Source organism: Bubalus bubalis, chromosome 8 (genome assembly GCF_019923935.1).
Source record: "Bubalus bubalis isolate 160015118507 breed Murrah chromosome 8, NDDB_SH_1, whole genome shotgun sequence".
In the NCBI taxonomy this organism is placed as follows: domain Eukaryota; kingdom Metazoa; phylum Chordata; class Mammalia; order Artiodactyla; family Bovidae; genus Bubalus; species Bubalus bubalis.
Window position 1 is genome coordinate 73,938,669 of NC_059164.1, and position 130,842 is coordinate 74,069,510.

General features: G+C 37.5%; 3 protein-coding genes and 1 non-coding gene across 21 annotated transcripts; 3 read left to right on the plus strand and 1 right to left on the minus strand.

Moving 5' to 3' along the window:
• Positions 1 to 3,269: 3,269 nt before the first annotated feature.
• Positions 3,270 to 34,839, plus strand: STEAP2 (STEAP2 metalloreductase). Of its 3 annotated transcripts, XM_006080975.4 has the most exons (6): positions 3,270 to 3,852; positions 12,584 to 12,714; positions 19,496 to 20,020; positions 22,778 to 23,305; positions 26,195 to 26,359; positions 28,503 to 34,839. In XM_006080975.4, exons 2-6 carry the CDS (start codon positions 12,712 to 12,714, stop codon positions 28,788 to 28,790), a joined length of 1,509 nt encoding a protein of 502 aa, XP_006081037.2. In that variant the 5' UTR covers positions 3,270 to 3,852; positions 12,584 to 12,711; the 3' UTR covers positions 28,791 to 34,839. The 3 variants fall into 3 exon arrangements, with proteins under 3 accessions (XP_006081037.2, XP_025147094.1, XP_044802692.1); XM_025291309.3 differs by lacking the exon at positions 12,584 to 12,714 and having other exon boundaries at positions 3,271 to 3,852; XM_044946757.2 differs by lacking the exons at positions 3,270 to 3,852; positions 12,584 to 12,714 and adding an exon at positions 4,015 to 4,122.
• A 6,182-nt stretch (positions 34,840 to 41,021) lies between these two features.
• On the plus strand, positions 41,022 to 120,784 carry CFAP69 (cilia and flagella associated protein 69). 15 transcript variants are annotated; one of them, XR_006552885.2, is made up of 26 exons: positions 41,031 to 41,470; positions 50,507 to 50,566; positions 51,989 to 52,054; positions 54,622 to 54,731; positions 57,241 to 57,317; positions 60,774 to 60,872; positions 64,079 to 64,228; positions 64,330 to 64,507; positions 66,177 to 66,300; positions 68,709 to 68,757; positions 68,854 to 68,975; positions 71,641 to 71,857; positions 75,828 to 75,992; positions 79,423 to 79,541; positions 81,249 to 81,367; positions 87,958 to 88,039; positions 92,647 to 92,839; positions 94,151 to 94,288; positions 94,864 to 94,940; positions 96,412 to 96,609; positions 98,259 to 98,345; positions 99,617 to 99,721; positions 100,216 to 100,335; positions 110,407 to 110,562; positions 111,467 to 111,590; positions 120,550 to 120,784. XR_006552885.2 is itself a non-coding variant. In XM_044946758.2 (24 exons), the coding sequence occupies exons 1-24, from the start codon at positions 41,351 to 41,353 to the stop codon at positions 110,455 to 110,457; spliced, it is 2,826 nt and encodes a 941-aa protein (XP_044802693.2). In that variant the 5' UTR covers positions 41,031 to 41,350; the 3' UTR covers positions 110,458 to 112,516. The 15 variants fall into 15 exon arrangements, 13 of the variants coding, with proteins under 13 accessions (XP_044802697.2, XP_044802696.2, XP_044802695.2 ...); XR_006552884.2 differs by lacking the exon at positions 120,550 to 120,784 and having other exon boundaries at positions 111,440 to 111,620; XM_044946758.2 differs by lacking the exon at positions 120,550 to 120,784 and having other exon boundaries at positions 110,407 to 112,516.
• On the plus strand, positions 63,579 to 63,712 carry LOC123466123. Its single transcript, XR_006641358.1, has one exon. It is a non-coding gene; the product is annotated as a small nucleolar RNA SNORA64/SNORA10 family (small nucleolar RNA).
• Positions 109,258 to 111,865, minus strand: FAM237B (family with sequence similarity 237 member B). 2 transcript variants are annotated; one of them, XM_044946766.1, is made up of 4 exons: positions 111,729 to 111,865; positions 111,524 to 111,609; positions 109,874 to 110,238; positions 109,258 to 109,399 (listed from the first exon to the last, which is right to left on the minus strand). In XM_044946766.1, the coding sequence occupies exons 3-4, from the start codon at positions 110,233 to 110,235 to the stop codon at positions 109,378 to 109,380; spliced, it is 384 nt and encodes a 127-aa protein (XP_044802701.1). In that variant the 5' UTR covers positions 110,236 to 110,238; positions 111,524 to 111,609; positions 111,729 to 111,865; the 3' UTR covers positions 109,258 to 109,377. The 2 variants fall into 2 exon arrangements, with proteins under 2 accessions (XP_044802701.1, XP_044802700.1); XM_044946765.1 differs by having other exon boundaries at positions 111,491 to 111,609.
• Positions 120,785 to 130,842: the final 10,058 nt, after the last annotated feature.

A 130,842-nucleotide genomic window follows, 5' to 3' on the forward strand; every position in this document is an offset into this window, starting at 1 on the left:
GGGAGAGGGGCAACACAGGGGTAGGGCTTAAGAGGTACAAAGTATTAGGTATAAAATAAGCTACAAGTATATACTGTACAACACGGGGAACATAGCCAATATTTTATAATAACTATAAATGGAATATAACCTTTAAAAATTGTGACTCACTATATTGTATACCTATAACTTATGTAAAATAAATTTTTAATTAAAATGAGTTGGAGAGTGACTAATTTCTCCCATCTCTTTTTTCTCTTCTTTCAGCTGTTAACTACACCTTGAAAAAGCACAAATTAATGTTATTTGGTATTCACTTGAAGCGAATGTCTTCTTAGAAACTAAGTCCACAGATACATTTAAATCATTTGTCCATTTTATAATTGGATTATTTGTCTTTTTATTGTTCAGCTCTCAGATCTCTCATTAGACTTTGACAGGGTGATACTGCTAGGCACCAATGCCATGATAAATGCAAAAAAACATGCGATCTGAAATTGCATACTTGTACTCGGTTACAAAGTGGTCATCTATAAGATCCAGAGTCAAATCTGTTTTTACTGAAATTTTGTAGATTATAATTAAAAATATACATTTTAAATGTTTAATAAAATACTGATATCAGAAATATTCCTTCCACTTACTGTAGCAAAGAGCAAATTTTTCAAAGAGGTTAAGGCAGTGTTAGTTGCAATAGCAAAAGAATAAAAAAATGTATCTTCCTAAAGCTCAGGGTAAAGAAAACAATTCTATACTAATATTATGGACTATAGCAATTAAAAATTATAAGCATCTGGACTATATTGATGCATGCAAAGTCATTCATGAAACAATGTTAGCCACAAAATATGTCTTAAACAGATATACACTCATATATTCTAATAGATTTATAAATGTGGCTACATCATTTTGTCTTCAGACAAAATCTATGAAACATATTCTTATAAATCTACCAAAATTTATTATTGTACTTATAAATGTATATAATTTTATCTTCAATCTATTTCAAATGTATTATATGTAAATTTATTAAAGTACAAGAATATGCATTGACAAAAAATGTAAAGTAATGTTAACAGAATTTTATATTTATTGGTTTCAGAGAGAGGTGTTTCACAAAAATGGTTCTATTTCATTAATATTCAGTCCTCAAAAAAGTTTGGGAATTTGTTGGGGAGAAGTAAAGGAAATGTCTTTTAGGTAGAAATTCTCAGAGCCTTTAACCCACTAATTTGCATTGTGAATCTCTAAAATAAAGAACTTCATCATATTTTAATTTTTTTTAATTTTAATGTTATTAAAAATAAATAACATTATTTGTTATTATCTTTTATTTTAGTCTGTTATTTTCATCATGATTTACATTTATTTTACTTGTGTAAACAAATTTGTGTAAATCTCATTTGTACTTGTTCACTAATTTATTGTCCCCAAACTATCAATTCTAATGGGACAGGTAAGTATGTCTGTTCTTCACCGTTTTCCAAGTGCCTTAGCCAGGGCACACAGCAGGAGCTCAATAAATACTTTTGTAGTGAATGTATTACTTAGAAGAGCATTTTGAGGGACTAGAGCTTGAAGTTACACACTTTGGAAATGATCACTCTAAAGTTACTCAATAGTATAATAACTTCAAAGAAAATACTGTGTGAACATCTCTAGGCCATTAGAAATCCATTTAATAACTTATTGCTGTACTTCAGTGGAATCCATTACTACTTCATGGAACTAAAGGGATTTCTCAGAGAGCATGTCATGACCTGGAAAAATCTTGCGAAATCATTTTTATACTCTGCAACTCCAAATGACAGCTGTAGTAAAAATGACAGTAACCATGGAAGAAGAAGTTGAAAGGAATCATGTTTGCATCAATACCAACAATTCTGGGAAACACATCTGGTGACATGAGATTTTTCCATAGAGAATGTCTTATTTTAATAGTTCAAGTAGACATGTCTTCTGGAAATTGCAAATTACTGACTCATTGGTTCTCTTTTAGGATAAGTGATTTCACATATAACTTGATTTTTTTGAATAGTTCAAATCCATGTTAAGACAGCTATTAAAAATATTTAAAATATATGTCTTACCTACCTGTTTGATACAATAACATAGTTTAGGATACTTAAAAATCCTTTGTTTTTAATTACCCTTGTGGAAGTTATATAATGCTGTTGTATATTTTAAGAATATGGGAAAGCTAAACACTTCATCAACTACTAAGTTTCATGCATTTCCTCTACCTGCCATACAGAAGTGTTAAAAATACTAATTTCATTATTTCAGAGTAGTGTTGAAACAAAATAATAAAAATTGATACAAAATTTAATTATTTTTTTCCCAGTTACCAACGTGGAAAGAATTTTACCAGTTGCCAGTGCCACCACATCATGACAACATCATTAATGGGTAGCTCATGCCTAAACTTTTGAACTTAATATTTGGCTGTGGGGGAGGGGGCACATGTCAAGTCAAACAAAGAATGTATTTCCAAAGCAGCATTTGCAAAGGTTAATCTCGGTATAGACTGCAAAGGGGAAAGTGCAGTGTCCAGTAATCGATCCAAGACCTGCTTCAAGAGTTTTCCCCCCTGGTTAATAAAACACCGGAAGAGATTATTTTTTAAACTTAAATTTGCTGAAATGGGGATTTACTGATGTATGAAAACTAATTCCCCAAATTTGAGAATCTTCAGTAAATCGATTTGACATTTGAAAATAAAGATCTCTTGCTTCTGCCTGCATCTTCGGCACAAAAGATGAAGGATACCTGGCTATTTGGCAATCTGAGGGGTTGGGGAGGGGGATATTTATTTACATAATCCTCAAACCAAAGGTGGCCTTACAGCTCAGGAATCCTCTGAACACTCAAGGCCATTGTGGCCTAGGCAGTTAAGTGGCATTTCCAGGAACCCAGGTATCCTACCTCACCTGCCGTTCCCCGCCCCCCGACTCCGGACCAGCACCACCAGCTAGAATGAAGGTCAAAGCTACCAAACTGCTATGTTTGGTCCGCCAGCTCTGAGGGTGCTCTCCTATTCCAGGGAGTTGTTTAATGTTGTTCATGAAAGGGCATTTCTGAACATTTTATTCCAAGGACACAGTCAAGCCAAAAGATGATTTGGGTGGGTAGAGGCGAGGGAAAGAACACGTACAGGATAAAAAGCGCAGTTTCTTGGAGACTTGCCAGGAACTGAGAGTGGGGAGAGCGGGGGTGTAATTAAAAGCCGAGTCTAGACTGGAAAAGGCGGCTGTACAGCACACAAGCAATGGAGGAGAAAAGTGGGCTCAACTGTTCTAAGCGGCTTCAAAATGAATCCTGGAGGAGCCCTCCTGGGAGGCTCAGGCCACGGGTGGATGGATACTCAGCGGCTCCCAGGAGGTGCAGAGGTTAGGGGAAGCGCCAAGCTGGAACTGCACAGCCAGCACTCCCCGCCGCTTTGCTTGCACTTCTTGATGGTCCAAGTACTCCCGGGCTCTCCCCAGATCTTCCCCTCACCCTCTCCGAGCTCTCCGACTCCTCCCCCGCCGTCTCAGCTCTCCCACCTAGCCCGCTAGGGGTCCCCGGTCCCGCTCCGCGCTCTGCGCGCTCCCTGCGCGCAGCCCCTAGCGGTGGGTCTTGTGAGGCCGGCCTCAGCGCGCCTCCCTCCCTTTTTCCTCCCTCCCTCCCTCCTCTCCGTGCTCCCCAGCCCTGCGCGATCCAGCTTGGGGAGGCGGGGAAGCTGCCCGAGCGCGACCGCAGCGGTAGCCACCCTGCAAGCCGCCAGCCGGAGGCACAGTCCCTAGGCCCTAGAGCCCGGGGAGGCCCCCGGGGAATCGGCACTGCTGGAGAGAGCTGCGAGGCCCGCCCCTGCCCGGCGCGGAGGGCGCGGAGGTGAGTCTGTTGGGGAGAGCGCCAGGCGCGGTAGCAGCTGCAGAGTTGGGGGTCAAGATGCGGTCGGTGCCAAGCGCTGCATGCCTCTTTCCCAGGATTCTGCGGCGTCCGCTCTGAGCTTCTGGGGTTCCTGATCGCCTGGTACCTTGAGGCAGGGAGTGGGGAGGGAGTCTGTTCCACGGATTCCGACCCCTACTTCCCCGAGCTCCCAGAAAGTCCTGGGGTTGGTTGGGCCCAGGAGAAAGGAGGCCAGGAGAGACACTGTCCCAGGTAGGATGTGGCCCAAGGGAACGAAGGGAAAGGACGGACAGGTTACCTTAGCCTGCCTGATACTCTTCTGTCCACTTCAGGTTCATGCAGCGTATGTCACTGAAGATCCGGCAGCGCTGCTTTGCGAACGTGTATATCTTTCTAGTAGTCATTTTGTTTATTACCCAATGATGTGACCGTGGTGTGTTTAGGCCATTATGTGTTAGAAAGTAATTGGCCTCTTCTTTGAGTGTCCTAAATTATCTAAGCTCTGTATTCAGCCACAGCCAAAACTTGTTGAAAATTATGGCCTAAAAATCTTGCTCTTAAAATAGAGCAGAGAGATAAAGAGAATTTTTGTTGAGAGATTTCCAATTTCCTTACTGCCTTGGAGAAGGATTGGTGTCAGTTTTTGCTCCTCAGGCAATGCATTTTTTAGATGGAAAAACTTATTCCAGGTCATGGTTAATTATCACTCATCACCTTGAAAGTGGGAGAAGTCGAATTTCAACTCCTGCCCCACCCCCCACTCTCTTGACTTTGATTGGGTTCTAGTCCTGCTAACAACCCCCGCGCTGGGAACCTTTTTAGTTCTCTGCAAACCACATCCCCACCACACCCACACACTTTTTTCACCTATATTATTTTTTCGTCTTGTTGATCTTCATTTATTTATTTTTTCTTTCTCTAAGTCTTTTACTGTTTTTTAGTCTGCAGCTGTCTCTGTTTCTCTTCAGAAGAAAAATACCCATCCTAGAGATTTTGCAGGATATTTAGAAACATAATTTGAAAGGCTACAGTTTCTTTGTCTTAGCTAGTCAGACTTGGGGGGGGGCAGTGTGAGTGGGTAGGGGATGGAGAGGTGTTGAGGGAGTGAGATAATATCAGTAATGATGAATTGAGCAAATTGTGCAGAAAGGAAATGAAAGGCTATATATCCAGGTCACTTTTTATTATCTAGTGACATGGAAAACAGACTTATAGTGAGTGAGCATAATTATAATACTGCAGTTTCAGTGAAGAACATATTCAGGGCATCGGGGAGATACATTTATTCTGTGTTCAGCCAGTAACCATGACATTGACTTAACTATGACATTGATGTATCACCCCCTTTGGGCCTGTGGGCTTGCTGTCTTCATCAGCAAAATGAGGGATCTTATCTGGAGACCTATTACATCTCTTTTGTCCGTGATATTTTTGGATGCATTTGACAAGGAAGAATATTTATCGTATTCTTATGTACTATGTGTCAGAGACTATGGAGGGAGTGATGGACAAGACAGACATGGTTCTACCCTCAGGGAGCTGATTTTCCGGTCAGGAAAATAGAAATGAGTAAAGAATAATTACATAAGAAAGGAAACTTAACAGGGGCTCAAAACAAAATTTAAGTGAATCATTTTACTGAAGAGACATGATAGCCTGTTCATAGGATGGGAAAGTGATTGGTCCTTTCTACTTCAAGAAAAGGATTCTGTGACTGGAACATAGGGAGGAACAGTCATACAGGATGATATTGAAGAGTTATACTGAGGCTAGCTAGTCCATTCAGAGCCTTCAGGTCAGGTTCATTTAGGTCAGAAAGGTGTGTGAGTGAGGGCTGAGTTGTGTCCAACTCTTTGTGGCCCCATGGACTATAGCCGGCCAGGCTCCTCTGTCCATGGAATTTTCCAGGCAAGAATAGTGGAGTGGATTGCCATTTTCTTCTCCAGGGGATCTTCCTGACCCAGGGATTGAACCCATGTCTCCTGAATTGGCAGGGGGATTCTTTACCACTACCACTGCCACCTGGGAAACCCGTAGGTCAGGAAGGTGACTGTAATTCAAAAAGCAACACGAGGCCGTTGATTTTTAAGGAGGTGAAAGATATCATCTGATCTACATTTTAAGACAATCTTAGCTGCTACCTGGAGAATGGTTTGGAAAGAAACGAAGAAATATGTAGAGAGACCCATTAGAAAATGTCTGCAGAGTTCAGGTGAAAGATGAGAAAGACTTGGATTAAGCTGGTGTCATTGGAGAGAGATTTTTAAGAAATATTTTGGAAAACAGAAGTTGGTGTTGGGTTTTACATTAAGGGTGAGGGAAAGCAAGGACTTGAAGTTCACGTCTAGATTTCTGGCTTGACCGAATGATAGGTATGTGTGCTTAGTTGCTCAGTTTTGTCTGACTCTTTGCAACCCCATGGACTGTAACCTGCCAGGCTCCTCTGTCCATGGGGTTTTCCAGGCAAGAATACTAGAGTGGGTAGCCATTCCCTTCTCTAGGGGATTTTCCGGACCCAGGGATCGAACCCACGTATCCTGCTTTGCAGGAGGATTCTTTACCACCTCAGCTACCAGGGAAGCCCAAATAGGTAATGATATCATTTACTGAGAGGAGAAAATTTGGATGAATGTGAATAGATCTGAGCAGAAAAAGCTGTTTCATTTTGAACCGTTAAGTTTGAGATGTCTTTGAGGAGATCATAACAAAAGCTGCTTGGAAGGAGAAAAGAGATGGTGTCCAGGACAGAAATGGACAGACTGTCCTTTGATAGGTGAGATTGATAATGGTGAATTTAAGGTGAGCTCAGTTTTCAGATTTTTCTTTAGCAGCTTTCACCAACTTGAGTGCAGATAACAGTGAAAATGGATAGCTGGGTTCTTCCACAACTAGAGATTTGCAAAGTGGATGTGATGGAAAGGAACTATAACAGAATACCACTGCCTGGGTAGCTTAAACCACAGACATTTATTTCTCACAGTTCCAGAGGCTGGCAAGTCCCAGATCAAGACACCGGAAGATTCAATCTGGTAGGGGCCCACTTCCTGGTTCATAGACCGCTCTCTGTGACCTCATGGCAGATAGGAAAAGAGAGCTCTCTGGGTTTTATTTTATCCAGTTGATAAGGGTTCCACCCGTGTGACCTAATCCCCTCCCAAAGGCTGTGCATACTAACACCCTCACATTGGGAGTTAGGATTTCAACATATAGTTTGGGTAGGGTGATAAACATTTAGTGTGTAACAAGAGTCCATCTTTTTAAGTGAGTAATGATAAATACACACTGTGAAATCTAGGATGGATAAAGAAACCAGTAGCGTGAGAATATAGTAAACAGATCAGATTTCTCCTGCTATCTGGAATTATCAGTGTGACTATTTGACTAAATTATTGGAAGGCCAAGAGATAGTGCTTGGAGATATCTGAGGTGAGGTGGAGGCAAAGATTCATTGCCTTAGATGAAGGAAATGAAGCCATGAGATTAAATGGTTCATCCATTTGAATGATGAAGTTGTCGGCATGACAACTGCTGGGGTAGAAAGGAAGACTGTGTTAGTATTGGGAGCCAAAGTCACTAGTAATAATGAATAAGCCAGAAGTCAGTAGATGATAGCAGTGGGCATAATTTTGCCATGAGCTTCAAAGGAGCTTGGGGTTTGCAGGACAGAAGAAGAAAGATTCAGTATAGCCTGCAAAGTAAAAAATACACCAATCTCATTGCCTGGCCCCAGAGGATTACCTTTTTTTGGTAACATATCCAAGGCTTTGAAAGTCACCAAGATCTCTGAGAACAATAGTCCTTTCAGAGTTATTATCATCCAACAATTAATGTTCTAGATGTTTGTGAAACAAATGTGGTTCTGTTTTATAAAATTAATATAACACAACAGCTGCCATTCAGCCAGAGGAATGTCAAGGAAACTCCACTAAATTGAAAATCTTATGAGGTGATGATCTGAGTGTAATAGAATTCTCTTAGCTTGATAATATACTTCAGGTGGAAGCAGTGACAAATTTCTTCTTCTTGGGCTCTAAAATCACTGGATGGTGACTGCAGCCAGATATTAGAAGACACTTGCTTCTTGGAAGGAAAGCTATGACAAACCTAGACAGTGTATTAAAAAGCAAAGACATCATCTTGCCAACAAAGGTCTGTATAGTCAAGGATATGGTTTTTCCAGTAGTCCTGTATTGATGTGAGAGTTGGACCATAAAGAAGGCTGAGCATTGAAGAATTGATGCTCTTGAACTGTGGTGCTGGAGAAGACTCTTGAGAGTCCCGTGGACAGCAAGGAGATCAAACCAGTCAATCCTAAAGGAAATCAACCCTGAATACTCATTGAAATGACTGATGCTGAAGCTCCAATACTTTGGCTACCTGATGTGAACAACTGACTCCCTGGAAAAGAGCCTGATGCTGGGAAAGACTGAAGGCAGAAGGAGAAGAGGATGACAGAGGATGAATTGGTTGGATGGCATCACCGATTCAATGGACATGAGCCTGGGCAACCTCTAGGAGGTGGTGAGGGACAGGGAAGCCTGGTGTGCTGCAGTCCATGGGGTCGCAAAGAGTCAGACATGACTTGGCGACTAAACAACAACAACAACAACATACTTAAGGGATTAAATGCATACATCAAGTCAAAGGTCCACTCAGGAAAACTGTGACCTTGAGATTTCAAGGAGTCTGTGTACTACTTAAATCATAATGTTAAAGGTCACAAATTTGAAGTGTTACAGTGTTAAATATAAGCTAGCAATTCCCATTATTATATAGCTATTAGTCTTAGAAACTAAGAGTTTTGCCAAGAGAACGCACTGGTCATAGCAAACACCCTCTTCCAACAACACGAGGGAAGGCTCTACACATGGACATCACCAGTTGGTCAACACCAAAATCAGATTGATTATATTCTTTGCAGCCAAAGATGGAGAAGCTCTATACAGTTAGCAAAAACAAGACTGGGAGCTAACCTGGCTCAGATCATGAACTCTTTATTGCCAAGTTCAGACTGAAATTGAAGAAAGGGGGGAAAACCATTAGACCATTCAGGTATGACCTAAATCAAATCCCTTATGACTATACAGTGGAAGTGAGAAATAGATTTAAGGGACTAGATCTGATAGACAGAGTGCCTGATGAACTATGGACAGAGGTTCGTGACATTGTACAGGAGACAGGGATCAAGACCATTCCCATGGAAAAGAAATGCAAAAAAGCAAAATGGCTGTCTGGGGAGGCCTTACAAATAGCTGTGAAAAGAAGAGAAGTGAAAAGCAAAGGAGAAAAGGAAAGATATACGCATCTGAATGGAGAGTTCCAAAGAATAGCAAGGAGAGATAAGGAAGCCTTCCTCAGCGATCAATGCAAAGAAATAGAGGAAAACAACAGAATGGGAAAGACTAGAGATCTCTTCAAGAAAATTAGAGATACCAAGGGAACATTTCATGCAAAGATGGGCTCAATAAAGGACAGAAATGGTATGGACCTAACAGAAGCAGAAGATATTAAGATGTGGCAAGAATACACAGAAGAACTGTACAAAAAAGATCATCATGGCCAAGATAATCATGATGGTGTGATCACTCACCTAGAGCCAGACATCTTGGAATGTGAAGTCAAGTGGGCCTTAGAAAGCATCACTATGAACAAAGCTAGTAGAGGTGATGGAATTCCAGTTTTGCTATTTCAAATCCTGAAAGATGATGCTGTGCAAGTGCTGCACTCAATATGCCAGCAAATTTGGAAACTCAGCAGTGGCCACAGGACTGGAAAAGGTCAGTTTTCATTCCAATGCCAAAGAAAGGCAATGCCAAAGAATGCTCAAACTACTACACAATTGCCCTCATCTCACACGCTGGTAAAGTAATGCTCAAAATTCTCCAAGCCAGGCTTCAGCAATACATGAACCGTGAACTTCCAGATGTTCAAGCTGGATTTAGGAAAGGCAGAGGAACCAGAGATCAAATTGCCAACATCTGCTGGATCATTGCAAAAAACAAAAGAGTTCCAGAAAAATATCTATTTCTGCTTTATTGACTATGCCAAAGCCTTTGACACTGTGGATCACAAGAAACTGTGGAAAATTCTGAAAGAGATGGGAATACCAGACTACCTGACCTGCCTCTTGAGAAACCTATACGCAGGTCAGGAAGCAACAGTTAGAACTGGACATAGAACAACAGACTGGTTCCAAATAGGAAAAGGAGTATGTCAAGGCTGTATATTGTCACCCTGCTTATTTAACTTATACACAGAGTACATCACGAGAAACACTGGGCTGGAAGAAGCACAATCTGGAATCAAGATTGCCAGGAGAAATATCAATAACCTCAGATATGCAGATGACACCACCCTTATGGCAGAAAGTAAAGAGGAACTAAAAAGCCTCTTGATGAAAGTGAAAGAGGAGAGTGAAAAAGTTGGCTTAAAGCTCAACATTCAGAAAAGGAAGATCATGGCATCTGGTCCCATCACTTCATGGGAAATAGATGGGGAAACAGTGGAAACAGTGTCAGACTTTATTTTTTTTGGCTCCAAAATCACTGCAGATGGTGATTGCAGCCATGAAATTAAAAGATGCTTACTCTTTGGAAGGAAAGTTATGACCAACCTAGATAGCATATTGAAAACCAGAGACATTACTTTGCCAACAAAAGTCCATCTAGTCAAGACTATGGTTTTTCCAGTGGCCATGTATCGATGTGAGAGTTGAACTGTGAAGAAAGCTGAGCGTAGAAGAATTGATGCTTTTGAACTGTGGTGTTGGAGAAGACTCTTGAGAGTCCCTTGGACTGCAAGGAGATTCAACCAGTCCATTCTAAAGGAAATCAGGCCTGGGTGCTCATTGGAAGGACTGATGCTAAAGCTGAAACTCCAATACTTTGGCCACCTCATGCAAAGAGTTGACTCATTGGAAAAGACTCTGATGCTGAGAGGGATTGGGGGCAGGAAGAGAAGGAGACGACAGAGGATGAGATGGCTGGATGGCATCACCGACTCGATGGACATGAGTTTGAGTGAACTCTGGGAGTTGGTGATGGACAGGGAGGCCTGGCGTGCTGCGATTCATGGGGTCGCAAAGAGTCGGACCCGACTGAGTGACTGAACTGAACTGAACTGAGTCTTAGAAACAAAAGAATTTTATGTTAGAAAGGACTGCAGAGTCAAGTACTTTTTTTTTTAACAAAGGAAACTGAAATTCATAGTAACAAGATGATTTCAGAAGCCTAGGCCTATTCTTTCTCCTTGATACCACATAAATAAAACTTTCTATAAATGTCATAGTCTTCTCATTTATTTAGTCTGTATCACCTGTAAATAACATCAAAAGAAAAGATAGAGAAACTCTAGCGCCGTGCTAGTCCAAGTCTGGCCCATGAACTAGGACCATGTGTATCACCTGGGGGCTTGGGAGAAAGGCAGGCTCTCAAGCCTCCTCCAGACCTAGAGAATCAGAATGTGCATTGTAGCAAGATCCTCAGGTGATCCTACCCACATTAAAGCTTGATAATTGGTCCACCTGGAAATCCTTGTCTGTTCAGGTCAGTGGAACCTATGATGCCTGAAGAATTGAGGAGAGAAGCCCCTAGTTGGAGAAGGAAATGACAACCCACTCCAGTATCCTTGCCTGGAGAATCCCAGGGACAGTGGAGTCTAGTGGGTTGCTGTCTATGGGGTCGCACAGAGTCGGACACAACTGAAGCGACTTAGCAGCAGCAGCAGCAACAGCCCCTAGTCAGACAGAAGAGACACTCCTACTGAAACACTCTGAAATTTGAATGTTATGAAATAACAGGAACAAAATATGCTGTGCGGTGGGATGACACATTTTAAGGAATGGCACTGTCCTTTCCAAAAAATGAAGAGAGGAAATTGCAAAATAGTGAGTGGACCTTCAAGGGCTGCATCCTCCAGCTTCCAGCATCCAGGGGCTGCTGTTAGTCTCTTGCTAGGGTTACTTTTCATTATTACAAACAACAATGTGAAAAGAAATGTAACTGAGTATCAAAAAGCCATATCTGTTATCTCCAAATACTCAAATGAGTATGTGGTTGAATCCTGCCTCTTTTAGTATAGTTGTTGTCAATCTTGGCTGCGAATTAAAGGATATCATTTAAAATCCTGATGAAAAAAACTCTTAAAAAATTCGGGCTGAACCTTAGACTAATTAAATGAAATCTGGGGTTCAGGGGTGGTGGTGACTGGGTATCACTATGTGGTAAAGCTTCTCAGGTCACTGGATGGTGCAGCTGGAGTTGAGAACCACAGCTTTAGAAGGTTGTTCTCCATTGTGGAAAGAGGCAGCTCTGAGACTGAGATTCTGCCTTTCCACTTAAGCCAAGTAATAGGTGCCTCTATTTTACCCATAGTACCGAGCAGAATCAGCAAAAGACAGGCAACAATCTGCTGTGTGAAAGCCAGTGGGATGTTTAGGACATTGCAGGAAGAAGGATTTTTTTTTTTTAAAGAAGCATATACTAGTTTAAAAAACAAAAAAGAGGCATATGCTTTCAGCAAATTTTTATTAAAATTTGAGTAACAGTTATTGCTGGTGGGAATGTTCTAAAACTGGATTGTTGTGATGGTTACATAACTCTAAATATACTGAAAATTATTAATTTATACATTTTAAATGGGTAGATTTCATGATATGTAAATTGTACCTCCGTAAAGCTTTTTTTAGTTGCTATATATGCTTCAATATTTATAGTTTCATCATATTGTTTGGAAGACCAAGAAGCCAGTACTTGTTTGGTGTCACTGAAGTGTTAATACCTAGCTGAATGCCTGGGGGGTCAGGCTCAAAAAGACACTGGATGGGAGAATGGTTGGGGATGGATGGTGAGTATCCTTATGACCTTTGGCTGTGGAAAGATTTCTAAATTGATGTCAAAAATAAATAAATAACTTGATGTCAATCATCAGAGATCCCTACAGTTCACAGTACCCAGTGGGCACTGGTGCCTTTTCTAACCTGTTCATGGTATGGCATTGAAAGGGGAAATGGGTTTGTGTAGAGGCTAGAGTACTAGGCCTTTCATAGAAGATTATTTATTTGTAAGTTGCTACAACACAGGAAAACTTGTATTTGCTAGCCAGTAAACATAGGTGTGGGCTTCTCTGGTGGCTCAGTCAGTAAAGAATCTGCCTGTAATTCAGGAGACCCAGGTTCCATTTCTGAGTCAGAAAGATCCCCTGGAGAAGGAAATGGCAACCCACTCCACTATTCTTGCCTGGAAAATCCCATGAACAGAGGAGCTTGGCGGGCTACAGCCCATGGGGTCACAAGAGTTGGAAACGACTTAGTGACTAAACCACCACCACCAAACATAGGTGTCCTTATCTCAAAATATAATCTGCAACACGTTATAAAATGGGGAGATTACATCAGCCATGATATAACCTGCTATTCCCAGCTTCATTTGGGAATATGACATACCCCCTTGTGATTCAGTTTGCATTGCTATGAGAGTCCAGGTATGCACAAGACCCCTGACTGTGCTTGATGTAACAGGCTTTCTTATAAGGTGGATGGAAGGATGTGTATAGCATCTTCTGTGCCCTAAACATAGAGGAAAAGTGGGTAGGTGGGGAGGTCTTAGAAGGATGTTGTTGCTTTAATTTATTGAATAAGATCCTAAAATATTTTTATCAACTGAAGTTGTCGGGCAATACATTTTTAAAATTGAATTTCTAGACTAACCTAAATTTAATCAGAAAGCTTTTTTGTTTAAAATCTTCCTACCATGAATTAGATTGCTTTCTTTCCCTAATAATTTCAACATAATAAACATATAAAGTTTTGTTTTGGTAATTTAGGACCTAGAAATATCATAAAATCATACCAATATAAAATATATTGAATACATACTGAGCCTAGGAAATATTTTGGGAGTTACTTGTTATTTTGCTTATCTCATTTAAATTCAGGTTATTTGAAAAGTCTGGAAGGCTTGGAGTTAGTTAGCATTATTTTGCTCTAATGCTATTATATTTCTTTTCTGAAAATTCTTCAGTCGGTTCTAGAAAACATGAACACAAAAAGACACTCAGATCCAAGTATGAAATATTAATGAATCATTTGTAATTACCATAGTTTATAAACAGAATTTCAAAGAATAAATCTGCATAGTTTTAATAAAATTAGTTTCATAATTTTGAGGGAATGATTTTTAAATGAGGATGCATACAAATTATCCAAGAGTTTCAGCTGAAAGAATTTAATAATCTGACTTAAGTGGATTTAAATATTCAAATGGTGAATAGTGGTTGGACTGCCTTACATTAGGGCAGTTATTCTCAAACTTTAATGTGCATCAGAACCACCTGAGGACTTTTTATAACAGATTGCTGGCCTCCACCCCCAGGGTTTCTGATTTAGGAGGTCTGGGATAGTGCCTAAGAATTCACATTTCTAACCAGTTCCAAGTACTGCTGATACTGCTGGTTCAGGTCATACTTGGACAACTGCTGTGTTAAGAAATCACATTCTGATTTTTCTAGCAGAATTGCAGCTTTGCTTCTGGGCTTGTCTAAAGGACTTACAAATTTCTTCCAAAAAATGAAAGCCTAAAAAAAAAAAAAAGACCCCACCTCTTCCCTCAAAGAAATTCTTTATTGTTATAAACAGGTGAAAGTGAAAGTGAAAATCGCTCAGTTGTGTCCGACTCTTTGCGACCCCATGGACTATACAGTCCATGGAATTCTCCAGGCCAGAATACTGGAGTGGGTAACCTTTCCCTTCTCCAGGCAATCTTCCTAACCCAGGGATCAAAGCCAGGTCTCCCACATCGCAGGTGGATTCTTTACCAGCTGAACCACAAGGGAAGCCCATAAACAGTTGGGTTTTATGTTTATTTAAATACTGAGAGACTGTAGAGGTTATCTTTTTGCAACTCAAAGATCATGATAGTAAAATCTCTAGTTACATAAAATTAGATGGGGGTATTTGATATATCATCTGAGGATTAAGCAGACATCTCCAGCAGCAGGGAACTTATCCAGGGTACTTTCCCCCCTCTCCCCAGAAAGATTTTCTCTCCAAAAGGCTTAAGGAGCACTTTTATATAAGAGTTTCCAATAAAATAAAAAGGAGGGGAGAGGATCTATATAGGACTGCCAACTCAAACAACTTTTATCACTATTCTTATATGAAAAACAGACATTTTGACCCCTAAAGTTAGTTAAGATATACTCTCAGAGAAAAGGACAATTTGGCAAATTGAATAATTTTATGAAAAACTCCCTACTGTATCCATATACTTTTTAATTGCTGTTGACCAGTGATAGCTTCATATTTGGGAGCCAGTGCCCTAGGACTTTGAAAGTAAGGTCACAGAAAGCCAAATTTAATTTTGGGTCCTTGAGGTTTTAAGCTAGAATAAACCTGTAGTGTACCTCCCTTGAAACATTCTGTGTAATTTTGAGATTATTTTGCAAGTACAATTCATATATATAGAATGATTTGAGGTAAGGAGACACCATATGATACTTTTCTCTCCCTGATTTTCTAGAATAACTATACTCTGATCATACTATCTAATTCTTAATTATATGCTGATATGAGTCTGTCTTTCTTTCTCTTGCTTTTTAATTCAAGTATATCTTGTCTTTTCTTAAATGGAATGTAAACTTAAGTGTAAGCACTGTGCTTCTCTTCTTTATATCTTCTGTGCAAAGTACACAGTGGCCTGAATAAATTCATGCTGGACCACAGAAAAACAGATCTCCCTTTAGATTATAGTTCCTCCTTATCAGTGGAAATGTACAATGTAAGGTATTTATGACTCTTACTTTGTAAATAGGTAAACCTTTTTCAGCTGTTGACATTATTCACTTCTTATAACCCTATTAAAAAAATATTTATTTATTTCACTGCACAGGATCGTAGTTGTGGCATATGGGATCTAGTTCCCTGACCAGGGATCGAACCCAGGGCATTGGAAGCTCAGAGTCAAAGCCACTGGACCAAGGAGAGTCCCTTATAACCCCATTTTTTATGGACATCACAATTGTAAACTTCAGCTCAGCTGTTAACTAAGTGATCCAAAATGATAGCTTACAGATTTGAAAGGAGATTCATGAGATTTTTACTCCAGTGTCTCGGCACCCATAGTTTGTGGAGAGGAGGTGCTTTTTAGGTCTATGTACAGGTGAGTTCCACAGGACCCACACATATTTCTTGGCTCTTTTTTCCTCCCCTCTAGAAGCAGTATATACCTTCATGGTATTTTCAGTGCCCTCACAGAAAATGGGTTGCTACCTGGGGGTTCTTCAAGAATTACCCAGCAATCAATCATGGTTTTTTTTTTCATAGTATTAATAAGGTTATATCTTGGTTGGTTTTGATATAAAATTTGGATTTACTGATGATTGATTAATAGCTATAAATCCAAACTATATAGCTTTGTCATTGTTGTTCAGTTAGTTCTAAGTCATGTCCAACTCTTTGCAACCCCATGGACTACAGCACACCAGGTCTCCCCAACCCTCACTATTTCCCAGAGTTTGCCCATCTTATAGTTTTGGGTTTACCTAAAACTATCTGAGTTATGATTCATACTTTATTTAGAGTTAGTATTTCTTTTGAAGAATAAAACTAATGGGTGACTTTTGGTGATCTTGATAGTTTTAAGATATGCCATACAATGTTTTCACAGCAGTGTTAGAATTAGCAGAGGTCAAAAGACTTATATGTGAAGCTGAGTTGTGTTAACTACAAAGTGCACTGTTTTTGATAAGTTGCTAAAGTTCTCTAAGCCTCTGTTTCTTCATCTTTAAGATGGGCATAGTATGTACTTCACAGCCATCTGAGAATTAAATAAGGTAATATATGTGAAAATATTGCAAACTACAAAATAGTATGTGCCATCATCATATGCTTTCAGCAGTATACAAATAATCCATCTCTCAAATCCATTAAAAGTTGTTTTTTTCCCTCATGAATGCTTTTACATTACTTAAAACTTTGATGAGAAGAGTCTCATTTATTAGACCTACTTCTATTTATAGGCACAGTCAAGGCCCAGACATGTTAGGACAGAGTCATCTACTAATATATATAAGATACATGGTATTATGAGGTACCCAGAGATGACATTATTTGGCCCTAACGTATTTTTATTTGTTCACATTCTGATTTACAGAAGGGGTTTGAACTTACTTTGTAAAATAAGCAGATCAGTGATACTGTTTTTATTTTTGCTTTCATTTGAAAAGGTCTTGATCGTCATAATTCTTGGATTTAAAGATTTTGCAATTCTTACATTTTGGGAGATGCTACGATCTCTACTCAGAAGAACTTGAGACTGGGATACAGGAAACTTGGTTTCCTGTGTGAGAATCTAGTAACTCTCTTTACCCTTAGATAATATATGTGATATAGAGGTAGGTCAGTCAGTTCACCTTGAATTGTTTAATGAAATGAGCATTGATTTCATTACTTCTGGTTTCTTTAACTGCTCCTGATTCTCTAAATACCAGGAATATCTCTCGGAGGATGCTGACAGTTTTGTATCACCTTAGTGCCTCTGACCGGAGAAGGCAATGGCACCCCACTCCAGTACTCTTGCCTGGAAAATCCATGGACGGAGGAGCCTGGTAGGCTGCAGTCCATGGGGTCGCTAAGAGTCGGGCATGACTGAGCGACTTCACTTTCACTTTTCACTTTCCTGCATTGGAGAAGGAAATGGCACCCCACTCCAGTGTTCTTGCCTGGAGAATCCCAGGGACAGAGGAGTCTGGTGGGCTGCCGTCTATGGGGTTGCACCGAGTCGGACACGACTGAAGCGACTTAGCAGCAGCAGCAGCAGTGCCTCTGACACCCCCTCCACCCCTGCTTTTCAGGGTGTGTGGGATCACCCTGAGGGGAAGCAAATAATTGTCACCCCTTATAACTTGAAAAGTGTGAAATGAAACATGTGATAGACTAAAAAATAGTGAGTTTTCCCCTTTCCCAGGACCCAAGTTAGACATTGAGATGACTAGGTAATGCTAAGGAGCAATGACATGGCTGAAGAAGGAGAAGATACTCATACAAACACAACCATCTCTCTTCTACCTTGCCACTGCCCCCATATCTTTCTTTAATTCCTTACAGGCACCCAAATGACACATACCTTGCTAGATTGCCTGGGTTCTAATCCTGGTTCCTCTAGTTTCTCTTTTGTGACCTTGTACAAATTATTTTCTGCATGTATCAAGTTTTTTCATCTGCAAAATGGGCACGACAATATTAGTACCTATCTCATAGGGTAGTTGTGAGGATGCAGTCAGTTAATCTATAAAGCACAGCACTGCCACACAGTGTATGCTATATGAGTATCAGGTAATATTATTATCTTTCTAAAGATTAATTTACTGATATATTTGGAGTCATTGAACATGTTCCATTTCTAGGGTAAAAAGTTGAATTTTCCTGGCTCCAGTAATTTCAAATTCCAGTTACTAAAAACCAGAAAAACATGTTTTTTAAAAAACATTCCACCTGTTCCTGTAAAATCCATTAAGTTCTCTGAAGAGATCCACATCTGCTGTTAGTATAAAAGAAATTGAACATTGCAGATAAAATGGAAGAGTGTTTTTCATTCAGACCTAACAGTGACACTGATTCATGGCCATCTGAATATTATTCTTGAGCAGGTTACTACAAATAGGAACTTTCCAGGTGTTAGTCACTAAGAAAAGAATTTGACAGATTTTTTTCTGGAAAAAAATAACTGCATTATATTCAAGGCAACCGATGCAAAAAAAGGGAAGAAAAAGATTTCATAAGTATTGTGTAATTTAAGACCATCAACACATTACTAACCTCCTTTATACGGGAAAACTTTCTCGATGATAAGTTAATGAGACATAAGGTGGATGATAGAAGTCTATAGTATTTAATTAATTCTTTATTATATTTTGATGGCTACTTTTCTGAAAATGGTAAACCCCAGATTTCATTTTTTTTTAGTAGCTGATTTAGCTTACTCTCATTTAATAATAAAGCTCTTACTAGCTACTGAGGTAGTCCCAAATGACTCTAGACCATTTGGGGTTATAAATGGTTCTTTGGGTTTTACTATTGTTTGTCTGTCTTCTCTTGCCTCATGAGCTATGATGAATCGTCACAGTCCTTCTTTACCTCTAGTGGCATTTCTGACTTTGCTGCCTGTGGTCTGCTGAGAAACTGAATTTTCACACTGGTTGCAACTGTGTTTTTTTAAAAGTTCTCCCTTGCTGAAAACTTCACTGTCTTTCCTTTTGTGCTCTAGAGCCTTGCTGTTCAAAGAGGGGCCCCACAGACCAGCAACATTGGTATCACCTTATTAGAAATGCAGAATCTTGGGCCTCACTCCAGACTTACTGAATCAGAATATGCGTTTAAACAAGATTCTCAGATGATTCAAATGTACATTAAAATTGGAGAAGCTCCAATTTAGCACATCAACTTTGTGACAGTTCATTTTTCTATTTCGAGATCCATTTCTGGCTTACAAATTGTGTCTTGTGATGTTTGATGTTATATAGCGTGCCAGATTGTTTTATCTCTAGAAACAGGGATGTTGTTATAACATCTAAAAGTGTATTCATGTTTGGTAATAAGTAATTGATGAGTACTTTATTTTCTCTCCCCTAGGATATCCCTGGTCATCTTGGAAGAGTCCATATCATGGAATCGATCTCCATGATGGGAAGCCCCAAGAGTCTTAGTGAAACTTTTTTGCCTAATGGGATAAATGGTATCAAAGATGCAAGGAAGGTCACTGTGGGTGTAATCGGAAGTGGGGATTTTGCCAAATCCCTGACCATTCGACTTATTAGATGTGGCTATCATGTGGTAATAGGAAGCAGAAATCCTAAATTTGCTTCTGAATTTTTTCCTCATGTAGTAGATGTCACTCACCATGAAGATGCTCTAATAAAAACAAATATAATATTTGTTGCTATACATAGAGAACATTATACCTCCCTGTGGGACCTGAGACATCTGCTTGTGGGTAAAATCCTGATTGATGTGAGCAATAATATGAGGGTAAACCAATATCCAGAATCCAATGCAGAATATTTGGCTTCATTATTCCCGGACTCCTTGATTGTGAAAGGATTTAATGTTATCTCAGCTTGGGCACTTCAGTTAGGACCTAAGGATGCCAGCCGGCAGGTATGTATTTTTGCATTTTATTCTTATTTAGCTGGTATTTTATACTTAAATAGGTAGACAAATATATACCTAAAAAATGAATTCTGATGCTCTCCCATGATTATCATTTTGAAAACTATGTATGAGCTCCTGAAGATTTGTGTCCTGACCTTGTAAGGACATATTTCTATCCTCAAAATGATGTAAAAATCTGAGAAAATAACTTGAACCTTCCTATCATCATCAGCTAATTGAAGAAAAAGACAAGATTCATAGATGAATAATGGGCCATCTCCTTGCTTCCTCAAAAATTAAAACAATCTCAAACATGTCTTTTTTCTTTGCCTCTCTTCCTCCCACCCTTTCTTCCTTCCTCCTCCTTTCTTTGCAAACAAAAAGATGTAAACAGTGTTTGCCTATTTGGTAAACAGTGTTCCATCTCTGCTTTTATAAGTAAATACATAGAGTAGTGCACCTTAAATTTTTTTCAGAAGTGTAGTTATGCATTATATTGGAGCAAGATGATAAAATACTTTTATTATTTTTGCCCATAAAGACAGTTGATTAGATGTCTTAGAAAATAAATTCAAGTATTTACATCACTGTATGCTGCATATCATGCTTCCCTGGTGGCTCAGCATTAAAGAATCTGCCTGAAATGCTGCTGCTGCTGCTGCTAAGTCGCTTCAGTCGTGTCCAACTCTGTGCGACCCCATACAACAAAGACATGGTTCGATCCCTGGGTAGGGAAGATCCCCTGGAGGACGGCATGGCAACCCACTCCAGTATTCTTGTGTGGAGAATCCTCATGGACAGAGGAGCCTGGCAGGCTACAGTCCATGGGGTCGAAAAGAGTCAGACATGACTGAGTAACTAAAGCACAGCACAGCACAGCACAGCATGCTGCATATGAGAGTCATGATTAACTATTCATTTTCAGGTGTTTAATTTGGAAGACCTAGGAAAAGAATATATACTTTCCTAGAGACTGTTCCGGAGAAGGCAATGGCACCCCACTCCAGTACTCTTGCTTGGAAAATCCCATGGACAGAGGAGCCTGGTAGGCTGCAGTCCACGGGGTTGCGAAGAGTCAGATACGACTGAACGACTTCACTTTCACTTTTCACTTTCACGCATTGGAGAAGGAAATGGCAACCCACTCCAGTGTTCTTGCCTGGAGAATCCAGGGACAGGGGAGCCTAGTGGGCTGCCGTCCATTGGGTCGCACAGAGTCGGACACGACTGAAGCGACTTAGCAGCAGCAGCAGCAGAGACTGTTCTGAAGCATTTTTTTCTTTTGCATATCCACCAAGGTTTAGCAATAGATCAAATCAAGTAAACGAGAGATAAACCTGAATTTAATCCTTTGCCTGTATTAATGATAATTTTAATATTCAATAAAATAAATTATGGAACAAGAGATTGTTCAATGTGAAATACAGAAAGAGTTTCATTTGTGTCTTCTTTACATTATGTTTGATTTAGTCTTTTAGGTAAATTATAAAGTTTTATAATTTTTAGTGTTTTTCCCCAATGAATTAAATAAAAAAGTTTAATTGACCATTGTCACACCTGTAATAAACTGAGAATACCTTTCCTTATTTCTTTGATATATATTTCTCTACCTTCACTGTTCCATTTTAGAAGTTCTAACAGTATAGACTTTTTCATTTATATGGCTAATGTTAGATAAAATTAATAATCCTAAGAAGTCTACATTCTTTCCATTATATAACTAGGTTTAGCAGGCAAGAATTTCAGTGTGGTCTATTCCAGAGCATGTATATAAACATCTTCAGGGATATATTTAGGAATTTGTTTTCCCTGAACATCACTTAGAGATTTTATAGCAAACTTTAGTGAACTAATACAGGTTCACTCCAGCATGAACTTGGTGTTCAACAAATATTTGTTGACTTCTCAACCATATTACAATATATAAGAGTATTCGGTAGCTTGAAAGCCCACCCCCACCCCTACTGATCTCGATCATATCAAACGGCAGTTACTTTTACTATTTAAATTAACTAAGCCTAATAATGCCATTTCCCCCCCGCCAAATATATTATCCTCATTTAAAAATGAAAGAATTTCATAATTCTGACCAATGAAGTAATATACCTGAGATTATCCCTGGTTTTGGTGAATTGGTTTCTAAGCCAGAAGGTAAATTTTATAAAGAGTATAGCATCATGACATAATTTAGAAGTTTTCATTGCAAATTCAACCGTCTCATGCTTATTCAGCATACTCATCTTTTCCCTTGCTGAATAGCCATAAAGGGCATTGCTTACAATCACTCTGGCAGAATCACTGCAGTCCTAGAGCTAAGCTGTCCACCAAAGCCTGGAGAACCAGCCCCAGCCCACGCCCTGCAGGAGTGTGGGAGCTGGATGGGGGAGGGGCATGGCCAGCAGATTGAATTCCACCTAGACTACTGAAGAGAAGACCTTACCTTATCTGTTCAGAAGCATGTGGTTTAGAAATCTTTCCTCCTGCCTCCCTTCCCCTGAGGACTTGGTCCCAGGTTCACGCTAGATTTTTCTGCATTTTCATTTCATGTCATCGAAGCTAGCAAGGACTTGGTTGTTTTTTTACAATACTATCTTAACCTATAAATAAACAGATTAATAAATTAACAAATGCTTTATCACCTTAGTTTTTTGTATCACTCAAGGTCATCATACGTGATGCTCCATGGATTAAATGGAGTGTGTGATTGTTACCAGTTTTATAAGCAACAATGGTAATGATGAGTCTTCTGGTTTTTTCCCACAGGTTTATATATGCAGCAATAATATTCAAGCTCGACAACAGGTTATTGAACTTGCCCGTCAATTGAATTTCATTCCCGTTGACTTGGGATCATTATCATCAGCCAGGGAGATTGAAAATTTACCCCTGCGACTATTTACTCTCTGGAGAGGGCCAGTGGTGGTAGCCATAAGCCTGGCCACATTTTTCTTTCTTTATTCTTTTGTCAGAGATGTGATTCATCCCTATGCTAGAAACCAGCAGAGTGACTTTTATAAGATTCCTATTGAGATTGTGAATAAGACCTTGCCGATAGTTGCCATTACTTTGCTGTCCCTGGTCTACCTGGCAGGTCTCCTGGCAGCTGCTTATCAGCTTTATTATGGCACCAAGTATAGGAGATTTCCACCGTGGTTGGAGACCTGGTTACAGTGTAGAAAACAGCTCGGATTATTAAGCTTTTTCTTCGCTTCGGTCCATGTTGCTTACAGCCTCTGCTTACCAATGAGAAGATCGGAGAGATACTTGTTTCTCAACATGGCTTATCAGCAGGTATGGAGCATGTTTGATATTTATCTGATACTGGTAAAATACTTGATTAGTATAATTTATAGAAACTAAGATTTAAAATAGTGTAAAACTTTACATACTTTGTAATAGAAATGTTGGTATGTTTAGGGAGGGGAAAGAATTATTCTTTAAACAAGGTTTTTGCATAGAATTATATGGCTAATTCAGAATAATTTATAGTTAAAGCTTCTGTCATCCCTTTCTCTGCAGAATAAAAGCAGAGAAGTGAAGAGGGGTTTTATTTTCCTTTTTTGTTACAACTGCAGTGATTACTTTCAGCATCAGTTAATTATTTTATAATTGGCCATGTTCTGTGAAATAATAAGGCAGCTTTTAGTAAACACATACAATAAAATTAAGCCTAGTGAAAATATAAAAAAGAATAGCAAGTCAGGATTGCTGGTTTTTGTTATCAAAAAGCAAGAAAGGTACTGGTTCCTCAGGTGAAGCTTTTCTAGCACTTAACTCTTAAACAAAATCTCAGGGACATCCTTGTGGAATTGGCTTGATGATGGCATAGACTATGATTTTCCTCAACAATTTCCATTCAGTAAATATCAGGGGTTTCATTGAAGCTCTTGATGTAGCATTTTTCAGTGAAAGTTGAGCACAGTATACCAAACACATGTGTAAGAGCTTTTGCATTTTATAAGGAAACAAAGCATTATGGTCCAAGTGTGTAGCATCCAGTAATTACACTTGTTTCAACAATAAAACCTAAAATAATTTGAAAAAAAATTACTAGATTGATGTTCTTTAAGCCATTTTCTCTAAAAACTTCACTTAAATGAATGGTAAGGCTTTGATATCTACTCTACCAGCTTCCTCACCTCCTTCAAGTCTTCCATTTGTTGACAAAAATAATAAACAATCAATAATCAGATTAGAAGGGAGTTTTATCCACACCAAGCTGAAGACTATAACCTGGGAAACAACCTCTCAGCAACTCTGAGGGGACTGCTCTGAAGAGGCAGGGAAGGAGCCAGAATGTATATGAATTTTTTAGCTAGGAAATAAGTGTGGACGAACATACATCCTTGATAAAGTATTACTGCTAATCACAAAGAACAGATATTTCAAGTTAATAATTTCAGTGTTTTTCTATGTATTGAAGATGCAGGAATCTGGGGTCATTGAAATTCTCCCAGAGGTATGCATCTGAACTATCGAGGGGCCAGTATTTCATAGCCCAGAAAGCCTCACCCTTCTGTTTTCCTCCTGAATTCTTCTCATGGCCCATTGTGAACTAACAAAGGATCGTGATTAAACCCTTTGTAAAACTTGATGGTGGGCAGCATTCTTTTTTTTAATGGTAAAGCTGATGTACAATGTATGTTTGTACATAAGACAGGCTGTTCTTAGTTATAAAGTTCAAACCAAATCATGTATGAGCCAGAATATGAAATTTTTTCCCATCAAGTCCTTATCTCCTCAGCAGGGCCCTCATTGGACACTGTTTGACATTCTGCCACCTGCTTCTGACTCAACCCTGGTACTCCCGGCCTCTCCTACTTCCCCTGCTGTACCTTCTCTTTGTTCAATAGTATTTTCCACCTTCTAACACACTTTGTGTTCTTTATTTACTGTTCTCTGCCTTCTCTCATCAGAGTGTAAGTTCACAAGAGGAGGAGTCTTTGTCCATTTTGGTCACTGATACATGCCTAATGCCTGGAACTGTGCCTGACACATTGTAGACACTCACAAAACATACTCAAGGAATGGAGGGGTGAATTGGGAGGGCAGGTATTAATAGATAGATACAAGTTGTAGGCTCCAGGTTTACTGGGGTATGCTGTTATTCTGTATTGTTGTATAGACGCCAAATGAGATAGTAAGAACCTTTTCTCCACAGAGGAGCTCTGTGGCTTCTTTCAGAATGTTGGTGTTGATTGCTTCAGTGAACTAATGGCTAAGAAATAGCCTTTCTCTCTTTTGTTTAAACTTCAGGTATGGTTACCTGGTATGGTTCAGGTATGGTTACCTGAACTAAACTTCAGTTTGGTTACCTGGAAGTGGACAAAAAGTAAAGCTGGTATTAAGTTAGAACCTGTTTTCCTTGAATAGATCAAAGCTTCAACCCAAGGAATCCAAACCTTGATTTATACTCTAATTATATTGTTTGCATGTAAACAGACAATTCTAAAAGTAGTTGCTATGCAGGATCCGACATATTCAGAGTTGAAGTCTGGCTTGATTATATGTGCATTATCAATGTAAGGGGAAGACATTTGGAAAAGTACTGAATGAGGCAACTAGACAGTTGAAAAGTATATTAATGAGGTCATTCATTAATGAGGTCGTTCAAGTAGATAAATATTTGTGCTCCGTAGGGCTTTATCCTCAGGGCAATTTCAACTTCCTGGGGAAAAGAAGGTAAGAAGAAAGAGGTAAATCAACATGTAAATATTCTGTGAGAAAGGAAGGAACAAAGTTTAGAAATCCCCTGCTTGGATTCTAAGTTGAACTAAGGCCAGAATATTCAACCAAGTTGAAACCAACTTTTAAAAGTACCGGAAAACTAACTGCCACTACTTTAGTCTCCCTGTGGAACCAACCACTCAGTATTTCAGTGTTGGGACTCCAGAGTCCATGTCAGCACGATGTATTACAAATGTGGCAACTACCCTTATCACATATGGGTGAGGAAGGAGAGGACCTTAGTCCTCTTCCTGTTTAACTCTCTCTTTTCTTTCCCACACACCTGGAACAAATACCATCCAGTAATAGGTTCTCCATAACAGTTCATTAAATTGAATTAGTGCAACTTAAATATGTATGTATATGACACATTCTTAGGCCAAGAGTGAACTCTGTGCTGAATCAGTTAATGTTCTACCAAACAAAGGAAATTCACATTTGCTTTCTTGTTAGGTTCATGCAAATATTGAAAACTCTTGGAACGAGGAAGAAGTCTGGAGAATTGAAATGTATATTTCCTTTGGCATAATGAGCCTTGGCTTACTTTCCCTCCTGGCAGTCACCTCTATCCCTTCAGTGAGCAACGCTTTAAACTGGAGGGAATTCAGTTTCATTCAGGTACATGGTGTTTGTTTGGTGAGGGGATGGGTGGTACAGAATTTTAACTACAATTAAGTACAATTAAATTTTAAATATGTTCCTTATGAAAGAATGCCCCTGGGACTGCTGTTTATGCAAGTAGCTTGTGGAATACATGCTGCTAGAGGCCAGCTTAGGACCATTCTGGTTTAGTTAATAAAAGACCAGTACAGGATTTTACTGGAAGGTCTTGATAGCGCTGCCTACTATGTTATAGATACAGGTTATTTTAAAAAGGAATAGAAAGTGGGAAGCGAGTCAGCTTAGATCAAATTTAATACCAAAGTCAATGTATTATTGGCCAACTCAATGGAGACTTATTTTATATTCTGAGTCATCTTAATCTGTCTAGAAAAGTTTCATTAGTCGTAATTCAAGTGGAGAGATCCTCAGTCTGAATATTTTAAAGGAAATGTGTATATACACACAAATACAAATAGTAACAAAACTAGGTTAATGGATTATGACAAGCAACCATCCTTATGAATCTTGTTAGTATATGTATTTGGTACATCAGTTGTATACATATGTGTATGAGGGATTTCAGAATAACATTTGTTGTATGATAAGTTAAACATTCACTTTCTCTAGTAATAGCTATTTAATGAATTTGCATATTTTTAAAATATATAATTCAAATTTAGACCCTACCTAAAGTATCATAAAACCAGTATTGGTTGTATCCAAATGGTTTATAGCACAATATGTAGATGAGTGGCATCTGGTGGTACACTAACTTTTGGTTGTTTTGGGGTTTTGTTTTTTGCCTATTTGCTTGTGTGTTTTTTTTTAAGTGGTCTAAAAACCTCATTCAGAATAAGGGCCTATCCCTCATCTAAATTAATTTTTACTTTTTTGGGGAAATAAAATGTGAATATTTTCCCAACTGCTAGTTTAATCTCACCTGAAAAGAAATAGAAGGCACTCTGATAAAAGGTGCTGCTGCTGCTGCTGCTGCTGCTGCTAAGTCGCTTCAGTCGTGTCCGACTCTGTGCGACCCCATAGATGGCAGCCCACCAGGCTCCCCCGTCCCTGGGATTCTCCAGGCAAGAACACTGGAGTGGGTTGCCATTTCCTTCTCCAGATAAAAGGTGCTAGACAGGTGCAAAGTATCATGATAAATTTAGATGAGTAATTGCAAACAGAACAATTTTCTGCTAGAGAGTTAATCCTTCCCCAGTGAAGTTAGACATTACATTATTATGCTGATAGAGTGCTACATTTTGTGTAGCATAGACCATTTCTCAAATAAGCAGTTAAATGTAATAAAGGGAACCCAAAATGCTGAACTTCTCTATTTTTAAACTGTAAACTTTTTAACAAAATACTCTTACAATCTCATTCAATATGGTCAGTAAAACCATTTGAAATGCTTTTTATGGTACACATTAATACTATAAGATTTTACATATTTATCTTCAACTATATGTGTGTATACCTATAAGAATGCTCTTTAGCATTTAATTATATGCATGTGTATATATGTATACATGTATTACATATATAATATATGTACTATATTATATATAGTATATATATACACTCACATACATTTTAAAAAATATACACAACTCGTAGAAATGTGGATAACCTTTAAAAGAAGTTTTCCAGTTTTTATCAGTATCCTTAAGGAAAAGCAAGATGTTTTGACCAGTAATCCCACTATTAGAAATCAATGCTAAGGAACTAAACCAAAATATAAAAAAGGGCTTAAAGTGACATTATATAATAGTTGAAGAAGGTAAAAAAACAGTAAATGATCAACAAAAAGGAATGGTTAGGAAAATTATAGCACATCCATTCAGTAGAATACCTTTTAAATTAAACTCATGTTTTCATGTTTAATGACATGAGGAAAAGTTCTAGATGTGATAAATAATCAGAATATTAGAAGATATGCAATTTGGCCTTATTTGTGTAAAAGAGAGTGTGCATATAAATGTAAGAAATATATGAAAATATTAAAATTGTTTAATTCAGTAGATAACAAAGAGTAACTCAATAATTTAAGATAAAGTTGTGTTTTCAAAATATAAACATAGTATATCTGGATGGATTAATTTATGAGTTTGAATAATTTTGCTTCTTATTCTGTTTCTCTTTCTTCTTCCCCTGTCCAAAGTCTACCCTTGGATATGTCGCTCTGCTCATAAGTACTTTCCATGTTTTGATTTATGGATGGAAACGAGCTTTTGAAGAAGAGTACTACAGGTTTTATACACCACCAAACTTTGTTCTTGCTCTTGTTTTGCCCTCAATTGTAATTCTGGGTAAGATTGTTTTACTCCTTCCATGTATAAGCCAAAAGCTAAAGAGAATTAAAAAGGGCTGGGAAAAGAGCCAATTTCTAGAAGAAGGTATTGGAGGAGCAGTTCCTCATCTCTCACCGGAGAGGGTTACAGTAATGTGATGATAAATGGTGCTCCCTGCTGCTATATGAAGTTCTCCTTATGCCATTATTTTTATAACTTGCTTTATCTTCACTTGCAAGTGCACTGTCAAACTGCTGTAGGCTGAAACCTGTTCAATGAGATCTCAACTGAATTAATGGTAGAATTTTCTTCAAATTTGTTTTCCCTAATGTCACATTTTGCAAATATGAATTTTTGTAGTCAATTTATGTTGACACATAGGTATGTTTTGTTTTGTACAATTGTAATGTTATTGTTATTTTAATAAACTTTATTCCATAATCAGGCAGAAATATTTGTAGTTAATAATATAGATACAACATAATGTTAAAAAAAAAACTGTGCAAACCAGCAGAACTTCAAGTTTTAATATAATGTGATGGATATTTTTTCCTGAAGCTTAAGTAAGATTCTAATTATTATTCAGCTTAAGAAATAGAAATGCATAACATACATTATTTTTAAAAAAGGACACATTAGGTTAGCATCTAGGTAAGGGTATATGTTAACATCCCTATATTTCTTTCATAAGATAGGGTTTGAACCAATGTGATTTGTGAGCAAATACAAAGAGACAAACTGAACTTGAAATTATATTTAAGACACATTGTAGAAATGAAATATATACTGGTAATGTGTACCTCATGAAAAGAGTTATTCTTTATCTTGTTGCAGAGCAGTTTTATTTGCATATTAATATACTGACCAGGGAGAAGACAGTAATATATGGCCTCCAAAACTGATTTTTCTAATTTAATACCAATCCTGGGAATCTTATAATTATTTCTAGTTAGAGGGAAAGCGTTAAGTTTACATACGAGTAGTTGTTTATCAGCTGAGTTTTGCTGTTGCACCTTAGCCAGTCATACTCTGAATGATATAGGATTTTACTGACATTCATTAAGGGATTATAACATGCCAGGCACTGTTCTAAGCACTTTATGTATATTTTCCCATACAGTACTTACAACAGCCCCTTGACAGAGGTGATTATCCTCATTTTACATATAAGGATACTGGATGGAGGACAGAAAAGTTAAGTAATTTGCTCAAGGTCATGCCAGAGCTGGTACAAGTCCAGGCAGTCATATTTCAGAGGCTATAGTTTTAGCCACTAGGCTGTTTGGCCCCTGCCCCATCCCCATGCATTCCAATCTAGATGCTTCCTCTTTAGTATAAAGGCACTGACATTCTTTACCGGGTGTCAAAAGATACGTGAAGATACAATTGTAAATTTATCCTTGCTTGGGGATATAATTCACACTTACCCTAGGAAAGAATCTTGCCTGGGACAGGACCCTAGAGATCAGTGGCAGTCCATACACCTCCTTATGCACCGAGGGACTCCAGTAGAGATAGGACTGTAGTAGTAGTTAACAGCGGAGGCAGAGTCCTGAAAGTCCCTGTAGATTTGGTCATCTCTCTCTCTCTTCTTGAGACGTCCTCCTGCCTACTCAGCCCTTCATTAGGGAGCAGTTTGCAACTATGAAGGATATTTAGATGAGTGGGTTAATTATGAAACTACTCTAGAGACATAGAATCATACAAATTATTCATGAATTTTTTCAGTACTGACATTACACATTAAAATTGCATTTTGTTCATACTTTGGTTAGAAAGTCCTACATTTTCCCCCTATTTGCTCTTTCTTTATTAAAAGAGAAAGTTGCAAACAAGATACAATGATATGTATTCCTCTTCCTGAAATGTTAACATTTTAAAACCTACCCAGTAAGGTTCTACTGAAACCAGCTGCCAAAAAGAAAAGGACTTTTACTCAGTAGAAGCTACCTTTCTCACCAATGGCTCGCTCCCTACCACCAAATCATGTCAGTTTGGTAAACTGCTCATGATTCTCTGATATTCTCTCCTTGGTGAATTTTAGTAACTTGTACTTTTTAATTGAGCTTTTCATTTTAATTGTAGCCTTTCCGTCTTGATAATCATTTACTTGTTAGTTCTCAGCAGGAATTCAGTGGGGTGATAACTTCAAGGTAATATCTATAAACTATATAGTGGACTTGTGAAATTAACTACGTATTTGTAATAATTTCTTGTCCCTTCAGTTTCACTCCATTTAAGCCCATGCTTTTGCCAGTTAATGTGAAAATACAGTGAAATAGTTTTAAAACTTAGACTACTATTGAAGTATATTTATATTGTTGCATGTATATATTAATTAGCTAGTAAGATAAAATTATCACTATTACAGATAAATGGGGCCTTGAAAATATGAAAAAGTGAAGTTTATGAAGTGTATGTAAGATGTAACCATTTGTTTGAAATGGTAATATCTTCTTTTGAGTACTACAAAGCTGACATAATTTTGAAGTTTTAGAATAAATATAATATGTGCATGCTCAGTCACTAAGCCATGTCCAACTCTTTGCAACCCCATGGACTATAGCCTAACAGCCTCCTCTGTTCATGAGATTTCCCAGGCAAGAATACTGGAGTGGGTTACCATTTCCTTCTCCAGGGGATCTTTCCAACCCATGGATCCAACATTGGCAGGTGGATTCTTTACCACTGATCCACCAGGGAAACCCAAGTGTAATATGTTCATTATAATTCTAAATGTTTAAAAGCTTTTCTAAAAGTGGAAAAATACTGACTTTTAATTGCTTTACTTAAATAACTTTTAACTGCTTTATTTTACTACTTCCTACCTGATTACTTTTCTTAATCATCATTTCTCATAATCATTCTTTAGAAATCATTACTCTGACCTCAGACATATGACTGAATTTTGCTCTTGCTAGATGTGAGAAAGTAGTGGGAACTTTAAAGTAGGAGACTTGTTTTTCCTAAACTATATTTTGAGAAGTGTCCCTGAGAAAATTATAAGAATGTAGAAAATATATCTAGTTCTGAAAGTGAAAGTCGCTCAGTTGTTTCTGACTTTTTGCGACCCCATGGACTATGGAGTCCATGGATTTCTCCAGACCAGAACACAGGAGTGGGTAGCTTTCCCTTCTCCAGGGGATCTTCCCGACCCAGGTATCGAACCCAGGTCTCCACATCGCAGGCGTATTCTTTACTAGCTGAGCCACATGGGAAGCCCTAGTTTTAATCCTATGCAAAATAATTAATTTTTTTCCTAAGAGGGAATTAATTATTGGACTGAATCATGCTACCTAGCTTTTATGCGCAGATTTCATATGTCTCCTCTATTAAGGATATTTAAAATCATGCTTAAATAGGAATATATTCATGTTAGCATATATTTTTCAAAGCATATATAGAAAGAAGCATAGATTGTCTACAGGTAGAGTTTTTATTTAAATTTTGAAATATTTTAAAGTATGAATAAATTATATTTATAGGTATTTATCAGAGATAATTATTTTGTGCTATATAGGGATTGGTTAGTGAGCTCCAGTGCTAAACTACCTGATTAATTTCTTATAAATTAGCATAATTTTGAGTTGATTAAGGGATTTTACTTTCAAAATTAATTTGCTAATAGTAGCCTAACCTATATTCATTCTTACAGTGAAATTATGAAAATTATTTGTGTAAAAGGGCTTTTGAGAATATATCATATCCAATTTTTTATTGTTTATCTCTTAGTAATGTGATAGAATCTTAATTATTTTTAATTACCTTTTTTTAATATAAATTTATTTATTTTAATTGGAGGCTAATTACTTTACAATATTGTATTGGTTTTTGCCATACATTGACATGAATCTGCCACGGGTGTACATTGCCATTAAACTATTTCATAAAAAATTCTGTACATAGAGGTTCCCCCTGCCAAAAAGTTTTTATTTATGAAATTTAAAGTTTCTTATGTGATGTTTTAAACAAAGTGCCATCAGTGTAATTCATAAATATTTCTTTAGGAATACTATGAACACTGAACCTGTGTCAATCTATAAAATCTCTATTTTGAAATTAGTATTTAAACAGCCTAAAATGTTGCATTGAAATTATTTTGTACGTTCGTGACTTAAAGTAGTGTAACACGTAGTATAATAACCCGAGCCTGGTGTTAAGATTTATATTTGTGATGTGTTGTCGTGAAAATGAGCTGCTCCACCCTCAGTTGTTCATAAGCCACTAAAGCAAATTCTGATACATATTCATTATATGTAATTGCTCTAAATGAAACTAATAATTTTAGTGGAAACAATTTGTTCATACTTTTGAACAGTGAATTTTATAGAAACAAATAGCTTCTTCAATTTTGTTTTAAGCAAATTTCTAAAGTGCTAATATTCAGAGATTCTGTCAATATGTTACCAAAAAACATTTAGTTTAGCTGAATACATGTACACACCACATTCCCCCGTACCATGGTTTCATTTTCTGTGATTTCAGTTACTCACAATCAACTGTGGTTTGAAAATATTAGATGGAAAATTCTAAAAATAAACAGTTCATAACTTTTAAATTGTGTAACATTCTGAATAGCATGGTGAGATCTTGGGTGTTCCCACTCCAGCTGGCCTAGGACATGAATCAGCCCTCTGTTCAGTATGTCCTTCCCTTAGTTACTTGGTAGCTGTCTTGGTTATCAGATTGGCTGTTGTGGTATTGTAGTGCATGTAATTCTTATTTTACTTAATAATGGCCCCAGAGTACAAGGGTAGTGATGCTAGGAATTCAGATATGTCAAAAGGAAGTTGTAAAGTGTCCCCTCTAAGTGAAATGGTGAAAGTTTATGACTTAATAAGGAAAGAAAAAAAATTGTATCCTGAGGTTGCTAGGATATATGGTAAGAATGAATTTCCTATCTATGAAACTGTGAAGAAGGAAAAAGAAATTCATGCTAGTTTTACATTGCACTTCATACTACGAAAGTTATACAGTGTGTGACAAGTGCTTAGTTAAGATGGAAAAGACATTATATACAATAAGAGATTTTGAGAGAGACAGACTACATTCACTTTTGCTACAGTACTTTGTTATAATCTTCCTATGTTATTATTTGTATTTTGTTGTAATCTCTTACTGTGCCTAATTTATAAATTAAACTCTGTCACAGGTATGTGTGTATGGGGGGAAAAACATAGTGTATATACAGTTTGGAACTATTAGTGACTTCAGACATCCACTGGGGGTCTTGAAACATCCCCTGTGGATAAGGGGAGGGCTATTGAACAGATTTTTTTTTTTTAACTTCCCAAATCATTGGATTAACATCATGCAGTCATCCAAAATTAGGGCGGACTATTTGGATTCTCCCAATGGCTAGATGGGCTAATATAAATGACCAAAGCAGATGTTTTTTTAATGATTTCCAAATTGCCAACTTCAAGGATGATTCTCATATTTTCTTTAAAGGTCTTTCATAGTTTTGCAGATACTGAGTCTGAAGGGGGACTGGAATTGTCTCCCTGTGTCTAGTTACCCTACTTTAAAAGCTGCTGCCCATCACATTCCTCAACAGCCCTCGCAGTTAAGTCTTCATTTGTGACTGAGTGTGGACCAGTGAGTGTAGAGGTGCAAATAACTGAATTCTTAGAAGTCTCTTCAAAGAAAAGCAGCATGTGTTCCTTTATCTTATTCCTCTGTCTTGCTGCCAGAACTGTCGTATAATAGGAACTCTTGCAAATATCCAAGAAGACCAAGACTAAACCCTAAGGAAGGCATGTTAGAAATTAAAAAGGTCTTGACTGCTTCACTACTTTGACTGCCTTTTCCTGTATTTGATTCATTGTAAATTTGGGTTTCTTTATATGAAATCAAAATTAATCCATCCTGGCCTTCAGTTCTTTATTACAATACCGTATAACACTGTTTGAATAAACTAGATTGCAATAATTCTTATGTTTAAAAGTTTTTAAAGGATAGTGTGCAGTTCACATTAGAACTGATTTTCCATTGTTAATTAATTATACTCATTTTCCTGCTTTTATCTTTCATTGAGTATTTTGTATCTGCTTAGAAAATACTGTCTTCTTTGTAACTGTGTAATAGATATTTGATAAAACTCCATAATCTCCAAAATACCATTATCAAACTATATGCCATGTTTTTATATCATTCTCATAGATCTGCCTTATAAACATCTAAATAAAAATGTACTATTTAATGTGATTTAATTTCTTTTTTGAAATGTTATGTACAAACGGATTTTTCTTTCTTACTGAATAATCATTCCAGTATTTGATGGAAGCCATCTATACTTTGCTGGCTGTTTCTTTTTAGAAGCATCCAGAAAGCATTCATGTAATTGTTTTGGGTTTGGAGGGAGTTTTGTTTGCTTTTATCAAAGCAGACATGTAGAAAAACATCCATCTAATGAGATGGTATTCTTAAAAGTATTTCACTTCACTAGCATTTATTAAGTATCTTTAAACTAGGACTGAACTGAGTATTCAAGCTATATTCTATAAGTTCCTGATAGCAGGAACTCTGTCTTACTACTATATTCCTTTGTTGTTGTTCAGTCCCTCATTTATGTCCTACTCTTTGTGATCCCGTGGACTGCAGCACATCAAGCTTCCTGTCCTTCACCATCTCCTGGAGTTTGCGCAAACTCATGTCCATTGAATCAGTGATGCCACCCAACCATCTCATCCTCTGTCATCCCCTTCTCCTGCCTTCAGTCTTTCCCAGCATCAGGGTCTTTTTTAATGACCCTGATGGCCAAAGTACTGGAGCTGCAGCTTCAGCATCAGTCCTTCCAATGAATATTCAGGGTTGATTTCCTTTAGGATTGACTGGTTTGATTTCCTTGCAGTCCAAGTGACTCTCAAGAGTCTTCTCAGTTTGAAAGCGTCAATTCTTGGTGCTCAGCCTTCTTTACGGTCCAACTCTCACATCCATACATGACTACTGGAAAAACCGTAGCTTTGACTATATGGACCTCTGTTGGCAACTGTATTTCTAGTGTCTAGTAAAATACAGTCCTGCAGAAACCAATGAGATAGTGTGACTTGCCTCATTTTTATAGAAAATTATGTCATTTATCAGCCAATTTCTACGTAGCCATGCCTGCGTCCTCCTGCCCACACGCTCCCCATCACCATCTCAGCTTCCTATTTTGCCTCCCGGCCAGTGGTGAGAGCTGCCCTATGGGCCCAGAGAGGCGTCATTGCTACTGCTGTCAGTGCCACCATCACCCCCACCACACTGTTGTACTGATCTTCGTGCCTGTGCACAGGATCTGCGGAGGTTCTGGCTCCCCCTGCAGCTGCCTGGAAATGTGTGGGTATTAATATCCTGAGAGTAGGGTTCAGATAAAATACAGGACACTCAATCAAATTTGAATTGCAGAGAAACAACAAATAAGTGTACTTCTGTTACAAATACTGCATGGGTTTTCACCTTTAAATCTGGCAACCCTACTTCAAGGGTGAACTTTGATCAGAGTTGAAGCATAAGAGGGTGCTAGTAGGTACATTCTCCCTTCATTTCCCCAGATGGACTGTTCCAAAGTTCAATAATTCACAAGGCCTCCATGAAAATATCCTAAAAGACCGAGCACTTAAAACTCCATTGTTCCAAAGCTATGGCACCTCAGTAACACCTATATTTGTACATCCTCCTCCACTGCCTGCCTCACTTCCATCTTTTCCTCCCTCTGCTTAGCAGAGACAGTGCCCACCCCCAACCAACTGGCAGAAGGGGAATGTTTCTTGTTTGTTTGTGGAAGACTCTAGGGAACCTAGCCTAGCACCGTAATTTTGGTAGTAGATTCTTCAAATGGAAAATAAAATATGAAATGATGATTTTTACAAAGTCAGGCATAGGGCTCTGCAGACTCAAAATCCAGATTGGTTGAGAACCTTGAGTGGATACATCTCCCAGGGATGGATTCACATTGATAAATGTACAGTGATAGATTGTTAAGTCAGAAATATCTGAGAAATACCTGGACTTCCCTGGTGGCTCAGATGGTAAAGAATCTGCCTGCAATGCAAGAGATGTGGGTTTGATCCCTGGGTTGGGAAGATCCCCTGGAGAAGGGAATGTCTACGCACTCCAGTATTCTTGTCTGGAGAATTCCATAGACAGAGGAGCCATTGAGAAATATCAATGTCCTAAGGGCAAAGAAACCGGTATTGCCTCAACTAAGCACATTCTACTCTTCAATCTGTTCTTTACAAGAATTCTAATTATAGTCCAAAGGACGTCAGGATCAATTACAGGCTAAATTATGTCCCCCTAAAATTCACATTGAAGTCCTAACCCCTAGTACCTCAGAATAACTACATTTGGAGAAAGGGTGTTTAAAGAAGTAGTTAAGGTAAAATGAGGTCATAGTGGTGGGCCCTAATCCAACATGACTGGTGTCCTTATAAGAACAGTAAGAGTAGATAAAGATACAGAGGGAAGACCATGTGATGACAAAGGGAGAAGCCAAGGAGAAAGGCCTTAGAATGAAACCAATCTTGGACACCTTGATCTTGGACTTCTAGCTTCCAGACTGTGAGGAAATTAAATTTCTGTTGTGTAAGCCACTTAGTTTGCGGTATTGGTTCCCACAGCCTTCAAAGACTAAAACATGGCTCATAGAATCAGAACAAGTCAAGTTAGTTACAGAAAATTGGGTAATTAACGTCACTAGAATAAGCTTGTCCGATTAGTCCTACTCCACAACAAAGACAGTTCTCTCCTGGGGTTACTATAACCTCCCACCATGTAAACACAATAAATAGCTTTTAGTTCTAAAAGTTCAAGAACATTTTCAGTTCATGGAACTATGAACTGGAACTACGTCATGGGGCTGAAGCTTTGATCAGATAAAAGTCACTCTTTATAAGTTAATATCATTTATTTCGTTGCCCCACTAAACATGAATAGCTCTTGCAGCTTCCTATTTAAAAATCGCTTGCAATTTGGATTATTAGTACACTTCATTAGAATGGTTGACAACCAAACAATGGTTGACTTTGTTTTTATGTTCCATGTACTTATTACTTAGTATCAAATTTAATGATTCTGTTAGAAGGAGGTAATTACTTTTGTTTCTTTTTTATGCTTTGTTTCTACAACACTCAACTTGAAAGATTTTTTAAAACACTACAATAGATTAAATTTCAGCTTTTATGTATTTTTTCTGTTACATAATTCCCCTACAGGGAACTATAATCACACTTCCCATGTGCTATAAAATTTTTCTGTTTAAAATAAATTACTCTCAGAAAGAAATAATACTTGTGTGAACATTTAGAACATTTGGCACTAGATTATTGACTACCAGATTCATATATAATCTAAAATATTAATTAGAAACATTCTTAATTCATGTTAGTGAATAATTACAATTTTACTAAATATTGTTAATTAGTCAGGGTGCAAACAAGTATCAAGAAAAAATCAGAAGAAGAATATTTATTTCCTAATATTACATTTAAGTTAAAAATATATTTAGCTTTCAATGTTACTTTTAAAAATGGTGCATAGTTCAATAAATTATTAAAACTTGTAGTTAATCTTTAAGTCTACAGCAGTTTTTAAGAAATTATAATTTGTAATTCAAGAGAAATGTTAAATTCTGCTGAATTGTTACCAGAGTGAAGTATTTTTATTTTCTGTGCATGTCATCTCTCATACATTCTCTACTATTAATTTATCTTTTTGTAAAATAATTTACCATTTCAGTAGTTAGCCATTTAACCCCACATCCTTCTGGGTTCTGCTGTCATAAAAATGACTTTTGTGTTCTAAACAGTTTTTAAAAATCGCTACTAAAGAAGGATCCATGGGACTTCCCTGGCAGAACAGTGGTTAAGACTCTGTGCTTCCAGTGCAGGGGTTAAGGATGCTGGGGGTGGTTAGGGTACAATGTGGGGTTAGGGACATCGACCCTGACTTGGATGAAAACCCAGGGGTAACATTACAGTTAACCCTCTGTATCCAAGGTTCTGTATCCATGGATTAAATCCACCAGATTGTGTGGGACTGTAGTCTGTATTTATTGAAAAAAATCTGCATGTGAGTGGAACCTGCAGTTCAAACCTGTGTTCTTCAAGGATCAACTGTACATGCAAACCCTTGAACCCTACCCTTACTTACTAAAGCAGACCCTGGAGATGGGGCTCAGAAGTCTTTTAATTAGCTCTCTGGACAATTCTCATGCACATTAAGTTTTGAGAAATACTTCTCTAAACACTATGCCAAAGGCTTGGGGTGTAAAAACCTGGGTAAGTAATTTTCCTTGTTTTAAAAAATCTCAGTCTAGCAGGGAGTCTGCTGAGCCAGTAAATACCATTAAATGTGTGGAGAGTACAAAAACAGAATGACAGACAAAGCAGCACCTAAAATAGCAGAGTATATAGAGAAGGTTTCCTAGAAAAGGTCACAGGAACTGAGTTTCATAAGGAGTTAGACATTGGAGGACAGTCACGGGTACAAAAGAAGCAAAGGTAATGCACGAGGAAGTTTGGCACCTGTGTACAAGTGAAGTAATTCAGTCAATATGGCTTGAGCGTGGGGTGACTGAGGATTCTATTCTGGTTGCTTCTCACCTTTCAAAAGATAAAAATCATTAAAGCAAAAAAAAAAATTGCAGTTAGATCTATTAACTTCCCAGTAATGGACTCAGTGATGGAGAAAAGTCAAAAGTTTTTAAGTGCTAGAAAGGGGGAGTTTGTGGGATTTGTGCTAATTAAGGATGGGAAACTGATACTCTGGATATGGGACAGAAGGAATATATAGGTTGGTACACAACTGGTTAAAATAAAACAAAAATCCTATTGTTCATTTGTTAGAAAAATGTCTTCAGTTAAGTCCAGTTAGAAGAGTTTGGTTTCCCAGGGCCAGTGAGGTTTATGGACTCTCATCACCTTCAGTCTATTGTGCTAAATCACAAAAGTCAGCTGACATCTCCTAAGTAAGCTCTACTTTAAGTGGAAAATTTTCCTTGGCAATCCCTTCTCTTCATCCTTCCTCATCTTGAGATGCCAGAATGAGCACACAGAGGATCGCAAGTCATTGGATTATCAGCTTTCCAACCACCATTTTAGGCTTTGGTGCCATTCTCACAGGATTCCAGTCTGTTTATCCAAGTGGTTTCAGTCTCCTCTTGATGTAGTATACTTACACAGTAATTAAGGTTACGTTAACAATGCAGTTCACACACCCTTTGCACTTTCTTGGGTTAATAGCAACCTTAGACCTACTGAACCACCTCTGGGTGTGAGGCCTGAGAGGAGCTCTAAAAGCACCAATGAGTAGCTGTAAAGATTAAAAAAAAAAAAAAAGTGCTGAAAATGGAGCTAGGGAGTTTCAATAAAGGGTGAGTGGTCAACAGTGTAAAATACTATAGACAAGTATACACCAAGATGCTGCTGCTACTGCTGCTGCTAAGTCGCTTCAGTCGTGTCCAACTCTGTGCGACCCCAGAGACGGCAGCCCACTGGGCTCCCCCGTCCCTGGGATTCTCCAGGCAAGAACACTGGAGTGGGTTGCCATTTCCTTCTCCAATGCATGAAAGTGAAAAGTGAAAGTGAAGTCGCTCAGTTGTGTCTGACTCTTAGCGACCCCATGGACTGCAGCCCACCAGGCTCCTCCGTCCATGGATTTTCCAGGCAAGAGTACTGGAGTTGGGTGCCATTGCCTTCTCCGACACCAAGATGAGGACATGAAAATGTACACAGTCTTTGACCACAAGTGGTGGTAACCTCTGTAAGGGCAGTTTCCGAGGACTGGGGTTAAACAGAATTGAGGAAACAGGGACTGGAAGTGTGCACTACTCTTTCAAAGAAACTTGGTTTCTTTGGCTGTGACTCACATCAAGTGCTGCCAAGCCCAATCTAGGTTTTCCATTTCCATTTGTAGAGCCAGAAATGTCATATAGATCATCTTGCTTATTATGCGCCAAGCACCACTTTACAAAACCATCATCTCATTCAGTCCTCTCACAGTAATCCTCTTGATGAGAAAAGTGAAAAAGTTATGAGAAAAGTGGAGTTTCCAGGGGTTAACTTGCTCTAAATTCAACGATTTGACTCGAAAGCCTTCCAGCATTGTGTACAATGCTTTGGTGCTCACTAAAGTACAGAAGAGGTAAAAGGCTAGGGAATGTAGGTAATACCGGTCTCTTCTTAGGGATGAGATAAACTGCTCAGCTTCCAATATTAGCCTTCTATCATTCATCATTCCTGCATCCCACATCCACCACCGGCCCATTCTTGTTTTAAGAAGGCCCAGAGCAAACTACAAAGATTGAGACACACAAGCCGCCAAGGTAACACTCCACCGTTACCTACCGAGGTCTTCGCCCCTCTTTCCTCTGGAACGCATGCAAACCTAGCCACTCCAGAATTTAGGATGTAGATAAGGGTTTGGGGTAATTTGGATCCTCCGGCTTCCGTAGGAGCCCTTTTTGCAGCTTCTGGCTCCTCCCCTAGCAACGGTTTAGCTTGTTAGCAACCTGCAAGCCTGAAAGCTGCACGGTGTGCGGGTGGACCGCAGGGGCGGGATGCGAGTGGCGTCGCGGCAGCCGAGGCCACGGGCGGACCCCCGGGACCTTTCGCGACTCTAGCCGCTCTTAGGCGGCTTTCACTTTTCGGTAGCGGATCCTTTTTCTGTCTCGCGGCTGCGGGCACAGTGTAGGAAGGAAGGAGACGTACCCATTCCTCGCTCCACAGCCACGGCCATGTCCAGAGCGGAGGCCGCGGAGCCGGCCGAGGCCCCGGAGCCCAGCAGCAGGATCAAGTTCAGCAGCCCTCGCCAAATCCCGATAGTCGGAGTGGTGACGGAGGATGAGGAAGTGCAGGTATGGCCAGGTGTCTGTGCTTTGGAGGGTGTCAAGGAGTGGGCGGGGGTTGAAATCTGGGGGCGGGGACGATGCCTGGGGGCAGCGAGAGCGGAAGTGGGGGCCCGAGTGGAAACCAGGGCAGCCCACGGGACGGAGGTTCCAAGCGCAAAGCTGATCCTTCGAACTGCGCTGCCTGCGAGGGGAGTTGGTTGTCGTCAATCAACCTGTCTGGGGACTTGTGTCTCGAGGTCCTCCTGGGTCCTCCCGGAGCGTCCCAGTAAATTGAGTAGCCGAGGTTTGGAGACTTGGCTTCGAAAAGTGTGAGGCGACGAAAGGCCTGAGAGGGAGGGAAACATTCTTAGCGAAAATTTGATTTGCATTAGGCTTTTATACGTAGAACCCTGTTATGGTGTGCTGTTCTTGATACAGGGGTAAATCCTCACGTGTTTGAATTTGCTGCTACCAAAACCTGCATCTGGAGGGGAGGAAAATACTATTAAAATTAGAAATTAAACATTTTTATATGAAATTGGAATCTGGTTTGGGAGGGCGTTGGAGAGAATTGGAATTGAATAGAATTGATTTTATTGTGCTCGTATATTTTGGTTTTTAGTTACTTTTTGTCATACAAAACTAATTCTAATTTCTGTTGAGAAATTTCACTTCAGAACCCTGTGGATCTGTAGCAGGGGTCTTTAGAAACTCCAAGTTGTTTGTTTCATACTAGGGTTCCATTGCTCCTCCCCAGAGAGCCATGATCAAGCCCTATATTAATGTGAATTCTACAGAGGAATCCTGCACTACCTCCTCACACTGATGGTGTGGGGCCACTCTGGGAATTCCTGTTGAGGCCTCACAAGGCTCAGGCTGCGTCAGGAACCCTGTCTCCTGCGTCCACATCCTGGAGCCTTGGAGAGTTCCTTAGGAGCGGTTGGTTGACTGGGGACCTCTCCTGTGGTGGGAATAGGGTTGCACCCTCTGAAGATAGACAGACATTTAACTCATGGAGCAGCAACACTTTTGCATGAAGAAGAGCAGGTGTTGAGGGAATTTACCTAATCAATTTTGTGGAAGTAGTGCAGTCCAGGCAGGGAGAAGAATTTTGAGGAGCAACCGATGTCCTTTCACTCCCAAGGCTGCAAGGGGGCTCAACGCTACCACTGTTCTCCCAGGCACCTGGCAAAACTGAGAAGTAGGTGAATTTGGCATCTGATGGCTTTCATTCCTCCTTTACTTGGTATTACAAAAGGGGGTGGGGTGCAAAGTTATAGGAGGCAGGCAACCATGGGTTAAGAAGGAGAAAAAGGGGGAAATACTTTTAACAGACCGTTGCCAATATAGTCCACAACATATCAAGTAATGCAGAACAAGCATACCTGTGTATATATGTGTATATTTTCTCCCTTCCCTTTCCCTTTCTTTTTTTCCTTTTCTTTCATTACTATCTCTTCTTACAGAGCCTAGGATTCTTCTCCAGGTAGAAATCAGTTTGTATTGATTAAAGTTCCTACCCTGTTAATAACTGCTTCAAGAAGGCAGTTTAGCTGGCACTGTAGATTTTCTCAATCATAATCCCCAGTGTGGAGCCTGGGACTCTTAAAAACCTCCCTCAAATGATTTTTGGCCTCGAAACCTCTGAACTAGATGCATGTAAGGTCTTTGCCATCCTCAGTGTGTCAGGTCTACTTCTCTGTCCTGTTTGCAGGGTTTCCTAATGCGTAACCTGTAGTTTATCTCTACCACGCAGTCTGCTTAGTGCTACCTCTGTGAGGGCAGAAACCTTCTCTGTTGTTTTTTCTGTAGTGTCCCCTATTATCCCCCAGTAGCAACCACCACAACACCTGGTACACAGGAGGGGATATTAACTATGTGTGGACTGAATGTCTTCCCCTGTTTTTGGAATTTAAATCTTACCCTATCTTCAGGTCCTACCTTTCCACCATAAAGTATCCCCAATAGGAAGCACTTCCCATTCATTTTCACACTTACAGACCTTCTTCTCATAAATGGGTATAGTCCCAAGCCTGAATCACACAGTTTCTTACCTAATGATCTCTTGTTTTATATTTGTTACTATTTCATTAGTCTTGTTTTGTCTCTCCCATTAGCATATGGCGCCAGAGAAGGCAATGGCACCCCACTCCAGTACTCTTGCCTGGAAAATCCCATGGATGGAGGAGCCTGGTGGGCTACAGTCCATGGGGTCGCTAAGAGTCAGACACGACTGAGCGACTTCACTTTCACTTTTCACTTTCATGCATTGGAGAAGGAAATGGCAACCCACTCCAGTGTTCTTGCCTGGAGAATCCCAGGGATGGAGGAGCCTGGTGGGCTGCCATCTATAGGGTCGCACAGAGTTGGACACAACTAAAGTGACTTAGCAGCAGCAGCATTAGTGTATGGGCTTCTTAACTGTAGGACATATATCTTAATACTTACATGTCCTTCCCCACTCAACTCTAAATTCAGAGTATATATTTAATTCTTCTTAAGTAGCTTACAAAATCTTCTGTGTTCCAGCCACACTGGCTCCCTGGCTTCTCCTCAACCATGCCAGGTGTACCCTGCCTAAGGGTCTTTGCAATTGCTGTGCCCACTGCCTGGAAGTTTTCCCCTTGATATCCATGGCTTGTTACCTTACCTCCTTCATGACTGTAGTGAAATGTTACCCACTCTCCTCCTTTGCCGACAATTGCTTGAGCATATTAGCACTGTTTACTCCCATTTCTCCAGAGCATTATTACCTTGCAGTACACTGTATAACTTATTGTCTCCCCCAAACCATATCACTTCCTTATGGAAACAGAGATTTTGTGTGTTTTATTCAATACTATGTCTTTACCACTTAGAACAATATCTAACACAGCAGTTCAATTCAGTCGCTCAGTCGTGTCCAACTCTTTGCAACCCCATGAATCACAGCACGCCAGGCCTCCCTGTCCATCACCAACTCCTGGAGTTTACCCAAACCCATGTCCATCAAGTCGGTGATGCCATCCAGCCATCTCATCCTCTGTCGTCCCCTTCTCCTCCTGCCCCCAATCCTTCCCAGCATCAGGGTCTTTTGCAAAGAGTCAACTCTTCACATGAGGTGGCCAAAATATTGGAGTTTCAGCTTCAGCATCAGTCCCTCCAGTGAACACCCAGGACTGATCTCCTTTAGGATGAACTGGTTGGATCTCCTTGCAGTCCAAGGGACTCTCAAGAGTCTTCTCCAACACCATAGTTCAAAAGCATCAGTTCTTCGGCACTCAGCTTTCTTCACAGTCCAACTCTCACATCCATACATGGCCACTGGAAAAACCATAGCCTTGACTAGACGGACCTTTGTTGGCAAAGTAATATCTCTGCTTTTGAATATGCTATCTAGGTTGGTCATAACTTTTCTTCCAAGGAGTAAGTGTCTTTTAATTTCATGGCTGCAGTCACCATCTGCAGTGATTTTGGAGCCCAAAAAAATAAAGTCTGACACTGTTTCTACTGTTTCCCTATCTATCTGCCATGAAGTGATGGGACCAGATGCCATGATCTTAGTTTTCTGAATGTTGAGCTTTAAGCCAACTTCTTCACTCTCCACTTTCACTTTCTTCAAGAAGCTTTTTAGTTCCTCTTCACTTTATGCCATAAGGGTGGTGTCAACTGCGTATCTGAGGTTATTGATATTTCTCCCTGCAATCTTGATTCCAGCTTGTGTTTCTTCCAATCCAGCGTTTCTCATGATGTACTCTGCATAGAAGTTAAATAAGCAGGGTGACAATATACAGCCTTGACAAACTCCTTTTCCTATTTGGAACCAGTCTGTTGTTCCATGTCCAGTTCTAACTGTTGCTTCCTGACCTGCATACAAATTTCTCAAGAGGCAGATCAGGTGGTCTGGTATTCCCATCTCTTTCAGAATTTTCCACAGTTTATTGTGATCCACACAGTCAAAGGCTTTGGCATAGTCAATAAAGCAGAAATAGATGTTTTTCTGGAACTCTCTTGCTTTTTCCATGATCCAGCGAATGTTGGCAATTTGATCTCTGGTTCCTCTGCCTTTTCTAAAACCAGCGTGAACATCTGGAAGTTCACAGTTCACGTATTGCTGAAGCCTGGCTTACAGAATTTTGAGCATTACTTTACTAGCGTGTGAGATGAGTGCAATTGTGCGGTAGTTTGTGCATTCTTTGGCATTGCCTTTCTTTGGGATTGGAATGAAAACTGACCTTTTCCAGTCCTGTGGCCACTGCTTAGTTTTCCAAATTTGCTGGCATATTGACTGCAGCACTTTGACAGCATCATCTTTCAGGATTTGATGAACAAAGCATCACTTTGTTCATAGTGATGCTTTGTAAAGCCCACTTGACTTCACATTCCAGGATGTCTGGCTCTAGGTGAGTGACCACACCATCGTGATTATCTGGGTTGTGAAGCTCTTTTTTGTACAGTTCTTCTGTGTATTCTTACCACCTCTTCTTAATATCTTCACAGCAGAGCCATACAATAATATTTGTAGGTTAAATACATTATTGTAAACAGTTGACTTGAGTGGGTGCCATGGCTGAGCTTCCTTGCCCAAATTTGTTTTCCTTCTGAGAGCCTCTGAGAGCTTACACAATTTGTTGGTTGATGTCATATCCTGGCACTATCTATAATTCTGCCATGTACTGTGTACTTAAAGTGGCCTATCCCTGTTGTGGAGTAATTGCTAGAAGTAATCTCTGGGTCAACTGAGGTGTCAGGCAGAGAACTAAGGTGCAAAGAACCAGTGTTTCTGCATCAAACAGCCCTGCTAGCCCGTACAGTCACTATGTGACCTTACTAAGTTAGATCTCAGTTTCAACAACAACGATAATGATTCTACTTTCATATTGTAGATTTGAGATATGTTAATTAAAATATAAAGTAGCAGAGACATAAATGGACCATAATAAATGTTAGTTCTTTCCCTGTAACTAGGTATCAAATGAGCAGGAATTTTTCCCCTTTGAAATGTTCATTGGTAAAGTGGGAAAATAAGTTCATCCTATGACTTGAAGTAAGTGGAGGTATAATTTTCTTCAAAGCAGTTAATTAAATGAGCTTTTGATCTTAAAAGATTTTGTTAAATGTTTTTATAATTTTCCATAAACTCTTATGATGATAATAACAGCAGTTATTTTTATATTTACATTTTTAAATTCTCTCTTGCTGCTACATTCTGCTTGTGTGATCTTGTTTACCTAATGTCTCCCAATTATTACTTTAAGCCTGTGATTTAGAAATCTCTGCCCCAAATTTAACTCATCTCCAGACTCAACACAAGCCTCTTCCTCCAGCGTCCCTGTTTCAACAAACAGTGCTACCGCTTATGTCATTCCTCAAGCCAGTCAGTCATCCTTACCTTTTCCTTCTCTTCCCTGCCAAATCAAAGAACTTATTAGGACCTGCTAATTCTGCCTCCTTGATGCTTTTCATTTCACTCATTGTTGTGTATCCTGGCGGCCACTGCTTTAGTCAATGCCTGAAGTCACAGACTAGTCTCCCACCTCCAGTCTAGATCTTTCCAGATCAGTCTGTATTCAGCAGACAGAATTATCTTTATTGTTACATTCCTCTGGTTAAAACCTGTGGAAATCAACAAAGATCACCCTAATGAGAATGAACACCGACTGTTTATGCAGAGCTTGCTGTAGAAAGAGAGTCAGCCAGCATTACTTATATTTGGCAGAGACTCCAAGGGAAGCTTCACTGAATAAAAGGGAGGCTTCTGCTTTGCTCTTGTTGTTGACTGAATGATTGATTTGGGAAGCATACTTGGCTTTTTCTGATTGGCCCTGAGTGGCAGATGGGGTCAAAAAATAGGGAATGTGATGATCATTGACCAAATACTGACTTTTCTGAGCCAACAGCTGCAGAGGTTGTGGTTTGACTCCCTAGGTTGCTTGCTGCAGAGGTTGGAGGACAGAGTTCTGTTACCAAGTAAAATTTGGCCATTGCCTGTTTTAATATCCAGTCTCTCAAACCATTCAATATCTTCTGATGAGCCTTATCATAGTATATACAAGGCCACCTGTAAAATGGTGTTAATAGTATCTACCTCACAGAATTCAGTTAGTAAATATTTAAAGAGCTTACAACTGTACCATCATTGTTATTATCACTAAGATTAGTATTCATGATTTGACCTCTGCTTACCTTATCAGCAGCATCTGTAGCTTCTATCCCTTGCACTATCCTCTCCTACCTTTTGACTCACCAATCCTCTAAATGCCATGTTTTTCTTGTCTCCAGGCCTTAACACATGCTACTCCCTTTGCTCCATCTCTCAAACCTTCAGTTTATCTCACAAATCCTATTCAGTCTCACTCTGCCTGCAGATTGCTTCTTTCAGAAGCTGTCCCAGATTCCCATCCCTCCTCCCCATGCCATTCTGTCCCTCTCTGTATAGTTCTGGAACACACCTCTCAACATTCATGAACCATTTTGTAGCATGTTACCTATATTACCTATATCTCATGCCAGATTGATAGATGCTTGAAGTCAGGGCAAATGTGTTCCCCACACCTACCATTTCTGAAATGTAGAAGCTACTTATAAATATTTATAAATGGAAGAAAAGGCTAAGGGAGAAGTCTTAAAAATATAACATTTGTCATGCAAATAAAACTCCGAGTAACATGAAGTGATAATATAATATAAATTTAAGATAATATAAGTTAAATCTATGCCTTAATCTTTACCACTCTTCTTTCTTATAAAAGTTATACCTGGTCATTTAGGGGGAAAAATTCTGATAATAATACAGATTTTAAAAAGAAAATTCTGCACTGACATTTCATTTCAATATCTTTTCCAACCCACAAAACCAATATTGTAGAAATTCAGAAAATAAAAATTCACTGTACATTTTTATTTCTCTGAGAACGCAGGGAGAAAAAAGGACAACTGAGGTGGTGGCAGATGGCACTGTTAAAACTCCAAATCTTAAAAGGCAAAATTCTATTTATCAAAAATTTTTAACAGTAAATTTAATAATTTAAGCAATTTAATAGTAAGATGTAACACTGTTAATGATAATCATAATACCTAGGATAAATAAGTATATAGTAAATCTTTTTTGATAATTTTTAAAAAGAAAATCATATTGAGTAAACTCAGGGACTTATTCTGCAGACAAAGTTAGAACACTTAACTGAAAATTGTATTTGACATTTCTTAAGATCAGAACATATTAGTTTGTAATTGTGAAAGGAAAGGAAATTCTAGACCTAGGAGGCAATGAAATAATGACTATGTAGAAATATGGAAATGTATGTATTATAGACTTAAAAATCAGAATATAAAATGGTGTTAGCAGTTAATGAAATTATGTTTTTACATGTGGAAGCAAAAACAGAAAATAAAATATAAGTAAATATATAAAACAGAAAATAGTATATAAAAATAATAAGATGCATTTTGATGATAAGAATGGAGGCGACACATGAACTGTGTCTCAAAGGACCTGTGAGGGTTATAACCAAGGAGACGGATAGGATCGTAACAACAATGAAAACAGAGGAGGGGGAAGGGCATTAGTAGAGTCACTGAATGATTTAGACATGTTGTGTTCAGATTTGAGTTTTATTGTTCTGACCAGAGGGTAGAGGACAGTGTTGAAGGGTGCAAGACTAGAGGTAGGGAGAACAAATAGCAGGAAAGCTTCACTACCGAGTGAGAAATAAGAACTGAATAAATCATTAAGCTGGAGTGGGCCAACTACTATAAAACTCATAGAGGAAAACATAGGCAGAACACTCTTTGACATACATCACAACAAGAGCTTTTTTGATCCACCATCTAAAGTAATGAAAATAAAAATAAAGAAATGGGACCTTATTAAACTTAAAAGCTTTTGCACAGCAAAAGAAGCCATAAACATAACAAAAAGACAACCTTTAGAATGGGAGAAAATATTTGCAAACAAAGCAACTGACAAGGAATTAATCTCCAAATATACAAACAGCTCATGCAGCTCAATATCAAAAAACAACCCAATCAAAACATGGGTGGAAGATCTAAATAGACATTTCCCAAAGATGGCCAAAAAAAAACACATGCAAAGATGCTCAACATCAGTAATTATTAGAGAAATGCCAATCAAAAACTACAAGGAGGTAATCATCGCACACCAGTCAGAATGGCCGTCATCAAAAAATCAACAAACAATAAATGCTGGAGAAAAGAGAAACCCTCTTACACTGTTGGTGGGAATGTCAATTGGTACAGCCACTGTGGAGAACAGTATGGAGGTTTCCTAAAAAACTAAAAATAGGGCTACTATATGAGCCAGAAATCCTACTCCTAGGCATATATCCCGAGAAACCCATAATTTGAAAGGATGCAGCACCCTGATGTTTATGGCAGCACTCTTTGCAACAGCCAGGACACGGAAGCAACCTGAATGTCCATTGACAGATGAATGGATAAAGAAAATGTGGTACATATATACAATGGAATATCACTCAGCCATAAAAGGAACAAAACAATGCCATCATTGTAAAGCATCTCTATTCCAATAAAAAAATTTTTTTAAATGATGGAGTGGGCTCAATAAATCTTTAAGATGTAAAATCTGTGGAACTTGGCAGTTCCTGTTTTCTAATATGGGTGATTTAAGACTGCTGGGAGAAGGGATACCTAGTTCAGGAAGGTGGTCTCCTACCTATAGTTTAGAAGCTAGTCTTAGGTATATCTGCATAGGCAAACTCAGTGTATACGATGCGTATCCATGAGATGTATAATACGTATGAAATCACTTTATTTCTCAAGGCATGGAAGTGCTGTTATTCCAGATGCTCTCTTGGGCCTTTTGGAACTATTGAAATTTAAAGACATTGAGACTCTAAAATAATACCAAAATTCAAGAGGGTTTTTTTTTTGAACTCCAAAATTTATTTACTCCTATAAGTCTCAGCTGCTTTTCATTCTCCCCTCACTCTTTTTGTCATAAGGTATTTTTAAGTTGCTAAGAGATAATACCATATAAAAATAATGTGTTTGATGTGATTTCTTGATTCTCATGATACAGAATACTGTGAATTGTGTTTTTAGGGTGCCTTCAAGTCTATGGACCTAAATCGTGTCATCAAACTCTTCGAAGAGACTGGTAAAGTAAGCTTTGGGAGAAAATTTCTCCATTTCACTTAGAAACTGTGATTACCCTGAAAGGTAATATGTACTCCCCTAAATATAAGTCCCATTTCTCCTTTCATTGACAACATTTCAAACAGTATATCTCTTCTGTTTAAATTTAGTATGAATATATTTAACCTGGTAGGTACATATATATGAATATAATATATACATATGTTATACAGATGAATATAAACAGAAATCATAAGAGTAGATTTGACTCATCTAGCCTTTGTTCATGCTTATTACCAAGTAGGATGTGGGCGCAAGGGTAGGAAACATGTATCATGATATAGTACTTAAAAATTTTCTGATATGAAATTAGGATATGTAGATACTCATACACAGTCATAAGTAATTTATTTTGAGAGAACTCTCATACAGAATGTAATGGAAATAAAGATACAAGACTCAAAACTGAGAGTTTAGGCTTTGGCAGAAAGGATAATAAATGCATGTACATACATGTTTATAGGACACTCTGCTGATGTTATTCAAGAATTGACTGAATGCCTAAAAAGTCAGTATACACTAGAAAATTATTACAGGATGAAGATTGCATGCTTTCAGTATGTGGGAAGTGGGCTGATCATGGTATAAAAACAATGTCCTGTGATTAACAGGTGCAAAAATTTAGTCATTGTCTTAACATTTTTTAGTTTCTATACTTTTACATAGAAAGAAGAAAAAACACAATAAAAATAATGCCTTTTATAAGAATAATTTCTTTTGTTGGCTCTGATTGTTGTGAAAGTTATTTTTAATTGTGAATATGTCTACAGTTTTTAAAAAAGGAAACCCAACTACATAGAGCTCCTAATAGCTTGTTAATTAAGGGTAGCCAAAATATGTGTGTGTGTGTATATGTTTTGTTTAAATTGACTGAAGATGTTTAGTTTGAGCCATTATATTTGGTGTATTTTAGGTTAAAAATACAACTTCTGGAGTCAGATGGTCAAAACTGACTTCATACATCACCGGTTATTAGCTGTATGATTTGGAGAAATTAGTGTTTCAGCTGAGTTTCCTGTTCCGAAAAAGAAGGGTATTAAAAATACCCTCCTAATAAGGTTATTTTGAAGATTAATGAAATGATATCTATATATATTGCCTAAATGGTATTTGGCATAGAAAAATGCTCAACATACTTCAAGTATTATTAATATTTCTGGAAACAGTTACTGCTTTTATATTAATCTAGTTTTGATTTGTAATTTCCTATTCGAATATATAGTTTATTTTTACCTTCACTATTTTAGGGAGCATTTTATAATGCTTACATTATAATAAAGTAATTTAAGAATTACCTGATAATGTGTCTACTTTCTTCTTACATTAAGGGAAAATTTTAAAAATCTCAACAGAATAACACAAAACAACTAAATAGATAATTTGTTTCAGGATGATTTGGAAGAAAGACAACTTAAATCTGTCAAGAAATTGGTGCAGTGTTATCAAAATGGATTTGTATCCTTTACTTGTATGTGTATGTTTGTTTCCTTTATCCTAAAATGGGAGAATTTTTATTAGGAAACATGTTAGTTTCCCATTGCTGCTATAACAAATTACCACAGACTCAGTGCCTTAAAACCACATAAATTTTTTGTTTTATAGTCTGGAAGTCTCACTGGGCTCAAGGAGAGGTGTTGGCAGGGCTGGCTCCTTCTGAAGGCTCAAGGAGAGATGCCGTTCCTTGCCTTTGCCAGCTTCTATAAGCAGCCAGCATTCCTTGGCTTCCTGGGCCCTTCCCTAGAGGTAGCAAAGGACCACCCCTCTCACCTCTACTTTTGTCATCACTTCTCTGACCCTCTCCTGCCTCTCCTTTCCTTATAAGGACCCTGTGATTGTATTTGGCCTACCTGGATAATCATGGAAAACTTTCCCATCTCAAGGCTTTTAATCACATCAGAAAATTCCCTTTGCCATATAGTAAGAAAGGTAACATTCACAAGTTCTAGGGGTTAGGATGTAGATAACATTGTTGCTGCTGCTGCTGCTGCTGCTAAGTCACTTCAGTCGTGTCCGACTCTGTGCGACCCCATAGACGGCAGCCCACCAGGCTCCCCCGTCCCTGGGATTCTCCAGGCAAGAACACTGGAGTGGGTTGCCATTTCCTTCTCCAATGCATGAAAGTGAAAAGTGAAAGTGAAGATGGTCAGTCGTGTCCGACTCTTAGCGACCCCATGGACTGCAGCCCACCAGGCTCCTCCGTCCATGGGATTTTCCAGGCAAGAGTACTGGAGTGGGTTGCCATTGCGTTCTCTGAGATATCATGGAACAGGCCATTATTCTGTTTACCACAGAAAATATCTAACATTTTATGTCTTTTAAAAAATTATATTTTTACCAGAGAATATAAAGCGGAAGAAACAGTATAATGCAACATTAACTGTGTAGTGTCAGTTTCTATAGACTCAGAGAGACAAAAGATGTAGTTAGGAGGGACAAGTCAAAGTCTTGTTTCTACCAATTTACTTGAGTATTTGCACTGTTGATAAACTTTTTAATTTTTTCACCCTTATGAAATAGGGATAACAGCTCCTCATGAGGTCACAAGGAAGACTAGATAACACACCAGCATTGCTTGATAATCTTCAAAACATTCTATAAATGTGTTATTCCCAATGAATATACCCCCATGAGTATATAGAGACTAGTGTGTTTCAAAACTATGTGTGATTCAGAACCAGTTTGCTGCCGGGGGGTTGTTTTTTTTTTTTAATCTTTGCATATACATGCTATTGTAAAATACAATAGAATTGTCACAGGAAACTCACTTTCTATAGTTATTTTTCCATAGACTGGTAACATACAGTTCCAGAACTGGCATGGTCCACAACCACAATTACAGTGGTATTGATCTAAATAAACTTTAATAGTGGTCCAACCAGCTTTAAAGAAAATACCAGTCTCTAATTTAGCTTAATATTTCAAAACATCTTAAGCCTCCCATTTAGAGAAATGTGCCTTATAATTTTCTCTAACTCTTTTCTCACCTTATTTTAGCCTTGTTTTATATGGATTTGTTTGGTCAGTCAGCTACTGAGGGCTTGTGGATATCAAGCACTGTTTACTGTAGCCAAGAAAGTCTACTAGCACGTGATTTATTTTCCTGTCTTAACCTGGTAACTCGACACCTCCATTGTTTTTTCTTCTTCAGGCCAGAGAGCTGGTGGCAAATGGCTCTGTTTCTGAATGTCTTTAGTAATCTGACTTTAGACTTTATAAAACATAGAGCAAGGATAGGTTAGAGAGGTAGCTTAGTCATTTCCCTAGGAAGTTAATGGAAGTTTGTATTTCTAATACATCCAGCTCTCCTGTCTTTTTCCGAGAAGCTCCTAGAGAGCTTCTCTGAGAAGAGACTAGAAGTGATCAGATTCAGTCAAGAAGTACAAGTCACAGTTTCCACGTCCCCTTAACTATTTAAAAAAAAAAAAAAAGTGAAATTTGTTTATGTATCAATTGGGTTTTTTAAACAGATGAAATAAAAGTTGCTTTTACCTGAAGGTCTAGAAGGGTACATTTTGCTTTCATAAACTAGTCTTAAATAAAATTTCAACCAATATAAACCTTAAAAACAAGAAAAGGCAACTGAATAATGTTAATAAAATAATGCAGGAAAGTAAGGTAGGTTTGGTTTGGTTATTCCTGAGCAATGTATGTTTTATGTTTGGGTGGAGATGAAGGATATAATTGAGCCATTAAGTTATTTTTTTTCAAAGTGTTATTACTCATTGCCAATAATAAGTTATTGCTCAACTGAGTATGTGATGTAGTAGTTGGTAATCAGATTCTAAAGATGTGGTGAGAAGAGAAAAAATATTTTGAATAAGAGGTTACTGAGACAATTAAATAATATTCCTTTAAAAAACTGGTTCTGTTTTTCTCTTTACACTTCAAAATTAGTGTAATTAAAGTAGGGTCAACCATGTTTAATGAAATAGATGGAGTTCTATAGACTTTCTTGATAGAAATACTGTAAAGAATATGTTAATAAAAATCTTAATTTTATTTCTTAACTAACAATATTAAAGCCCTTAAGGGATTTAGCACAGATATTTAAAATTCTGAATCTGTGTGCAGAAAAAATTAAAACACAGCCCCATTTTATAGAACCTGCATATAATATCATAAAATTATGTGGGTAAGTTTTTAAACTTTATTTTATATTAGCACGCATGCAGTATTTTATGTTTTATCTCACAAAGACATTATGCTTTATGGTGTAGCAAAGCAATATAGAACTCAGGAAGCTTCACTTGATCACTTGATTCCAGCAGCTGATATCTCAAAGGTAGTCCATTTTACTGTAGTCTGAGATTGCTGGCCACAAGAACTTAAACTGCAAGTATACTAAAGTGTTTTCTCATAATAAGTTACCTCAAGTGAATGAGAAATGTGAGATGTAAATGAGAAGTTATAGTATTTTTAGAGAATCCTTGAAAAAATTTATGGATAATACTAATTTCTGTCTAGTTTTTTCTATCTCTTTAAAATATTTGACTCTCAAAGATATGAGAGTCAAAATGTTTTATTTGATCTTCCAAATTTGAATAAAGAAGGATTTATCACCAAATTATTTGGGGGATTATTTTTCAAAATATATATTAGAGATCAGAATTATAAAATTTATATATTCCATCCTCTGTACTATTGTTTCAGCAACCATTTGGGGGAACAGCCATATAGTTGCTAATCAAGATGTATATTAAAATACATATTCCCAGTTTTCAATATAATACAATAGAGGAAATTTCTTTAAAAAGAGATAAACTTTTTGACAATTGAACCTTCTAAACCTTTCTACCAATTTAGCTTTAAAAAGTGAGTTTCTTTTAATTATAAATAATAGTATTTATACATAGTAAGTGTATCTCTCACTTTTAGATTTAGTAGCAATAATATTTCCAATTTTCTTACTAAGTTCATTTAAGTTTTTTGATATCTGAACAAATGATTGAAAATACTTTATTGAAAGTCCTTACCATGCCTTTTTAATAGAGACCATGGAAAATAAATAAATAAATTATTGCTCTGATGCTGTCAAGGAACTGTAATATACGAATTGGAAATTATTTTTATATTGATGTGAGATAATATTATGTAAAATAGTTTCAGATTTTGAGGTCATGCAATCTTGTTCACAAGCATTACTTTCCATATCACTGTTCCTTGAGCACTCCACCAAGAATTGGTTCTCTAGGAAAGCTGTAACTGAATGTTTCATTGCATAATATGAGAAATCTTTAGAAATGCACTCTTCACTTACCTTCATAGTTCATAATTGTCCACATTCTTTTTTAAAAATTTCCTAATTTCTCCTTTTATCATGCATTTTTCCATACCACACCCTCACTTGATTCCCTTTTCAGGTCATTTTGGGGATATAAAAACATTGAAAATTTAAAAAGTAAAATCAAGCCCTTCTGTTTTGGCCTCTAAGTAATTCATTTTTCTCAGTGCACCAGAAGCATAATGCTTACTTTTTTCATAACCTTTTTGGTGGGAAACTCTTGTGATGCTTTATCCTTTAGGTTGTTTTCTTTGGTAATAAAAGGAAAAAATATGACAAGAAGAATCATTTTAGAGTTTTTCACTTTAGAGATTCAACAATGAGCTGGGTGTTGAGTAATAAATTACTTCAAATGAAAAATTCTAGAAATGACACCTAGAAATACTAAAAATGAACCTTGATGACATTTATAAAATTTTCCTTTTCATAGTTTAACCTTGAAATATCTTTTAATTCTAATTGGCCTATATATATATATATGTATCTCCATATGTGATAGTTCCCAGTGCTGTTTTTCAACCACTTGGTTAATTTTTCTCAAAAAATATGATTTAAAAATACTATATACATATAAGATATATTAAATATCTTTAAATAGCATGTAAAGTTCAAATTTTGAACTCCTGAAGTGCTGAAATAGTCATATTTTTTATTTAGGAAGTGACTTTTATCTCTCCTCTGACAAACTAATAATGTAGGTTCAAATGCCCTATCTTTTCTGATTTGTGAATAAAATTATTTTCAAATAACTTTGGTTATATTGGTTGTGAAATATGATTCTAATATTAATATTTATTAAATTGAATTCTTTAGTGTCTCAAAAAGTATATTCGTTATTTTGTGGATGGTAACTAATCCAATTAATAAGGAAAAAGTCACCAACCCTTAAGAACAAATAGACCATTGATATATAAACTGGAGTTTCAAAATTTCAGGAAAAAACCCCCTAAACAGCCTTGAAGCTTTAGGTGAAACTAGACCTGTGATTTGTATCAGCTTTTCTAGTGTACTCCTAATTTTGATAGAAGTACGGGTATAGTATTATCTTACCCTCAGAGAGGAAAGAGGATTCTTAAGTTTTGTATTTATGTAGTATTGAAAGATGGCTTTCTTAACTCTTGCCTTTTGTGTCCATCTCTCTTTATTTTTATAAACCAATTTTATTTTGTTGTATTTTATTTTGGTCAGCTGGTTAGAAAAACACATTTTTTTTTTGGTAGTTAATTCTCTAGGACTAAAGAAACAGGATATTTATCCTCATTTTAATCTTTAGAAGAGAAATTTTCCTCTATTTTGCAAATGATGCTTCAGTGAAGGACTTCATTAAACGTAACTCATATATTCTTCATTCTTATTGAAGCTTGCCATTTTTGAAAAAGAAAGCATCAGATGAAATAACATATGCTGAAGATACTGCTAATTCAATTGGACTTTTGGGTGAGTTAAGATGATTGGACCACTGACAAGAAGGAAATATCTCTTTCACTAAGTTTCACTAAGAATAATCCTTCTCTTTTCTTGTTTTCTGGTTGGAGATTAATCATAATGTGCTTGGTGATATTTTTTGTATTATCTTCCACTCAGGTGTTTCATGATACCAATAGGATTTTTTGTTCCTTAATTATAAGGACTGGCAGATACTTCTTTGTGCTTATATGTCTTGATGTTATGTATTTAGTTTGTTGAAATGTTTAACATTTTTTTGTGTGTGTAAATCAGAAGTACATGTTCCTCTCAGTAATCACAGAAAGGTTTTCATCTTTGAACTCTAATAACTGTTTGAATCTAATTGATTGCTGGAATTGATTGAGGGCCCAATTATTTATTAAATAATTTAAAATCATAAAATGCTGAAATATTGGGAACTTTAATATAATATACATAAAGATGCCTGTGTTTTGTATACAAAAATATAAAAAAATCACAGGCAGGTGTTTATATTTGGCTTATAGCTCAATTTTCTAGAGAAAGAAAATAATAGAAATGAGATCAAACACTATGGCTCCTTGAGTCAGCCCCTGAGACATGACATCATGTTCCCAAAACAAATCCTAAATTAAATTTAGGCTTATTAATTTAGTTTTTGTTTGTATAGTAGAAATAAAAGAAATACAAATTAAAAATAAGTATTTACTGAATATTTATGTTCCTAACATTATGTTCCATATTTAAAGATGACAGAAACTAGTAAAGTACTAGTATCATTTAAAATTTTTAACATAGACACTAACACTTTTATGTCTAAATAAAGTTTCATAGTCTTCATCTGTAGATACTTTGGGAGGAATTATTGTGGCCTACAGTGGGTGAAGAAGGATATTAGAATAAACATGGGGAGTTAGATAAGATGACCTTAAGGAACAGGCAGGTTGGAAACTAATGGGAAACTTTAATTCTGTGAATCTCTATCATCAATAGAAATTTACAGTGAGAAGCCAACCCAGAAGAGAATATGATAGTATTAACAGATTAAAATGTGTAGATTTGGTTTGGTTGATAACATTTTAAAAAATCTCTGTTGCCCTTATTACTTTTAAATATGCATTTGTATAATAAATACATAGCCCTTTCTTACTGTGTCAGTCTGCTGTTTGTTGAATGCCTGCCCACAGAGCATGTTATTGCCTCATTTGAGGGCAATATGAACTCTTAGCTAAAAAATGAACTCCTTTCACTGATAACTTATGATAAGTGCTGCTGTTCTGTCCTTTATTAATTGCTGGAAACATGAGTTGAAACTGAAATAATTGTAATACAAAGTTTTGAAAAAAGGATATTCATTTTAACTAATAATTTCCAGTTTCTACTTGTGCTATTTATAAAAGTGAATTATATTACTTTTTCTCCTAAATAATAGATATTTTTCCACTTAACAGCAGGATTCTGGAAACACAAAGGAAAAAGTTGGTACTCTCCCCTGAGATTGTAAAACAGGAAACCATGAAAGATGATCTGAACTTACAGGAACTAAAATGATAGTGAAACAGACAAGAAACCTTAACATTTCCCATAAACTTTGTTTGGGTAGTTTTATTGGAAAAGTTTAGTTGTTCCTATTGCCTAATTTGTTTCAAAACATAGTTTTCAACCACAAAGGAGAGTCCCAAAAAATTAAGAGAATAATCTCTAGCCTGTCTTTTTTTTTCCTCCAGTGTTAGTTTTTGCAGATAGATTCTCCTAAAGCTAGGCTGTCTCCTTCATGCTCCCTCCTCCTGTCCACTTGCTTACCCACTCACTGACAACCCTCAGAGATAAACATTATGCAGGACCTAAGGCAAAACACAGATCTTCAAGGGACATCTAATTATCTCTTTTCCTCAGAGAATCCAAGCAGATCTTTTTCCATCCTGAAGCTGATACTCCTGACTGCAGTTGTTCTGCAGGTGCCCGGAAGGCATGAATCATTTTCAGAATCCCACTGATCATTTTCAGATTCTCTTAGGGATCATACTTGGAGGACTTCACCAGAGCAAATGCAATCCAGTTTGAAGTATAGGCTGAAGCCAATTCAGAAGTTTTTTAGATATGACTGAAAAGGAATCTTCCCTATCCTCCATCCCTGCCACAATAACTTGAACATAAAATTACTACCAGCAGGACAAAGACTGCCTAGAAACACTATCTTCCCGTCTGTCACTAAACTGAGGGGGCAGAGCTCACCTGGAACTTTTCTAAGCAAAGGATACATTATTAGAGGCAATAGATTACTGACTGTCTAGCGAGGGAGGAAAATTCTCAGCCCTTTTCTCAGGCTAACTCATTTAATTCTCACAGCAATCTTTAAAGTAGTAACTATTTCTATACCAATTTATGGATGAGAAAACTGAGACACAAGTTTATACAAGTAGTAGGATGGCAGAAAGTGAAGAGGAACTAAAAAGCCTCTTGATGAAAGAGGAGAGTGAAAAATTTGTTTAAAGCTCAACATTCAGAAAACGAAGATCATGACATCTGGTCCAGTCACTTCATGGCAACTAAATGGCGAAACAGTGGAAACCATGTCAGACTTTATTTTTTTGGGCTCCAAAATCACTGCAGATGGTGACTGCAGCCATGAAATTAAGAGACGCTTACTCCTTGGAAGGAAAGTTATGGCCAACCTAGATAGCATATTCAAAAGCAGAGACATTACTTTGCCAACAAAGGTCCATCTAGTCAAGGCTGTGGTTTTTCCAGTGGCCATGTATGGATGTGAGAATTGGACTGTGAAGAAAGCTGAGCACCGAAGAACTGATGCTTTTGAACTGTGGTGTTGAAGAAGACTCTTGAGAGTCCCTTGGACTGCAAGGAGATCCAACCAGTCCATTCTGAAGGAGATCAGTCCTGGGTGTTCTTTGGAAGGACTGATGCTAACTAAAGCTGAAACTCCAGTACTTTGGCCACCTCATGGGAAGAGTTGATTCATTGGAAAAGACTCTGATGCTGGGAGGGATTGGGGGCAGGAGGAGAAGGGGATGACAGAGGATGAGATGGCTGGATGGCATCACCAACTCAATGGACATGAGTTTGGGTGAACTCTGGGAGTTAGTGATGGACAGGGAGGCCTGGCATGCTGTGATTCATGGGGTCGAAAAGAGTTGGACACGACTGAGCGACTGAACTGAACTGAACTGAAGTGGTCAAGCAGGATTTAATCTTAGGCAGTCTTGTTCTAGCTGCTAATTACCATTCTTTTCTTCTTGGGAAGGAAAGGCTGAGTTGATTGTTGGCCAGGTGGTACAAGGATAGATAGGGTGTTTTGTCTGTGTGTGTGTATGTATTTAAAATTACATGAACCAGTTTGAATCTCTGATGATGATATTTTAATAATCACGTTACTAACACTTTATCCTTAAAACTGTAAATAAACATATGTCATTGTTATTAAATAGCATTCATTCATCTTTCTGACAGGTGACTTAATGAAAATACAAAATTCTGAATTGAGGATCCAAATTTGTAAGTGTATTATTGACTTTTATCATGCAGAACCACCAAAAAAGCATATTACAGGTAAAGTTTTCAATACTGTTTCAGTAATAACTTGTGTCTTTATAAAACAGAACATTCTCATTTCTCTTTGAACTTGTAAAGACAGAGTGGGGATCATAGATGCAACACATCAAAAACAGTCTTTTTTGGCAGTCTCAAGCTCTTAAGTCATTTTAAACAAAAAAATTATGTTTTTCTCAACTTTAGATATTCTGATGTTAAAAACAGAATTTTTAAGGTTAAACCCAAACTAGTTTAATTATAATTATTACTATTAATGTAATTTAATACTGTTGATAATATTATTTCCTAACATTTATAATGCTAGATCCCCAAAGCTAATAACATTCTCCACCACTTCTGGAAAAAGAATTCTGCATGTTACAGCTAAGGGATCTTAATATATAAGGATAAAATGAGTCACACTGAAATGGGTAGTATCAAGATAGGGGGCACTTGCAATATGGAGGATATAATGTTACTTTAGGATATATTTCCTACCTTCATAGTTTCCATAATTTATAATCAGTTTAGGAAAGGAGAGAAGATATAAAATAGATTTTAAAGTTCTCTTTTCCTTAAGATAGGTGAAAATAAGACTCGGGTAGAAAAAAAAAGATTACTTAGAATAGGGGAAAATGGGAAGACATCTGAAGTGAAGAAATGAGTAGAGAGATTATTAGCTCTCAGATTTGAGCTATCAATGAGATAAACAGGAGGAAATGTTTAATAGATAGTAGACACTGAATACTAATGGAAATACAGATTTGGAATTCACCCAAATAGAGATGAAAATTGAAACCATCTGGATGCTTGAGTTTTTCCAGGAGATAAAACACATACATGGGAAAGAACCAAGAATAACAGCATGGACAGGGCCCATACTGAGATCCAGGGGGAAAAAAACGACCCAAAGAAATTGGCAGTGACAGAAGGTTCAAAGTGGAGGATGAAAAGCAAAAGATCATCATGTCTTGTATGCCCGTGAATAAAATATTTGATGAAGGAAGTAGTAGTCCTAATGTCAAATACTGTAGAGGTTTCTGTAATTGAAGAGTCGAAGTACCAATTGATGTGATATCTGGAAAACTCTAGTAATCTTTGGTGGAACTATTGCCATAAATAGGACAGATACAAGACAAAAGAATGAGAGGATTATGAGAATAGAGGCAGTGAATGCAGACTTACATATCAAGATCAGATGGAGAAGAAAAAGAAGGAAGATGGAGAACAACTCAACTGGTAGCAAAATCAAAGAAGATATTTGGTTTTGTTCATAATTTTTTGGATAGGGGAAAAATCCCCTATAGGCAGAGGAACAAGAAGCTAGTATGTGGAAAATGAGAGGAAGAAATTCCCAAAGCATGAGAGGATGGAATTAAGAGTACAAGCATAAGGTTAACCTAGGCAATATATACACTGTCTTTTTAAGATAGAAAAAAAAAAAAGGGAAACAAATGATGTATAAGATAAGACAGAGGAGTTAAAGTGCAGAGAAGTGAGGCTGATCTCAATTTAACCAGGCTCTGAGTATTGGAAACCTTAGGCAGTGCTCTCAGTGGCTGTCACACAGTTGGTTCCAGGTGATGGCATAGCTGGATATCTGGGACCACAGCTGAAAAGTCATCAGTAGGGCAATTGTATGAGACATATCCCTGGGGACAGGAATCAGGTTCATGAGCCTTGATATTACAATATCCTTCTATATAAATGTAAACTAAATATATAAAGATACAGTAAGCATAAAGTACAGGCATGCAACCAGGCTATTATGCAAATAAAACCATGATTTGGGAAAATATTTTATAGAATGAGAAAAGGCTTACAATAAAATGTTTAGCGGTTACAAGTGAATATAAAATTCTACATACAGTGTATTGTTAAAATTATATGATACATTAAAAATATACCAGAATGTTAAGGTTGTTATCTCTGAATGATGAAATTATGCAACTTTTGGTTTCCTCTTTATACTTTTTATATACCTAAAGTGAGTAGCTAGGGCATACCATAGAGAACCCATCATAGCAAAGGACAGGGCCATGTCCAGGGCTAAAGATCAAATGCATAAAGATGAAATAACAGACGTCTCAGAACCATGGCAAAGAATCTAGTTGGTCTCAAAAGTCAAGAAATCAGGGAGGTAGATAGTATATCACTACGAGAGAAAATAGCTGCATCTCAAGTAAGCAGGTACCCTCTGCTGTGTATTTAATCTCTCTTGAGTTGAGAGATTGTGGGGCAACCACCTGTGCAGTTGTGTCAAAGGAGAGGTGGTGGTGTTGCTCATGGGAGCTGTTATCATCAAGAATCATACTTCCTTAAAATACCATTACATTTCACTAGCATTTATCAGAATAGCATTATATTTTCATTGCCAAATTACATCACCAAATTGCATAATTGTGGTTCCTTGAAAGCACTAAAGTCGTGAATTGATTTGAATATGAATACATTTAGTATTTGTAATCATGCCATTTTCATTTATGGAAAAGTATATCTAGAGACAAGAAATAATGTTCATTTTAGCATTTAAGATATGTCTCTAAAACTGTGGTCCTATTTCAGATTCTACACTAGGGATCAGCAAACTATGGATCCTGAGCCAAAACCAGCCCTCTGTAAATAAACTTTTATTGGAACACAGCCATGCCCACTTATTTTTATACAGTTTATACCTGCTTTCGTGCTATGGTAGCAGTGTTGAATATTTGAAAGAGAAATCTTACTCTCTCAGCTCTGCATGGTTGCACTTGTCGTCACACGTGTGACTTTCGTAAAGGGGAGAGAGAGGAAGGATCTCCTCGGGATCTCAGATTGGCCTCCTGGTGGCCAGTCTTCCCTTGAGGGGCGCAACAGACCCTGTGTGGTGGGTGGTTACTGATCCTGTGGCAGCCCCTGGCCCCCCACCCACATCAGTAAAAAAAAATAAAAAGAAAAAAAAAAAAAAAAAAAAAAAAGAAAGAGAAATCTTATAGGCTACAAAACCTAAGATACTTATTACCTGGCCTATTAGAGAGTAAATTTGCCTGCCCCATGCTATACCATTTTAAAATGCCATATCAGTTCAGTTCAGTTGTTCAATTGTGTCCAACCCTTTGCCATATACTTTTTAAAAATTTTTGTTGTTGTTGTTGCTGTTTAGTGATAAATTACTCATTTGTTTGTTTAATGTAGATGGTTTCTATGTGAAATAATTGCACATATTATTCACTAATTGTTGTTAGGTTACCAGCAGGCTAGTTCCTCATATAAGATTAAAATGGCTGAAGTTGGAGGACTGGCAAAAACAATGATCCAGTCGTTGGAGTTGCTTGAAAATCAACTTGTTGAGAAACTTTGGGTACTTAAAGCTCTGCAACATCTCTCAACTTCTGGTTTGTATATTATGTACATAACTGAACCCTTCATTCTCAACTATTTTTGTTTTTATCTAATAATGTCGAGTCTATAAAACAATTTTAGAATTTATTTTCAGAAGTTAATTGTACTTTAATGGTGAAAGCACAAGCAGCCAGTGGAATCTGTGCTCACCTCAATGACCCAGATCCCTCTGGACAACTTTTATTTCGTTCATCTGAAATACTTTGGAACTTACTGGAAAAATCTTCAAAAGAAGAAATCATACAACAGCTTAGTAACTTGAAATGTTTGCTGTAAGTATATGGGGTTAGATAGGAATGTTTTTAGCCTTAAAATGATAGCTGGTGACATAACTAAACTCTTTGTTTAAATTTGTGTTCAATTAGGTTTTTGATTCATGTGATAGCTATGTTTCAGGACTTTTTTTTGTACCATGGTATAAATGTATTTGCATAATAACAAGTCTTTTCTTTCTATGTGGAAGACATTTAAAGTAGCTTGTTAACAAAAGTAAATTGTGTCCTTGAGTATGTATAAAGTAAAATTAGATATTTAAAAGGACTCTCTCATTTGTTCATTTAGTAAACCTATTTTTGAGTATTTACTCTCTTCCAGATATTGCAGTAAGCATTAGCAATAAAATAAGTGAGACTTATTCATTTATTTATCAAATAATTACTGTCTGCTCTGTGCCAAGTTCAGTACTAGACTGTGGAAGTACAACTGGAAACAGTATAGAGATGGTCTCTATACTGCCATGGCTTTCATGGCACGTGTATTACGTTAAGAGAGACAGACAAGTAAATAGGCAACTAAAAGAGCATACTAAACGTTATGAAAGAGAATTATTGCAAGGTCCCTCATGTTCTCCAGAAGAGGGTAGATCAGTACATTTTTGTTTGCAAGTGACTGAACCCCTAACTCAACTGATTTAAACCAAATAGGAAATTTATGAGTTCATGTAACTACGGAGTCAAGGATAAAACTGATTTCATGTGCAGCTGTATTCAAGGCTCAGCAAATATCAGGACTTGAACCCTCTTCATCTCTCTTCACTGTTTTCCACTGTGTTGGCTTAAGTCTCAAGATCCATATGGTTAGACCTAAGAAGTCTAGAATCACATCATTACAACCCCAAACCAAGCAGAAGAGAAGACTTCCTATTCCAAAAGCTCAAAGAAAAATTTTCTGAGTTCCTGCTAACCTGGTGCTGACCATATGCCCATTCCAGAGTGAATTACTAGTGACAGAAAGAAGGAATGCTTTAACGAGCTTCCTTTTAGTTAAAGGCAGCATCACAAGAAACAAAAGTGGGGAAAGAGTGACTGCCTAAATAAAAATAAGGATACTGTTATCATAAGAAGAGCAAGCAGGTCCTAGAAGATAAAGTGACAAATGTCCATTGTACAGGGAACCTAACCCGTACTTGGAGAGTTAATGAACACTTCATAACAAACCCTAATCTGGTATCTGAATGCTAAATGTGAGTTAGCAACACAAGAGTTTTGCATGTAGAGAGCATCCTAGACAGAGGAAGAGAAGGGAAAGCAGAATTTAGCAAAATTGAAAAATTTAAAGAAATTCAATATAGTGAGAGAGAAAATACAGGGTAGAATAGTGAAAGATGAAGCTAACAATGTTAGCAGGGATCATAGCATGGAAGGCCTGATAAGCCGTGGTAAAGAGGTAGGACTTTATCCTGAGAACAAAGGAAAAAGCCTTTAAGTAATTTTAGAAAGAAGAATGATGTAACTGAATCTTTATTTTAGAAAAGTCACTTTGACCACCATGTATAGACTCGATTGAGAGATTCTTATTTGCTCCCTCAGTGAATTACAGGTAGATTTGGAAAGAGAAAAGATTAGAAATATTTTGAAATGAATAAAAAAGGGAGATTTTGGTGGGAAATACTTGAGTATTTCCATAGAAATATGGCTTTGAAGATATGATTTTATTTTTTAGGGCTTTGAAGGAAGTATTTAAAAATCTGTTTATAAGAGGCGTTAGTCATTATGATCGTCAGCTTAGAAACGACATATTAGTGATCACAACAATTATATCTCAAAATCCTGGGGCACCAATGATTGTAAGTATAAATCAAATTGTATTTTAATTTTAATTGTGGAAGCAGTGGGTGTAGTGGGGAGGAAGGAGTCCTAAACAGTGTTGTAACATTTATGTGAAAGTGAAAGTCATTCAGTCATGTCCGACTCTTTGAGTGACCCCATGGACTGTCCATGAAATTCTCTAGGCCAGAATACTGGAGTGGGTAGCCTTTCCCTTCTCCAGGGGATCTTCCCAATATTTATGTACTTTGTTGTAAATACCAGGTTATATCATTATGGTCACCAGTATACTTGCACTCTGCCAATTCTTCTTTACATCCCTTTGGACAGCTGAGATCTTCCTCATGTACTATAATTTACTCACATATTTACTATTCATAATGTTTTTCATCTCTTCCTGATGATATGAGTTTCTAACTGTTATCATTTCTTTCACCCAAAGAACTTCCTTCACCATTCCTTGTGATGCAGATCTGCTGACTGCTAGCAACAAATTTTCTTAGTTTCTTGTATCTTAGAATAGCTTTAATTAACTTTAATTCTTGACATCTGTGTTCACAAAATATGGAATTCTAGATGCAATTTTTCTTCTGTTTTAACACTTTAAAGATATCATTCCACTGTCTTCTGGCCTCCATTGTTTTCCATAAGAAGCAGTGATTATTTCAAATTGCTGTTCTATGTAAAATGTATCACTTTGTCCTCTGACTGTTTTCAAGATTTTCACTCTATTTTTGGTTTTCAGCAGTTTTACTATAATGTGCCAAGATGCGATTTTTTTCTCTGTATTTGCCCAGATTGAGATTCATAGATCTTCCTGAATATGTTATTGTTGTTCAGTGTCTGACTCTGCGACCCCATGGACTGCAGCACGCCAGGCTTCCATGTCCTTCACCATCTCCTGGAGTTTGCCCAAACTCATGTCCATTCAGTTGGTGATGCCATCCAACCATCTTATCCTCTGTCATCCCCTGCTCCTCCTGCCTTCAGTCTTTCCCAGCATCAGAGTCTTTTCCAATGAGATGGCTCCTGGCATCAGGTGGCCAAAGTATTGGAGCTTCAGCTTCAGCATCAGTCTTTCCAATGAATATTCAGTGTTGATTTCCTTTAAATTTACTTATTAACTTTGATTTAAATTTCCCAAATATGTAAATTTAAGGAAAAACCAGTGATTCAGTGGCTCAGATGCTAAAGAATCTGCCTGCCATGCAGATGACCCAGGTTCAATCTCTGGGTTGGGAAGATCCCCTGGAGAAGAGAATGGCTACCCATTCTAGTATTCTTGCCTGGAGAATTCCATGAACAGAGGAGCCTGGAGGATTACAGTCCATGGGTCTCAAAGAGTCGAAGGGACTGAGAAGGTAACACTTTCACTTTCACTTGGAGAATTTGAGACCACAATTCTTTAAATATTTTTCCAACCCCATTCTCTCTCTCCTGTCCTTCTGAAACTGATTATACTTATGTTTAATTTCTTTGATATTATCCCACAGGTTGCCTGTGATTGCCTCTGTCTTCTGGTTCTTCAAACCACTAAAATTACAGGTTTACCCTGAATTTTAGCATCTCTTTAAGGTGCAGGGCCTGTCCTCAGTTTAAAAGTCATTTTTTCATTCATTACCTACATAGCTTCCTAGTCAAGGCTGCAATATGTAGGTGAACCTATGTTTCTGTAGAAGCCCTTGGTCAGTCAATAAATTCTTATTAGCATCCTTGCAAACACTTGGGTGAATTCCATGAATGTGAATCAACAGGTATAACATCTTCACATTTTAAAGAAAACAGGTAGATCTTAAAGTAGTAGGAATATATAGTTGCAAGCTCAAAAGCCCAAAGTTTGTCTTATAAATTCTTCCTAATGTACAAAGTCCACCTAGAATATCTCTGTCAGGCATAAGTTCCCTCATGCTGAAATGTTTGCAGTTCTCGTCATTCTTCAGGGCTTTTTGGGTTCAATAGGAATTGTTTGTTTTCTCTTGACCAAGCCTTTCATATATGAGAGTGGTTGATGTCAGGATGGGGAACTGGAGGGTGTTAAGAAGAAAAGCTGTTGAAAATAACTATTTTCTTTCCTTGTTTTGTCAATTGAAGCTATGGATAATGAATTACATAAGTAACTTGTAGTAATACATTTTAAGGTTCTTAACAAATCTTAAACAGCATCTTATAAAATATTCATAGAATAATGTAAAATATTTCTTAGGACCTACAAAATTAAGTTTAATATTAAATAAATTACAGGCTTATCTGGCTATATGCTTTTATTTTCTTGCTTTCATCCCTTCCTATTATTAGTGCTTTATGAATTCAAATCAATGACAAGGAGAATGTGACAAATGTACTTAAATATTAGGTAAATATGGGAATCTATAACCTAATTTCCATATAATTAATTCATCCATCTGTTTCTTTTGTGTATTTTTATTAGGAGTCTGGCTTTACCAGGGATTTGATATTATTTGCAACATTTAATGAAGGTAAAAACCATAAAATTTTCAAGTTATAATTATCTTAATATGTCTTATACATCATTTCAGCTTTTATTTTCCTTTTTCTTTTTTTCTCCCTCACAGTTAAAAGTCAAAATCCTTTGGTAAAAGGTCTTAAGCTTTCTAATTCCTATGAAGATTTTGAGTTGAAGAAATTGCTGTTTAATATAATTGTGATCTTATGTAAAGATTTATCTACTATACAGGTAAAAAGTAATCAAAACAAAAATTTAAATTGTCTCACTTTGTAGTATAATTTTTTAAAAGTCACAGCTGCAAATCTTTCATCAGCCCATATGTTTACCATACTACTACTACCAAGTCACTTCAGTCATGTCCGACTCTGTGCAACCCCATAGACGGCAGCCCACCAGGCTCCCCACCCCTGGGATTCTCCAGGCAAGAATACTGGAGTGGGTTGCCATTTCCTTCTCCAATGCATGAAAGTGAAAAGTGAAAGTGAAGTCGCTCAGTCAGGTCCGACTCTTAGCGACCCCATGGACTACAGCCTACCAGGCTCCTCCATCCATGGGATTTTCCAGGCAAGAGTACTGGAGTGGGGTGCCATTGCCTAAGTAACAAACTCTTATTCACTGGAATTTCACCTTTTCAAAATTTTTCATATCTATTAATGAATAGTGATTTTACCTAAATTAAAATCAAACAAGTCAAGGAAAAGCAGGAGAACCTGGGATATTTATTTATATATTTAGAGCTGCTAAAAAGAGAACATAATATGAAAGGCAATCCATATAGGCCCACCCAGCCTAATAGTCTCTCTGACCATAGTAATAAGGGATGATTTAATGCTAGAAGAAATTGCTCATCTCTGTGATGCCCATTTCAAGCCCTATGACCCTGCTTTTTCTCCACACAAATCTAACCTCTTTGTACACACACACACACACACACATATACACTCGGCCTTCCCTGGTGGCTAACACAGTAAAGAATCCACCTGCAATGTGGGAGACCTGCATTTGATCCTTGGGTTGGGAAGATCCCCTGGAGAAGAGAATGGCTACCCACTCTAGTATTCTGGCCTAGAGAATTCCATGGACAGAGGAGCCTGGCAGGCTGCGGTCCATGGGGTCACAAAGAGTTGGATATATGAGTGACTGACTCATATATATATATATATATAAAACCCATGAATTATCTTAATACTTTATATCCTAAATAAAGCATGATGTAATTTGAAAAACACTGGAAATGAATTTCAGTCTGGATTATCACCTACTTGCTATATGACCTTGGCAAAGTCACCTGAACTTTCTGAGGCTCAATTCCTCCGTCTCTTGTGAGACTGAGATAAAGGCTTTGTAAAAGGTAATAGAAAAAAATAACTACTTACTAACAATTCCATCTGTTTAGTTAATACTACATTAGTTGAAATTTCATTTTAGTCTTAAAACTCAAGTTCCAGGAGGGCATTCAGTCTATTAACATCATTAGTAATAATATAAAAGTGGTATAGTATGGTGATTAAAGCTTTAGTCAGGTAGATTCCAGTTTCTTTGCTTTCTAGTAATGTGATCTTGAATAAGTATTTTAGCTTATTTCAATTCCAGTTATCTCAATTTCAAAATGGAAAAAATACCTATCTCATGAAATTATTATGAGGATTAAAAGAGCTAAGAAAAATTTTTGGTAATGCCACTTTGAGGAATATACCAAAAAATGCTAAAAAAAAAAAAAAAAAAAGCCTGTCTTTATAATTATAACTATTATTCATATCAAAAACATGTACTCTGTAGAACCTAAATGTATTTTCTGAAATGTCATATAGAAAATCAATAGAATGTGTTTTATTATTGCAATGGAGTATCATATAACTATTAAAATGACAGATACAGAGTCAAATGGCACAAAGGTTATGGTTAAGTTACTTAAAGCACAGATGTAAGCAGTGGAATCAGTCAGTTTTTTTTCTGTCATATGTTTGTGTTTGTGGCTCAGTAGTGGTAATGATAATGAATATGTGTACTATTACTTACAGTTCACAGAGTATTTCAAAAAAATTACTCACTTAATATAGCAATGCTAGAATAGTTATTTTTGCTTTCTCAGTTCTACATCTTGTGCTCTTTCCATGTGGAATAATATAAATTTCAGAAAAATTCATAGGTGCTGTTGTGAAAATGTCTTTGTAGAACAATGCCAGATGAAAAGAAAATTGAATAGAATATAGCACATGGTGTGTTACTATCTTGTGAGCTATAAATATGTATCAGTCAGAATCAACTATAATATTAACTTGATTGTCATATTATCATAGCATTGTACTTTTTATTTTTATTGAAATCATGGATTCAATACAAACTAGATAAGAGTATTTGTATAAGTTCTATTGCCTATGCTTAAAAATTAGCTGTAGTCATGATCATAACTTCAGACAAAATTGATTTCTTGAAGTGTGCAATTTCTTAAAGTATACAACTCAAATATACAATTGAGTTTCTAAAAGGTTTATTTTTTAGAAAAGCAAGGAAGGCAGAAATAACCACCAGCTTATTTGTCCCAAATTTTTGACTCTTGTGGTTTTATCGTAAGCAGGAGCTATGTTATAGCAGTTCTACAGTTATAGAAACTGCATATATAAGTAATATAGATTTTTAAATTACTACTTATTATGTATTATTGTCAGCCATAGAGTGCATAGCCCAGAAAGGGGGATCATAGTGAACTGTTGTTATTATTGAGTTTGGGTTTTGGTTTTTTAGTTTTTGGTACTTAACATAGCTTGGAATCTTTAGGAAGGAAATATTTTGAAATCATCATCAATAACACATCAAATTGGAAATCTTTTATTAAATTTCCTTAAATTGTTTTAATTATGTTTCTAACATAGTACTTTTGCCCTTCTCGTAGCTATTAATTGATGGCAAAGTTATTTTGGCTTTGTTTACCTATGTTAAAAGGCCTGAGAAACACAAAATACTTGAATGGTCTGCAGCACAGTATGAAGAACTACAGCTGCACGCAATTGCCACTTTGTCATCAGTGGCTCCTTTTTTAATAGACGAGTACATGTTCTATAAGGGAAACGCTCAAGTCCTTGAATTTCTAGTATGGTGTGATAACGAAGGTAAGTGGGCTTTCAGATTCCTGTCAAAATTCCAATTTACATATTTCAACTGAATAAAAGTGAAAATGAAGTTGCTCAGTCATGTCCAGCTCTTTGCGACCCTATGAACTGTAGCCCACCAGGCTCCTCTGTCCATGGAATTTTCCAGGCAAGAATACTGGAATGGGTTGCCATTTCCTTCTCCAGAGAATTTTCCCAACCCAGGGATAGAACTTGGGTCTCCCGCATTGCGGGCAGACTCTTTACCATCTGAGCCACCAGGGAATCCTTCAACTGAATGGTGGTATACAAAAAGAAATACAGTTAAAAGGAGAACTAAAAATGTTGATCTGACCTTCAGTGATTTTAATATATTTAAATTCTGTTTAAAAAAAAAAAAGTCTGAGATTTCATTTAGAGTCAGACGTTAGTAAATGTTAGCTATTCCTGATGCATACCTTTTGGTAAAAGAAATCATTCATTTAAACTGATTTAACTTTTTTTGTATTATTAGACCTATCCAATAATTATACTAAGTCCTATAATATTGAAATTAGTCATTCAACGAATATTTATTGAATGCCTCAGTTCAGTTCAGTTCAGTCGCTCAGTCGTGTCCAACTCTTTGCGACCCCATGAATCGCAGCACGCCAGGCCTCCCTGTCCATCACCAACTCCCAGAGATCACTCAGACTCATGTCCATCGAGTCAGTGATGCCATCCAGCCATCTCATCCTCTGTCATCCCCTTCTCCTCCTGCCCCCAATCCCTCCCAGCATCAGAGTCTTTTCCAATGAGTCAACTCTTCACATGAGTTGGCCAAAGTACTGGAGTTTCAGCTTTAGCATCATTCCTTCCAAAGAAATCCCAGGGCTGATCTCCTTCAGAATGGACTGGTTGGATCCCTTGCAGTCCGTGGGACTCTCAAGAGTCTTCTCCAACACCACAGTTCTAAAGCATCAATTCTTTGGCGCTCAGCCTTCTTCACAGTCCAACTCTCACATCCATACATGACCACAGGAAAAACCATAGCCTTGACTAGACGAACCTTTGTTGGCAAAATAATGTCTCTGCTTTTGAATATGCTATCTAGGTTGGTCATAACTTTTCTTCCAAGGAGTAAGCGTCTTTTAATTTCATGGCTGCAGTCACCATCTGCAGTGATTTTGGAGCCCAGAAAAATAAAGTCTGACACTGTTTCCACTGTTTCCCCATCTATTTCCCATGAAGTGACTGGACCAGATGCCATGATCTTCGTTTTCTGAATGTTGAGCTTTAAGCCAACTTTTTCACTCTCCACTTTCACTTTCATCAAGAGGCTTTTGAGTTCCTCTTCACTTTCTGCCATAAGGGTGGTGTCATCTGCATATCTGAGGTTATTGATATTTCTCCCGGCAATCTTGATTCCAGCTTGTGCTTCTTCCAGCCCAGCGTTTCTCATGATGTACTCTGCATATAAGTTAACTAAGCAGGGTGATAATATACAACCTTGATGTACTACTTTTCCTATTTGGAACCAGTCTGTTGTTCCTTGTCCAGTTCTAACTGTTGCTTCCTGACCTGCATACAGGTTTCTCAAGAGGCAGGTCAGGTGGTCTGGTATTCCCATCTCTTTCAGTATTTTCCACAGTTTATTGTGATCCACACAGTCAAAGGCTTTGGTATAGTCAATAAAGCAGAAATAGATGTTTTTCTGGAACTCTCTTGCTTTTTGATGATCCAGCAGATGTTGGCAATTTGATCTCTGGTTCCTCTGCCTTTTCTAATGCCTACTAGTTACCATATGTTGTTTTATCTGTTAAAGAAACATTTATGTTCAAAATAATAAAATCCTACCTTCATGGAGCTTCAAATCTAGATCTCTAGCCACATATTGTCTGCTAAATTAACAAGAGCCATAATTTATATGACTATTTCACCTCAATTCTCATAATTCTTAGAAGGGAAATATATTCTTTAAAAAAATTTATATGGAAGATACTGCTTTCTTTTCTGGTAGTAACTTTGCTTTGGAAATAATTTTACATTGTGAATTTTTATTAGATCAGGAATAGCACTCATTTATCAATGAGGGAGAGAAAACTATGGCTTATTTTTATTCTCTAGCTTTTAATATGATGAGTTATTAAATTTAGTCATGTTAAATTCATTTCAGTTCAGTCGCTCAGTCGTGTCCGACTCTCTGTGACCCCATGAACTACAGCACACCAGGCCTCCCTGTCCATCACCAGCTCCCAGAGTTTACCCAAACTCGTGTCCATTGAGTCAGTGATGCCATCCAACCATCTCATCCTCTGTCGTCCCCTTCTCCTCCTGCCCTCAATCTTTCCTGCACATTAAATAAAACAATTCTCCTGCATCTCCTTTATATCATTTACATTTATAGAAATCTATGAGACCAAAGAAAAGCAAAAGGTAATGCTGCTTAACCAAAGGAACCCTGATGGCTAACAGTTATTTAGTACCTACTGTGAGGTAGGCCTTAACCCTTTCAACAGTATTAAATTGTTTAGGCTTCAAAACAAATCTAGGAGTTATAGGTTCTGTTATTAGCCCTGTAGGTCATTGGATAGAACTCAGTCAGAGGAGTTCAATAACTTGTCCCTTTCAAATAGTAAGTAGCAGAGCCAGGATTTAATACAGGGAGTCTAGTTCCAGAATGCACATTTTTAAACCTATACACATTACTGAGAATAGTATTTTGAACTTTTTTTTTAGCACCAAACAAAAAGATACCTCTAACAGAACCTTTCTAAGAATGCATATTATATCCAAGAAAGAGCAAGACTGACCATAAAGCTATAGTAATTAAAATTATATTGTACTAGACTTGGAATAGACCAGTGAAATGGAATATATGGGAGGTGGGCATTATCAGAGATGATATTGCCAATCAATGAGAAAAAAATAGTGCTCGGGCAGTCGGCCCTCTGTGAAAAAAATAAAGATTAGATCTTTTCAGCTTGTTTTAAAAAGTTAATTGCAAAATGAACTAAAGCCCTAAATGTAAAACACTGTAAAAAATCTTAGAAGAAAACATGGGAAATTATCTCTATGATAACAGGGTGAAAAAAGATTTTTTTAAAAAACAGAAGAGTTTAAACTATAAGATTATAAAAGATTATTAAATGTATCAATTACTGTAAAACAGAAATATCTGTGTGGCAGAATGACAGAATCTGAATAAGATAACAATCTACAAATTGAGAGAAGATATTTATTCACCCCTCTGACTGATAAACAATTGGAATTCAGGCTCATAAAGAACTCTTAAATATCAAAAAGAAAATAACTCAGTAGAGTAGACAAAGAATAAGGTTTGCCAAGAAAATTTTTCAAAATTTTTGGAGAAAATCTCAAATTTTCAAAAAAAGAAAATTAAAAGACACTCAACCCCACTGCACTGCAGAGGAAATGTAATTGCTCTGCAAATTAAGATAACAGTGAAGTACCATTTCACATTTAATAGATCAAGGAAAAAAATCTATTTCTTATGCATTGTATTCATATAACCACTTTGGGAACAATCTGGCAACTTGAGTAGAACTCCATGTGGGTGTGCCCTACAGGATTCTGGTGTCACAGGCAAAACACTTCTTTGTGGAAACAAGAGGACATGAACTAGAATCATCTTAGCAGTTTGTACTAGTGAATAGATAAACTGTTATTTATAATGTGGATGTGGAAAACAGTTAAAACTGAGTGATCTAGATCTACTTGTAACCATGTGAATAATTTTAAAAACATAATGTTGAGTTAATAAAAACAAATGACAAAAGATACATGCAATAATGATACATTTGAGTAAAATTTAAAAATACATATTTGTATACAGGAAATAGAAAGAAGAGAGGAATTGAAATCACATTTACTTCCCTAAAAAGAAAAACCCTGAAGTATGACAAAATTTTACCATCTTTTTAAACTTATATAGACAGAAATAATATCTAAATTTCTTGATGTAAACTAAACTATTAATATTTTTCTACAGATTCCTTCTTTACTCATGGTAACAGTTTTCATGGTGCAGGTGGCCGTGGCAACAAGTTTGCCCAGATGCGTTACAGTTTAAGACTCTTGAGAGCCATGGTCTACCTTGAGAATGATACTATAAACAAGGATCTGTGTGAAAACGGAGCAATTCAGCAACTAATAGGTAAAACATAACATGTTTCTGTCCTGATGAAAGTAGGATTTTTATAAATTAGAAATTTTGTTTGAAATGTTTTTCTATACATTTATTTTGTCCGATAGCTGACAAACTCCTGAATATTTCTTGATTTTTGTTTCATACTATTGGTATAAATTAGTTTGTCTTTACTAAAACATCATGACTACTTATCCTTTAAACATTTGTTTATTTAATTCAGATATGGTTTCATTTAGGATTATCTTTATCCTTTTTTTAATCGACTATTGTTATGTCTCATTCTGTTAGTAGTAAGATCACCATTTTTTGGCCAGGCCTTTTGGAGTCATTTTAAAAGAGGAAAACAAACAACAACAACAACAACAACAACAAAAAATAATAAAATAAAATAAAAAAATAAAAGAGGAAAACATTACATTTTTCAGTGCATTTGACATACCAGAACACTGGTCCACTGGTGTATTCACAAATTTACATAGGCTTTCTGGTGTGAAATATCAGGATATCCTTAATTTCTAACTTAGAGTTGACAATGCTAAGTCACTTTATCCTCAACATTCATACATGTAAGCTCAAAATTGAGTTCTCAAAAAATTGAGAACCCCTAAAGTTAAAACTTTATGCCTTTTATTATTAAAAAAATAATAAATAGTTCTCTGGCCCTAACCTTTCCTGACTTTGAGAAGTAAGAGTTATATTAATCATATTCATGTTCAGTGACTGCCACATGGGTAAGTGACATAATTTGTTGGATGTCAGTTAATTATAAATGCTTACTCAAAAACTTTCTTGTCTGTTAAGACAAGTGCCTACTCTTTCATCAGTAGTGGATTGGGATGAAAGTGAAAGTCACTCAGTCATGTCCTACTCTTTGTGACCCCATGAACTATATAGAGTCCATAGAATTCTCCAGGCCAGAACACTGGAGCGGGTAGCTGTTCCCTCCTCCAGGGGATCTTCCCAACCTAGGAATTGAACCCAGGTCTCCTGCATAGCAGACAGATTCTTTACCAGCTGAGCCACCAGGGAAGCCTGGATTGGGGTGGTACCCTCTAATATTATTACAAATAAACCAAATGAGGATATTGAAAAAAGGGGCTAGGCAAAAACATTCACTGTATTAATGAGTCTACTTAGGATGACCAAACCTGAAAGTAGATTTTATCTCTTCTGTGCACATTTCATTATGCAGAACTCAATGTTAAGGCCCCAGCCTAACAGGATGAATACAGTTTTCCATATATCCAGGAAGAAGTCTTAATCTTACCTGGGTGGCAAGTGGGGAAGGAAAAGCAAATAGCAAGGGTTCTTTTCTTCTTAGGACCTTATCCCTTTAACTTGAAAGAAACTGATCTTTATTATGTGAGTTCCTAGAGGTAGGGATCTTCTCTTACTGAGTCTAACAGAGGGCTCTGTAGTAGTAATAAGCTCAACAAATAGTAATTGCATTGTAAACACAAATGTTTATACACCTGTTGTCTAGGCACTGATGTCATAAATATGTATAGAGGAGAACTCTCAGGACCTTGCCTTAATGGAAACAAAAGGAAAGATACATGTCATAGAAAGATAGTATGAGTTACCCTGCGCCATCAGTAAAGCACCTAGTGAGTAGTACAGAGAGTAAATGGCACAGGGTAGTTTTCAAGGCTGGGCAATCTTAACAGGAAACTTTATGAGTAAGGGTGTGAAGGTAAGGCTGTTTCAAGAGGAAAAAAGAGAAAGAAATGGTCTTTCACACAAGGGGACAGCATGAGCAAAGACATGAAGCCAAAATGTACATGATGGCGTGTTCAGAAATAGTTTAAGTGGAGTCAAAGTTTTATGAAGATAAATAATATGAGATAAAGTTAAGTGTTTAGTCAGAGGCCAAGCTAGAAAGAGTTTTGAATGGCAGATAATAATAGACTTTGAACTTCATCCACTTTAAGCACAGGGAGCTATTAGTAGTTTGGATTAGGGAAGTTATATATACAGTGCTATTTTAGAAAGAGGAAATACGAAAGAAATATATCTAATGATTTAAAATAGGATACAGGGAGGGTAAATGTAGGGAGTTAAAGAATAAATATTAAGAAAATAATTCAGTATTAACATTTATTACAGATAACAGGGAAAGTGACATACCTGTACACAGATAGGAAGAAGAGGAGTTAATCTAGAAAAGAGAAGCAGACCTGAGGCAAGCCAAGTTGGATTCCTAGAAGGTGTCCTAATAAGAGAATATAGGCCTTCTGTCCATGGCATACCTTTGCTCTGGCCTCCAGCACACTCAACTAGCCTTCCTAGACTCTGATCCTTCACCTGTAATTCACCATAACAGGACCAAGAACTGTCCCTTCAGGGACAACTATGGAAATAGGCTATAGTTTCCATGGCCCTTTTACTTTGAAACATAGCTCCACACCTTGCTGTTAATACTAATTCCCTTTGATTCCCTTTAAGTGAAGAAAAGTGACTTTTGTTCCTTATATAAAGTTTAAAGGAGAAGTCCTTTTCTGAAGCAAAATGTTCTTGTGAATGACATTCCATCAGTGTGACTGTTTTCAAGTCTTTTAAAATTTTGATTGGAAGCAAGGGAGAACTTTTAAAGGACATAGGGATATTGCTACCTAAGTTGTCAAAGATGCCTTTGGGTAGACATAATTAGACAACACAGAAAGAAGTAACAGAAATAGAAAACATACTTAGGGCACTCTTCCAAATTGACCCTGTTAATCATAAGGACAAGAAGAGATGAGGCAAGCTAAGATCAGTATTTTGGTCATATATTTGCAAAGGCATGTGTCTTTGCCTCATGAAAGTGCATATTTTTAAACAGTTTTGTTTTCTTGGTGAAGTATCAGGTTGGAAAAGGCTGCTTTTAATAATATTCAGTCTTATGGACTCTGTGGGAGAGGGAAAGGGTGAGGGTGGGGAGATTTGGGAGAATGGCATTGAAACATGTATAATATCATGTATGAAACAAGTCGCCAGCCCAGGTTCAATGCATGATACTGGATGCTTGGGGCTGGTGCACTGGGACGACCCAGGGGGAGGGTGTGGGGAGGGGGGAGGGAAGGGGGTTCAGGATGGGGGGCACGGGTGTACCTGTGGCGGATTCATTTCGATGTTTGGCGGAGCTAATACAATATTGTAAAGTTTAAAAATAAAATAAAATTAAAAAAAATAATAAAATAAAGTGACATAGCACACATTAAAAAAAATTCAATTAATTATGTACTAGAAATTCTGTATATATCGGAATATTGATTGTATTGAGAGCTCAAAGAATCTATTTATCATCTGTCTACAGCTTCTAGGAAACCATGCAATGAAAATAACCCTTTTAAAGATAGTTCTAGTTGAAATTTTATAAGAATTTCAGAACAGTAATTGATCAAAATAAAAATACAGTGTTCAATAACTTTACATTCTTTAACTTTCTTCAAATCAGGAATCTTTAAAAATACAATAAGCAAGTATAATGATAAGGAAGAGGCCATCCTTCTGGAAATTCAGTCTGATATTTTACTTATTTTGTCTGGTCTTTGTGAATATCATATTCCTGGGAAGGTATGTATGCCTGTGAATCATTGTTCAGATCTTTCAATCCCATAACATTAGGAACTATTTCTTAGTAAATGTCCATAAATGTTGGTGTTTTTTAATCTTATGAAGATTTAATATTCTTTTTATAATTAGAGTATAATTACATAAAGTATATAGATCTTTAGTATATAGTTCGATTTTGACAAACATCATCCATTTAACCAATATCCTAATTAATATATAGAATTTTTTCCCTCTATAATTCTTTCATGCTGCTTAGCAGCCATGCCCCTACTTGCCTCTAGGCAACCCACTGTTCTGATTTCTATCTTCATAAATTAGTTTTGCCTATTCTTTAACTTTATATTAATCAGTTCAGTTCAGTCGCTCAGTCGTGTCCGACTCTTTGCGACCCCATGAATCGCAGCACGCCAATTATCTACCCTATTAGTTCTGGTTTTTGTCACCCAGCACCATTTCTGAAATATATCCATGTTGTTGCATATATCAATAATTAATTCCTTTTTATTGCTGAATAGTATTTCATTGTGTACCAAAATTTGTTTCTCTATCCCTTGGTGATAAGCACTTGGGCTGATTCCATTTGGGACCACTATGTTTAAAGCTTTAATTAAGGTTGCTGTACTAGTCTTTTTGTGGGAAAAAAAATGCTTTCATTTCTCTTTGGTAAATACCTGGGAGTGCAACTGATGAATCATAAGCTAGGTGTTACGTTTTGAAGTAACTGGCAAATAGTTCTCCAAAGTGGCTGTACCGTTATAAATGCTATTTTGTGTTTGAATTGGGTTCGTATCTAAAACTAAAAGTTAAAAAAGAGTTTAATTCCTTTTGATCTTTTTAATGCCTTAGAAAACTCTTGAGTCTCAGAGATTAATAACTTACATAATAATACAGATTTGGAAATACAAAAATTAAAAATTATGAAGGCTTGCTTCAGTAAAGTGATTTGAGAGAGAAGCAAAAAGAACAGTAAATACATACTTAGCTCCAAGCCTTGGTGACACTTCTTATATTCTATCATCTTGTGCCTATGTTCTCCTGGAAAATACTCATAGTCTTGCTTACTGGGACCCAGAATAGAATAACAGGACTATAAGAAAGGTACTTAGTATGGGACAAATATTAACTGGTAATAACTTTATATAAATTATTAAAAGTTTTAACTGCTATTGATTATTTCTCTCTTGGAAACATTAGAAAATCTTCCATAATAGAATTTTAACCCCTTAAGTTAGTTGTTGCTATCTGGTACTTATCTGACATTATGTTAGACTACATTCACTACAGTGTGAAAAAAAAACCATGGGACAAGTCTTATGGGTTTTTATTTTTTTAAAGAAAGACAAAGAGGAAAAATATAAATGGGCATTAAGTTGGCATATTGATTGGTATCCTCTCTTAAAAAATGATCAACTTTACAATAATTTGTCTTAAGTTCCTGAGAAAAGTGAGTAAAAATTAAAAAACAAAACTGTATTACTGTACTGTATTCCTTGCTGAGATAATCCCATGGACAGAGGACTCTTGTGGGCTACAGTCCATAGGGTCACAAAGAGTTGTTCATGACTGAGCAACTGAGCATGCACATACACACTATTTTCTTAACAATGTTGTATTTTCCTAGTTGAAAAGTTTTATGGGACAGGATGAAATGGGAAAGGAAATGAGTATTTGTTTATTTCAAGAAATAATTGTACATAAATCTCTTAGGAAATTTTTGGAACTGGAGGAGTGGATATAATTCTTCATGTAATGAAAACAGACCCCAAGAAGTTACAGAGTGGATTAGGCTATAATGTACTTCTTTATAGTACATTGGACAGCATTTGGTGAGTATGGCTGTGCCCACAGTAAAAGAAAATTACCTCTCTAGCTATGTATCCATTTTCTTCCCTCAAAACTGCAGAAGAAAGACAAGCCTTTTTATTTTCAATAGTCCAAAAATGACACTTACTAGTATACCTTGGAAAGTAGTCTTGTCCATCACTCAAATATAAAAACCATTCTTGTATCTAAACTTAGATCCTTATGTTTGTGATTTGAATGCTTTCCATTTTGGCCTGGCCTGGGAAAACACAAGCATCTACTGTTACTCATATAGTATTCTTCATATCCTTCAAAAGGATATGAAGACTCTTGAATTCCTCATTCATCTTATCTTAAAGAGTTGAAAACCAATTGATTAGGTATTTCCTAGTCAATATTATTTCCCAAAAAGTTTAGCATCCCAAAGGGCAAATAATAAATAAACTGCTTTTCTTAACATCAATTTATGAAATTTTGTCTTGGGGGAAATTACTTGAGTTTCATATATCATTAACACTTATACATTTCTTTTGTTCTATTTGGGTGAAATTCATGAGAGATTTGTTTAAGAAAAAAAAAATCCTCATGACTAGAGACCTAATAGATGTATGTAGAACAGTCTACCAATAACAGCAGAAAACACATTTTTTAAATCACTGTAATATTGTGATTTATAATTTAAAAATTTATATTTGGTCTATTTCTAGTACAGAACTCCCCAAACTCTAGTAATTTCTTAATAAGGGCAATGAGAACATCTTTTGTTACAATATTTGGTCTTTTATTTTTAGTTCCTATAATACTTTCAGAGTAATAAAGGTGAAAGTAGTATCTTTCTTTATTCATAACAAGCACCTTTCAACTACGTCTGAATTTATGGTACTAAGGTGATTTTTGGAAAGCCCCTAGATAAGCACAGGATGGGAGCCTGGTTGCCAGGGAACTAACTATATAGTTACTTAAAGGTTGTAACTTTCAGCTCCACCCTCAACCTCCAGGGAGGGGAAAGAGACTGAAAATTGAGTTTAATCACCAATGGCCACTGATCTCATCAATTATACCTACACAATGAAGCCTCTATAAAAATCCTAAACCATGAGATTGAGGAACTTCCAAGTCAGTGAACACGTGGAGTTGCTGAGAGGGGCATGGAAGCTCCAGGCCCCTTCCCTATATACTTTGTCTTGTTCATCTCTTCCATCAGGCTGTCCCCAAGTTATATTATTGTATAGTAAACTGGTACTCTAGTAAGTAAGCTATTTTCCTGAGTTCTGTGAGCTACTCTACATCTGGTTGGTCAGAAGCACAGGTGACAACCTGGACTAGAATCTAATTTTGGGGGGAGGAAAGCAGCATAATCTTGTGGGACTGAGCTCTTAACCTGTGAGACTGGATGCTAACTCTAGGTAGTAGTTTCAGAATTGAATTGAATTGGAGGATACCCAGTTGATGTCCACTGCGAATTGAAGAATTGTTTGGTATAGAAAAAACCTACATATTTGGTGGCCATAAGTGAAGTATTTAGAGTAGTTTTGAGAAGAGACACAGAGATTTTTGTTTGTTTGTTTTACAAGCACATATGGCACATTCTCTAGGGTAAGTCATGTACAAGGTCACAAAACAAGCCTAGACAAATTTAAGAAAATGGAAATCATTCTTTTCTGACTACAACTGTGTTCAACTAGCAATCAATAACAAAAGGAAACCAGAAAAATCCACAAAGGCATGGAAATCAAACAACACACTTTAGTATAACCATTGGGTCAGAGACAAAAACAAAAAGGAAACTAGAAGATTTCTCAAGGCAAACTAAAATGAAAACACAACATACTTAAACTATTAATGTAAATATACAATCTACCAAGACTGAATCAATAAGAAATAGAAAGCCTGCACAGATCAGTAACAATAAAGAGGTTAAATCCATAATCAAAAACCTCCCAACCAAAAAGGTCCAGGTTTGGAGAGCTTCGCATGTGATCTGTACAAGGCAAGGATGCCCACTCTTACCACTTTTGCTCAACATAGTACCATAAGTTCTACTCAGAGCAGTTAGGCAAGAAAAAGAAAAAAAAGCATCCAAATCAGAAAAAAAGGGTAAAGTTTGCATCTGTTTGCAGATTACATGATCTTAATATGTAGAAAACACTAAAGACTCCACCAAAAGACTGTTAGAACTAATAAATGAATTCATTAAAGTTGCAGGATACAAAATTAACATACAAAACAATTGCATTTCTATATACTAGTAATGAACTATACAATAAAGAGGAAATTAGAAGCAATCACATTTGTAATTTCTAAGAATAAAGTTCTTAGAAATCAACATAAACAAGAGGTGAAAGACATAGTGGTACAATCACAAGCGATATGGAGGTTCCTCAAAAAATGAAAAATAGAACTACCATATGATCCAGTAATCTCACTTCTGGGAATATATCCAAAAGAATTGAAATCAGTATCTTGAAGTGATAGCTTCATCCTGTGTTCTATGCTGCGCTGTTCACTGTGAATAATTATTCACTATTCACAATAGTAAAGATACAGAAACAACAGAAATGTCCATCAGATGAATGAAGAAAATGTGTTATGTACATACAGTGGAATATTACTCAGCTTTAAAAAAGAAGGAAATCCTACCATTTGCAACAACATAGGATACATTATGCTAAGTGAAATGTCATTCAGAGAAGGATATCTCTTATACATAATTTCTCTTAAACACAGCATCTAAAATAGTCACAAGTGTAAAAGTAGATAATAGTATGTAGTATGATGGAGTATGTAGAATGATGGAGTGAGGGAGGCATGATGTGTTGTTCAATGGATATAAAGTTACAGTCATACAAGATTAGTAAGTTCCAGAGATCAGATCTGCAGTATAACACACGGAGGAGCCTGGTGGGCTACAGTCCAGGGGGTCACAAAGAGTCAGACACGACTGAGTGACTTCACTCACTCACTCACTCACATTGCACATAGACCTACTCTAGAATATAGTGACTACAGTTAAGGTAAGATGTTGTGTACTTAAACATTTGTTAAGTGAGTAGATCTCATATGTTCAGTGGTCTTATCCACACCCCCCCCCCCGCCAAAAAAAACACCAACAACAAAAACACACAAAGGGATATAAGGAAACTAATAGGTGATGAATGTTTTTATTACCTGGATTGTGATGATAGCAACACAAGTATTTGCATATGTCCAAACTCACCAAATTATATACAGAAACTATATACAGATTAAAAATTCCAATTATACTACAATAAACATGGGGGTAGTAGGGAAACTCTGATGAATATTACTTTCCAAAGGATAAAGTAAATAGATGTATCCCCTGGAAATTCTCTCATTTTATACAGAGCTGGAATAGTCAGCTCTCTTCCAGATAAACATGGGCAATGGGGCTAATCAATTATCTAGTTTCTTTTTTACTACAGAGAAGGATATAGTGATAACATGATAACCTGATCTTTAGTTTCAACAGCAAAGTCTTAGTGACCAAAGTGCTGTATTAAGCATAGTAAAAAGTTCAGCCATGAGTATTGAGTACCTTCCTATATACCAATATATTGGGATTCAGTGGTTACTGCAGAAAATAACTTGATGTTTTATCCCTTTTTTATTTGGTATCTCATAATTATACCAAGATAAAGATAAATGACTTTATCTGTGTCTTTTACTAGAGCACAACTTCAAATATCTTTGTAAAATAGATTAGTAATAAATAAGTTGGACATGAGTTTTAGCAAACTCTACTGCTACTGCTAAGTCACTTCAGTCGTGTCCAACTCTGTGCGACCCCATTGACGGCAGCCCACCAGGCTCCCCCGTCCCTGGGATTCTCCAGGCAAGAACACTGGAGTGGGTTGCCATTTCCTTCTCCAATGCATAAAAGTGAAAAGTGAAAGGGAAGTCGCTCAGTCGTGTCTGACTCTAGCGACCCCATGGACTGCAGCCTACCAGGCTCCTCCATCCATGGGATTTTCCAGGCAGGAGTACTGGAGTAGGGTGCCATTGCCTTCTCCTTGGCAAACTCTGCTGCTGCTGCTGCTGCTAAGTCGCTTCAGTCGTGTCCTACTCTGTGCGACCCCATAGACAGCAGCCCACCAGGCTCCCCCGTCCCTGGGATTCTCCAGGCAAGAACCTGGAGTGGGTTGCCATTTCCTTCTCCAATGCAGGAAAGTGAAAAGTGAAAGGGAAGTCGCTTAGTCGTGTCCGACTCTTCGCAACCCCATGGACTGCGTCCCACCAGGCTCCTCCGTCCATGGGATTTTTCCAGGCAAGAGTGCTGGAGTGGAGTGCCATTGCCTTCTGGGAGATAGTAAAGGACAGAGAAGCCTGGTGTGCTGTAGTTCATTGGGTCGCAAAGAGTTGGACACAACTTAGCGACTGAACAGCAGTAACAACAAAGTTCAGGGTTTAATTGGTAATACCAGGCATCAGATCTTTTTCCTTTTCTTAGAAACTTAAATGAGTGAAGTTCTCATCTATTCCTTTGCATCATGAAATGACTTTAAATATTATCAAATACTTAGTTCTATATAAGTATCATATTTCTCCTCCATTCTGTTTACATGATACATCATGTTATATTTCTTGAATAAGCCTGACCTGGTTATGATGTATTATGTCTTTATTTTTTATGTTGCTGGATTCAATTAGCAAATATTTTTAGATTTGGAGAGAATACCATGTTAATGTAAGTTTAGTATTTCTTTTTTATCAATATTCCCTGAATACTTTTGGAATCTAGTTTATTTTGACCTCAGAAAACAAGTTTGGAAGTATTCCTTCATTTTTTTTTTCTTTTTTTTTTAAATTTTATTTTTTTTTAAACTTTACATAATTGTATTAGTTTTGCCAAATATCAAAATGAATCTGCCACAGGTATACATGTGTTCCCCATCCTGAACCCTCGTCCCTCCTCCCTCCCCATACCATCCCTCTGGGTCGTCCCAGTGCACTAGCCCCAAGCATCCAGTATCGTGAGTTTGCATAAGATTGTTTTTATATCTTTCTTAAGTAATCTGTGGAATTCACCAATTAGTTTTCCAATTGAAAAGAAAACTGGAGTTTTCTTTGTAGAAAGATTCTAAAGTATAGGTTTCATTTCTTTAATATGTATAAATCTGTTAAGATTTTCTACTCATGCATATGTTCTGATGTCTTTTTATAGGGACTTAGTGATTTTGTCTAAATTTTTGTTATTTCCTGCTATGTGAGCATTTATAATATCCTCTTAGTATTTTTAATGTCTGTAAGATATAAAGTGATGCCTTCTTTTCCTTTCTGGGTATTAGTCGTTTCTGCCTTCTCTCTTTTTCCTTGATGGGTTTCACCAGGGTTGATCGATATCAGTATTATTAGTCTTTTTAAAGAATCAATTGTTGCATCATTGTTTCTATGCTATTTTGTTTTTCTATTTAATTAATTTTGTGGAATTTTTTTCATTCAATTTTATCTTTTCTATTTCTTGAGATAGATGCTAGGATCATAGATTTTTCAACTGTTCTTCTGCTCTAATATATCCATCTAAGGCTGTAAATTCTCCTGTGAAGCCAACAGGGTTCCATATGCTCTTATCATTAAATTCAAACTGTTTTCCAGTTTTCATTGTGATTTTCTTTTCACTTTGGGAAATTTAGAAGTATATTATTTAATTTCTGAACAGAGAAGGATGTTCTATTTTTTTGTCTTATTATTACAATAATGCTATGAATTAAAGAGGCAAAAGACAGGCCATGATAGGCATGAGAGAGTTACTACTTCAAAAGTGGGAACAAAATAAGTGTGACTCATACCCATAGGTGGTAAAACTTGAAAGCACATGAGTGAAAGAGGCCAAGCTGATGGCCTTTATGCACCAACCCTCACAACCACCATCACAAAACAGCCAGCAGAAACAGGTCTCTCTCTTTTTTTTTCCCCAAGAGGGAGCCATGTTAAATAATTATCATATTATTTTTGAATCATAGATAAATAAATAAATACCATGTTAAATAGAAAAGAGATTTCGATTGACCCCAGCAGGCTTGCCATTCCTGGGAAGACTAGAGGGAGATTGGGCTCAATTTACCACCACCACCAGCAGTGACTTGTTCAGCCCATGTCTGTTGCAACCCAGGAAAACAGTGAAAGGAGCCCTGGCAACAACTTCAGTCCCTCACTCCATGTGAGGCACTTCACAGCAGGCACTTCAGCAAATAATCTCATGCCAAGATAAGATGTAATTAAAAGCAATTTAAAAAAGCAAGTATTTCAGGTATGCCAGCACTGTAAAAGACAGTAAATGAATAAAGCTTGAAGAAATAGTTAATAGAGCAACCAGAGGAGACCTTTAGGAATAATTAATATTGGGAAAGCAAAGGAGAACATTGCATCTACAGAAAATAGGCAGCAATGAGAAACAATTGGGATTAGTTTTTAAATAGTTGAAATTAAACTACACTGGCAAAGTCTCTTCAAAGTTCAATTTTTAAGCAAAGAAATAAACTGATTTGAGAGAATGAAGGGAAATATTCTTTGAGAAGATATTTTTGATAGAAATAAACTCACAAATTGAATTTAATAAAGCCTTGTTAAGTTATTACCTTCCTTTTTATTTAAGGTGCTGCATTTTGGGATGTTACCCCTCAGAGGATTACTTTCTTGAAAAAGAAGGCATTTTTCTCCTTTTGGATTTATTGGCAGTAAGTATAATAACTGTTTAACAAAAATTAAATATGTCTTTATTAGCTCTTTACAAACTATCACAGAACAGTACTCTGTGATTAAATGTGCCCCCAAATAGTGTTTAAATGTTTGTTTTGAACAAAAATCCCTCCTGGAGTTCCATAATGTGCATTGGCATAATAAAGAGTCTGAAAATTCCTCCAGTGAAGAAATTGGTTTACTTAGATGAATGTTCCCAAACACATGACAGCAGGGAATTTGTTTTATGTGGATTTTTCCTTACAAAATTAAAGAAACAGCTAGACTACTTCAAGGTCAATAATCATTTACTAATAACTTCTAGCTTGACAAACAAGGAAAGATCAACATTAAAAAAAAAAACTGTGTGATTTGTAGGTAATGTGAAGACTCTAGTGTGTCATAGAATAATCCAGAAAGGCTGAGAAGAATGGCAAAGACTCTCATTTATCCTTACAGTAATCCCCTCCTAGCCTCAACAAGTGTGTCCATAGTTACGGGAAACGCATGTATACCTGTGGCAGATTCATTTCGATATTTGGCAAAACCAATACAATATTGTAAAATTAAAAAAAATAATAAAATGTAAAAAAATAAAGAATAAAAATAAAGAAAAAGTATACTTTTGTTTCAGTAAAACTCTGAGAGATATTCTCATGCAGAGTTCTAGGTATGTCACTGCCTGTGATTGCCACCATTCTTGATATTATTAACAGAATAACGAACCTACTTTAACTTACTGCTAAGTCGCTTCAGTCGTGTCTGACTCTGTGCGACCCCATAGATGGCAGCCACCAGGCTCCCCTGTCCCTGGGATCCTCCAGGCAAGAACACTGGAGTGGGTTGCCATTTCCTTCTCCAGTGCATGAAAGTGAAAAGTGAAAGGGAAGTCGCTCAGTTGTGTCCAACTCTAGCGACCCCATGGACTGCAGCCTACCAGGCTCCTCCGTCCATGGGATTTTCTAGGCAAAAGTACTGCAGTGGGGTGCCACTGCAGCAAAGATACTAAACTTATTTGTGTCCTTTCATCTCTGTGAAAGAAAATTAGTTGACACCAGAGATGATAGCAAGCTCATTAGATAAGAAACGCTACAAACAAAAAATAAGTAAATAATAATTATAATAATAAAAATAACCCACCTTGAATGAGTCATAAGCAGAAACCCTTTGAAAGTTCAGAAAATTGAGCATAATACAAAGGATATATGCATAGCTCTACTTGCTGCTAAGTCACTTCAGTCGTGTCCGACTCTGTGCGACCCCATAGACAGCAGCCCACCAGGCTTCCCCGTCCCTGGGATTCTCCAGGCAAGAACACTGGAGTGGGTTGCCATTTCCTTCTCTAATGCATGAAAGTGAAAAGTGAAAGTGAAATCACTCAGTCGTGTCTGACTCTGTGCGACCCCATGGACTGCAGCCTACCAGGCTCCTCTCTCTGTCCATGGGATTTTCCAGGCAAGAATACTGGAGTGGGGTGCCATTGCCTTCTCCACATAGCTCTACTTAGGCAGACCTAAACAACATATATCTCACCATGTTTCTCTGACTAGAGTATGTCTAGAAGCACATGGTCAGTGTCAGGGAATTCTCAAAGTTACAAAATTAATTTGGCATATCTTCCTGGAATGTAGCTTCTACTTAATATTTGGAAGTAAGGAATGATATTATGTGTGTGTGTATATATATGTGTGTGTATATATATATAAAGTAATTAAAATTTATTTTAAAAATGTATAGAAGACTTAAAAGACATTTCTTACTTATATTCATTCTCCTTCACCATTAGGGTTTCTGGATGGAAAGATATGAAGGCTGGTAGGAGAAGTCATATAGCACAGTGATTGTGAGCACAGACTGGAATCAGTCTGATTGAGGCCTCTAGGAGTTGTTAGCTGTGTAACTTTGACAAATTACTTAACATCTCTGTTACCAATTTCTTCATCTATAAAATAGAGATAACAGTATTATCTACCTCATGCATTGTTGCTAGGATTGTATGAATAATTATGTGCATGTGTGTATACATTTACATGCAGTGGTTTGAATAGTTCCTGACATATTTTTGCTGTGTTTTCTTGAATGTAATTATTAGATTGTACTGAATGAGTTCCAGAAAAACACCTATTTCCACTTTATTGACTATACCAAAGCCTTTGACTGTGTGGATCACAAGAAACTGTGGAAAATTCTGAAAGAGATGGGAATACCAGGCCACCTGACCTGCCTCTTGAGAAACCTATATGCAGGTCAGGAAGCAACAGTTAGAACTGGACATGGAACAACAGACTGGTTCCAAATAGGAAAAGGAGTTCATCAAGACTGTATACTGTCACCCTGCTTATTTAACTTATATGCAGAGTACATCATGAGAAACGCTGGATTGGAAGAAGCACAAGCTGGAATCAAGATTGCCGGGAGAAATATCAATAACCTCAGATATGCAGATGACATCACCCTTATGGCAGAAAGTGAAGAGGAACTAAAAAGCCTCATGATGAAAGTGAAAGTGGAGAGTGAAAAAGTTGGCTTAAAGCTCAACATTCAGAAAACGAAGATCATGGCATCTGGTCCCATCACTTCATGGGAAATAGATGGGGAAACAGTGGAAACAGTGTCAGACTTTATTTTTTGGGCTCCAAAATCACTGCAGATGGTGATTGCAGCCATGAAATTAAAAGACGCTTACTCCTTGGAAGGAGAGTTATGCCCAACCTAGATAGCATATTGAAAAGCAGAGAAGGAAATGGCAACCCACTCCAGTGTTCTTGCCTGGAGAATCCCAGAGACGGGGAAGCCTGGTAGGCTGCCGTCTAAGGGATCGCACAGAGTCAGACACGACTGAAGCGACTTAGCAGCAGCAGTAGTCAAGGCTATGTTTTTTCCAGTGGTCATGTATGATTGTGAAAGTTGGACTGTGAAGAAAAGAGTGTCGAAGAATTGATGCTTTTGAACTGTGGTGTTGGAGAAGACTCTTGAGAGTCCCTTGGACTGCAAGGAGATCCAAACAGTCCATTCTAAAGGAGATCAGCCCTGGGTGTTCTTTGGAAGGACTGATGCTAAAGCTGAAACTCCTATACTTTGGCCACCGCATACGAAGAGTTGACTCATTGGAAAAGACTCTGATGCTGGGAGGGATTGGGGGCAGGAGGAGAAGGGGACGACAGAGGATGAGATGGCTGGATGGCATCACAGGATTGATGGACGTGCGTTTGAGTGAACTCCGGGAGTTGGTGATGGACAGTGAGGCCTGGTGTGCTGCAATTGATGGGGTCACAAAGAGTTGGACGCGACTGGACTGAACTGAACTGAATAATTGCTCATAAAGGTTAAATATTACTGAGAGTTTACTATGTGACAGTGTGTGTGTATGTTAGTCACTCAGTTGTTTCTGACTGTTTGCGACCCTATGGGCTGTAATCCTCCAGTCTCCTCTGTCCATGGGATTCTCCAGGCAAGAATACTGGAGTAGGTTACCATGCCCTCCTCCAAAGGATCTTCCCAACCCAGTGATTGAACCTCTGTCTTCTGTAGCTCCTGGGAAACCCCATATAAGTTATAATAACTCCCTAAAGCAGGTAATATTATCCATAATTTAATCAAACAGGAAACTGATAATGTATGTAATTCAGACAACAGGTTACACGCTTCTTTTGCCATATTCTATTAGCAGTACACTGTAAGAGTTTCTCAACCAAAAATATTTCACACAGAAGCCATGACTGTGTGGACACCTTTGCTCTATTTGGACTTCTCTAGTGCGCTGCCATCCGTGGGGTCACTAGGAGTCAGACACGACTGAGCGACTTCACTTTCACTTTTCACTTTCATGCATTGGAGAAGGAAATGGCAACCCACTCCAGTGTTCTTGCCTGGAGAATCCCAGGGACGGGGGAGCCTGGTGGGCTGCCGTCTATGGGGTCACACAGAGTCGGACACGACTGAAGTGACTTAGCAGCAGTAGCAGCAGCATACCTAAATTTTAGTTTGCTGAAAACTATTTGTAGAAAAACAGGAAATATGCTTAATAAGATAATTTTTCTTAAGTGCTAATCTACTCTTTTATGGTTGCTGAGTTTCAAACTACAAAATTATACTTCGTTTTGATTTATTTTCACATGTGACTGCCACTTGGAGTTACTATCAGTTAGTCTCTTAATAATAATGAGGTTACAGCAAGGATGAGTCTTAACAAACTTTAATAAACCAGGTAAATTAAAAAGATCCTATAATTACACTCTTATGTATAGCACAGATGACCTTGCTCCACTTAATTTCAATATTTCTTTTTCCTATTGAACTAAATCAGTGACATTTTTGTTCAGGGTATGTTTATGACATCAGAATTATATTCAATCTTTTTATTTCTGTTTTTTAAAAGTCTCTATTGTTTGAAAATGAACTCATTACAATGGTATCTATTTTAACAGGAGATGGTCACAAATCATACTTAGAGTCTTGATTTTATAAGGCAGTCATTTAGGAAAAAACCTACTGATTAACACAATATTTCTCTTTTAAAAGACAATAATTCTTAAAATTTTTATTTTTTTATTTAAAAAATATTTATTTATTGCAACATTTTTCTTTTTCTGTTTCCTTGAAAAAGTTAAACCAAAAAAAATTCTGCAATCTAATACTTGGAATAATGGTTGAATTCTGTGATAATCCCAAAACTGCGGCTCATGTCAATGCTTGGCGAGGGAAGAAGGACCAGACAGCTGCTAGTCTTTTAATTAAATTGTGGAGAAAGGAAGAAAAAGAACTAGGAGTAAAACGTGATAAATATGGGAGGATTGTTGGTAAGTGTATTTGTAATTGTTTGTAGAAATAATTAGATCCGTATTTTTAGAAAGAGACATTAGGAAAGTATGGGGCCTTCTACCTCTTTGTTTAAAGTTCTTTTCACAGGGGTCTGCAGATTGAAAGAAAACTAAGTAAATTAGTAGGTTCATGTTTTTATAGAATATTTTCAGGAAATGGTATTGATTATATTCTTTAACTTGGAAAAAAAAACTTAACAGGACTTCCTAAAGCATTTTCTTTGGGTTATCTGCTTTTGTAAGTATTTTCAGTAATATTTCATTTACCAATAAAATTTGAGTGCTTAAAAAGTAGAGTGCTTAAGAACAATTTTTCTGGTATTTTGTACATTTCTGTTGATTCTCATTTATAGTTTACTTTTTATGTAAAGGAGGAAACTTTTCTAAATAAAAATAAATCAATGGTCATAAATTTAAATGACTATACTCTAATGAAGTTTATAGTACCAGAATTTATATTTCATTTATCTATTCTATAGTGCTATATCGGAGAAGGCAATGGCACCCCACTCCAGTACTTTTGCCTGGAAAATCCCAAGGACAGAGGACCCTGGTAGGCTGCAGTCCATGGGGTCGCTGAGGGTCGGACACGACTGAGCGACTTCACTTTCACTTTTCACTTTCATGCATTGGAGAAGGCAATGGCAACCCACTCCAGTGTTCTTGCCTGGAGAATCCCAGGGACGGGGAAGCCTGGTGGGCTGCCATCTATGGGGTCGCACAGAGTCGGACACAGCTGAAGCGACTTAGCAGCAGCAGCAGCATAGTGCTATATTACATTTTCTAAACCTTTTATGATTCTTATTATAATTTTATATGTTAGTATTGTTTATTTTTAAGTGAAAATACTTCCCCTTTAACTCCTGGTGATTTCTCTCTTCAATCCATTTTTATTATTTCTAACTTCTAACCCATAACATCATAAAATAGTTTTTATATTTATAGGATAACATATAGAAACCAAAAGCAAATAGGAGATTAAATCATTTTTAAACTGACATGTTCAGTTTCTGGATCTCAAAATTAGAAAAGTTTTTTAGGTGAAGGTTTCACTTTTAAAAGGTAATTTTGTGAAATTTTTATACTTTACATAAATAGTAAAAATTAAATTTTTCCAACAGAATGGGGAAAAATTGCTGGTTACTTATGTTTTTAAAAGAGTAATCATGTATCAGGCAGTACTGTATTCTGTTAGTATATTTTATGATGTCTAGACTAAAATCTTAAAATTATTAATTTACTACAATTTTTATCTGTCCTTTCTATATTTTTATGATATCCAATGATTAGATACAAAGAAACCTCTATTTACTAGTTTTCAAGAAGAGCAAAAAATCATACCACTGCCTGCTAACTGCCCAACTATTGCAGTTATGGATGTTGCTGAGAATATCAGAGCAAAAATTTATGCTGTGTTGGGCAAACTAGGTAAGAAGTTACTTGTCAAATTCTAAAGAGCCTCTCTTTCTTTGCTGAGTATTGTGAATTGATTTCACTTTGGAGTCCGTTTTTCAGACATGATGAATAAAAGTCCCTTTATATAGACAAATGCATGTTCCATTGTTATCACAATGCAACCAGCTGCCCCCTTGAGCTCTGGATTTGGGGGAAGGCATCAGTATTTTTTAAGCTCCCCAGGCAATTCCAGAGTACAGTCAGGATTAAAGACAGTTAGTTTAGATGATTAGACTTAAATACTAGAATTCTGAATCACCTGAGGACTTAACTTCGCTTCTTATTAAGAAAAAAGTCCTCACTCTAAAGACTGTAAAAGTACAGTATCATGGTCTGACCACAGCACAGAAAGCGTTCCTCTTTTAATGACTACATAAGGATGACCTGGCAGAGGTTTGTTACAGGAGGAAGCCAGGTGCTCACAGAAGTAACATTTTCATAAATCAGGATGAAATCAAAAGGAATCATTTGCATTTTTATGATAAATATATGCCTTTTAGAATTATTTGCTCAGTTAAAGTAATTCTCTCTTTATAAACTTTGTTTAGATTTTGAAAATTTACCTGGCTTATCTGCTGAAGATTTTGTCACTCTATGTATCATACATAGATATCTTGATTTTAAAGTGAGTACCTTCTTAGCCTTGTTATTAAAATCTAGTATGCAGGTCATCAGTTGGGAAAGATCTATTCATATTTGTGAGCAATAATCCACATACTCTATAGTTTTTAGTTTTCATTTTACATCTGGTACTATTCAAGGAGCATACAATTAATTTATTGGGTATTTCCATGGGATAAGATTTCATCCAACTTTTAGTTTATAAAGGAAGATAGACATTACTGATATAGAAGCCTAACAGATCTTTAAAACATAATTTCTTCTCTTTAAAAGGGTATTTAGAGCTAGAATTGGGACTTCCCTGGTGGTCCAGTGGTTAAGAATCCACCTGCCAATGCAAAGGACACGGGTTCGATCCCTGGTCTGGGAAGATCCCACATGCCACAGGGCAACTAAGCCCGGTACCACAACTACTGAGCCTGTGCTCCAGAGTGAGCCTGTGCTTTGCCACAGGAGAAGCCACTGCAATGAGAAGCCTGTGCACGGCAATAAAGAGTAGCCCTGGCTCTCAGCAACTAGAAAAGCCCACACGCAGCAACGAAGACTTAGTGCAGTCAAAAGTTTCAAAAATAATTTTTTTTAAAAAGAGCTAGAATTGAATGAATTACTACTTATTAAAATAAATTATTAATACTTACTAAAGTATTGTTTTATCATTACATTATCCAATGGTCAAATATCAATTAATAGTCCTGGGTTGCTTACTTCGCTGGTTATATACTTTTTGGTAAATAAATGCCTTTGAACTTTTAGGAAAGCCTTTTCAAGTAAACATTCTCTTCTAATATTAGTACTATGTATTAAATGCTGTAAATGAATAAATCTCTATTTAAAAAGGGAAAACAAGGCTTAATTTTACCCGTATCCTGGGTGAATATTTTTTTCCTCTAAATTTAAACATACTCAAATGCAGTAATTTCCATATATCCCAGTATATGAGGTGGAGCTATAGCATGATGAAATCAACATATTAAGAGTTTTAGGTCAAGTATTACCTTAGCTAGAAGATGAGGGACAAGGCCCTATTTCTCGGATGACTAGGTACCAGGAGTCCAGAAATCTCCATCTTCACTGTTCTATAAATTCATCTTGACCCAGCCTTCAAACAGGGCTTTAGAAAGGAAAGCATCAGTACTTCAGGAGGATGAGAGTAAAGCAACAATTTGTGCAGCTGTGAAAACAGAGTGACTATAAAGGAGAGGGCAGTGATTATGGCAATGAACTACACTTAGATAGTAGAGCCTTCTCTGTGAATACTTATCATTGAAAAACATCAGGTAAGTGATTCCTGAATACTCAAATGTAAGTATTGCCCCAAATCATTCCCAGTGCCACTTATTCCCAAAGAGTAAGTTAGGAAAAGCTGGTTCAGTAAGTGTTAACTTTGGAATGATCACTCAAATACATTTTAGGTTACCTAAAAGTATATCATTTATTTTTGGTTAATTTAACTTTTTAAAACTTTGCTATAACAGATTGGAGAAATATGGAATGAAATATATGAAGAAATAAAATTAGAAAAGCTAAGACCAGTCAGCACAGACAAAAAAATTTTGGAATCTATTACAGCAGCATCAGAAAATATTGGAAAGATGGTTGTTTCTCTGCAAAGTGAGATGATTGAAAGCCAAGCACGCCAAGATGTGCAAAATGAACAAAAAGTATATACAAAAGTAAGCCAAAATAATTTCAGTGTATAAACTAGTTGAAATTATCCCTAAGGTATATTTGCCTTACTTGTGAATGCTTCAGCACTTAGAGTCATTTTGTGATTTTCTTTTATAGTTACTTTCTGTGTCTTTGTACAGATTGAAAGAAAACATGGAGTGAATAGCTTGAAATTCAATTACTGTAGTCATTGCTGGTCTATGACATTATAATTTTATTTCTAAAGGCTTACATTTCCATTTTTGAAATGTCAGAGTTTCAAAAATTGTGGTCTATTTAAGTGCACACATCTAGAAAATTCTGACAGTGTATCTCTGTGACTGTAAGTTTAACCTCAACGAGAAAGTCGGCCCTTGTCCCTCACTCTGTGACAGGCCCTCACTTGTATGCCAACCAGAGGCACATCTCCTTACCTCAGTGCCAAATCACATGCTGTGAGCACTCTGTAAATGTGCTCTCTGACTTTAGCTAGTCAGAAAAAGCCTGTTGGGAAAATATAAGCCATTTTTCCCCAAAAGCTTTACACAGGTGAGAAACAACACACCTGAAGTTTTTGAGCAAATAGGTTAAGTGACTAAGTGAACTTGTCCACCGATGCAGAGATGATATAGATTCCCTATTGCTGCTTGGTGATCCTTTATGACTAAAGTTAAATATTTAGTACTCTTTAAGGTGATTTCCAAAGTGTTTTTCTATTGCCTGATGTTTTCACTTATACTGTTAAATGTTTATGTCTTCCGTCTAGTGGAACTTAGCATCCACTTATAAATTCTACTCCATCTTAGATACCTCCCTTCTTAAAAGTTTTATTTGTTGGAGAGTTTTTATTGCAAGGATACTGCCATGTAAGCCATTCCTTTGATCTTCAGTGGAGTATCCCTGATGGAAGTTCTGCTTCTCATTAGTTATATTGAGTGGCAGTATTCTGCTGTGTGGACTAGCTATCGCTGATTTGCTGATTATCGTTGATTTGTTATCATGGTTCTGACCCCACTTATTTTTTAGCAGTTGTTTAATTAAATACCCTTAGGTTCATAATTTAAGCTTAATAATATACTATATGCCAACCAAGGGCATGTGTTTTCTGATTATATATTTAGTGGAGAGTCTTGAGAACCACAGTCTTTGTAGTTTGTCAGTAGTATTTCTCAGACTGTAACTCCACAACAAACTCAGCACTCTCACAAAATTGCTTATCTTGCTGAAGTCATAAATTAGAAGAAGCTCCACCAATATAATCTTGCCTAAACTATTATCAGTGGCAGCAGAAATCTCTTTATTTTCTCTTGTGGATTTGCTGTTGGGTCATTTATGTAACATGCTCTGGATTATACTCTGTTTTTGCAAGTGATACTTATTTAAAACAGTCTTGCTGAGAACATTTACTGTTATTCTCATATTTTATATTTTTATAACAAGAGTTTTTCATTACATTTCATGGGAAGCAGTTCAAACCTTGGCCACATAGTGAGGAAAGGATTTTGTTTGTTTGTTTTAAGACTTTCGTTATTTAAGTTGTTAAACTCTAATCTTTTTGCTAGTTGGCCTTAAAATTTATGTTGGCAAAAACTAGCTCTTTCTTCAAAATAGAGGTATTCAAGCCCTTTGGCATCTTTTCGTAGAAATGAACTCTTAATTATCTTTCTCATTTCAGATACAAGCCACACACAAGCAAAGAGAATTGGCTAATAAATCATGGGAAACTTTCTTGGCCAGAACATCAAATGCTAAAACTTTAAAGGTATGATTATTTTAAATATTATGATAACCACAAAAACCAGCCAACTCTGACAGAATTTTTCAGGGAACTATTCATTCACCTTTTTCTGTTGATCTTTCTGTGGGATACCAACACTGTTGATCCTTATTTGCAGTTTAAAATGATAACTGAAACTAAGCGTTTTTCACAGTTTCAGAAGATACCACTCTGAGTTTCATTTGGCTTAGCAGGGTGATACAAGGATGGTGTTCCTGGTTTGCATAAAAGAGATGAGAGTTAGTCAGGAATAAGCAGGAGTGTGCTCCTGCTTTCCATTCTGAGCCTTCTTATTCACTGATTCTGTAAGAAGCAGAGTGAAGGACACAAAAAACAACTGTCCATATTGCCCTCTTGATCAAAGATGTTTTCCCTGTGACCACCACAAGAAACATTATATTAAAGCTTAAATAGGAATTTGAGAAAATGTGATAACCTGCTTCAGCAATAAGCTTGAAAGTAATCTAAAAAGTTTATAATGCTGATTGTTCACTTGAAATATGTAAGAACACCATAGAGTTCCAAAATCTCATTACTTTTTTCCATTTGTGCTTGGGATACAGTTTTACATAATGTGATAATTTTTCCTCTAAATATGAAATCATTAAATGATATATTAGCCTACAAAAATAGTGGAACAATATTAAGATAGCAAAACTAAAATTAACAACAAGCTTATTCAAGATACCATGTCTCCCCCTTCTCATGAAAAATTCTTCCCAATGTTATTTACAAAATAGCCTCATAACTACCTGTACTTTTAAGGAAGAGTTTATGAAAACCCTTCCACACAGATCAGTTGTTACCTAGGATTTCACCTGTTCTAGTGCCTCAACTATTAAATTTGAAGGTAACTGCAGCAAATTATATAGTTTGCATTATTCTGAATTCTTAAAACATTTAAGTGTACTGGATTAGTATTTGTACAAAATAATTTGAAAACATGCATCATCTATTGTAAATTTAGTAGTTTATTCAACCATGTGCAAAAAACTGAGCCTGATTTCTTTAGGAATTTATCCCTTGGTCATATATTGCCAGTAGCTCTGGAAATCTCAGTAACATTTTTAGTTGTTTCCTGCAATGTGCAAAGGATATAACTTGCTAATAACTATTTTCTTAGCTTAAATGAATAAATGCTGGATCTAGTGCTAATAAATTATAAACCAGACACAAATATATTTTGTATACTTCTTTGTAAGTACCATAGTTAATGCTTTAATAACAATTTTATTTTCTAATTTAAAAATCTTCAGAAAGCAAAAAGACTTCAAGAGAAAGCTATAGAATCCTCTAGATATGGTGAAAGACCACCAAATGCAGTATTTCACAGAACAGATATTAAAGGCCTTAACGCAACAGTAAGATTTTTTTTTCTCCATAACTTTTCTTAATAGATAATGAATTTAGTTCCCAAAGAATGTTATTTCCATAAGGTTTTGTCTCATACTTTTTCTTTTTGCTTTAAAATGTCAAGTAGTTAAGGCATATTTATCCCTGCCCTTACCTAGTGCTGGTTTAGACCAGACCTAGCCCTCCAGGATTCCCAAGAAACTGCTGTAAACACTAGTCAAAGTAGGTCTCTACATCTCATTGACAGGAAATGTGCAGTGCCTCCTTTGCTTGGTAAATAGATCCATGCCATATTCCAATGTTCTTGGTGTTCTCTTCTGGAAATAATTTGGCCCTGATTGCAAAGGCCCCAAAGCCCTGATTTTTCCATTCTTACACACTGCCTCCTAGTTACTCTATGCATTTTGTGTCTTATCCAAAGTTAGCCAAAGGATGAATAAATTTTCCTCTTAGTGAAAATTTTTATAAATGGACTCTTAAATGTTTAATTTTGCTTTTATAGGTGCCCTCTGGTGGGGTAGTAACAGTGGAAAGCACTCCTGCCCGATTAGTGGGAGGACCTCTGGCTGATACAGATATTGCTCTTAAGAAACTGCCTATTCGAGGAGGAGCCTTACAGAAGGTGAAGGCAGTAAAAACTGTGGATGAGCCAAAGAAGAGTGATCCCACATAAAATACTCTAAAGGATTTTTGAAATAAATTCCACTGATAATTTTTAGCTAAATATCTTTATATATAAATGTAAAGCAAACATTTTAGAATAAATATTTTAGTAAAATACTATTAAAAATAAAAGTAAGGACATATAATATATTGTTATTGAAAATATCAACATATACTGTGAGAAGAGTTGTCATCAATTTCTTTCTAAAGATTACAGTCCTCTTAACTGAAAATTGTAAAACATATTGTATCAGTTAAGACTCTTTCAACTGATGTGAACAGCTCCAACTGGTTTGAGCCAAAAAGCAAAACCAAAAAAAAAAAAACCAAAACACAACAAAAATCAAATATAAAACTAATTAAAACTATAGGCATTGTTGGATCCAGAAACCGAAACTCTGTGAGTAGGATCTTCTCTTTTCCTAGAAGCTCCTGAATTATATTCTCCCAGGTTGATATCCAGTAGGAAAGACTGCGTGCCTACCTCTCAACAGTCTCTGCAACTGTCTCTGCATCTTGGGACATCTGATTGGCCACATGCCCACTCCTGAACCATTCATCATGACCTTAGCCAGATCTGAGGACTGCTTACACCCAGAGCCTGAAGGAGGCCAGTCCCATCTAAAGCATATGGTTAGAGTGGAGAATCAGGATAAGTACATAAGTTATTATAAATATATATAAATATGGACAGCAAAAATTTTGCAGCAAATATGTTGGTCAAAGTAAAAGTTGTTCTCCTATAAAAACCAAATGTTAGTCATAAGCTAAACAATAAAAATTAAAAATAAATATGGTTTTTTAAAAAATTCTATTTATACTTAACTGGAGGAAAATTGCTTTACAATGTTGTGTTGTTTTTGTTGTTCACTCACTCAGTCATGTCCAACTCTTTGTGACCCCATGGACTGCAGCACACCAGGCTTCCCTGTGCTTCACTATCTCGCAGAGTTTGTTTGCTCTAACTCATGTCCGTTGAGTCTTTGATGCCAACCAACCATCTCATCCTCTGTTACCCACTTCTTCTCTTGCCCTCAATCATTCCCAGAATCAGGGTCTTTTCCAGTGAGACAGCTTTTCACATCAGGTGGCCAAACTATTGGAGCTTCAGCTTCAGCATCAGTCCTTCCAATGAATATTCGGGCTGATTTCTTTTAGGATTGACTGGTTTGATCTCTGTGCTGTCCAAGAGACTCTCAAGAGTCATCTCCAGCACAGTTTAAAAGCAGAGTTCTTTGGTGCTCAGCCTTCTTTATGGTCCAACTCTCAGATATGTACATGACTACCGGAAAAACCATATATTTGAATATATGAACCTTTGTCCTCAAAGTGATGTTTCTGCTTTTCAATATGCTGTCTAGGTTTATTATAGATTTTCTTCCAAGGAACAAGTGTCTTAATTTCATAGGTGCAGTCACTGTCCACAGTGATTCTGGAGCCCAAGAAAATAAAGTCTGTCACTGTTTCCACTTGTTCCCCATCTATTTGCCACGAAGTAATGGGACCAAATGCCATGATTTTTGTTTTTTGAGTGTTGACTTTTAAGCCAGCTTTTTCACTTTCCTCTCTCACCTTTATCAAGAGGCTCTTTAGTTCCTCTTTGCTTTCTGCCATTAGGGTGGTATCATCTGCATATCTGAGGTTATTGATATTTCTCCCAGCAATCTTGATCTTGTTATTCATCCAGCCCAGCATTTCACATGATGTACTCTGCATAGAAATTAAGCAGGGTGACAATACACAGCCTTGTCATACTCCTTTCCCAATTTTGAACCAGTCTGTTGTTCTGACTATTGCTTCTTGACCTGCATATATTGGTTTCTGTCACACATCAACATGAATCAGTCATGTCCCCTCCCTCTTTAAGATCCCTCCCACCTCCCACCCCATCCCACACCTCTAGATTGTCACAGAGCACCAGGCTGAGTTCCCTGTGCTATACAGCAATTTCCCATTAGCTATCTATTTTAACTCTTAATATATAAATAAATTCCAATGATACTTCTCTTTAATGGGGATGGAAAGTGGGTGTGGAGGGAAACTCTTTTGGTGGTGTAGGTACCTTGCCACATAGAGGTAGATCCCTTAATATTGGATGTCGAGCAATAAGTGTCTGTGTCTCTGTGTGCCATTATGTGTTTCCAAAGCCTGGAACCCCATAAACCCCCTTCTTCACTCAGGAAACTGCAAAGTTGAGTTCGTGTCCAGGGCTGGGAGAGACAAGATTCTGTTTCCTCAGAAAGGAAAATAATGTTGGAATTTGAGCCTAGTCTCTAGGCCCATAGGGTGCACATAGCAGTGTACTGGTTAAATGTATAAGAACCAGCTCTTCAAGGGGAAAAAGCTCTTATATATAGTGTTTGCCAATTTGCATGATATAAATATTCCCAGGATGACCAATTTCAAGCTACCAACATGGTGCTGCTGAAAGCAGAGTTGGGAAGACATGCATAGGATCCACTTGCATTATCAAATAAAAGAGGGTTCCAACACCCCACTGGGCCCACCCTCTCCTACTTTCTCTTCCTCTTCCCCTTACACTTCCTCCTCCAACTCACATTCCTCCAGGATTTTTCATTATTCCCTCTGTGAGGATAGTAGCATTTGCAATGAGAAAGGAAATGACAGCTACTGATGTTCTAATTAGAATGAGTTGCCAGTGACCTCTCAGCCTGGCCTGGCTGCCCACTCTCCTGTGGCTCATAGGGGTACATAATATGCATCAGCTTATCAGTGAGCTTTGTCTTCTCTTGAATCCCTTTCTCTATTACCACCACCCCCAAGAGGACAGCAGAAGGCATAATTTGTTCCTCTTCTTCACAGGCAGTCCTAAGCACAAAGGTTCCATGTAAAGGGGAGTTGGGGCTTCCCAAGTGGTGCTAGTGGTAAAGAACCTGTCTGCCAGTGCAGGAGACTTAAGAGACGTGGGTTTGATCCCGGGTCAGGCAGATCCTCTGGAGACAGGCATGGCAACCCACTCCAGTATCCTTGTGTGGAGAATGCCATGGACAGAGGAGCCTGGCGGGCTACAGTCCATAGAGTCGAAAAGAGCTGGACACGACTGAAGCAACTTAGCATGCATGCACACATGCAAAGGGGAATGACTGAGACACAAGAATGGATGTAGATAGGAACATGCAACAATGAGATGGCCCATACAAAAAGCACCAGATACATTTTGGGTACATCTGAGATACATACAGAATGGAGATGAAGTGTCCGTGACTAAGAGAAAGGAATGTTTACCCCATTTTGTAGACTATAAGTTCCTTCCTCAGACTCCAAGCTCCCTAAAGACAAGACAGAGACCATATCTCATTCATTGTGGCAACCAACACCTTAGTTAATTACTGAATAAGTGTGATGGTAGCCCCAGCTCCTGGCAGCCTTTCCCTCAACTTACACAAATACGGCAAAGTCCTGAACTCAAAGGGAAGGTTCAACCAACAAAACACTATACAGGGAATGCTAAACACAGACACGTTATGGTAGTTCAGATGCATTCACTTCATAAGAGTGGTAGACTTTCTCTAAAATCAGGCACAAGTACTATTACATTAATATGACCAGAGAGTAGAAATAGAATTGATATTACTTGGGTGAATATCATTTTTTGTATATGGTACAACTTGGTATCTCCAGATTTATTAGGACTGACTGTAATCAAAACAGTCTGTGCCTTCTGTAGAATTTCTCCCTGTTGTTGTAAATCTCACCCATCAGAAAAAGGAAAGGTAAAATAGGGCAGGTTATTACCTAGTAGCCATTCAACAGAGGAAGAAATGTATGCGGATGAAGGGTAGTAAGGTTGCTTAATGCAGACACTTGTACTTGGTAGACAGACAATACCCAAGATCCCATGTTATAGTTCTAGGCACCCAGCAGTGAGCCCGCAAATCAGTCCCTCTGTCTGACTTTGTCACTAATTCTAACAAGTCTCCGTCTCTCCTCACATCTATGGTCCCACTACATCACTCCTGAGCCCATCCAGCCTGGCTGAAAGGTGGATAGTATATTTCCTTCCATGAGTCAACTGAGACAAAATTTTAGCTCCCAAATTTTTGCTAATAAACTAAATGAAAAAATAGTCAAGAAAATAAAAATGGAGTTTAGTGAGCCCAGATGAAAGTGGCTTCAACACTGTTCAATGAGAATCTTACTACATGAGGGAGGAGTTCATTACCTGATTAGGTCCTTTCAGCCAGTGCTTGCTCATATTGGATGAAAACCAGTGAATAATTAGGTGAACAACTGTTGTTCTTCTGTTCCTCAGTCTGCCTTCTGGAACACAGGGTACATTTCATATCACAGGGAAAAACTATGATGTTCACCCTAAGTCTTTGGTGGTCAAATATCCAGTTTATTTAATCATTCCAGACTATGAATCTGGCCAGCTCTTTCTGAAGTGCTGAAATTTGTTAATATTCCTCTATACTGAGACCAAGAGAACCAAACAAAAATTTACAGGTTTAACATAGATACATAGAGGGTATAATAAAACTAGTCCCTCTCATTACTTTGTCAACAAAGGTCTGTCTTGTCAAGGCTGTTTTTTCCAGTAGTCATGTATGGATGTGAGAGTTGGACTATAAAGAAAGCTGAGTGCCGAAGAATTGATGCTTTTGAACTGTGGTGTTGGAAAAGACTCTTGAGAGTCCCTTGGACTGCAAGGAGATCCAACCAGTCCATCGTAAAGGAGATCAGTCCTGGGTGTTCACTGGTAGGACTGATGTTGAAGCTGAAACTCCAATGCTTTGTTTGGCCACCTGATGCGAAGAGCTGACTCATTTGAAAAGACCCTGATGCTGGGAAAGATTGAGGGCAGGAGGAGAAGGGGACATCAGAGGATGAGATGGTTGGATGGCATCACCAACTCAATGGACATGGATTTGGGTAGACTCCGGGAGTTGGTGATGGACAGCGAGGCCTGGCGTGCTGCGGTTCATGGGGTCGCAAAGAGTCGGACACGACTGAGCAACTGAACTGAACTCATTTTTACTCACCTACGGCCAACACAGCCTAAGCTTACATTAGTCATTGGCAGCCATGTTTCATGACCACTTATATTTAATTTATGTAGATAGTTCCTTTTCAAGGAAATGTAACATAACTTCCCATTCCCTAAAGTGTGGGTTATGCTTAATGCCTTGCTTTCAAAGAATACAACATAGAAAGAGAAGGGAAGGGAACTTTACAGCTAAGAAATCTGGTAAATACTACCTTGCATACTAAGTCACTTCAGTCGTGTCTGACTGTGTAGCCTGCCAAGCTCCTCTCCCTATGGGATTCTCCAGGCAAGAATACTGAAGTGGGTTGCCATGCCCTCCTCCAGGGATCTTCCCAAGCCAGGGATTGAAGTGGCATCTCTTATGCCTCCTGCGCTGGCAGAAAGGTTCTTTACTACTAGTGCCACGTGGGAAGCCCAAATACCTTAGCCAAGGTTAAACACCATCCGTGGGGTATGTTATGTTGACAGCATGTACCCTTGATATGAAGTGTTGAGGACAGTGCTTTACCTCTGTAGTTTTCATCCCCCAAAACCTATAACCCCCATCAAAACCAGAGAGAAACATCAGGCAAACCCAAATTGAGGGACATCCTGCAATATACCTGGCCAGTATCTGGAATTGTCAAGGTCATCAAAAACATCTTCTTAGAGTCTAAGGAGACATGACAACTCAATGTAAATGGTGTCCTGGATGGGATAGGGTTGAGTGGGGAACGATTTATAGTTTTCTTTTCCCTTATTCCAAATCATCAGACTGGAACAGCAAGAGGACATAAAGGGGGAAAACTAGTGGAATTCAAATAAAATATGAAGTTTAATTTAGAATGTATCAATACTGGTTCATTAGTTATTACAAACATACCAGACTAATGTAAGATGTTAACAATATGGAAAAATGGGTGAGGCCTATATAAGAACTCTCTGCACTAGCTTGCAACTTTTCAGCAAATTTGAAACTATTCCGAAATAAAAAGCTTATTTAAAGTAAAAAAAAAAAAAAAATTCTATAGGAAGAGCAGAGGAATTTTAAGCATAGGTACTCAGTAAATTAACCATTGTATCACCTGATAAATATTTTGGGAGCAATATTAGATGGTTTTATTTGTTTTGTTTCTCTGCACTTTGAAGCATGTGCGATCTTGGTTTCCCGTCCAGGAACCAAACCCGTGTCCTTTGCAGTAGAAGCGAGAAGTCCCAACCACTTGACTTCCAGTGAATTCCCAATATATGTTTTGCTATCTTTTTTCCCTCCTTAGCTTTCAGCACTCTGGAAAACAACTGGTTTTGAATTAAGCTATAAGAGTTCAGCATATACACAAAGCTGTGAAACTGATTGAGTCTTAACCATAACACCACTGCAAGAATGGGTAGGTTTGGGTTTTTTTTCTTTTTGGATCATCGTCTTGTCTGACTAGTCTGATGATTTGGAATATGGAAAAATAGAACTATAACTTGTTCCCCACTCAACCCTATTCTGGCTACCATTTCTCTTTGGTAAAAAAAAAAAAAAAAAAAAAAAAAAAAAAAAGCTTATATTTTGGTATCATAAAAGTGATTTTGAATTAATTATATTATTTTCTGCTGCATCTTTGTCCCACAGCAGTGACAATTCTGGAAGCAAGGATTGTGTCTGGATTACTCAGCAGTGTACCTCCAAGCTCAAAGAATTTGTGTTGAATAAATGATGAAAAAAGAATAAAATGTTCTATATACAAATGACATGATTTGTGCCCAAAACTGGGGGGATTTAACAGAGCATTATATCTAAGTATCATCAAAGAGACTTAAGATGAATGGCTCTAAAACCAGAATGCTCAGTTTATTTTTAACATCTTTAATAATCCAAGGTAGCATGTAAATTTAACTAGGATAACTATGAAACCATTTTCAGTTAATCTATTTTGGAAGGTTAGAAATTAATTTTATTAATATTAAAAAGCTCATCATTGGTGCAATAAAATTTTTATGACAACAAGGATTGCTGACAACTGGTTGAATAATTTTTTAGGCTAAAATGACATGATCTTGCTTTATGGCATTCAACTGTTGAAGTTCCAAAAGAGGGCTGTTTTCTAAGGAAAATCATGACCCCATGCCTCTACAAAAGGAAATAAATTAATCAGCTTCATGGGTATTTGGTCATTTTTATAAAAGAAAATATGGTCTACCCTCCAACTAGTTGATTTTCTGAGCTTAGGGATCTATCTGTAATTGGCAAGATAAAATATTCTCAATCTAGAAACTTATAATATTAAACTTAAATCCTCATATTATCTGTAACCAGTTATTATACAAAACTTATTTATATGAAATGCTACTTGTAAAAAAAAATACCTGAAAGTTATGCAGTCCATTAGGACTCATGGGACCCCTGAAATTATGTACAAAGTATGAGTGTATGTATATAAAACCCCTAGTAGAGGGTCTATAATGTCATCAGAATTTCAAAGTGGTCCACAACTCAAAGAATGTCAGGTCCCCTCCTTTAATTCAAAATTTATTCTTGGATCAAATGAAACCATCAGACAATTCATATTATTTTTGATGCTTTTGAAATTGTTTGTATTTAATTGTGTTTGGGTGTGCTGGCATCAGGTTACATTGAAGGCTAGCTGTCACTGTTGGGATACTTGAAAACACAATGCTGTAACCCATGGCAGCCATTATAAAAAACCTATGGTACAGACTTCTATTGATCCTCAGACCTAGGAAAAGCTAGGCTCCCAAACATATTGCTTGGTACCCACTGTGAATCTTGAAACCACTCATGAGTCCCAATTCACATTGGAAATTCAGACTAAATTTATGGCTACCCTTTATCAAAGGTATAGAACTTTATGACATGCATTTAAAAGCATTGACCTAAAACTTTAACTGCATATTATTTGTTTTCTATTTCTCATTCATCCCAACCTCTTCATCTAATTCATGTTATTATATTGTTTGGTATATGTCTTTAAATTCCACATCCTTTTTACAATAAAATGTGTTATATAAAAGGAAATATAAAAACAATTTCTGTCTTCTGAAGACAAAAATTCTATCCAATTACATTTTACTAAAGGGCTTCCCTGTTAGCTCAGTTGGTAAAGAATCCACCTGCAACACATGAAACCTCAGTTTGGTTCCTGGGTTGGGAAGATCTTCTAGAGAAGAGATAGGCTACCCACTCCAGTATTCCTGGGCTTCCCTTGTGGCTCAGCTGGTAAAGAATCTGCCTGCAATTGCAGAAGACCTGGATTTAATCCCTGGGTTGGTTGGGGAAATCCCCTGGAGAAGGGAAAGGCTACCCACTCCAGTATTCTGGTCTGCAGAATTCCATGAACTACAGAGTCCACGGGGTCAGAGTTAGACATGACTGAGTGACTTTCACTTCATTTTTGCACTTTACTAAAATGAAGTTTCTTACTACTTTTCTGTTTGTTATTCCTTTTTTAAAAATGAAGACAATAAAAATGAGAACATAAAATGAAATTTTAGTCCTTAATGGATAAAAAATAATATATAAGATAGCTTGGTGATGAGACACATATATCAGAAGACACAGAGTACACTACATCAAGATTAAATATTACTTTTTAGGATAATATTGGCATTAGTTTTGGCACAGTTTTAAGGTCAATATTACATATAACACCAGATAAAACTGGTTGTTATTTTACCCCATTGATCATTGTATTAAAATATATATATTGTATTTGCATTTTAAGTGGTGTTTTCTTTTTTTAAAAAAAAAGATGCTTTACAAAGATGCCTTCTAAATAAAAAATTACTGAAAAATTATCCAAAAATATAGAAATGATGATTCAATAGGCATAAAACAATTACACATCAACAAAAATACAACCTTCATCAGTGTTAAAGAACTGGAAGTAACAATTTTGATAAATGCTGTAGGAAACATTTGAGCTCATAAATACTGACACAGGGTTAAATTTTCAGGTTGGTGCCATCCTGCTTGAGGTATTTTCTGTGTTCTCTTAAATGTAAAACTCACGTTTTATAAAATCCAGTCCTGTAAAGTCAGAGAGGAAAAATTGTTAACACTTACTTTAATATGATTCTTGAGTTTCCCTCCCTTTAAGCAACCCTACTGAAAATATTAATTTCAAAAGTCTAAACACATGTTGATGTTTAAAAATTTTTAAACAAATGTAATATGAATACTTACAGGGCTAAATGACTCTCTTATGAACTATTCATGGGGAAAAATAAGATGATAATTTATTTAATGATTACCAAAATATATTATATTCCAAGATCATTTAGAATCAAGTATTTGCTCATCAGAGCTCCCATGCTTTCTAAACAATATAAAATCAGCAAAAATGAAAATCAAAGCTGATCAAATTAGGAAAAATATGGCAAATTTGCTAGCTTATTAGATAAACTTTAAAAATCAGAAAGATTAAATGTTCAATTTTTAAGAAAACCAAACTATTATCTAAGTACACACTTAAATTCTCTTATCTTCTGTAGAAAATTATACCTGGGAGACATCAACTGTCTTCTGCCCATTCCATGAGATCTTGAAAGCAAGCAGTCTACATACATGTCCCAGAAATCCTGAGCTATGCTTAAGAAGACATTATAATGTCTAGGCCACTGGGATTTTTGCAGGAACAACATGAAATTCCAGAAAGCATCCACATTGTGCTCTATCTTGAGTTCCTTAAGCTCTATCAATGTCAAAGAGCAAGTATTCCAGCACTGGGGATCAATGTCTTCCATGATCCCTGGGTTGTTGCTGGCAAGTACCCCCTTTTGAAATTCAAAGTCAGCATGAGTCAGATGGATCAGCAACATGCAACCCAAAGGCAGGTAGAACCATCTTCTTGTGGCAAAATGCATATTCTGTACAGAAAAAAAAGGAATATGTTTTTAGCTTAAAAAGAAAATTATTCAATTACTTTATGATCTGTTTAAACCTAAAAATTATAAATACTTATATATTTGGTTTTCATCAAATCAAAATTGCCTACTATGTATTTGTTGGTTTTCCTTTGCCTTGTTGACTTTCAGACCTCCCCTCAAAAGGATATTAGAGTAACAACTTTACCAACATTCTGTTAAAGTCTTCAGGAGTCACTGAAATCCAACACATGTTTATGAAGTTGTGATGAGATTCATTTCATCAAAGATCTTTGAAGCATGTGCTCCAACCTTTCCCATTTACAGGTTAGAAAATTTCTCTTGATATGGTTCAGCAAGTTCTTAGCTCTTCTGTCTCCCTATCCAAAACTCTTACCACCATACCTTTCAATCAAGAGGATCAAAACGCAGCCCATTTTATGTGTAACCATAAGAAAAAGAGTGTGTGGTGTTTCGCTGGCGTTTTCCAATCGATCAAGTGTTGAATGCTCAAGCACCATTTTAGGTTTCAAAGTTACTGATGAACTTTGAATATTCATTAAAAAATATGTGTTATGAACTGATATCTAGTGGATCCCTGCCTTTTCTCAAGTTGTTCAGGAGTATGAAGACAATAAAGATGATAGAAGCTAATATGACATGGTGCAGCACAAATGACATTCAAGAAATGTCATTCAAGAAATTCAAGAAAAATCCTGATATTTTCTTATGATTCTGTGCACAAGCTTCTCTAAAAACTGACTGCTCAGTAAATGGGCCTGAAGCCTATAGATGAAGTCAAGGTCTAAATTCGCTTTGAATGGCCATACAGTTAACCATTCCAGGCTGGCACTGGAAATGTCCCTGACACAACCTTTACAACCAGGAGTGGAGTGTCCAGAACAGATCCAGGAGATGGGACTCACATTCTTCCTTGTGTACCGCGGTCCTTCACTTCCCCTCCCTCCAGCACCCCGCCTCCCGGCCAAAAGAAATAAATAAAGTTAGGTGAAAGACAAATCGAAGGAAACAAATTTAAATTTAGGTTATTCAGGTCGTTTCACACTGTGGAAAATTGTGCCGATTTCCCAAACAGAGCTAACACGACTTCCCCCAAATTGTGTAGATTTCCCAAATAGAGCTGACAGTAGCCAGTTTATGACACAAAGGGACTGAGTGGGACCAGAGAATTTTCTTCCCCTAGAATTTCAGGTTATACTTTCCCAACCAGTGCTCTCCTCCCGGATCGGGTCACCTGCACGCAGAGACAGCCGGCGGGGAATGGTACCTCTCGTAGGCGGCAGAGACAGACGTCCTGGTGTGATGTCCTGCGTTTGTTCGCTGCGCTCCCTCAGGTACGAGGGTGGCTCCTGCCTGGGTGGGGGGAACAAGAGGTCTCAGAGGGGACTCCCATCCCCTGCCCAGCCAAGCCCACCCCCTGCAGGCAGGTGACAGGCGAAAGCGGTGCTCTGCGACCTGCCGCGAGCGCTCACCGGGCACCCTGAACTCGCCCTGAGGAACCCTCTAGGCGGCACCGTGCTGCGGAGCCAAGCGGATCAGGCTCCCTGAGAGCGGCGCTGCGGGACCTGCTGCGGCCGCTGGGGGCTCGGAAGTCAGCCCTGCAGACGGAACCACGCGCCTTTTCTAGAGACGGAGAGCCGGCAGAGAGTGGGTGGCTGCTCTCAAGGCCCCGCCCTCACCTTGCTCACCCCCGCAGCTCTGAGACCCAGAAATAATAACAATGTGAAAAAGAGTAGTAAAGTCACAAGACCATCTCACTAAAATATGATAGGTGAAAAATCCTAAACAAAATATTATCAAACCAAATTCAGGAGGATCTAAGAAAATACACATCAGCATCAAGCTGGGATTATCCTAATTAATGAAAGATCAACACATGAAAATCGATTAGTGGATTCACCACATAAACAAATTGAAGAGAGAAACCATTTGATAAAATTCAACACCCATTCAAGATTAAAACAAAAAACAAACGAAAGATATTCTTAGTAAACTTAGAAGGGAATTTCCTTAATCTCTTAAATGATTACGGTTGTCAACAAATGTGTTAGGTATATTCTTTTCTACTATCAAATAATGCATGTTAAAACTTCTAGAACAGTGACAAAATTATATATTTCAAATACATAAAGACAAAGCTTAGTAACTAGTCACATTGATCTGCTGCTGCTAAGTCGCTTCAGTCATGTCCAACTCTGTGCGACCCCATAGAGGGCAGCCCACCAGGCTCCTCTGTCCCTGGGATTCTCCAGGCAAGAACATTGAAGTGGGTTGCCATTTCCTTCTCCAATGCATGAAAGTGAAAAGTGAAAGTGAAGTTGCTCAGTCATGCCCGACTCTTAGCGACCCCAGGGACTGCAGCCTTCCAGGCTCCTCCGTCCATGGGTTTTTCCAGGCAAGAGTACTGGAGTGGGTTGCCGTTGCCTTCTCCGCACATTGATATGAGATGGAAAGAAAAGATAACTAATGTTTTCGGTATGCCTGCTTTTGGGGGGTGACAGTAACAATATGAAAAACAGAAAGGAAGATTAGTGGGGAAGTTAAACTTGATCTGGGATGTGTTGCATTAGAAATGATTCTGGATCTTCTGGAGTATCTAAAATTTAGCTAGAAATAAAATTAAGTTGAGAGATCTCTGTTTTGATAAAAATTATTGCTTCCATGAAGGTATACACTGATAAAAGAAAGTTAAGATGAAGATAGAAGACTATGCCCAAACTTAGGGGTCCATGAACTTCAAATGGAATCAGTGAAGGAGGAAGAGATAGAACAATCAATCCATACAAGCTCCAGGGTGGTATGATGTTACAGAACCAAAGGGAGGATGCTATAGTGTGAATGTTTGTGCCCCTCCAAAATTTATGTTGAAACTCTAATCCCCAGAGGTGATGGTATTAGGACATGGAGGCCCATGGGAAGTGTTTATGGGACCGGTGCCTTATAAAAAGGGCTTCCCTGGTGGCTCAGATGGTAAAGAATCCGCCTGCAATGCAGGAGACCCCTGTTTGATCCCTGGGTGGGGAAGATCTTCTGGAGAAGGAAATGGCAACCCATTCCAGTATTCTTGCCTGAAGAATTCCATGGACAGAGGAGCCTGGCAGGCTATAGTCCACAGGGTCACAAAGAGTCAGAAATGACTGAGCGACAAACACTGCCTTATAAAAGAGGCTCCAGAGGGAACCTGGCCCTTTCTATCAGGTGAGGACACAGCCAGAAGAAGGCAATCCGGAAAGGAGGCTTCACTAAAACCCAACCATGCTGGTACCCTGATCTTGTTCTAGCTATCAGAACTGTGAAAAATAAATTTTTGTTGTTTATAAACTAGCTGGTTTGTGGTATTTTGTTATGTTATCCCAAATGAACTAAGACAGAGTATATAGCTGAAGAATCAAAACATTGGTATAGGTCTCCACTTGGAAAACTGGTCGAGAAAATAATATTTTTCATGTGGCAAAAAGGAGTGATGAAACTCAAAAGTACACAATTTATTTAAACATGCTGCTGCTGCTGCTGCTAAGTCACTTCAGTCGTCTCCGACTCTGTGCAACCCCATAGATGGCAGCCCACCAGGCTCTGCCATCCCTGGGATTCTCCAGGCAAGAGTACTGGAGTGGGGTGCCATTGCCTTCTCCGTTATTTAAACATAGCCATGATAAATTCATGTAGAAGCTTAGATTTAACAACTTGTTATTTATAAAGTCAAGTTAACTAATCCATCTAATTATAATTTCGTCTAAAACAAACCCTGAATAATACGCAACTTTCCATGTCAGGTATCATTTTTATCAACATACTTCACCAGCAGCAACATATTCATCACCATCTTATCATGATCCTCTTATTCCCAGCATATTCCCATTGTCCCCAGACTTCATCATTTAAGTTATATCCTATCTCTCCCTTTCTCTCTGTTATGTTAGGCCCTGATCCCACTTTAAAGTCCCCTCCATTTAACTCAGCCTTCCTTCTGCAATTAAGCATCCATTTTCACTACAATAGTTGGCATCTACTTGTACTTGGCATCTATGGCTATATATATTGTCTTTTCCCCCCATGAGAACATGTAATCTTTCCTACTATCTTTCAGTTCAGTTCAGTTCAGTCGCTCAGTCGTGTCCGACTCTTTGCAACCCCATGAATCGCAGCACACCAGGCCTCCCTGTCCATCACCAACTCCCGGAGTTCACCCAGACTCACGTCCATTGAGTCAATGATGCCATCCAGCCATCTCATCCTCTGTCGTCCCCTTCTCCTCCTGCCCCCAATCCCTCCCAGCATCAGAGACTTTTCCAATGAGTCAACTCTTCTCATGAGGTGGCCAAAGTACTGGAGTTTCAGCTTTAGCATCATTCCTTCCAAAGAAATCCCAGGGCTGATCTCCTTCAGAATGGACTGGTTTAGGAAATATTAAATACTATCTAAATACTAAAAATACTATCTTTATTTCATGTTCTTCTGGTGACTGGCATATGATGCAATCAACACAATAAATAATTTTTAGCTGATTTCTCCTTCATATCCATGATATTCACTCCACTTAGGGAGTTTTGTCAGCTTTCCACAAGGCACACCCAAGTCTTTCAGAACTCTAGTATTGCCTGTGAAAATTTCCTGGGTTAGTCAGGCCAGTAGCTTATTCATTTGCCCCCATGCTTCCTACCTTACACTTATCTGTCACTTTTGTTTACCGTATTTCTTCTTTATATAGCTTTTATCTCCAGGAAATACTGCCATAATCACACTCCCACAGAATTCAGAAGAGCACTCCACACACAGCAAGGACATGTTGACTAACTAATGTTGAATACCCACACAAAGAGTAATTTTTCAATTCACTGACTTTCTGACTCATTATAATGAAAGACATTAATTAAAAAATCTACCCTTGTAATGGCCTTTAGTAAACCATAATAGCAATGTATTTATCAAAATGTGATTCAATGACCTTAGGGAGAAAACGGGCAGGAAATGAAGTTGAAACAAATAAGTACCCTGCAGAAAAAACAAGCACTAGCTGACTGCTGACAAATTGAAGGGAAAATATGCAATTTTTTTTTCAAGAACATAGGAGAAAAAGATGAACAAAATACTGGCTCTGAAACAGGAGAAAAAGAAAAAGTTGAAGAGAGAAGTTGAAAAAAAGATCATATAATCTTAACCCTTGGCAAAAAAGACCACTAACAGAAATATTTTGTCATCATTTAATAAGTACAAGAAATAAAAAGTTTGACTTAGGTTTCTGTATCTTTATCTTTGGTTTACCTAACACAGCATATGCATAAACATGTATTCCAGCATCCTTATTTTACCTCTTTACATTAAGTTTTAGTGGTTGTTTTAAAGATCACAATATATATCCTTAACTTTTCACAGCCTACTTAGGGTTAGTATTGAATCAATTCATGTCAAATACAGAAATCTTTTCAAGACAGGAGTTCATTCACTCACCCTTGCCTGTTTTTGCTAAAGCTGTCAAATGTATAACATCTACATACATTAAAACTCCATGATAGATACTACAATCTTCAATGCTCTCATCCCCACCTCCAACAACAAGATCTGAATTTGCATCTCTTTGTATTTCTCTTTAGCCTGTAGTACTTCCTTTAGTGGGGCTTCCCTAGTGGCTCAGATGGTAAAGAATCCACCTGCAATGTAAGAGAGTTGGGTTTGATCCCTGGGTTGGGAAGATCCCCTGGAGAAGGGCATGGCAACCCACTCCAGTATTCTTTCCTGGAGAATCCCATGGACAGTGGAGCTTAGCAGGCTACAGTCCCTAGGGTCACACAGAGTTGGACACGACTGAAGAGATTTAGCATGCATGCACGCACTTCCTTATTATTTCTTATAGTGCATGCCCACTGTCAATATATTCTTTTAGTTTTCTTTTTCTGAAAATATATTTTATTTCACCTTCATTCTTAGAAGGTAATTTTCACTGGATATAGAATTCTGATTTGTTGTAGTCTTGTTATCCCTTCCCCTCCAGCACTTTAAAGATGCTCCACTGTGTTCTGGTAGTCAATAATTCAAATTCAAATGCAATGTGTCATTTTTCTCTGAAAGCTTTCAAAATAACTTTTTCCCCTCAAATTTGATAATAATGTGCTTAGGTGTGCACAGTGCAATTCTGATGCTTGTTGGGGCAATCTGAGCACAGACTGGAAAAGAATTTCCAGACACAGTGTGTTTTAGTTGCTCAGTCATGTCCAACTGTACCATATGGACTGTAGCCCATCAGGCTCCTCAGCCCATGGAATTCTCCAGGCAAGAATACTGAAGAGAGTTGCCCTGCCCTTATCCAGGGGGATCTTCCCGGCCCAAGATGGAACCTGGGTCTCCTAAATTACAGGCAGATTCTTTACTGTCTGAGTCACCAAGGAGGCTCCAAGACACAGAGTACTGCAGAAAAGAGTGAGTTTATTAACAAAGAATAGAGATAAAGTGGGCACTGCAAGTGCAGCAGGCAGCTTCCTGACAGACCAGGGAGAGTCGAGCGTTTTTGAGAGTTAATAGCCAATTTTTATAGCCTCAAGACAAAGAAAATTCCTGTTGGAAGGTTAGTGTTAGGTGACTGGTTGGAATGCTATAAGGTGTCTACTGTAGTGGGCATCTTTGTCTAATTGGGAGTCAGAAATTTTGTTAGTGATGATCAACGGGGAGTTTGGCAATGGTTACAAAGGGGCTCAGTCAGCTTTAGAGGTGAGCTTAGTTCTGGGTTTCCCTTCTGTGACTTTGGGGCAATGCCTCGAACCTGTAGTCTGAGGGGCAGGACTCAACAATGCTAAATACCTAGAATTAGGCCACATTTGGCAAGTTAGGAGCATAATCCTACCCCCACATCAGAAGCCAGATGAAAATTCCAGAGTTTTCAGGTCACCCATGCTTCTGATCAACTGACTACCAGCACAGAGGTTTCCAGTACTCCCCAAAGTATTGTAGTTAACTAAGATGAGTCACAGAACTTGTACTTGCATGTTCAGTTGCTCAATCATGTCGACTCTTTGCCGCTCCATGGACTGTAGCCTGCCAGGTTCCTCTGTCCATGGGATTATTTTTTTATTGATTTGACTGTACCAGGTCTTAGTTGCAGCATGCGGGACTTTTCATTGTGGCATGTGGGCTCTTTAGTTGCAGCATATGAACTCTTAGCTGAGGCATGTTGGATCTAATTCCCTGACTAGGGATGGAACCCTATAATTTTATCATAAAGTATATAAATCAGGACCAGCCAAGTGGAAAGACCCATAAAGTGAGGTCTGGGGGTCCAACCCACAAAGATTTTGTGTCCTCAGAATGCCCGACCTTCCAGGCACATTACTGTATAATTACCTAATCAGGCTCCCCTCAGTGACTAGAGTTTTTACTGGAGTTTCATTACATAGGCTTGATTGACTGAATCAATTTTGAATATTTTGATTGAATCATTGGCCATGTGCTTGAACTCAATCTCCAGCCAATCCTGCCCTCTTCAGAGGCTGGGCTTATAACACGTAACTCAACGCCCCAGCCTTGTAATTCCATGCTTGATCTTTCTCATGTGACTAGCCCCCATTTGGAGTCATCTTTTTAGCATAAATTCAGGTGTGGGCCCAGAGGCCCACCATGAGTAACAAAGACTTTCCTATCACTCCAAGAAATTACAAAGATTTAGAGGTTGTCTCCTAGGGAGTAGGGACAAAAAAACAGCCAAATTATTATACAACAGTGTGGTTTTCTTTGTTGTTATTTCATTTGAGGTTTGTTAAGCTCTTGAATGTGTAAATTTATATCTTCCACCAAATTTGGAAAATATTCAGCCACATTTTCCTTAGATATTATTTCTGCCCATTATTCCTTTCTCTCATCTCCTTCTGGGGTTCTAATTATACATATCTTAGAGCTTTCAGTATAGTTCCTGAGGCTCATTCATTTTTACTTCATTATTTTTTTTCTCTGTGTTCCTCAGGTTAGACAATTTCTATTAATTTTTTTCTTTTTTCTTTTCTGGCTGGCATCTAGGATTTTAGTTCCCTGACCAGGGATTGAACCCATGCCCTCTGTGGTGGAAGGCCAGAGTTCTAACCACTGGACCACCAGGGAATTCCCAATAATTTCTGTTAATATATCTTCAGCTTTGCTGATTTTTTCATCACCTTCATTCTGTTGTCAAGTACATCTGGTAAATTTTTATTTCAGATATTACAGTTTTTAGTTCTGGAATTTACATTTCTTTTGTTATAGTTTCTATTTCTCTGTTAGATTTTCCATATTTCATTCATAATGCACATATTTTCTTTTATGTCCTTGAATGTATTTTATAGTAATTGCTTTAAATCATTGTCTGTTGGTTTCAGCACATGGGGCATCTATGGGTTGATGTTTGTTGATTGTCTTTTGTCTCAAAAATGAGTCACAATTTCCATGTTTCTTGGTTTATTAAGTAATTTTAGGTTGTATCCTTAACATATTATTATCCTAGCAACTTTAGGTATACCTTTAACATATATTTTCCAAACAGATTGGAGTCTGTAATACTCTCACAAAGAATGTTAGTTTTGGGGGTTTTTTTGGTATGTTTGTTTGGTTTAGCATGCAATTGATGGCTTGGGCTATATTTTGGAAGGCTGACTGCTTAAAGTTTGTCCTGTTCAGGCGTGATTCAGGCATTGGCAGAAGAGTCATTAAAAAGATTTAAGGATTCCTTTCTCTGGATCCCTCCTACTTTGGATTTTCCCCTTACTTTCAAGCAACTATAGTTATGCCAAACTCAGTCCTCTACTCTTCAAGCCACAAAACCTAGTGTTTTGTAGCAGAATTTTAGCCAAAATGCAGGGAAAAGACTGAGTTTTGTCCTTAGTCTGGAAACAGTGAAAACAAGGGATCTGAGTACAACCCTTCTTACTAACTGTCAACTGCACTGTAGAATCTACTTACTTTTGGTCATTCTCCAATGCCTCACTTAGAGTTTACCTATGTCATATGTAGACAGATCATCTAACAAGAGCAACTCGTGTTAGAATTCCTCCATCATCCTCATTTTATAGGTTAAAAAAATCTATAAAAGGAATTTATTAGAATTGAGGCTCACTAGCATGAGAGTTGCAAAGAAGGCAATGGCACCCCACTCCAGTACTCTTGCCTGGAAAATCCCAAGGACAGAGGACCCTGGTAGGCTGCAGTCCATGGGGTCGCTGAGGGTCGGACACGACTGAGCGACTTAACTTTCACTTTTCACTTTCATGCATTGGAGAAGGCAATGGCAACCCACTCCAGTGTTCTTGCCTGGAGAATCCAGGGACGGGGGAGCCTGGTGGGCTGCCATCTATGGGGTCGCAGAGTCGGACACGACTGAAGTGACTTAGCAGCAGCAGCATGAGAGTTGAGTTGAGTTGTAGTAGTAAGACAGATGTTACTGGGCAATTTCCTTAAATTTAATAAATACCACTAGTTTGAATTCATTGGCATGACAGTCAGTGTTAATTAAAATTCTATCATTTCTATAAGCACATGTTATAAAAACTCAGAGTATAATTGTGACATCAACTAATTTCATAATTTTTAATAAAAGAAAACCATCATGCACTTTACTCAAGAAGTATCTAATGAGCACTCACTTCTTGCCAGATGCTGAGCTAGGTTTGGCGCTGTAGTGGAAAACAAGTAGACAAAGCACTAGAGGTAAGAGACAGATAGTAAACAAATAAACAGATATATAAAGAAAGGGGACTATTTTAGTGGCAAGTGTTATGACAATAACAGAAGACAACTGAGAGGTGGCTACAATCTTAGACATGGTGGTCTGGAAGATGTTTCTGAAGAGATGACATTTCAGCTGAGACTAAAATGACATGAAAGAGTTGGCTAAGGGGACTTCCCTGGAGGTCTAGTGATTGAGACTTCACTTGCCAATGCAGGGGGTGCGGGTTTGATCCTTGGTTGGGGAGATCCCTCATGTTTTGCAGCCAAAAAACCAAAGACATAAAATAGAAGCAATATTGTAAAAAATTCAATAAAGACCTTAAAAATGGTCCACATTTTTAAAAAATCTTTAAAAAAGAGAAAGAAAGAGTTGGTCAAGAATATAAGAAGAGCTGGCTATGTTAGAACATGTCAGGCAAAGGGAATAGCTAGCAGAAAGGTCTTAAATTCGGTATATGGGGAGTGTGTCGTGTCAAGAGAATGTCATGAAAAAATTGCCAGGGACCAAGTCATGTGGGGCCTTATAGCTCTGCATTTCACTCTAATTGCAATGAGGAGATATGAGAGAATTTTAAGCTAGAAAAGAAAATTATCTGATTTATGTTTTCAAAGGATCCAACAGGTTACTCTGTGAAACATGAACCAAAGGAGTCAAGGGTAGAAGCAGGCAAATCAACTGGGAGGCTTTTACTACAGTCCAGGCAAAGGATAAAGGTAAGAGTAAAGACGGTGAGAGGGTATTAGAACTGGGAAATATATAGGGGGTTTGGCCAACTGGATCAACTGGATTCCTGATGGAACTGGTAGGAAGTGGGGGTTCATAAACTCCCTGTTATATGGATGAATTTTGCAGGAGCCTTGAATGCCCTCAAATGGAATGAAATTTTGTGTATATATTCACAGGGACTTTGGGTTGGGAGCATACACAAGTTTCATCAAATTCTTAAGTGAATTTGAAGTTGTCTCTGGAAGGCAAAGTCAGGTGCTTCCTAACACTTTACCCTCTGGATTTTCTTTTTCCTTCCTTTTCTGTTTATGATTATGTAAAAGCAGAAAAGAGAGTAGAGACTGAATTGTTATCAAAGAATTTTAAATTTATATAAAGAAAGGATACATCTTGAGAGTCAGCTCTCTTTTTAATTTTACTTCATTGAGTACATAAGTACATATATACAAGGTAGACAAAAGACTCAAAGAACTCAACTTTCTGTTTCCAACAACTTAACCACTCCATAATGTGTGAAATTCTCAGACATTATGATTAGTACTAGCATAGTGATTTTCATAAACTTGGGCTACAGTTGTTAGTAAAATGATACTCATTTGGGGATGATATATCCCACCTCTTTTATTCTTTTTTCCTTTTCTGATACGTACAAGAAATAATAATGATATAGCTCTGACTTAGTGGTAATTCCTATGTGCCTATATAAATTAAATGAGTCAAGATCACTCAATTTTATATCTATCTAATTTTATATCTCTATATATCTAATTCTGCCACAGACTTTAATATATAGCCTCATAGCAATGTTTTACAGGTAATCTTTGATTTCTTGTCTCAATACTTTAATATCTTAGTAGGAAGTAATACAAAATTGATGTAAATATTTTTGATTTTTCTACTCTGTGAACTGTAATTTCTACACATCATAGATCTTATTGTCTTTTAACAAAAAAGAGTGTTTATTAGCTAATGAGACACCATTTTCCTTTGATTAAAAGGAAGAAACTACCTTTCATCTATGAGAGAATTTTCTGTCAGAAATATTACATGGCAAGATGGGTAATATTAACAAGATGACATTTCATGTGAAAGATGATTTCCTAAATGAAGAGATGTAATCACTCCCAACTGTTGGAGAGGCAATTTACAGAGTAGGAAAAGAGAAGTCCAAATTTGAAATGAATGGCACACTGGAGAGTTTTCACAGTCCAAGATCAGCCCTCCAAGATTTACTTGAAGGATTATTATTATTTCTTTTACATACCAGAAAGGGAAAAAAAGAATAAAAGAGGTGGAAAATGTCATCCCCAAATAAGTATCAGCTATTATAATAGAAATGTTGTAAAGAGAAAAAATCATATTAATTCCTTCTCCAGTTCCCCATAACTAAATTATTAATTAACCAGGAAGAGAAATGACAAGTTTGAGATCACACACAGATGCAAGAAAGATCAGAAAATAATGTGTTAACATCTTAGTCAAATTCAATTCCAGCTCCAAGTTTCTTATTTTTCAAAAAGGGAATATCTTACGATATTGAATGACAAGTTACAGCTGAGATATCAAGAGGACAGAGATACTTCATACCTAAGTCAGGTGCCAGATCCAAATTCAGATTTTTAAAGGAAAGGATCACAGAATTCCTGGACCTCCATCCAGTCCATCCCAGATACGTAGAGATTAGGCTATGCCTATTCCCTCACGCTCATTTGGATGTGCCTCCAGGAAGCCTACTGAAAGGAGCCTCTGAGAAACCTAAGAAAACGTACTGTCTTACTTCTGCAGTGATAAGGCAAAATGGCTGCAGAGAAATCAAGGAGTCAAGAGATTGACTCAAAAACTGCTTTGATGGTAATAGGAGAGAGGTTCTGCTTTTTGGGGATTGGCCAGCACTCTCAAATGTGACCAGGTAAAGTCTTTATGAGTGTTTCCCATGGCATGGAGGTGGGTAGTATATAAGAAAAAGCTCATCTTGGTTCAGTACAATAAGGCTACAGAAAAGGATCAAGGGGCTCAATTCACAAGGAAAGGATCTATGTGGACCCCCAATTTCTGGAAGGAACAATGGCAGAGAGAGTCTAAATCTACCATTCAAAGAGAGATCTATCCGTTAGGAAATCAGAGGTGAGAAGCCCCAGTGATGGGACTCTGCCAAGTACCTACAAAACCATCCATGAAAGGGTCAGCCCTAAATATTTCTCAATCCCAGGACCTCAAATCTAGCCCACCAAACAAACTTTGAGTAAGGATTTTCTTATCTTCTTACCATATTTTTCTTCCTCCCTTTCATGCTCCAACCAAATCTGGAAAGGTCTGAAACCAAGGTTAGCAAGCGGGCAACTAAATTTACTCATAGCTGAGAGAGAGGAAAGATGTTACTGTAAGTTAAACGAAAGTGTGTTAGTCACTTAGTCATGTCTGACTCTTCTTGACCCCATGGACTGTAGCCTGCCAGGCTCCTCTGTCCACAGGATTCTCGAAGCAAGAATACTGGAGCAGGTTGCTATTTCCTCCTCCAGGGGATCTTCCCCACCCAGGGATCAGACCCCAGTTTCCTGCATCACAGACAGATTCTTTACCATCTAAGCCATCAAGTCCAGACAAGTGTTTTGGGCCTTAAAATGTTTTTAGGAATGCTGATTATCTAAGAAAGAACAGAAATCTTAGAATTATAACTCAGTGGTGGGAGAAAGCTTCCACCATTGAAAAAATTTAGAGAGATAATGGGAAGCAATATATATGCTTTATTAGACCTTATGCCTAGGGCTTGTTCAATGTAAAAGTAACTAAATCATTCACATATAAACTTTATACCAACTGCATTATATAATGCTACCTAGAATAAACAACTTACTCCTTATCTCTCTAGAAACAGCCTTAACTTCTTTGTTCAACTACTGCCATGTCCTTCTAACTCATCAGAAACTGTTTCAGCATTCTGTAACGTCAAGGGTAGGAGGGGCGATGCTTAGCATAACTACAAAACACCGTCAGTTTCCCCTGGCCTAAGTTTTTTTACATACTAGAGTTTGAGCTTAATCTTTCTAACTAAGAAGTATGTGAAAGCATTACATAGAATAAAAGCTTATATGGGTTATGTTACCTTTTGATATCTTCAGTTTTTCTCCTTTATTAGCATTCAGTTTGGTCAACAAAAACGGGGCATATATAATATACTAATATCCTTTCTAATGGATATTTCCAATCAAATAAAATATGGTTTGAGAAAAGGACTTAGTGTTTTCATGAAACAGTAGGAACAGAAATAAAGTTCTAGTGGGTTGAAGAGTGAATGGGAGATAAAGAAATAAATATAAGAAATTAATACCAAAATATCTGAGAACTCTGCAGTAATCAAATGAAAGATTTAGTATTCTTGCAAGAGCTAGATTGAATGAATAAATGAACTGAAAGGCCAAATTGAATTATCACAGATTTAATTTTTTAAAACTTGTGTCTATGACTCGTAAGAAAGATTGAAAACATTATATATATTTTATATTCTATAAAGCTCTTGAACAAAATGAGTTTTCAATAAACTTCATTTCTGCTCACACAACCATGTCCTCCAATAAGCTATATGTTCTGCACCATCTCAGAGTATATTCTCTGTCATAAGCCCAAGTAGGCTACACGATGAGTGCAATGTGTACAAATGCTGCTCCATTCCAAAGTTGTAGCTTACCATGTACGGAGTGATAGTCTAACACACATGCCTAGGACAATGATTTACAAACTATTACATTTTTTTAAACAACAATTTGTAATCAGAACTTTAATCCTAAGGATTCTCACTAAACATATTACAAGTGACAGCATAAAAAAAAAATCTTGCACAGTAACTCAAAGTTCAGCACTACAACGTAACTTTCAACTAGCAGGACACTATTATTTTGGGTAGTCTCAAATTTCCAAGTAAAGAATGTTACAAAGAATTACTATTAAAATTATCTAAGAATTCTATTTCTTAGTAAGTGGTTACTGTTTTATGAAATATCAATAACAAAGAAATGGTTTATGTAAATGAGAACTCTGAGTATACTACCAACTTTCCTGCTGCATAAGTACTTTTGTTTTGGACAAGCATTAAGCATCATTATCAAAGGCCCTTCTGATAATGCCACTGCCATTCTTATACCTGTAGATAATTAAAAGAAAGTATAAAAAAAGAGAGCAATCAATGACTCATACTACAGCAGAAGCCCTTTAAAACACTTTTTTCCTCCAGTACAAATGGTTGACAATGGGGGTCTTAAAAACATGATTCAAATATTTCTTAGGATTTCTCTTTATATATATTTCCAAGAAAATAAACTTTCAATGATATCCTTCAAAGTAAAAGCCCAGGGATCGAATCCAGGTCTCCCACATTGCAGGCAGATTCTTTACCCGCTGAGCCACAAGGGAAGCCCTAAATTAAAAACAGAGTGCATTAAAAGCAAAGCAAAATCCTGTTCAATAGAAATAAGTTTTTTCCACTCACTATGAATTCAGGTATCTAACACTAAAATTTGCTTTCTCTCATTAATACAACTACTATGCTTAATTATTCTTGCTTAGTTATTCCAGTAACCATGGTAATGTTCTAGCACATAGCTGAGTGTATGGGACAAATTAGGAACTTGGTAATTGTTATATGTAATTAAAAATTATTATATGAAATTAAATTGTTATATGTAATTAAAAATTGTTATATGAAATTAAAAGACGCTTGCTCCTTGGAAGAAAAGCTATGACAAACCTAGACAGTGTATTAAAAGCAGAGACATCACTTTGCTGACAAAGGTACGTACAGTCAAAGCTATATTTTTTCCAGTTGTCATGTATGGATGTGAGAGTTGGACCATAAAGAAAGCTGAGCACCAAAGAATTGATGCTTTTGAACTGTGGTGTTGGAGAAGACTCTTGAGAGTCCCTTGGACTGCCAGGAGATCAAACCAGTCCATCCTAAAGGAAATGAGTCCTGTATATTCATTGGAAGGACTGATGCTGTAGATGTAGTATCTACTACATGTAGATAGCTACATAATTGGAGATGGCAACATATTCCCATTAAAAAAGTATTTTCAAGATCAAGGTGTCAATAAGATATAGAGATGGAATGACCAAGAAAGAAACTTTATAAATGTTCCCATCTGAAACATGCACACAACAGTCATGCTGAGCTCATGAGGGGATCTTGAATTCAGTGATATGATCAAATCTGTATGTTTAAGAGGAAAAGAAAAACTCTGGAGATCATACGGATAAAGGACTACAGTGAACAAGACCTTTGTGTTATATATTATTTTCTTTGGGTATGAAAGCTCGTGAAACCTGCTAACTTGAGTTACAGAATTAAGAAAATAATTAAGGTTAGACTGAATCTTATAGAAACAATGTTAGCTGCTACCTTCTCTTATACAAAAGATACCAAGAAGCCTCCACTGCTTTCACATATATCTCCCATGGAAGGCTCTCTCACACTCAGGTTTGAAATTTTTTAGAAGAAGGTAGGGCTTTTTGTTCATTTCACAATTTTTTTTCTTTTTTTTAAATTTTTATTTATGTATTATTTATTTAATTTTTTTTTACTTTACAATATTAGAGATAAAAACTAAAAGTAAATGCCCTGAGAACAATACACTGACTTAAAAATCACATCAGCTTGTAAAATGCAGGCATCAAAGCCATGCCAGAGGTCCAGTTTTGATAGGTACTGTGATAGGACAGCAGAAAGGTTCTTAGTACCTGTAGTAAGAAGAAGTGATTAAAAGAAAGGAAGTCGAGGAATGCAGGAAATGAGGGTTAAGAACTAAAAACAAGCAATTATTTCAACATTTTGTCCTTGTGGTGGCTCTGGAAGAGGAACTGTGGAGAAGAAGCATTTTGTTAATAAGGCAAAAGCCTTTGATGTGTGGCTGACAACAAACTGTGGAAAATTCTTATAGAGACAGGAATACCAGACCACCTTACCTGTCTCCTATATCCTGAGAAACCTGTATGCGGGTCAAGAAGGAACAGAACTTTACACGGAGCAACTGACTGACTCAAAATTGGAAAAAAAAATTGGGAAAGGAGTACCACAGGGCTGTATATTGTCACTCTATTTATTTAACCTCTATGCAGAGTACGTCATGCAAAATGCTATGGATGAATCCCATCCATGAATCCCAAACTGGTATTAAGATTGCCAGGAGAAATATCAACAACATCAGACATGCAGATGATACCATGCAGAAAATGAAGAACTAAAGAGCCTTTTGATGAGGGTGAAAGAGGAGAGTGAAAAAGCTGGCTTAAAACTCAACATTTAAAAAACCAAGATCATGGCATCCAGTCTAATCATTTCATGGCAAATAGAAGGGGGAAAAGTAGAAGCAGTGTCAGATTTTACTTTCTTGGGGTCCAAAAAACTGCAGACAGTGACTGCAGCCATGAAATTAGAAGAAGATTGCTCCTTGGAAGGAAAGTTATGAAAAACCTAGACAGCATAAAAAGCAATGACATCCCTTTGCCAACAAAGGTCTGTATAGTCAAAGCTATGGTTTTTCTAATAGTCATGTATGGTTGTGAGAGTTGGACCATAAAGAAAGAAGGCTGAGTGCCAAAGAATTTATGCTTTTGAATTATGGTGCTGGAGAAGACTCTTGAGAGTCCCTTAGACACTGAAGAGATCAAACCAGTCAATCCTAAAGGAAATCGACCCTGAATATTCATTGGAAGAACTGATGCTGAAGCTGAAGCTAAAGTACGAATACAGCTTTGGCCACCTGCTACAAAGAGCTGACTCACTGGAAAAGACCCTGATGCTGGGAAAGATTGAAAGTAAAAGAAGGGGACGACAGAGGATGAGATGGTTGGATAGTATCACTGTCTCAATGGGCATGATTTTGAGCAAACTCTGGGAGATAGTGAAGGACAGGGAAGCCTGGTGTGCTGCAGTCCATGGGGTCGCAAAGAGGCTGACATGACATCAGTTCAGTTCAGTCTCTCAGTCGTGTCCGACTATTTGCGACCCCATGAATCGCAGCACGCCAGGCCTCCCTGTCCATCACCAACTCCTGGAATTCACTCAGACTCACGTCCATCGAGTCAGTGATGCCATCCAGCCATCTCATCCTCTGTCGTCTCCTTCTCCTCCTGCCCCCAATCCCTCCCAGCATCAGAGTCTTTTCCAATGCGTCAACTCTTCGCATGAAGTGGCCAAAGTACTGGAGTTTCCGCTTCAGCATCATTCCTTCCAAAGAAATCCCAGGGCTGATCTCCTTTAGAATGGACTGGTTGGATCTCCTTGCAGTCCAAGGGACTCTCAAGAGTCTTCTCCAACACCACAGTTCAAAAGCATCAATTCTTCGGTGCTCAGCTTTCTTCACAGTCCAACTCTAACATCCATACATGACCACTGGAAAAACCATAGCCTTGACTAGACAGACGTTTGTTGCCAAAGTAGTGTCTCTGCTTTTTAATATGCTATCTAGGTTGGTCATAACTTTCCTTCCAAGGAGTAAGCGTCTTTTAATTTCATGGCTACAGTCACCATCTGCAGTGATTTTGGAGCCCCAAAAACTAAAGTCTGACACTGTTTCCCCATCTATTTCCCATGAAGTGATGGGACTGGATGCCATGATCTTCGTTTTCTGAATGTTGAGCTTTTAGCCAACTTTTTCACTCTCCTCTTTCACTTTCATCAAGAGGCTTTTTAGTTCCTCCTCACTTTCTGCCATAAGGGTGGTATCATCTGCATATCTGAGGTTATTGATATTTCTCCCGGCAATCTTGATTCCAGCTTGTGCTTCTTCCAGCCCAGCATTTCTCATGATGTACTCTGCGTATACGTTAAATAAGCAGGGTGACAATATACAGCCTTGACGTACTCCTTTTCCTATTTGGAACCAGTCTGTTGTTCCATGTCCAGTTCTAACTGTTGCTTCCTGACCTGCATATAGGTTTCTCAAGAGGCAGGTCAGGTGGTCTGGTATTCCCATCTCTTTCAGAATTTTCCACAGTTTACTGTGATCCACACAGTCAAAGGCTTTGGCATAGTCAATAAAGCAGAAATAGATGTTTTTTCTGGAACTCTCTTGCTTTTTCGATGATCCAGCGGATGTTGGCAATTTGATCTCTGGTTCCTTTGCCTTTTCTAAAACCAGCTTGAACATCTGGAAGTTCACGGTTCACGTACTGCTGAAGCCTGGCTTGGAGAATTTTGAGCATTACTTCACTAGCATGTGAGATGAGTGCAATTGTGCAGTAGTTTGAGCATTCTTTGGCATTCCCTTTCTTTGGGATTGGAATGAAAACTGACCTTTTCCAGTCCTGTGGCCACTGCTGAGTTTTCCAAATTTTCTGGCATATTGAGTGCAGCACTTTCACAGCATCGTCTTTCAGGATTTGAAATAGTTCAACTGGAATTCCATCACCTCCACTAGCTTTGTTTGTAGTGATGCTTTCTAAGGCCCACTTGACTTCACATTCCAGGATGTCTGGCTCTAGGTGAATGATCACACCATCATGATTATCTGGGTCGTGAAGATCTTTTTTGTATAGTTCTTCTGAACAACAGCAACAAACCCAATTTAATCATTACATCTTGCTAACCTATATTATTCATACCAAAAATTATAGATGAAAGTATCAGAAAGTTAATATCACAGAAAATGCTGGGGTAAATTACCTCTTGAATAACTACATTAACAGAGAGAAGTGACAAAGATTATAAAATAGCATTATAAAATATAAGACTGCTTGATTATATTTGCTCATTTTATGCTTAAAGTAATATACCACACTTGCATGTGTGCTCAGTCGTGTCTCTTTTCAATCTCATGGACTGTAGCCTGCTAGACTCCTCTGTCCATGGGATTTCCCACGCAAAAATACTGCCGTAGACTGCCATTTCCAGGGATCAAAGCTGTATCTTGTGTCTCCTGGATCGGCAAGAGGATTCTTTACCACCAGTGCCACTTAAGTGTTTACAAAATACAACATGGTGTTCAGGATTGGATCCTGGAACAGAAAAAGGTTATCAATGAAAAGCTAGTGGTATCAAATAAAGTGTATAGTTTGGTAATAGTATAATAGTATTGTACCAAAATTAGTGTCCTAGTTTTGACAAATGGTTATACAAGATGTTAACTTTAGATCAAGCTAAGTAAACAGTATACAGGAACTCTTTGGGCTATCTCTGTAACTTTCTTGTAAATTTAAGTTATTCTAAAACAAAACGCTTATTAACTTATTAGAAGTCTAGTTTATAACATTAAAAAAGTCAAATTGTACCTTATGCCAATTGGTTATTTGAAAAGATCATGCTTATTACACAAAATTCTCTAGCATTGTCAAATTTAAAGGAAATCAGTCCTGAATACTTCCCCTGGTGGCTCAGACTACGGTAAAGCGTCTGCCTGCAATGCAGGAGACCGGGGTTCACTCCCTGGGTTGGGAAGATCCTCTGGAGATGGAAATGGCAGCCCACTCCAGTATTCTTGCCTGGAAAATTCCATGGACTGAGGAGCTTGGTAGGCTTCAGTCCATGGGGTCGCAAAGAGTCGGAAACGACTGAGCAACTTCACTTTCAGTCCTGAATACTCATTGGAAGGACTGATGCTGAAGCTGAAACTCCAATACTTTGGCCATCTGATGGGAAGAACCAACTCATTAGAAAAGACCCTGATACCGGGAAAGATTGAAGGCGGGAAGGGAAGAGGACGACAGAGGATGAGATGGTTGGATGGCATCACCAACCCAATGGACACGAGTTTGGCATCACCAACCCAATGGACACAGAGTAGGCTCTGGGAGTTTGGTGATGGAGAGGGAAGCCTGGTGTGCTGCTGTCCATGGGGTTGCAAAGAGTCGGACACGACTGAGCAACTGAACTGAAACTTTGATCTCCTGAGCAACCATGCGGAAGGCATTCTATCCACTCAACGGCAGAAGTCAGAATACTTTCAGCTAGTAATGACTTCTGCATCAGGTCTGGATAACACCCTGGGTCATTTCAACTCATGTTCATTTCAGCAGCACATTTCAAGGGAGCAATTTACATTTCATGTTTCTTCCACTATCTAGTAACCAGAGCTGTAATAAATATTTTAGGCTCTGGTGGTGTTTTGTTCAAGAAAAATATTATGTTTTCTCATTTGATTATAGTACCTAATGTTCCCCAGTATTTCCAGATGTTTTTATATCAATTT

Coding starts and splice junctions, on each gene's coding strand:
- CFAP69 (XM_044946758.2), top strand. CDS start 41,351: ATGTCCAGAGCGGAGGCCGCGGAGCCGGCCGAGGCCCCGGAGCCCAGC. Junction 41,471..50,506: donor CGGAGGATGAGGAAGTGCAG/GTATGGCCAGGT, acceptor TTGTGTTTTTAG/GGTGCCTTCAAGTCTATGGA. Junction 100,336..110,406: donor GAGGAGGAGCCTTACAGAAG/GTGAAGGCAGTA, acceptor GTTGACTTTCAG/ACCTCCCCTCAAAAGGATAT.
- FAM237B (XM_044946766.1), bottom strand. CDS start 110,235: ATGCATTTTGCCACAAGAAGATGGTTCTACCTGCCTTTGGGTTGCATG. Junction 109,400..109,873: donor AGACAGTTGATGTCTCCCAG/GTATAATTTTCT, acceptor CTGACTTTACAG/GACTGGATTTTATAAAACGT.
- STEAP2 (XM_006080975.4), top strand. Junction 20,021..22,777: donor CTAAGGATGCCAGCCGGCAG/GTATGTATTTTT, acceptor TTTTTCCCACAG/GTTTATATATGCAGCAATAA. Junction 26,360..28,502: donor GGGAATTCAGTTTCATTCAG/GTACATGGTGTT, acceptor CCCTGTCCAAAG/TCTACCCTTGGATATGTCGC.